Source organism: Akebia trifoliata, chromosome 12, assembly GCF_017979445.1.
Source record: "Akebia trifoliata isolate Shusen 1 chromosome 12, ASM1797944v1, whole genome shotgun sequence".
Classification (NCBI taxonomy): Eukaryota; Viridiplantae; Streptophyta; class Magnoliopsida; order Ranunculales; family Lardizabalaceae; genus Akebia; species Akebia trifoliata.
Genome location: NC_141386.1, coordinates 29,677,111 through 29,785,818, shown reverse-complemented (window position 1 = coordinate 29,785,818; position 108,708 = coordinate 29,677,111). Strand labels below are relative to the sequence as shown.

The following is a 108,708-nucleotide window of genomic DNA, read 5'->3' as shown; positions in this document are numbered from 1 at the left end:
ACAGTATCTTCTAATCCGCCTTAGTTTATAAAAAAAATATAGTTATTTGTATATAACTATAGGTTAATAAATAACTGTAAATCAAGTTAAATGGTTTATCTTGTGTGAGACGAGATGATTCGGGAGTGTTAATTCGGTATTGTTGGGAACAAGACAAGACAGAATACCAAGATTTAAAACCATGCTTACATGAGGCCCCATGATTAGATAGATTAGGAACGATGAAAGTATGCACCATTGTACTATGATAAGCACAGTGATTTGAAGAATTGAGACTACCAAACACTTGTTCAATCTCTTCTTAATTATAGACTTTATTCTGTAGGGAAGACTCATGGGGTTGACCCCATAGTATACTTCTGGTAATACATAACTCACAAACTTTGGGCAGTAATATTGTTCTTAGTCTAAGTTCTCCAAATTATGGGAATATTTAGAAGATTTTTGTTATCAAAATCCAGCCCCTTCGAAATGTCCCAACCATCCAATCAATCAAATTCTCTTTGGATAACGAGAAATGCATGGGAAAGATCATAGAGAAAAGGTAATTTCTGATTTACTTTTTGGTCAAGGAGATCCTCTCAAGTTATGTTGATTGATCAGGCGGTCCAGACTCTAGGTTAATAAGACTGGCTAGTACCATACATGTGGTAGTATCAAGACAATGTAATATTTCTCATTTTATATTATACTAGAGTTTGCCTGTGGCTATTAACACATACATCCTCTTTGGGGTTAAGGGGGGTAGAAGAGGAAAGACAATAAAGTTGGAGGGGATTTTTGTTGCCATATCGGAATGCTTCACTGGTTCTATTGGCAAATTCAGTGTCAAGTAAATGGGATCAGACTACAATGGATATAACATAAAATACAATACTATATTTTTTGGTAGGTAATACAATGTTAGAAGATAAAGTCTTTATTCAGCACTATATGTATAAGTCAAAAAGAGATTATGTGTGTTCCAATTAAACTAAAAAAGAAATTATGTAAATGACGGGCATGAAAATCCCAAGGAACAAGAAGAGGGGTAGTCAAATGAGAAACAACTTACAAAGGCTTCAGACCTAGAGCCAACTGGTAAAATGAGAACCTCTAAAAGTCACCCAAGATGAAAGTCTATTTGTACAATAATATTCTATTTTAGAGGAGCACCGGCTTTGAAGAGACATCCTTTTGAAAACACTTATCATTCTTCTATTTTCATAAAGAAATTAGGATGTAGCAAATTAGGCATGAGCTATGGTACCATAAGTGCTTCTTCGTAGGAACACCCACGAATCTGATCAATTACTCTTCTCGCTTTGTAGGAATTAAGAAAATCCCGAATTGGATCCCAAATTGATGGGTTAGCATGAGCACATACGGTTATGTGCTCTTCAGATAGGAATCCATTTTCTGAAAGATCCTGGCTTTTGTTCTTTGGTGGGTTGTCTGTGGTCCTTTCGATGACCTCTGTTGTGTTACCTTTGCATATAGTGGAGGGGTTTTGATATCTGGTCTGTGGTATTATCACATGCACAGGCTTAACCACCTCACCCAGGTGACACCTTCGGGGGCATATATTTCAAAAAGCAAAACCAATAAAATAGAAGTGATAGCACCGGATTCCAATGGCCGAGATGGAGCTAAGTGAAGGGAATCTTGTCATGATCATTCCAGTCAATTACTGATCTTAATTTGTTAGAGTGGATCCGAAAAATGATTTGATGCATCTATTAAGTCATGTGCTGGTGAAGATTTCCTTATCATATTGTTTGTAATATATTTATTACTATCACATTATAGAACTGTTTCCGTTTTCTGTTTGACAATAACATTTGTATTAAGAAGAGAAAGAATCAGAATTGTTAGGTTTGTAGTTAGGTGAAATTATTCTCACAAACGAATCCCTTGGGGTTCCAATAATTAAAAAGGAGAAAGTTTTTTTTATTGGTGTAAGTATGAAGGCAAGGATTTGAGCCCAGGTCTGTAGTATTACCACAGTTTACCACCTCACCAAGGCCACACAGCCCCTTCAAAAAGGAGAAAATGGTTAGAAGACTTTTATCTCTTGTGAGCCGGGCACAGTCTCGGCTTCTGTGTCTTCTCTGTAAAGATGTGGTCCTGAAGCCGCAATATGCATGTTAATAGATTCCACAGTTATTTTCAAGTCTAAATGTTTAAAGTCTGATGGCTTTGAGTTGTCCATTAGGAAACCGATTGATTTCTTTTGCTTATGTGAGCCACAACTTTGGTTTTGCGCTTGTCTCTTGAAACCAACTTCAGCTATTTGGTTCCTGCAGGCACATGAGTTTCCCAATGGTTGAAAGAAATAAACTGAGCATTTGACGGACCACTAATGGTTATTGGCATCATTCTCAAGTATGAACACTCCATCAAAAGGTTACCTTATACTTAGTTGTGTATTTTTTGTTGTAAAAGTCAATACACGGTGAAGTGATTGCTTGCAATTTTCAATTCATCAATTGAATATATACTTTCAGTTTTTGTTTCATTTACATAAGAAGTCCTTCAAATTTTCAAATGTGCAAGTTTCAGCCATTCTGTGGAAAGTAACAACATCACGTCTTGCAAACTACTTTTGTTTCTTCTAATCATATTAGCAATGTTTGGGAAAATTTATGCCTAGATGTGCTGGAGTATACTTTAACGACTATGTATGTCTTTTCTTCGTTATGATCACAACCATGGTTACTACTTAAACTTTCATTCACCATTACCTGGAGTTTTTGCTATAGAATTCTTTTTTATGTTTTATTTTTTATGTTTCTATGTAAAACATCACATACAAAACTATATAGCAAATAACAAATTCTAAACTTTCAAAATCTAATGAAAGATCTGGTATCTATGCAAGTACTTTTTTAGTAGAAAAAGAAAAATATCAAGTTGTGCGATTTATGGTCCCTCTTTAATAAATTAAATTTAATTAGTTTTAAAAAATTTAACAGCAAATCTAGTATCTAATAGATTTTTTGTGTGTCCACTTATATGCCTTAGTCATGGTTTCTACTTGATTTCATATTATTGCTTACTTCTTTTTTATTCATTAAAAAAAATGTAGAGACAAATATGAAGATTGTACTACAAATATAGATATTACTTTATTCCTTATAAGCTTGAAAATCATTAAAACATCTTACTTTATATCACTTTTCTTTCTTAACACAGCTTGATAACACATTTCTACTATATACTTCAAATCTTTATTAAGAGATGTCCTAGTGCAGACGCATCAAAAATTAAATCTTTGTTAAGGTGTATTTAATGCACCTTAACACGTGCCCTTAGGGCACATGTTAACAAAACCCATTTAAGAATATAGTGACAGAATTGCCATTTTCCCAGATGGAATTGACATTACATACTTTGTGTTTTGTGTCTGAAGTTGGACCCCATTTGTATGTTTCATTCTATATATGGACAATGAGCTATGTTCGAATTTCCTTATATAAACACACATTTCATCACATAAGCTCATGTAAACATATTTCTCTCTACTTGAAAGGAAATTGTGGGTGCATTTTTATGTTAAAAGTCCATCTTTCTTGTCTCACTTATTTTCAAATCATACCATAAAGAGACGAGGGTATGCACAGATACAATCATCTCTCTTTCTTCTAAATTTAGATAATTAAGTTTTGATTCGTTTTATATTGATTTCTGATACAAATCATTTTCTGTTTGTTGAATCAGAGCTCGGTCAATCAGTTACAAGGTGAAAGCATGAGTTCTGTTGAATTGGAGCTCAGTTTATCTCCACCATGGCAATATTTATCTTCTCACAAATTGATTTGTGCAAGACTAGTGTAATTTTGTTCCCTTATCTCAGTTTATTATAGCTCTTTACATGTTAAAAAAGCAGTAATACTTTATTTAATTCATTATGGTCAAACTTAGATGAAAAAAATATTCATTCTTGGATAAAGGTGGATGATGAAGTAAGAAAGAACAGTTAATTTTGGATCATAAACTCTAGATCGTTCTGAAGGTAACAAATGTGCTGTCCATTTTGTTAAGGATTTCTTACTTGTTTAATATGAAACTTTATAGGCCTAACCCATCAACAAACACAATAAAATTTCATAGGCCTACAACAAAAGGCTTAGATTCAAGTAAAGGTCCTTAGCCCGGCCCACAACAAAAAGGCCCAATCAAAGTGCCAAGTTAAGATTGAACAGACATGAGTTTGCCTAGACCAGTTAACTGGACAATGTTAATTGGTTCGTTAATTGTAATTGATATGAGATACCCTTATTGTAAATGAACTCTCAAAATATGATATTTAACTAAATTGGTCCCTCGTGTAATTAGTTAGATTCTTATCAAATAGAGGCTTTTGAGATGTATTTATATTTATTTTTTTTTTTTTCAAAAAAATAATAAAAAATTCTTGTTAAAGAATTATATTTTTTATATGATAAGTGTATTTAAACTCACTTGTAAAATGCAATATTTGTCGGTTTTTATCTTGTTAAACCAATTTAAATATTGAACTAGGAGGTTTGGAATTTGATACAACTTGAAATTGTCATACTTGACTCATGGTGTCAATTTGGGCTGGACTAGGGTTTAGCAAGGCACGTCTCAGCTTACTAGTATGTTTTATATGTACATAATATGATTTTTATAACAAAAAAAAAGCTAAAATACATTATAAAATTTAAGTTCACTCTCATCTATGGGTGTCGTGATCAAAACTTCCCTCTCCTTGCTTATTTAGTATGTGTGGTTTGTGGGGGTGAATTGCATGTACCTGGGGGATTTGTACAAGATATGGTGCTTTAAGAGGCTAGTTGCCTCGCCCCTGCTAAACGAGCTTACGGTTCGGAATCTTTGTCATCAAAAAGATGAAAAAGCAAATATCAAACAACTCCAAATAATTTTTAAAATGTATGAATTTAAGTTTTTATTTATTGATTAATTTTTTATAGAGCTCAAAAATAATTAAAATGTAATATGAATACTTGGATGAATGATTTATAACCAAAAAAAAAAAATGGCAATATACTAAGTTTACTCATCTGATTTTTCAAATAAGATGGAGACCGGACTCTTATTTTGATGAGAGTAATATCATACGACTCCAACTGATTTCGGAAATTGCATGAATTTAATTAATGTATTTATTTTATAAAACCCGAAAATCAATTCAAGCTCTGCTAGGCCTTTTAGGACTGGATTTGGGTTAAAAGACTTAGGCCCAATATTCTTGGTCTAAGGTACAACCAACCTCCTTATTGACAACCTATCCATAGCAGGTAACTTTTATGAGTCGTGCTGAAGTGACCTCAAGTTGGAACCTCATATTGTACTTTTGGATGTGAAAATGGATAGGAGCCGTACATGCTTTTTCACTCGCATCTCAATGAAAGGAATCTATGATTCCCATACTCTTTCACGCCAAGAAGTGGGATATGAGATTCCAGCCTGAGATCACTTCAGCATTATTAATTTTTTATTAAAACACTATGCCAACTTACGAATTCCCTCGTAATATGAAGCAAGTCTACTTAGCTAAATTTGTGGTATAGAAGTAAACTAATTTTGTTGACACATCAATTAATAATTTAACAGATTTCATGATAAATCATGCAGATTCAATGATCACCAACCGTCTGATTGTCCCAGATTGTTGACTTAAAAGTGGAACACTTACCCATACTCCCCATACTATTAACAAACATTAAATAACACTCTTAAGAAGTGGGTACCTAATTAAAGACTTGTTTATTAAAAGGTTTACTTACTTTCTTAAAAGTTCTCTTAAACTAAGCCAAACAAGATCTTAGAATAAAGGGTGTTCAACCAATGGAAGAATGCCACGCGGAGTAAACCAATTGAATGCACGAGCGTCGAAAATGACGTGAGTTGTCCTCCATGCCAGTTCCCTGAGGCAACCCATGTGCCAAAGAGCGTTTCGTCCGCGAGGGCCTTTTCTAGGTGAGAAGAATGGGCCCATACGTCATGCGAAAACATTTAAAGTGATGGACACGTGTTCATTTTCAATTGACTTAACATTAAATAAAGAAGGTGACTCACGTGCTGCATGCGCCCGTTCATCGCGATACGGAGGATTAAAAACGCAGGATCGACCCCACCGACCGTTACTTTTAACTTTTTCCTACCCTCACAGTTAAAACCACCATTTAACACTAACTGTAACTAATCGAATTTTACAATTATTAATAAAAATACATATTATCTGTCCATGATTTCATATCAAGATCATAAATCAGGAGAGTCTAATCTTACTTAATTAGTAAGGATTTCACCCCTAGAAAAGGTCGTTGGGACTACCTTATTACATTAAAAAAAACATGATCCTTGTTGAATTTTAATTTTAAAATTTTAGAATTTTGTGGAAATTCAGTAGTCGTTTATTCTTAAAACCTTGGATTGAACTCAAAAGAAATTATTTTTTAAATAATTTTTTTCCTGGGTTTTTTTAATGAAATCTAAAGGATTGTGTTGTTGAATTGTTAGAAAGGGACTCACATGATGCGCATTGTTCATCGTGATACAGAGGATCAAAAACGCGGGATCGACCCCATCGACCCTTATTTTTAATTTTTTCCAACCCATACAGTTAAAACCATCGTTTAAAACTAACTGTAACTAATCGAATTTTTCAGTTAATAATAAAAATACACGTTATCTGTCCACGATTTCATATCAAGACCGTAAATCAGAAGAGTCTAGCCTTACTAAGTAAGGATTTCACCCTTAGAAAAGGTTGTTGGGACCACCTTGTTACATTAACAAAACCATGATTCTCATTGAATTTTAATTTTAAAATTTTAGATTGTGGAAATTCAGTAGTCGTTCATTCTTAAAACCTTGGATTGAACCCAAAAGAAATTGTTTTTCAAATAATTTTTTTTTTGAGTTTTTTTAATGAAATCTAGAGGATTGGGTTGTTGAATTGTGTTATAAGATGACTCACGTGTTGCATGTCGTTCATCGCAATACAAAGGATAAAAAATGCGGGATCGACCCCACCGACCCTTACTTTTAACTTTTTCCAACCCTCATAGTTAAAACCACCGTTTAACACTAACTGTAATTAACCGAATTTTACAGTTAGTAATAAAAATATACGTTATCTGTCCATGATTTCATATCAAAATCGTAAATCAGAAGAGTCTAACCTTACTAAGTTAGTAAGGATTTCACCCTTAGAAAGGGTCGTTGGGACCACCTTGTTACATTGAAAAAAACATGATCTTCGTTGAATTTTAATTTTAAGTTTTTGGAATTTGGTGGAAATTCAGTAGTCATTTAGTCTTCAAACCTTGGATTGAACCCAAAGAAATTGTTTTTCAAATAATTTTTTTTTCTGAGTTTTTTAAAGAAATCTAGAGGATTGTGTTGTTGAATTGTTAGAAGGTGACTCACGTACTACGTGTCTTTCATCACGATACAGAGGATCAAAAATGCGGGATCAACACCACCGACCCTTACTTTTAACTTTTTTCAACCCTCACTGTTAAAACCACCGTTTAACACTAACTGTAACTAATCGAATTTTACAGTTAGTAATAAAAATACATGTTATCTGTCCATGATTTCTTATCAAGACCATAAATCAGAAGAGTCTAGCCTTACTAAGTTATTAAGGATTTCACCCTTAGAAAGGGTCGTTGGGACCACCTTGTTACATTCAAAAAAACATGATCTTCGTGGAATTTTAATTTTAAAATTTTGGAATTTGGTGGAAATTCAGTAATCGTTCATTCTTAAAACCTTGGATTGAACCCAAAAGAAATTGTTTTTCAAATAAATTTTTTCCTAAGTTTTTTTAATGAAATCTAGAGGATTGTGTTGTTGAATTGTTAGAAGGTGACTCACGTGCTACGTGTCGTTCATCACGATACAGAGGATCAAAAACACGGGATCGACCCACCAAGCCTTACTTTTAACTTTTTCCAACCCTCACAGTTAAAATCACCGTTTAACACTTATTGTAATTAACCGAATTTTACAGTTAGTAACAAAAATACATGTTATATGTCCATGATTTCATATCAAGACGGTAAACCAGAAGAGTCTAGCCTTACTAAGTTAGTAAGGATTTCACCTTTAGAAAGGGTCATTGGGACACCTTGTTACATTCAAAAAAACATAATCCTCATTGAATTTTAATTTTAAAATTTTGGAATTTGGTGAAAATTCAATAGTCGTTTATTCTTAAAACCTTGGATTGAACCCAAAAGAAATTATTTTTCAAATATTTTTTTTTCTGAGTTTTTTTTTAATGAAATCTAAAGGATTGTGTTGTTGAATTATTAAAAGATGACTCAAGTGGTACGTGTCGTTTATCGCGATACAGAGGATCAAAAACGCAGGATCGACCCCACCAACCCTTACTTTTAACTTTTTCCAACCCTCACAGTTAAAATCACCATTTAACACTAACTGTAACTAACCGAATTTTACAATTAGTAATAAAAATACACATTATCTGTCCATGATTTCATGTCAAGACCGTAAATCAGAAGAGTCTAGCCTTACTAAGTTAGTAAGGATTTCACCCTTAGAAAGGGTCGTTGGGACCACCTTGTTACATTAAAAAAAAATATGATCCTTGTTGAATTTTAATTTTAAAATTTTGGAATTTGGTGGAAATTCAGTAATCGTTCATTCCTAAAACCTTGGATTGAACCCAAAAGAAATTGTTTTTCAAATAAATTTTTTTCTTTTTTTTAATGAAATCTATAGGATTGTGTTGTTGAATTGTTAAAAGGTGACTCACGTATTGTTCGTCATTCATCATGATATAAAGGAACAAAAACGAGGAATCGACCCCACCGACCCTTACTTTTAACTTTTTCCGACCCTCATAGTTAAAACCACTGTTTAACACAAACTATAACTAACCGAATTTTACAGTTAGTAATAAAAATACACGTTATTTGTTCTTGATTTCATATCAAGACCGTAAATCAGAAGAGTCTAGCCTTACTAAGTTAGTAAGGATTTCACCCTTAGAAAGGGTCGTTGGGACGACCTTGTCACATTCAAAAAACATGATCCTCGTGGAATTTGGTGAAAATTCAGTAGTCATTCATTCTTAAAACCTAGGATTGAACCCAAAAAAAATTGTTTTTCAAATAATTTATTTTCAGTGTTTTTTTAATGAAATTTAGAGGATTGTTAGTGTGGCAATCCATTTTTAATCAAAACGACCCTAAATAAGACTTAAAATCTTTATTAAGTTAGTAAGGAAATTGTTTCCCTAATCAAAAATATCGATTCTGTTCAAATGGTTAGGATTGTCTCAAAGAGCAGTGATATCAAATTGCAATCAATAACTTTGAACGATCAAGTTTTATAAATTCATACGAGTTTTAAATCCCATTTGTTCTAACTTGAATTTGATAAAAATTAATCAATGATTTCAATTCGTAGCTATTCTAATTCCAGGGCTAATTCCATTACAGAAACTCGTAGTCTTGGAATAGATATAACTTATTCGAATTTTAGATGGAATTGAAGTGATATGATTTGACATTGGACATATTTATTAGGTAGGTCCAATGGCAATGTACTTGGTGGCGAGAACCATGGATAGATAATGATCTCATTCACCAAAAATCCAAGTCAGCAAAAAAATTAGAAAAAAAAAAAAAAAACCTCTCACTTGAAGAATATTTTTAGTTCACATTGAATTCAAATAATTTTTAATCACCTCCCTTGATTTCTGATTTATAAACCTTCTAAATATAAAGTCGACGTTCTTTTTGCTTATATAGTTTACACCAACACTAAAAATCAAAATTATTTTTGCTCTTATTAGTTTGATTATTTAAAATCCAACTACAATCAATCAAATATAGAAAAAATGGATTTAAAATCAATATTTTTAATTTTTTTTTTTTTTTTTACTTCATGTTCCATTTTATTTAAATGATTGTTATTGACACGAGTCATTTTTTGCTGATAGAATTTTTGCTCACAGACTCCTTAGTGATTATCTATCAAGCATACAAGGGTAGTTTTATAACTAACAAGGGTATTTTTTTAATCACCAGATGGGTGGCCAAGTGGTAGCACTTCGGGATCAAGGGGTGTGTTCTTCCTATGATCTCAAGTTCGATTCCCACCAACTACTAATATCAATGATCATGGACCGTAGGATTAAAATCCTATTTCGCAAGTCTTGTTCAGGGATGAGAGAATAGTTGGTGCGCACAAGCTAGTCCAGTACTTTTATAAATTAAGAATGCCATTCAATATACATGAGTGCATGTGATTGGTAGATCATAGATTTTTGTGAGTTGTGGAGTAAAATAAATTCTTATAAACACCTCAAAATTGGATATACAATTTGGGATTTGCGAGATCAAGAAAAAAGTCTAAAATATTTCACATCACCAAAAAGAGATTAGGGATTCTTAAGTAAAACTGATCTTATAAAATATTAAAAGCTGAATTTCTCAGGTGAGCACTGTTTATCACTATGGGATTTGAGCTAAGCACATTGATGATTGGAAGTAGATGATTAGAGATCCTCGAGATGCACTTTTGCTATGTCTAAGACCATTGACGATTTAGATGTAAGGACGACGGTGTGCCGTTATTTTAAAAAATAATGTAGGTTTTTTAGTCTGATTTTTTAAACACTTGTTTATGTTTTATCTGTTTAATGATCACATGTCCATGCACGTGCCATGTTGCTGCATAGGGATCACAACCAAGTCTGGCATGTCACGTGCTTCGATGCTTATTTCACATAAACCTTTTCTTAATGTCAAAAATTTCAACCTTGTAGACCAAAGTAGCCCTAACCACGTTTATATCTAATAATTAATTAGTTATTTTTTTTTTTGGGAAAAAAAACGGAATAATATTTCCTACCTATAAGCTGACGTGGACTAATATTTATCTAAATAAAAGAAAAAGCCCTTTTAAGTCAACATCGAGCGTACACGTTGGATCACTCAAAAGTATATACCGTACGGATAGTACTTATGTCCTCCTTAATAGGGCCCAACTGTCCTCCTCCCACGTGCCATCCTAGTCCGTAAACCGTCGTGCTTAAAAATAGGGTGCCAGCTGGATACAGTTGTCCGGTCCTATCGGTTAGTCTCAGAACGTAACGGAGCGGCTGTTACACCTCCGTTAAAGGACGGAAAAGTTCCTCCAATAGAAACACGTGTCATCTTTTTAAAATGAAATACCGAACAAGAACTGAGACTGAGACTACTACGTTTTCTTAAAAAAATAAATAAATTGAATTCGAGAGATTGAAATTGACATCGTTTCACACATTAGTGTGTAAATATCCATTGATGCTTCTCTCACGTATCGAAAAGCATTTATGATTATATACACATCCACATCAGTAATGTGTGAAACGATGTCAATTTTGAAAGTTATTCGGTATTTTCTTTTTAAGAAATATAAATACTAATATTTAGGTGAGATCAAATGATTAAATTACGCACATTGCCATGACTGGTGGGCCCAACTAATTTTTGTAGAATCAACTGCCATTTAAAACTTTTCTTTTTTACAATTTTATGCTAAGGGCATAATGGTCATTCCAAAGATACTTCTTCAAGGATTAAAAGTTAAAAAATATCAAAGAATTAGTTCTATAAATAAACGGTCGTGATCAAGAGGATTCAGTGGGACCCATGTGAAGCAAGGTAGATTTTAATACAAAATAATATAAAAGATGGACTTAATGAATCGGTGGTGGATGCCCATGTTCTCTGCTCTAGAGAGAGAAAAAAAAAAAAGTAAATTAGTTTATTTTTCATGAAGAGGTGAAGTTCACACCCATGACTTCATTTTTTTTAACCTATTAAATTACGGGTGATTTAGATTCACCCTTTCACTTGTTGGAAAATATATAGACACCCTTATATTCTCTAACTGCCCCCACATGATTTCATTCTACTTTGGTAGATTAATAAAAAGATGATAAAAATGCCCTTATTTGTCAACTTGTAGTTTAAGTCTTTGACCATCCTTTGTAAAATCAGTCTTTCTTTAATAATCCAACTAGCCTAATTCAACTTGTGGCATCTAAAACCATGATCTGATGCTTCTAAGTTATAGAGGAAAAATTCTATGGACTTTGAAAAAAAAAAATCAACAAAAAGTTATTTTACATCGTTGAATTTTAATTTTAAATCTGATAGTTAGGTGGAAACTTGGTAATCGTCCATTTTAAGAATCTTAGATCATGCCCCAAGAAAATTGTTTTTGATATAATTTTTCTATGAAATCTAAAGTAAAACGACTTTTAGTAAGATTTAAAATCTTTATTAAGTTAGTAAGAAAAATATTTTTCAATCTTTTAAGTGTTAGATAAACTTTTCTACCTTCAATTTTAAGATTTAAAATCTCAAAAAATAATAAAATAATAAAATAAATCAAAGATCTTTTACAAGGGGTCAAGGTGAGGTTGAAGACGAGATTAAATTGAAGGTACGATCTAACTTCGTTGATAAAGTTTAGGTGACAATATAATAGTATAGTTTCAATCACACAATGAATTATTTGAATTGGAAGATGATGGATTTTTGAGAGAAAGATAAAGGGTTTTGACTAGAGATTAGAGATGAGAGAGCATTTAGGTCATTTTAATTAGTCTACAAGAGAATACATAAGTCAAGGGGGCATGTCATCAATTTGAAAAACAAATGGGATATCTCACATATTCACCAAAATTTGAAGGGATGTTTTTCAAATATCCCTTAAATTATTTATTAAATAAAAGGTATTAAATTAGAGCTTTCTGTCTCTCTCTCACTGCATGGGCACCCCCTTGCACGTTCTCTTGCCCCTTGAAATTAATGTTCAAGCTACAATCTCTTTCTCTCCTTCTCTTTCTCTCTGTACTTCCCTCCAAGCTCATATCAGAACCTCTGAGAGTGAGAGAGAGAGAAGAGAGAGCCTTTGAGAGAGAGAGATAGATGGAGATGTACGGACTCCAATCTCCAGATTTCTTCCACGTGGACGATCTTCTCGATTTCTCCAACGACGATCTCTTCTCTTCCACCACCACCACCACTGATTCCGACCTTCCACCACTCAAAAACCCTAACGAAAACTTCCCATCTGCCGCTGCTACCACCACCACCGCCACCACAACTACCAACCCAAACCCCAATCCCAATCGTACCTCTAATTTCGCTGACGATCTATGTGTCCCTGTAAGTTAAAACTCACCCACAAAAAAAAAAAAAAAAAACTAATTCAGAGATTCCTTAATTTTCTTCTTTATTTTTGCTGATTTTGTTGATGATTCTGTAGAGCGACGATGTAGCAGAGTTGGAATGGCTGTCGAATTTCGTGGACGAATCGTTCTCCGATTTCCCGATGACCGATTTCACTGGAAACATGAATTTAAGATACGATGCATCAGTTACCGGGAAAGCCAGAAGCAAGAGATCTCGAATCGGAACGACACACAATAGCTGGATTTCCTCACCGGAATCTGACATTCCGGTCACTGGTAAGTCGAAACAAGGTTCTAGTAGAAGTAATAATAACTATAGAAAGAAGGAGAGTTCTTCTTCAGTTTCTTCGGTAATAGTCGCCGGAGATCAGTCGCCTCCGTCATCTGCATCTTCGTCAGGTGTGCGTAGATGCACACACTGCGCATCGGAGAAGACGCCGCAGTGGCGCACAGGACCGATGGGACCGAAGACGCTATGTAACGCATGTGGCGTACGATACAAATCGGGTCGACTCGTTCCTGAGTATCGTCCAGCTGCGAGTCCAACCTTCGTGTTAACTCAGCATTCCAACTCGCATCGTAAGGTTATGGAGCTTCGAAGACAGAAGGAGGTGATTCGGCAAGAAAGCAACCGACACGAGTTCTTCCACCATGACTTCAAGGTGTGCTAATGTCTACTTCTCTTTACACGTGTCGAAATCTTATCGGTCCATCACTTTCATCTGTTTCTTATCTAGGGCTTCTCTCTCTCTTCTCTTATCTTTCATGAGAATTTCGTGAAGTTTTCTTTGTTTTGGTACACTTTTTCAGTGTTAAATTTCAAGTTTAATTTACTGTAGAAATCTGACTTCTGAATTCTAAATGATATGGAGAGATTCTAATGCCACTGCCACACCAATTTTTATCAAGAACACCTCAATTCATATGATATTAAGAAAGAATTAGCACACATCTGGGGTGCTCTTAATAAAAGTTGGTGGTGTGGCAGAAGAAGCTCTCTATTTTTTTCATTTTTTTTTTAGAGAGAATATTCGCTGGACCTCATCTCTGCAGAGTATCACGTGGATCGTCACGCTCTCTCTCTCTCTCTCTCTCTCTTTCTCTCTCAACTTTGAAGAGGTGTCTGAAAAGGGAGACAGAGAGACAAAATAAAGAACATTTAAGAGAAGGAGATTGATTTTTTGAGGTCTAAGATCAATGTCACCAATAGCAAATAAATGTGAATAAATGACCATCCTCTCTTCTTCTTCTTCTTCTTCTTCCTCCCCCCAACCCAACCCAACCCACTGTGTAGCTGAATTCTGTACGTCCAACATCAGATCGGACGGCTATTGATTGTGTGGGGTCCACCTACCCTATATGGTTGGAATGTGGAGTGGGGGTATCAATTTTGATGATTTATTTGGAGTGATGGTATAAGAATCTCTATTGGTTTAAACAGTTCAATACTAATTTCAAATCATTCCCCTTAAAATAAATAAATAAAGGTCATTAAAATCAAGGGTTAATAATGAGTTGGTTCGCATGCATGTTGATCAGGATAACCCATTGATTGGTCTTAATTTATCAACCAGTCATAAAATGATAATGATAGTCAAAGGATCACAAAAATAGAAGCTGATCATCAATTATTTGTGCTTTGTGGAATAAAAAGAGATGTCATGTTGCATCAAGATCATTAGCCTTTGTATTTAGATGATGATGATTGACACAATGGAACAGAATGGACAACAGACAAAAGCATGACAATGGTGATGACGATGACAACTTGAACAGATAACCAATCTTTCAACTAACCTAGCCTCCACCGTCCCTCGAGACCAACAAGGGGTAGTACAGGAATATTCACATGTTGTCCATCAACTACGCCTTTCGGCCTGATTTTAAGCCCTGACTCACCCTCCGTGTACCAACCTTACAGAGGAATCCTTAGGTTTTCAGGTCATTGGATTCTCGTCAATGTTTGTGTTACTCAAGCCGACCACTACCCCATTGTGGTCAACTATACTATACCGAATCATTTATCCTATTACATTACTTCATCATAGGCGGATAGCGGGAATCGAACCCACGTCTTCTCCTTGACAGAAAGAAATTTTACCATTTGACCATATACGCATTTTTATGTTCTTGATACGCACATATATGTCCCCACATATATGATATATCATGTCTGGGTCATATTTGTGACGATGATATTGTTTAGTACCAAGAAGTGCTTAGTAAATACGAATTATATGCTTTCCTGTTTCCCTTGTTTTATATTGAATATGATTTGATCGGTGCACTTAGCCAATGATCTCGTGACAGTGCGTATGATGGACCACCATCACTCCCACAATCAGGATAGCTTCAAAATCTCATATTCGTAGCGAGTTTATCAATTACTATTTTTTTTTTTGTACAATCCAGAAGGATAGAGTTAACAAGATACCAAAATGAAAGTCCATACTCGGTTGGATGGTTAGGGTTACTTTGCTAGTCTATTTTGTGTATTAATTCTGAAAACAATGTGTGGACCAATAATTGTATAAATTGATTGATGAAATTATTATAGTATGACCTTAGGCTTGCATTGTCGATCTAAACTATGCTACATAACAAAGTCCATGAATTAGGGGCTAGGGTTAACTGATTAGTCTATTTATTGTACTTATACTTAGGGAACAAGGTATCATTCCCAACCGTGTCGAGCTTGAGTCACATGTGTAAAAATTGTGTAAAATCTCTTTAAATGAAATCTAAGCGTGTAAATTAAATATTTTTTTCTCTAGACAAGCGAGATTAGTGGTTAGTAATTAGTAGGTGAAGTGTTGATGATTGGAACAACATGGAATCAAATATTTCTCTCATTAACTCTACAAACAAGTTTTTCCGTAAACAATTGTGAAGAAGCAATAATTAGGATTCCTCAAGTGAAGAGGCTGAGACAACATTTTCCACCTCAATCCAACTAAAACCAGCTTCTTTCCTCAGCCCTCTTTGCATCATTAACCTCCTAACAACACTCACATCTCTCCATCTCCCATAAGATGCATACAGATTGGACAATAAAACGTACACAAACTCATCGTCACCATCCAACTTGATGACCTTTGCAGCTGCAACCTCTGCAACCCTTAGATCCCCACAATCACAACATGCACCAAGTAAAGCTCTCCATATAAACCCAAATGATCCAAACCCCATTTCATATATCATCCTTTCTGCCCTCCATACTTCTCCTCTTTGCCCAAGAAGACGAATCATGCAAGTACAATGCTCAATCGTTGGATTGATCCTATATTCCCTGACCATGGACTCAAAAAAATCTATCCCGAGCTGCAATGCAGCATCATCTCGTGCACAAGCAGATAAAACACTAAGAAATGTGATGCCGTCTGGTTCTAGGTTTCGTTCCGTCTTCAATTGCTTGAAGAGCTTAATGACTTTGCTTGCATCGCCGTTGTGAGCATAACCAGAGATCATAGCATTCCAACATACCAAATTCTTCCTGGGCAATAAATCGAATATCAATTCTGCGTTATTTACTCGTCCACACTTGGAATACATATCGATCAGAGCACTTCCAATGACTAATGATGCATCTGAACCTGACTTGATTGCACAACAATGTATTAATGACCCCCATGTTAGTGATGATAGACACGCGACTCCCCTCAAAATGCTAGAAAATGTGAACTCGTCCATTTCGATATCTTTTGAGTGCATATTAGTAAAGAAATCTAGTGCTTCGGGCATTCGTCCCCTATTCACATATCCAGCAATTATTGAATTCCATGTAGATGAATTAGGGTTTGGCATTTCTGATAAAAGCCTGATAGCATCTTTCATGTCTCCAAACTGAGCAATGCCATTGATTACTTCATTAAATGAGATTGAATCAGGGAAAGGCATCTGACCCAGAAAGCCAAAGGCCTCTTCCAGTCTTCGGTTTCCAGCACTAGCTCCTATAACTGAATTCCAGGACACCGAGTCCTTATCAACCATCTCATAAAACACCTTGATTGCCTCATCTACAGACCCACATTTTCCGTACATGTCAATCAAACAGTTCCCAATTTCGATACTTGATTTCAAACCAAATTTAACAATTTTAGAGTGGATTGACCAACCCACGTCCAAGAAACCTAAATGAGCACAAGCAGTTAACACAGCTGTAATCGTGAATGAATCCACCTGCAAATCAGACCTCTCTAACTCTGAAACCAAACTTAGTGCCTTTCGAAACTGCCCATTCTTCACATAACCACAAATCAAAGAATTCCAAGAAACCACATTTGGTTGAGGAATTTCGACAAACAGTTTGTGGGCTTCATTGAATAACTCGCATTTCACATAGAAACCAAGTAGAGCAGTGGATACAAACACATTGGAATTAAACCCAGATCTCAGAATTTGGCAATGAAGCTGCCGGCCATAATCCAAATCTGTGGAAGCTTTGATCAAGCATACCAAAGTATAACTATTCTTGCAGATAGAAGAGCTGATAGTGGGCTGTGAAACCACATTCTTTGATTGGGAATTTTTTTCATCAACAAGGCCTCTCTGAATAATACAGTATGTACTTGATATATGTTTCGAAACTACTAAATACAGTAGCTTTGGTTCTTGTATGGATCTCTTGACTCCCTCTAAAATATGAATCTTTGCATTGGAAAACATGGCTATTGAAGTCAACAGCCTATGTGCATCTTATGTAACAAGACAGTGAAGGGTATTTTTGTCATTCCACTTTCTTAAAATTCATGCAAAACACTTACCAATCATACAACCATGCAAATTCTTCGCTGTCAGGACAATATCACAAATTATCAACAAAAATCTCATCTCCAAAACCATAAATATAGTTAGTTCTTTACATATTGCTTTTCAGTATGAACCTTGATTGAATAAAATTCGAGAAAAATTATTCCAAATGCATTTTATTTGTTTCAGAATGCGGAAAAGATGCGATCTCTCTTTATATTGATAGATCAATAGTTGAAAAGAAAAACAACACACAAGTAACTATTAGAGAGTTGGCGAAAGAATTATCAGACTGAAATTCCATAATTACTGATTCTTGAGACCTCTTTTGTCAGAACATTTCTTTCTTTCTTTGCCTCAGAAGCAAGGTTGGATACCTGAAACCAGATAAACCTAATATAAACAATTTTATTGTTGGAAAAGAAGTTAAAAAAAAAAAAAAAAAAGTCGAACCACTTAGGAGTTGGATATGTCCACCAAATTTAAACTTTTCTTTTCGATGAGAAAAATACACACATCCAGATGAGCAAGTGAACCAAGGGATTGTTGGGCAAATATGATTATTACATGCAATATTCATCATGTATTAAATACAAAGATATCATCCAATTTTCCTATCCATTTGACTCTAACTGAGCCTTCCTACTGATTGATCTCTAAGCTTGAAATCTAGGTTTCTTTTGGACTTTAAGAGAGCCCATAAGAATAAGGGCAAACTCGGCTAATAGGAAGATCATATTGCCTATTTTTTCTTCTTTTCTAGTATTGAAAGAAATTTATTAGAAGAATATAATAAAAATACAAGCAAAACTATAGTGATGGAGGAAATCACTAGAAATAAGTCTTATAAAATTACAGATTTTTATTTATTTATTTATAAATAATTCAAAATTACAGCCTTCACTGACGGAAATAACAATATGAAAGGGGATCAACTTACAATGTCCAGTTTCTTCATTGTATGGTGGATCAACTTACAACCATCTTGTAGACGTAATTCTTAAATACAAAGGTAATGATTTTTTCCCATGTTATTAGCAATCAGTTTCCACTCCAATTCCTCCTGCCCTCGAGTCTTTAAGAGATCAAAATGCATATTTCCTTGAGAAACAAAACTCCTAATTTCAATGTGTGCTTCAATTCTAAAAAATTAATTGATGAAACCCAAGTCGTGTATGTCAAACTTTCTACCCAAGTCCAACATGACTCTCCCTCCCTTTGAGAGGCCCTCAGATATATAACTAACTCCTAGTGGTAAACAAAGATAGGCGGTTAGAAGAGAGGATTCCACACCTGCAAGGTTTGATATTCCTGGACACCAAATACCTTTCTCTTGGTCAGATCTAGACCTAGGCCAAAACAAGCCTCAAAACTACATGGGAGGTCCCTCAAAAATCTCATTTGTTGATAAGAAGCTCCAAAAATATCAGGATACCATCTGTAAATTGTAAATGAGAGATTTTTTAGACGGCCTATTAATTTTTTGATAAGTAGAATGAATTATATTAAAAAAGAGAACAGACTGGTTGAGATAACCAGCCATCATACAAAAGTAGTTACAAACTACATAAAGATAACACAAAGTTAATTTAAACATAAGGACTCCCATTTAAACATAAACTCATCAAAGAACACCCCTTTGAAGTCCACATCCAGTTTGCTACAAAAGAATAGGAACCCCAACACCTCCAAAATTAAATCTTGAAGATCCAAAGCATGCGCATTCAAGACTCTTCGATTCCTTTCTCTCCACGTTACCCAGCATATCGCAAAAGGGACGAGGGGCCATAGGTACTTCTTTCTACCCAAAAACACGTTATGGTTCCACTCTTAAAACAATGACAAAACTGAATTTGGAAACACCCACAAGCAATTAAAGAGACATAAAAAACGGGCCCATAAACTACGAACAGGAGGACATTGAATCATAAGTGAAAAACGGACTCCCCATTCTTATTAATCACTCAATTGCATTAGATATCATTTGCCCTAAGGCTTCTATTCCACAATATATGAGAGAGATCAGATTTTCCAGTCTCTAGCCACTAAAACTCCAAAAATAAACAACAAGAGATCCATGAACCGAAGAATGAGATCAAGGTATGCATTTTTTATAACATTTTCCCCCAAAATCCCTCCAATCAAATTAATAAGCAAGAAACCTCCAACTAACATGATTGTACATATTGACACCCAAAGATTGAAAGACATCTAAGTCTGGAATTCAAAGAGTCCAAGGAAGAGCGAAAAGATAAGAGAGAAAATAAGTATAAAATGGATAAATTTGAGGAGAAAAGTATATTTTAGAGAAACTGCTAGGTAAACGAAAGACACATAGTACGACATTGTTGTTGACGAACCATTTACCCCAAAAGACCGATCTGATGGGGAAGGCATAACTATGAATATAAGAGGGTCACAAGTCGAACTAGGGTACGATACGTAAGCACGTAATACCCAGGAGCGGAGGTGGATAACACAACACTCAACACTCCCCCTCCCCCATAAGAGTGGAAAATTCCCTCAAAGAGACTCGAACTCGTGACCTATATAAGAACTTAGCACTCTGATACCATGTTGACAACTATTAGGAGTAATAAGTTATTACTCCTAAATTACTCCTTCAGATAGGAGATCCACCACTGGGTATTGAACACTCTTGGGTGGTAATCTTATGACATGGAAAAACAAGAAACAAACAATTGTTACTAGATCTAGTGTGGAGGCTGAGTACAGAGCTATGTCACACGTATCTTATGAGCTAACCTGGTTGAGACACTTTCTTCAAGAGATAAGCTTTATAGTAAAACTACTTATGAGTCTCTTTCGTGATAAAAAAGCAACCATACACATAGCTTCTAATCTTGTGTTTCATGAGTAGACGAAACATATTGAAGTTGATTGTCACTTTGTTCGTGATAAATTCCTAAATGGTGAAATTACTACTTTTTATGTAAAGACCGAAAATCAACTTGCTGATTTGTTTACTAAGTCATTGGGTTGTAGTAAGCTTGATTATATGTGTAACAAGCATATGATATATATTCTCCAACTTGAGGGGGAGTGCTAGGAGTAATAAGATTATTAATAGGGGTAGTATTGTCTTTTATTTCTTTTGTTATTTTGCTTACAATACATAATACATTGTGCGGCTAAGGTTTGAGTCAATTCGACTCCTCCCACATTTCTCCAATATCTTCTATTTACCTTCTCAAACTCTTAATCTACAACAACCATTTACCCCAAAAGAACAATCTGATGGGGAAGACGCAACTATGAATATAAGAGGGTCATGGGTCAAACTGGGGCACGATACGTGAGCACGTGACATGCGGGAGCGAAGGCGAATAACACAACACTCAACACTCCCTCTCACCCATAAAGATAGAAAATTCCTTCAAGGAGACTCAAACCCGTGACCTATATGAACCCAGCACTCTAATACCATATTGATAATCATTTACCCTAAAAGACCGATATGTTGGAGCAGGGGAGAACTATGAATATAAGAGGGTCACGGGTCGAACTAGAGCACGACATGTGTGCACATGATACTTGGGAGCAGAGGCAAATAACACAACACTCAACAATTGTGACCCTAGAATTGAAAAACCAAGATCCCACACCCAAATCCCTCAAATTAGGTAAAATTACCAAAGTGACATCCTAAAAAAATGCACCAAACTAAACCCAATTCACCCCCTTTGAAAGGCAATCCATTTAAAATATTAAATGACCACATCCCAGAGATTTAGGATCAAAGTTGGGAACTAGGGCGACAACCCCTACTTCAGACCTTTAGGTACCCCTTAAAACCTCATAAAAATGACAAGCATTCTTTAACAAACTGTTTTTTCATAGTTAAAATTTTATTAGAGAAAAGGCAGGGTGCATTCTTTAACAAACTTAAAACAGGAAATTTAAAAAATGTGATATCTTGCCAACAGGGGGAAAAAACTGCAAGCTATAAATTTGTTTTAAAGAGATGAGATGCATATTTGCTTTTTTTCTATCAAGGAGAAAATGTTATGGTCTTTGAGATTAATAGTGCCTACCATAGGGATCATCTGCGAGGAAAAGTAAAAACCTGCAAGGTAGAGACAGAAGATAAACTCTTGCGATGGAATTTCCAGTCAAGAGTACACATTGCTATGCTTTTGGAAGCTGGACAGTAAATTATACAGCACGAGTACCGATGTCCAACATATGTCAATGGGGCACAAACCTCATTGTAACATATATTTGGACCATTACCCTCATCTCTACCTTAACGACTCAGGCATCAAAAGCCAGTATAGAACACTCGAAGCTAGCAGCACTGAATGCATATCCAGCAGCTTTTGAGCTAAAGACTGGAAGATCATGGAGAAAGCCCTAATGTTCTGTTACATACTAGGAACAATGTGAAGAAACAGCTCATAGCTCATATTACAAGTCCTTAGGAGCAGCGTCATACAGTCAATCTGTGTGTATTTTATATTTTTCTTAATGGTAAGCAATCAGCAATGTATTAAAAATCCAATGGAATATATATTTGTCAAATTGGTCGAACTATGTTTGGATCCTGGTTCAATTATGTTGGACCAATGTATGTCCATTAAAAAACTTAAAAACAAGCATATATTTTTCCTAATATACGTTTCTTTATAATCATAAAAGGATAGAACTCAAAATAGCCAATGGTTCATTACATTATGACCATTTTTAGAGGAGTATTTTCAGATATTTCTTAATGAACTTATTGGCAACTTCTCTATTATATCCATATTGAGAAGAAAACAGATTCTTGTTCCAAGCGTCCTTTTACAACAAAAGGTCTCATCTTTAAAAGTAAACGCTTTTGTGAGGGAAGAAATTGTAACAAAGCTGAAAAAGTAAGGCTTGTGGGGAGTAGTTTCAACTTTAAGGTAGTATCTATAAGACTATGAATAGTACTTGGGTTTTTGAGGTATGCCCGGTAAAAGACTCTTTATTTATTAATTGCACCGAGACTTCTTGTTTATAAGGAAGAAGAATCAAATAACAGTTATCATAATTTTTAATCTCAATTTTTTGTCGTCTCACTACAAATGATATTGAGATGACTGACTAGACAGGATCTTTTTTCCAAAATCATTGAACCAGAAAGTGGAGAAAAGAAAAGTTCTCTCAGTGTTGGCATCTCGTTTCACGAGATGTCTCGTTCTCGGATGATTTTTGGAACCATGACAACAATCATAGTATAGAAGTTATAAGAGCCCAGCTACACAGCATTGGCTCTTTGCAGATGTAAGTAACATTTTTTCCCCAACTTGGTTGAAACTGAAAGACTTAAACTCGATTATGGACAAGTTCTACAAAATCCAAGGACAAGTGGTACAAATCCATAAGAATTTGCATTAGGAAAAAAAAAACAATTCATTTTGGGGATAAGGCGCATGTGCAAAGAAAAATATTTGGATATATAAATAGCAATCGAAACATCCAAAACCAAAACTTTACAACGAGAACAAGTGGTGGAGAAGGTGGAGAAAGTGTATCCAAAAGGTGGTCATAGATAAATTTTATCTCGAGTAGAGTGAAAAGTATTGATTAGTTGCTGCTAAACATGTGTATCCAATGTCCCTTTTTTAATGCCAGAAACTTGATTAAGTTCTAGTGGAGGAAGAGGAACAAAAAAACGAAAGAATCACAGTTCACTCAATTAAATGGAAGAGCAAATTTGTAGAGGATCGGGTCTGTTAAGCTCCATGAGATGTATCTTGCTCTGTTGGATAATCGTCAAAGAGAATGATAAGCCTAACTGGTCAAAATACTCAAAGCACAATCCACCATCTTTATCACCACAACACAATTTCTACAATGGTATCTCATATTTTCTTTGATCATCAACTCGAAAACATAAGTTTAAGAATTCATGAATGATAACTGATAAAGTATTATAGACATGAAAATAAATCAATAATACATCAGACACAAATATCGAGCCCTTCCTAACCCATAAATGGATTCACCACATTACTATGACCAAATCTCATCTGATTTCCTGATTTTCTGGCAACATTGATAAATTCTCTTTCCAAACAATAGTATCAAAACCGAACAATCTTGCAAAGCAAGAGACCAATTGCTCATGAATCACTTCTTCAGCAGGAAGTAGCTTCTCTGTCTCTCTTCTTAAAGATGTGACTCCTTTATTAGCAATTCCACAAGGTACAATGTGCTTAAAGTAGTTCAAATCAGGATCGATATTAAATGCCAATCCATGAGAAGTAATTCCAGATGAAATTTGAACCCCAATTGCACCGATTTTTCTGTCTCCAACCCACACCCCTGTCTCACATTTGCTTCCAACGTGAGCCCTCACACCATATAGAGATGCCAATTCAATCATCGTCAATTCAAGATTTTCTACATATTTCCGAGCACCTAATCCAATATCCCTTAGAGAAATAATAGGGTATAGGATGGCTTGATGAGGTCCATGAAATGTTATGTCTCCCCCTCTTTGTGTGTAGTGAAGCTCGGCTCCCATTGTTTGAAGGTCAGCCTCAGGCACTAGTAAATTGTGATAGGTTCGTCGTTTCCCAAGTGTATATGTAGGTGGGTGTTGTAGGGACAAGATAGTATCTGAAATTTTACCAAATTTTCTATCTGAGACAAGCTTCTCTTGGAGCTTAAGTGCGTCAAAGTAGTTGATAGTACCCATCTTCCAGACAACAAGACTTCGTTGTAATCTTGTTTCCTGTAAATCGTCATATACCTAATGTTAGATTTTTATCACAGTTATTAAGAGAGGGAAACACTAGCTTATATGTACAAGATTATTAACAAAGATGAGTGCTAATATCCAAGACTTCATGGGGATATTAGCATCCACCAAAACCATGTTTCCTCCATAAATACCCCTCAAAAAGGGTTATTATTTGTCTTTTCGTACAAAAAAAATAAGTGTATTATAGTAATCGCTCAATATCATTTTTGTAAATATCACAAAGTCAAAATGAGTTTAAAAAATCTCATTTAGCAACAATCATAAAACCCTTCCATTTTGTACTAAAAGATAAAATAAGAGTTTTTTGACAGGTATTTAGGGAAGAAACGTGATTGGAAGGGACGCAAACGTCTCTATGAAGATTTTGACATTACACTATCCCACTAACAAAAGGAATGAGATATAAAAGACGATATAGTAAACATTTTGCTAAGAAAGGGTCAAGAAACATGCGTAAAAGAAACAAAATAGATAAAGCAAAACGTAGCCCTAGTACCCACCTAAACAAAAATCCTAAAAAATAGGTCCAAAAACACTACGATAAGATCAGCCAACAGAAAGTGAGGGCTTTAATACTCCAATTGACATTGGGCATTTGGGAATCCTTCCCTTAAAAAATCATCACGTTTTTTTTTTTTTTTCCTTCTAAGGGCCCAATAAACCATAATTAGGAGTTTCATATTGTCTCAGAATGTCTCTCCTGAGATATTCTAATTTCGATCAAGACCAGACGAAACATTGAAAATTGTCGAGGTTAAAAACACCTCCAATCCCCAAACTTTGAATGTTTCGCCTAGTCTCAGCTGAAATCAAAATATATCAGCAGAGACATTCTGAGACAATGCGAAACCCCTAACTATGTTTATAAACCCCCTTGAAAGGAAAAGAACATGAGGACTTTTAAGGAGAAGGAGCTTCAATTCTCAATGTTATTTGAATTATTCAAACCTTCAATCTTTGTTGGAATGATCTTATCATAGAGTTTATGGACCGATATTTTAAGGATTTGTGTTAGGTGGGAGTCAGTGACTCTTGCGAGATCTACTGCTACATTGTGTTTTATGTCTTTCGTTTCTTAGTTGATTTCTTTTACGCAAGTCTTCTTGGCCAATCTCTTTCTCTCTCTCAGCAAAATGGTTACCATACCTCCATTTGTATCTCATTCATTTCGTTAGTATGGGGATGTTAACATCCTCTACAACCATGTTTCTTCCATAAATACCCCCCAAAAGACTCCTATTTTATTGTTTAATACAAAATTGAAGGGTTTTATAACCGTTGCTAAATGAGATTTTTACTTTAAGGTATTTACAAAAATGGTATTGAGCAATAACTATAATACACTAACTATTTTCTGGAGCAAACATGGTTGTGGTGGATGTTAATGTCCCCATGAAGTCTTGGACATTAACACTCATCTTTATTAATAATTTTGTGCATATAATTTGGTGTCCTCTCTCTTAATAACAATGTGATAAAAATCTAACATTAGACGTATCATGATTTACAAAAAATAAGATTACAACGAAACCTCGTGGTTTGGAAGATGGGTACTATCAACTACTTTGACACACTTAAGCTCCAGGAGAAGCTCGTCTCAGATAGAAAATTGGATAGAATTTCAAACTCTCTTATCTATCCTTATAACGTCCACATATAAATACACTTGGGAAAAAATGAACTATTACAATTTACTAGTGACTGAGGTTGACCTTCAAACTATAAGAGTCAAGCTTCACTACTCATAGAGGAAGACGTAACATTTTATGGTTCACATAAAGCATCTTATACCCCGTTATTTCTCCAAGGGATATTGGATGAGGTGCTCGAAATACAAAGAAAATCTTGATTGGTGATGATCGAATTGGCATCTATATATGGTGTCTTGGACTTTAACCAACTTAGAAAGCTAGCACCTTCCAATCTCTAGGTGTAATAGATAAGCTTTGGCAAATTCCTTATTCCTTAAACCCTTTATTGGCCCTCCCTGTCTGAGTAATATTCTTCCCTCGAGAATGATACCCCTTTCGCTCCCGTTAACATAGCTTGGGTTATCAAGGTCATTCTCCTTAATATTTACATTGACCGTCTATTTTTCCCCTTCTAACATTTACATGTCCAATCAACTTATCTATAGTAAAAAAACCTCAATGACCCCCTAGACTATCAACCCGTAAAACAACTTTCCCCTCATAATTGAAACATGGAAGCTCCAACATGATTTTTTCAATGAACGACCATCGGGGATAACAAATTACACGTAATCCAAGACCATTGATGGATACACCAGTAATACCATCCAACGTCAAACAAAGCTAAACTCACGACTGGGAACAATTTTTATATATATATAAGAAAAAGTTTCATCAACAAGGAGAAACTTTAAGGATCAAATGACAAGATTCCACCAGTTAAGTAGCGTAAGCAACTGACCTGTGATCGAAAATGAGATGCTTCTCTACTAGGAAGTTCTCCGAGGAAATCTTTCAAACCTGATACAACACAAACTATTTCTTTGAGAAAACACCAAAAGAAAATTGTGTTCTTGCAAATTCAATACACTCAAGGTAAGTTTGTAAGGGAAAATATTTCTGTACCTCTTGCTCGTCTTTCAATCTTATAAGCAGAATGGATAACACCTTGAATCTGATTCCCTGCTTGTCTGCATTGGAATATCCAAAGTGTAAATAAAAGAAATTAGTAAACTTACTGGTACATAGAAGTCATCAATGCAGTGTTCTCAACCTATAGCAACGAACCTAAGTTTGGTTCTTCCCCGCCTCATCTCCTCTTCTGCTTGTAAAGCCCGCTTCTGGAACCAATAATTAGATATTTTAAGTAATGACTGTAAAAGTTTATGTAGTACAACTGAGAACAGACAAGTTGATGTAAGCATATGAATTAATCGGTATGGTATGTTGCAAGACAGCTCAAGGAGCTTGACAGAAGATAAAACTTAAAAGAAATTGTGGATATCACATGCATTTGCCTGCGATTCAGAAAATATAAGGGACTGTTATCATGTGAAGTTTGCCAAGTTTCATACACCTTCATGAACATATTATCTGTCAATCAACATAATATCGTTAAGGGTTCTCTTTGATTTGTACATCGGCCATGCCTTTGTTCCTTAGAACATCAGATGCAAATTTTTAAAGGGGTACACTATAGTGTGCTTGAGGTTAACCAAGACCGGACGAAATTGGGCAGTGAGAAACTAAGTAGTTCACTGAATATTCTTAAATGAATCACATCCAAGGATATCATATGACATACTCATTTGGGCCCAGTGACCCCATGAACTTTTTGGCCCACCCCCAGTGGCGATACACAAAAAAAATCAGCTTGATTGATCATCTCTATCCATTGGAATTGAGCATATTTCATAATAAAAGAGGACCATGGGTGAAAAAAAACACGTTTCAAGCCCTTGATAAAAAGTGCGAAAACTCAATGGCTAAAAATACCAAATAGGTGAGCAATACATTGATTCTGTCAATGGGCCTGAAAGAGTGTGCCACGTCACATTTTAGAATTAGTCTTAGTAACTAAAAGGGCTTTTTCTCCCACGGGGGGGGGGGGGGGGGGGGGGGGGGGGGGGGGGGGGGCGGGGTTGGGGAGGGAATTTAACATAGCAGAATCTATTTAATAGTGGATTAATCAAGCCTCAAGATGAAACCCAATTCCGTATTAATACTGAAGGGATTCACATTGATTAGTATGTCATGACATGTCTATATTCCTTCGCACATTAGAAGATGCATGCTGCAACCATATAAAAAATGTGGCCCTGGTTTAGCTCATCTTAGATGTGTGATGCGAATATATAAATAAAATGGTAAACAAAGAATTAGTTATAAAAGGACTAAATTGTTAGATAAACATGGAGCGTTTCACGTGTACAGATAAATGGTATGTATGAATTTGCATGTGGCACGAAAATAGCTAAAGGAGTACCATAGTGTAAATGTGGTGCACCAAGCAAAAATAAATAAAAAATCCTTGGCTTGCATTGATGAGTTAGTACGGCCAGGTTTATGGTCCCTAGCACTTCAGAGTTCAGATACAACCATCTGTTTTACGGTGGATATTCTTAGTGTGCCAATATTTGGAGCAGCTTGGTTTTTTTTGTAACTTCTCTTCCAAGAAATGTTGGCAAATTTACCGTCTTCCTTGACATAAAAGTTTGAGCCTCCCATCCCAATGCCATGTGGCACATAGTCCCATGAATGTTTTTTGGAAGTATGGATGAAATAAGATGAGAACAAACTAAGTAGCTGCAAGATTTGTTTTGGAACTTTAACATAGAAAGATTCTTTTACTAGTGCCTCAACAAAGGCTCGTGAGTATATTAAAGTTCTGGTTTTCAATTCCAACTTACTGTTAAGAGACAATGAAAACTGATTTAGATTAGCCAAATCCAAACTCTCTCAAACTGAGATGTAATCATGAAAATTGTTGAAACATGGAAAACCAGTTGAAGCTCTACAATGAAAATTCAAACATCTTAAATAGTGTTACATCATGTGAGTACAGCTAGGAAAATATCTTAAATAGTGTTACAGTATCAATCAAATGAAGAGGTTTACCTCCAATTTTTCACTTTCAGCCTTCACAAGGTCGACAGATTGTCGCAAATCCTTCAATTTGGCATCAGCTCTAGAAAGCAAGGACTGTACCCACAAAGAAAAAAAAATTCAAGTATTTTCACATCAAAGTTTACACTTTACACTCACTGAATTACAAAGTAACAAGTGTTGTTTAGGTAGATTTGTGACTAATGATGGGTAACAAACCAATCATCCCATACTCTATGATACTGGGCAACCATGGCATATCATATAGAAAATAAAGAGTATTCATATTAAATTAATATGAAGCAAGACAACATATGATCTTTCGTCAAAACATTCAAGGAATGGATGAATAAGGCCAGAATAATCTTCACCCAGCAATGCTCAATCGGTATGCCAAAATCAAGAACAATTTCATCTCCATATTTAGGTGATAGAATCTAAATTCTAATGTTTCATTGTCTAATTCTAATAATTTTTAATAGATAGAGAATGCCAATTATAAACTCATTTTGTTTATATGTTTTTTTATAAACATAAGTAAAAGCATAGTGAATTATACATATATTTTTTTAGGTTTCCAAAATTGTTAAAGATATAATATTAAGTCTTTTAAATAGGATATCGAAGTTGACAGAAATAAGTTATTAACATTCCCATCAAATTCAACTTTATTTATATTGCAATATCTCTATACTGAGGGTTGGATAGAAAGAAAGGGGCAAACATATTGTAGAATTAAACTAGTACCAGACTCAGAATCTGTCCCTTTTTGAGCTTTCTATTGTTTCTGTCTATTTATTTTAAGAGAGATTCCATTGCCGCACCAACTTTTGCTAATGCCACCCCAATTCATATGTAAATCACCAAAGAATTAGCACATATCTTGTGGTAGCATTAGCAAAAGTTGGTGTAGCAATAGAAGCTGTCTATTTTAATAGCCCTTAAAATCCAAGCCATCCAAAATTTCATAAAGAATCCAATACGATGAGCAACTATAAGCTAAATTAAATCTGTAAGTAACATCATTTATGCCTACCTCTTCACTCACGAAAAGGCGTAAGGTGTTGTTTGTTAAGAAACGCCTTGGCCCTACATGTAGGAAAGAACTAAGGTCAAGAAACAAAATTTTTGAACAAATCATTTAGGATGGGTAATATTTGGTGGCTGTAACAATGCAAATTATATGGCATGTAAAACTACATTTATAACCCAGCTTTTAATCGATAAGCATCATAAATTGCCGTCAGTTCTTGACTCTAAAGTCTAAACACATAATCATCAACCATCCATTTTAGATGATTAATACACCCTTTGCATAAAATGCACATGCAAAAAAACCAAGGTCCTTGAAAGGATTAGAAAATTCTTTTGTCTCATTGTATGGATACTTTAGTCATGGAGGGTAACTCATGCAGTAATTTCTCATTCATTGCCCTTTTTCTTGGACTTTGTGAGATGATACTTTTCTAGATTTCAAGCTAATTGAATTCTTCCCTTTTCACTCCATGTACTATTTGTCGGTTGACACTCCAAGGTATTCTACAAGAAAGACAATTTAATTTAGAAGCTAATTCCCTTTTTTGAATGCAAGTCCATTGGGAATGAGGGGAATAGAAAGCTCTTTTTTTACAAGGAACAAAAAGGTGTTCGACGATAAAAAAGACAACATAAAAAAAGGTATTCTTCAAGATAAGAGCATTTTGTATTCAAATTACTCATGATCATCGATCTTGCTAGAATTCAGGGGTTGTCAATTTGATCATTAAATGTTTAGATGGGATAGTTTGATTGGGGGCACAAACTTTGTGTATTTTTTTCTTCTCTCTTTTTGGAGGCCCCTTCCGGATCCCCCTTAGTAGCAACTAGGTTCTTTGTATTGTTATTTGTTTTTCTCCTCCTAATAAGTTATAACATCTCCTTTTTATGCACATAAAAACAAATATTTTTTTTTTAAAGCACTTAGTTACACCCATGAATCAGAAAATAAGAAACTTTTTCGAATGTATTGTGCCCATTCGATAGATGAATAGTAATGAAGAATAAGCATCTAGAAGGAAGGGGGGGGGAGGGGAACAAATCCGTTTGAAATGGGTTTTAGTTTCCATTACATGTACTTTCTATCTTTGTAGTTTATAATTTAAATTTACCTTGTTTTAAGGAATATAGTTGAAGTTGATTTCAGTTTTGAGACTACTTAGCGTGATTGAAATTTTTACTGGTTATGAGTTGATTAATTACTGAACTCACCAATAAATCATACCAATGAAATTTTAAAAAAAAAATCATAAAGACGTACTTTTTAATACCAAAACTCCCAACCCAACTGCAGTGGCACCTGTAATCGTCGGATTCGAAGCAGCCAGAACGATACCGTCTGCAACAAAATCCAAAATCAAAAACAAATACCAATTAGAATTGAGAAAATTCTCATGTTAATTACCATGTTATCTACACTTCAGCTATCTTATAATGCAAAAGAAACAAACCTTTTAATTTTCCAAAGAAAAGATCCTCATAGCCATCAAATTCGGACTTGAAATCTTGTAACAAATCCTAAAAAGATCCACATTGCAGGTGCTATCAACAGAATTAATTAAATCTTCGACACAAATAAATTAATTATTCAATTTGATTTTGGAGATCTTACTAGGGTTTGATGGAGGTGAGCAGAAGAAGTGGAGCGAATTTCAGAAAACCGAGATCTGGTGACTTCGACAGCGGAATCGAAAGTCTCTTCTAGGGTTTTTTGGAAAAACTGACCTTGTTGGACTACGTATTCGATCCATGGAGTCGCCATTTTCAGAACTTCACTTCGTAGTTTGGAGAAAGCTTAGTCGAATATATATGGTAAAATGATATGTGTTGTGTGCCCATCGTAGAGCTGTCTATGGATCGGATTCGTATCGGATTGGTGATAAATTGGTACCGATCCGATACGAAATTTATTATATCCCATCTGATTCACTGGCTCCTTTGATTTTCTTGACTTACACTAATCATAAAAGATTAAGGGCTATTAGACTCATAATTCATTGATTATGTTTTGGGTTTAGTGCAGGTTTCTATTTATAGGTTTTCTCATTGATTTATTTCATTTTGTTGGCGAATTTGATAACATTTTTGTAACTATCAATCTCTAAAAGCAATTTATCAAAGAGTCCAGAAGCATTTTCAACAAAGTGATTCATAATAATAACAACTTTATTGAAGTTTATAGACTCTCAAAAGTAAAAAAAAGGTAGTATTGTGGTTCTAGTGATTTTAATTGCTAATGAATTTTTTACTCAAAAATTTTCATTCGATTTGTACTCGGTTGACGTGGTAAGGGCACAGAACGATAGATCTTTTTTCCTTGTGTATCCCGAATTAAAAGATCTATAGTTTTTTGCCCTTACTACATCAGTCACGTACAAATCGAGTGAAAATTTTTAAGTCAAAAAATCATTTCCGATTAAAATTTTGAGTTCAGACTTCTCCAAAACAAGCAATTGGGTGTACCAACATTTTGGAAAAACAAATCATAAAATGCATTTAATGAGACAATTTGTCACGACTCTAAAAGAGTAATGATTTTTTAACTCCCCCCTCTAACATACTCCCTCATGACATGGCAGTGAATAGAATCATAGATTTTTTTTCCCTCAAGATACACAACTACACATATTTATGTTGATGTGTATCCCAACAAAAGAAATTATGACTATGCACATTTCACGTCGGGAGAATATGGGGGAGTAGGCTAGAGGGGGGAGTCAAATTATCACAACTCTGATAGAATAATGATTTTCTGACTCCCCAACTAACATACTCTCCTGTCATGACAATGCGTATAACCATAGATTTTTCTCGGGATACACAATTATACATATTTATGGGGATGTGCAATTGTGTATCCCGATAAAAGAATCTATGATTCCATGCACATTCCACTTCAAGAGAGTATGGCGGAGTAGTACGTGAGGGGTGATTCAAATTATCAAATCACGACTCTTTATGAAAATATAAGAAGATAACTTAGGCAAACATATAGCACTACTTTGGCAAATTTTATGTCTGCTCTTCCCTTGAGGAGTGTCATTCTTATTCGGATAAACAACACTACTTTTTTTTCACCTTGGCATGATGGAAATCGCATATCCGTAAATACTTTTTACTCGTATTTCGAAGAAAATGCACCTACAGGCATGCATGCACCACCACATCAAGATGTCCCTCGTGTCCGCTTCTAAGTTTGTGAAAATTTGAGATATCCTCGTGTTTTTTAGATTTTGTCTTGGTTACTCCGAGATCTCTTTCTACAATTCTAATTTTGTGTTAATTCCCTCTTTAATCTCTTAGATTAATGTTACCATCATCTCATCCATAAATAACATACACTAAAGTACATGCTTCTTTTAATTCATTTATAACTAGAACAAACAAATATGCATTCAAAACCAACCATTGATATAGAACAATTAAGAACTCATTGATCTCCAAAATTGCTCTAATATAAAAAATAAAAAAATAAAAATGAATTTCGTGTGCCAAAATAGACACTTAAGCATGAGTCACTGGATGATCTTTAACAAATTCAAGTAATTAATTGTTCCATAGTGCCGGCTAAAATCTTGTAGAGATGCATCATAACAAAACACATTGCCTACGTCGTCACTGCCACAATAGTAGTAATTCAACAGCAAAGATAACGTCGAACACATGATAATAAGGGCACAATAATATTACAATCATGCCACACAAAAATTATCCTTTCTGAACTTCTCCATAAATCATTAAGTTAGAAATGCAACCTTTAGGGTTCTAGCAAAATGAACATAAAATTAAAAAACAGGAAAAGATTTTCTGAAGTCCCTTAATCACAAACTAAATATATGTAACAGTGGATGGCAAGAAAAGAAAATTTCAAAAATTGGAAAAGGGAAACCCTTCCAAAGGCCCATAATCTTTGCCACCAACACCCCCAGCAAACACGCACACAAGACCAGAACAGTAACCTGGGTTTTCTCTAGGTTGAGCCCTACTCTTCATTCTGTTCATCTTTCATGAGCTTGATCATGTCATCGATTCGAAGAATTGTTATAGCTGCTTCAGTGGCAAACTAACATTCACAAAAAAAAAAAAAATGATTAGGCCGTTACCAAACAAATTAACTGCTTGGTTACTTCTTATGTGTTTCTGTTTCTACCTGTATTATCTTCACTTTGCTCATAGCAGGCTCGATAACACCAGCTTCCAAGTTGTTGCGAATACTTCCCTTCAAAAGGTCCAGCCCCATGCTGCAATATAGAAGAGTAGATATTAACAATAAAGTCGAGCTGATATGGCTACTCATAATTACATTGGGACAGGGACAACAGAAACAAAAATAAGAAATTTTATGCTTCCATACATGAAGTGAGGAGGCTTAAAGGAAACAATGACATTGGTTGAAGATGACTTGTTTTTGAAGGGAGAAACGATTGGGTATCAGTACATGTATCCACAAGCCAGGTTGAGGAAGGTGTCCAAAATCAACTTTATTTTGGTTTCAACAGGAATGAAGAAATGTGGACCCTTAAAATTTGATCTTCAATGGGCCTTCTCACAAAATAACGTTGTCCAAGAAAACAAAAACATCCCAATTTGTAAAACAGGGAAAAACACTAGAATCTGCAATGTTTTCATGGTAAAAGACACCCATAGAGTTGTAGAGGAATGGAAAATGATTGCCGTTATAAGCCCATTTATCATTCTAAATATGCATAGGTATTTAACTTGAATTTTGTTCTTAGTTGGAATATATATTAAAACGACAGTAAAACAGGATATAGAAAAAATATTAGATGATCATTAAGCTATTATTTCACCAATGTGTAGAATTATAGCAAAATGGGTATGTATGTAGAAAAGTCAAATAACAAGCAGAAAACCCTTTTTTTTTTTTCAAATAGTAAAAAATCTGCATACCAATTTGTGAATGTCTGTGCTAGTCGATACAGGTATCGAATCAATAGAGAAAACATCTTAAATCATGTTTCATGGTAGAAAATTTTGTGGAAAATCTCATAAAAATAAAATAATACTGGTCTGTGGCTCAATCAATGAGGTGATCCTTAAATGTAACTCAAACAAAGCAACTGCAAAGGTAATTTCTAAGAAGTAACATAGAATACCTTGAAAGATGCTGCTTATCTGCCTTGGTTTGTGCAGTATGATGGTAAGCCCTTAGTTTTGCAACCAACTCGGTTGCATCCTTTGCAGCGTTCACAGCAAGAACCTGCAGCCAATACACCCGCCAACCACTTCAGCATCAAAAAAGCTCAAAAACAAATTAAGCTCCACGAGAAGTAAAAGGAACAACATTTAGTAAAATCAATCAGCACAAACCTTTGGTATGATTAAAAGAGATTCAGCAAACTCTGCAATTGCTAACTGTTCTCGGGACCCCAAAGTTGTTGCGAGATTCTCCAAGTACACAGATAAAGCAGCCTCAACGGCACCTCCACCGGCAACCACCTGTCGATGAAAAACAACAGGTTAGTTAACTATGCATTGTGAGTATACCACAAAGATAATTACAGCTCCCTTATTTCTTTTTGGGCCACCAAAAGAAATTTAATATTGTTGGAGCCTTCTAGAAGATGTAAAACTTTGAATGGTTAAGATCAACTGATCTAGATTTGACCTATGAAATCTCTCAACAGGGACCCATCAAATTCTGAGGCCCAGCCCATGCCTGTGAGACATCCATCTATATGTTGTCATAAGTCATAAATGAATTATTGAACAATGAATTACACGATGAAACTTACGGTATCCAATCACCAAGTTTGGGAATAAGTCAACAAGGGTAAAATTCAAGGGGAAAAAACAACAAAAATCTGGGGGAAAAACATACATTATCCATTTATTCCAATTTTTATAATTTAAAAACTCCCATTAATTTTATAATCGAATCACAATGATTCATCGTAAAAAAATCTTTCATTATCAGGGGGTTTTAGAAAGAAAAAAGAATACAGTGATTCATGGTGAATCATTGTTGATTCCTGGTGAATTTAAGTGAAGCACTGTGGAAGACCTTCAATCTCTGGGGGGGGAGGGGAACCAGGAAATTCGATTTTAGGCTTCTACTTTCTTCTTCATCTCGTTCTTGCAAGTCGTGCTGCTGATGGACCGAGAGAGAGGAGACTGAGAACAACTTAATATCATTTGAAAAAACAACTTAACTAAGTGACAACTTTTTCAAAAAAGTCACACACTTCAAGTTCTAATCGTGAATTTTGCGACTTTTCAATAAGTTGTGATTATTCGGTGAAGGAAAAAAGTTGCAATTAAAACAAGACTTTTTCAATAAAACTTCATATTGGGTGACAATGATGGTATCAGGGGAGAATTGTTTTCGAATCATCTTCAAATCCAAATCAATAAACATGAAGATGCATAACTGATTGGTAGTTCTTGAATTTCAAAATGCAAATAATCACACTACCGAAACTAAAACAGAGCTTCTAGACAGGAAACAAACAGAAAATGGAATTTTTAACAACATAAACAATTTTTTCACTAGAGTTGAATTTATACCATATTGGACTCAAGGGTCCTCTTAACAATGCAGATGGCGTCATGCAACGCTCTATCCATCTCATCAAGCATGTAGTCATTTGCGCCTCTGAGGATTAATGATACCTGAATAAAGACAAACCAAGAAGAATAGAAATGTATATTAAATTATCGTTACTTTTGTGTAAGAACCACAATAAGCAGCTATGCTGCTCAGGTGGGTACTTGTGGTATGAGAATGGGTCCAGGTGTCAAAGACTTCCTCAATCCTCAAATTGTCAAGTAGGACACAACTTTCGAAGGGTTATTAAGAGAAACATTGGGTGGCTTAGCAGATGATTACTTCTACAAAATTAAGATCCTTGTATTTTAGTATTGCTAATATATTTTCTAATATAAAAGATTTCATTTGACTTTGTAAAATATGATGTCTTCGTATAGCATGATAATTGATGAGAAAAAAAATACGGTAACTCAAATAAATCACCCACCGCACTAGAATTTTTTGTCCCTTTTATCAGAATCACATCATCATCAGCTATGCGCTCTTCCACAACTTCATCCGCAGATCCAAGGAGTGACGAATCAAATGTTTCGTCTCCTTCCATATCAGCAAATGTTGAGACCTGCCAAGGAAGGATCATGGAGCAAGCACAAGATAGCCAGGATAAAGTAAGAAATGCGAAAATTATTGGAGATGAGATGTAAGAAAAAGGAGTAAAAAAAAAAATCTCAGGAACATCAATGCCTTGTCAATCTGTTTAAAGCCAGGTCTTTTCTTCGTTCATGTGTTCAAATCCATTCTCACTACTTTAAACCACATTATTCTCTCTTACTCTTAATGATTCGGCAAAAAAATACAAAACATTCATCAATAACAATATTTTAGTCACAATACATGTTTAGGCTAAAATGAACCTTACAATCACATCAACATTTTAGTAATAAATATAATAGAAAAAAAAAATGTTTAGGGTATAAATGTATAATTATAAAATGAATCTTATAACCATTCATGTAAATATCACACTTTATCACGCTGATATGCAAGGCACAGATATTCTGAAAATAGACTACGTCAGACTGCACTAAAGAATGCTTACTTGTTTTCTATCATATTTTAGGACTTACAGTGAAAATACCAAATGTTATTATATAATATAAATGACTAATGTCCAAAACCACGTCAATTTATAACACGAATAATATACTATTTCTAAAATGGTCCAAAGTTCTCAGAATCTGGATTTAGATAATAATATTTTAGTTGGGGATGACATCAAGCACATCTAATATTTATAAATAAATAAATAAATTGTAATAATCTTCAATGATATCGCCAAACCAGGTAGCATAGGCCATAGGTATGGATCAATGTTCCCAAAGGAGTTGGAGGCTTATACCGTCACCCCAACTGTCACGGCCCTATTCTTTCGAAGCGGGGTCGTGCGGCGCAAGGGGGTCAAATCCACTTGCAAGCCTGTAAAATGATCGTACACCACACACACGTAGCTAGCAAACAAGTAAACGAGGCAACACGAGATAAAGCCCGGAGGCAACTTTGTTGATATAATATTGATTACACGGTGCAACGCGTTACAAAAGCAATAGATGCGTTACAAGCAAATGATCTCTCATAACATGGTCTAAGGCTTCCAAAAGGATCTCCTCTAGAAGGTTTACTCGTTACTTGAAGAGGGGTCCAAAGAGTCTCAAGGTACAGACCTAACATGTAAGCACCTTAACAGGCAGAATCATTTAAGAATGAGGAATATGAAACATACCGCAGTCGCACCAGTCGCCTTGGCAACGTGGCGCAAATCCTCTTTGCGGACACGCCTCACAGCAATAGCCCCAGCCTCCACAAAGTACTGAAATAACATTTGAGAAAACAAAATCCATTAGTAAAAACATAACAGTATGCAGTTTAAAATATCACATGCACAGCTATGTACACATGTACTCCATGGATATGAGAGGCTTAGAATAGTTGGACATGAACAGAATGGGAAGGGACATTCAACAATGTCTCAGCCTTCTGCAGTCGTCACAATAATCATGCCTAACAAATATTCGGGTTGGCAACATCAAATCCTATTTCTCCATTCAACACAATCTAGAGCCAAATCTCCAGTATAGTAAAAACATCATACATATGATGTATCATATATCATAACCTCTCTGAGGTGAAACATCGTACCTATGATGTATCGTATAATGTAACCATGCAAGTGAGAAAAATGAAAAATGTCAGATATACCAAGAGAAAAACTTTAGTTGGCAGGGGAATAACCAACAAGTACAACTTGTTGGGGGATATGGAAAGAGAGAAACAGAACAGTGTTCCAGGAGGGAGGAAAAGAATTTGAAGGCGTGTTTTTTGAAGATTATGTCTTCAAGTGGGAGGCTCTTTGCGATGATTAGTCTGACGCATCTTTAGCTTTGTTGTTGTGGGCTGTTTTATTGTTTCTCTTTGTCGCCTTTTTCTTTGTTTTTTCTTCTTTTTGTCTTGGGTAGGGGCCACCTCAGCCTCTAGTCTTTTTAATCAATAAAATCTTATACTTATCAAAAAAAACCAAGTACAACTTCTTTCATCCAAGAAATTGCAAGGATATGCAACAGAAAATAAGTAAGGATATGCATAAGCGCCAGAGAATTGTGAACCCCTAGACAGGCATTGGAATACAATAACAGGGCAAGAGGCAGAATCACGCCCCACGAGCTGGAAAAGACATCCATGCAAGCTAGTGCAATGAGACCACACAAGTTCAGACATACTCAGAAAATTTGATTAGAAAAAGCTTGCCTTAAGCGCCATGTCATCAATTCCCTTCGTTGTTAGAACAACATTGGCTCCAGCTTTCAGAAGCTTTTCAATGCGCTCTTTTGTCATGTCGGCTTCTCTGCAAAGATATTAGTAAATCAGTACTTCATTACAGCAAACTAGCAAAATTTATCAGCATCATGCACAGAATAGGGATATTGGGAGAGACAGTTGCACAGAGAACATAAAACCAGGTCCGGGATGAGTTCCGTAACTTCCATTCATATATCGATAGGAACTGTGATCTTTTCCATAGCATGAGCAGAAAGAGGTCAATGGGACATGAATAGCCTCAGCAAACCTATAATCCAGAATTCCTTCACAAAAATCTGCGGTATTCATATGTTGATAGAATTGTGGTTTTATCACAAGAAACCCAAAGAGACCAATGGACTACAACAAGCCGTGACAATTATACAAGCCAGAAACATCTAATAAAGTACAGATTCAAGGTTAAAACAGATATAAAAAAGAAGGGGTTAACATAATTACAATCACTGGTGTAGACCCATGAAGGTGCCAATTTGGTAAGTTGGTCAAGTATGTGAGTGGTAATACCACAGAGATAAAGAAGAGATCATTTATCATTTGTTGAGAAAATAATATGCAAAAAGAAAACATGGGATAAATGTGCTTTAGTGTGGAGAATGGTTCAAACCACAATTCATTTGCTAACCACTAACCCTATATCTATAATAAAAAAAATAGTTCAAACCACAATTAGAAAAGACCTCATTTATAAAATAGAAGTATTTCCCTTTAACAGTAAAATATGAATGTGAGGTTTGCCTTACATGCACTCAGGCTACTAAAATTTCAGAGGTGAAGTTGCATCAGTTTGACAACTAAATTTTGAACTGGCTCTACCATTTTCACATAATGTTTCAAACTAGAGAAAAATTAAAATATCCATGATAAAGCATTCAGTAAAACCAAATTAGTATTACGTTGCAACACATCATTGCAAAAGATATGAAAGCCCATTGAAAGGTAATCACCTTTGACGAATTCTTTCAAGTTCCCTGGGATCACTAACTAAAACTTGGACACCCATCTGCATTTTTGTCTTCTGAAGATTAAAATCAAGGCAGGCAATCCTTGCAGGGGAAACTCTAGTGGGCATTCCTTGGGCAGCACGGCCAGAATTTATAGCATAACCATTCAGCAAATAGCTATCTTTTGCACTTTTCCCATGAGCTTTCAGAATATTAATGCCCTGAAACATGGAGAAAAATTAGAGTATTAGAATTTGCAAATCACAGAAACGAATGTTCTGTCAGACCATTAAGAAGGATAATTAATCAGAGTGAATGGATATGTGAACCTAATAAAGCAGTACAGTAGGCCAACTTGGAGGAAAAGAAACTCAAAATAACGTAAGATAAAATAACAAAGAGTCAATCTAAAAATATGGATTCAGAACTTATTGCGATGATGCTGATAATATAGGCATAAACAAATTCCATCTTTGAACAGAAAATTGAACTTCTAACAACAAACCTTGATTGGGTATTTAATCTCCCCCCGAGCATTAGCTGTCTTTACTGCTTGAACTGCATCTACGACCTGGAAAACAAATTAAATAAGTTAACAATTGTTCACCTAAACAAAAAAGAACAATATTTGAATGAGGAGAAGGATTGACTAATGCAACAAAAGACTAGAATAAACATGAGGGATGAAAAAGGGTTAGTATAATGAAATCTATTTTCTTTACTTGCAAAATTGGTAAAAGATAGAAAATTATTCCTCATCAAAATTGACCAAATTTAGAAGTTATAAAAAAAAAATTCTCTACTCTTTTCTATGCTTAATATTATATATGTATTATATACTAATTAAAGAATTTTTTTTTTTCTAGGCAAGCAAGAGTGGTTGGTAGTCCACGTGAAAGTGGGTTCCACGAGATTTGAATCTACGTTGGGGGATCAACACACCTTTACCAATTTAACTAAGTTGGGACCTTCATACTAGTTAAAGAATGTAAATGGATAAAATACTGTTTAATGTAAGTCATAAAAAAAAAATTGCTTTTTGAATTAGCAACCAAATTTTAAAGCAGATCATCCTAACAGTGCAACGCTGTGGGGGCAAACACTTGAAATGATACTTTCAGAAGTGTTACATTTGAAATCATGTAAGCAATTGCAAGTTGAACTTAAAATAACCGAAAAAACAGTCGTTAATTTTCAAAAACTAAAATAATGTCATCATTAAAATTTGAAAACTGTTTAAAAAACAAACATACACGATAAAATACAACCATTTTAAGATAGCAGCCACTATGAACAGTTATGTAACGAACCAGAGTTATTTTAAAAAAATTAACAGGTCCAGTTACTCCAGTTATAACAATCTTTATTTCCATTCCATTACGGTTATTGTAAACCATGTGAGAATCATGAATTCATTAATTTGTCTTATGGTATGTCCAGATGAAACAAGTTTTCCCTTGCAGCAACCAAGAAAAGCCAACTGCTGCTGTAATGCATTAATCAACACTAAAGTAAGTCAAGACCAAGTGCACTTTTCTTGGAATAAGTAACTTCTTCATGAAATGGTGTTAAATTCCAATGAGTTTCCTGCAACTATGGAGCAAGTGCACTGTTATACATGTGCGTCCAAATAATGCCAACATACTTCTCCAAAGAAATCTTTAATTTATTCAAATACTTTTTTGTAGCTATCTATTATATTGTTTGAATAATTTTCATAAATACCGGCTCTTCTAAATATATTACTTCTATAAATGTAGTTAATATGAACTAAAGTATTCTATAAGACATGTCACTTAACATATATGAAATGAACTGTACAGTCATATTGACACAACATATCAATGCAGGACACCTATGCACATGTCCGTGTCTTTGTTACACAGCTTGCAACCCCTGACCATGTTGTTCAAGGGGACAAATTTCCCGATCACAAATTTGACACTTTGCAGCGTGTCGGACACATTGGCATAAGATATCTCTCTGAGTATACATTAAAATGACTGAACAAGCTTAAAACCAGTAAATAGGTTTTCCCAGACTACAGAATATTAATCTGCAAACATACATGGAGAAGCTGCAGAAAGTATTAAAAGCAGCTATGAAACAATCAAAGGCTGGCCACAACACTTCATTGTGCTGAAGACCCAGCCTCACAAACTACAGAAAAAATTAGAACCTCAGAGAGTTTAAAATGCTGGTATCTAAACATGATTCATATAATGGATATGCACCGATAACTAGTTTCAAATGTACAACATTGTCACATGAATCTGCTCTGGATGCCATAAATTTCAAATGTTTTGTTTGAATGGCATACAATGAATTTCCATCTAAACAACAAAAGTAAAATTGAACAAGAAAAAATCCATGCAACCATATTGCATCAATAACTCACCAAATTTGCGAAGAAGTCACTATCGCTAGAGATCAGTTTTGAAGACATGCATGTCTTGGCACAGTTGACAAGGGAATCTTTCCCAAGCTTCTCAACCTGGGCATACACATTCCTATTTACTTAGCCACTAAATAGAAAAGGTTTCATAACTTTAAATCAAGGAAATAAGAGAACAATCTGATTTTTTTTTATAGGTGTAAGCTGGTGAAGCTGGCACCTTCAAGAGAACATTCTGAATAAGACCAGTATGTTCATACAAGTGCGACACATAGTCACATACAACATTTCAAAACCACCATCTACGGGATAAACATCATCCAAATTACAGGCTTCTTTCCATACCATCAGCATACTATTTCAGACCATATGGTTCTCACAATCTCATAAGACCTGTATACTGGTGACCCACAGCCGTAAGTGTGGACTCATCAAATGGTCTGTTCCGCCACATGTATGTGTAGGCATGTGGATACCTATTTTATTTAGACCATAAGCAAATTCCTTTTGACATAAGTTAGTTTCTGGGTATGCAGTACACACATTTCAAGGGAATATATCAATGTAATCCCTGATTGTGTTCCATGAGTACAATAAAAGCTAATTACATATCCTATTACAGGGATGATTCTTGAGCAGTCCTTGCCTGAGCCAAACGGGTGCAACCTGACATTGAGTCGGGCATGGATTAGAATCCTGGAAACTCAGCTTGGGTCATGCTGAGGTTTATGAACCCGGTGAGAGTTTTTCTCATTTCACTTTCTTCCTCCTCTCTCATTTACAACCCCCAACGCCTCCCACTTTCTCTTGACCCTCCCTCCTTCCAACCATCGACCACTGATCACTCCTTCCCTTGTTCCCTCCCTTTCAACCCAAACACTACCATATTCGGGTATATAAAACGCATACATTAGAAATATATCCCTTTTAAGAGACTCTAATTAACATTTCCAAAGAAAAAATGATCAGTGAAGCCATACCTTCACGGCTAGTTTCTCATCAACATATTTACACGCTTCCCTCATAGCAAGCTGTCCAAAATAAACACAAAATATTATGCATATATAGAAACAAGATCTAATCAACAAGATTTCAAGAAATTATCAATAAACACATTCTGACGATGCAAAATTTACATGACAATATCAAAACCCTGACTTCACACTTAAACCTATTAAAAAAATGCTGATAGGCAGAGAAGTCATTTCTTCTTGATAGAATTGAATGGTTGAACAAGATCCACATTGTGAACCAGTATAGTTGGGATTAGGCACAGTTAAGGGTGATAATGGAGAAGCAAGAAATCGTGATTTCAGTATCGAAAACTCACTCTGTATCCACTGATTATAGATGTTGGGTGAATCTTATTTCGCACAAGCTCATTTGCCCTCTGCAAAAATGAATGACGAAAGTGTAAATCACTAATTCTTCATTCACCAGAACATAAATCTACATCACGAAGACCATCTGAAGTAGAAAAAACTTCATTACAGAATCTATGACATCCCTGATTGGTCATGCACTATTTTACCTTAAGCAACTCAGCAGCTACAATGACCACAGAAGTTGTCCCATCACCGACTTCTCGATCCTGAAGCTCAGCCAACTCAACTAATACCTATACTCCTCAAGGGAGAATAACAAACATGGGGAAAGGGTAAGGAAGTTAATGCTGAACTGGGGCAGAAATAATCTAGAACAAGAAGCATAAATATGTCTGTCTACCTTGGCAGCTGGATGCTCAACTTCTAACATCTTGAGTATAGTAGCACCGTCGTTAGTGATTGTAACATCACCAATATCATCAACTAGCATCTGAAAGATTCAATCAGGGAAAAGAGTATTAGGGCTAGGTAACAATCCATCATATGTATATAGAAAGCAGAAAAAGAGAAACCTACAAGATGGAACTAATTGGGCAATGATATCATAAAAGAAGATGTAAATGACAATGATGATTTTTATTGGCCATTGATTCTAAGGATAATTTCCCTATAATGTCCATTTTTTATAGGTTCGGCTGTTTAAGTACGGAAGGTTTTTTTGATCCCAGGTATGTGATATTACTAAACCCAGAACCTTACCACTACACCAAGGTGTCACCTTCGTAATGTCCATTTCAATCAGCAATGCCATGTTTACAAGCAAATGGAAAAGGATCCTGTCACTTGAATAATTAATTGTACTAAGAGTAGATTTGACAATCAAACTCACTGAATCTATTTCTCCAGGTTTTTTACATAACAGAAAACCTGAAATTGGAATGAGACAAAGACTAGGGACAGAGTAACTCCAAACAACATAAGTGGTAACCAATCAGCCAAATGCTGGTAGACTTAAGGTGTGCTAGAGTATTCAGCACCTTCTCCTTCAATTTACTATAGACTTGAGCTCTAACTAGCCCTTTGGTTATTGGACTAGCTAAATTCTCTTTTGACTTCACAAAAGTAATAGTTACACTATCACCCCTAAACAATTGTCACACAGTTTTTTTGTCTTCAATAAATATGTCCAGAACTCCCAGTATACAATTATTGGAGCTATTCATTGTCGTTTGGCTATTGTAAATTCGTAATGCATAGATACTACAAGCACAGACTTGGGCCAACATTTATCTAAAGCAATAAATTTTAATTCGATAATAGATAGGACTATGTAGGTTGAATTGGTTGATTTCCATGACAATGAACCTCCTCGACCAGTAAATGCATGTCTGCTAGTGGGTTTAGAATCACTGGAATTTGAAATCATCACTATGTCATTCTTGTACAATGGTATATCCCCCAAAGAGAATATCATAATCTAAAGTGTATATTTTAAATATGTCATTTGATATTTATTGGTTGAGCCTAGTACATGATGTGAAGAACAATGATTCAGACTCATAATTTAAGTTAGGTGTAATGGTTTACTTTTTCTGAAAATCCTACATCAACCTGCATACTTTACTTGTTCATTAAGTTGTTTATATTTTATTTTTCGCGAGGACTTGGAGTCCCACCTCGAATAAGCTTGACTTGTACATGTCACTTGGTTGAAAGACTTATAAACCTTTTGAGGAGAGGTGCAGAGAACCAAACTTGCATGCCCGCATCTAGGACAGTCATGAACACGGGCTCGATTAGGTTGTGAGCTAAAATGGCCTATGTTTTAGTCAAAACTTATTTGTTCCCTTATTGTATTTACTATTTCATCCATTTCTATGTGTTGGAGGTGATTAACCATGTTCGTATAACAATTAAATAACATATAAGCACGTTTGTTCATTGTTGGGGTTTAATGCTAATGTCTTAAATGTCACTCAAGGAGAGAATAACCGTTTAGAACTTCTCCGTATAATACATCCATTCTGCATGCTTCAAAAAAAAGAATTCACATCATAGAAGTAACATATAGAGATCAGCTTACAAACTTCATTTTTCCCAATTTCTTAGTTTTCCCTTCTTCAATTTTCTTTCTATATTCTAGGAGTACAATCACCACCCTACTCTTCTCCATTACAGTACTTGTAAGAGAAATAAATATTGTTGAATCTTGGGAGAAGACCCGTGAAAAGTATTATGTGCCTTCTTCTTCTTAGCAACGATACAAGGTTTACTTCTCCTTAGATAACTTCTAAATTCTGGAAAATAGCCTCCTTTTCTTCTTCTATTTTTTATGAGTAAAAATACTTTATTAAAAAGGAGGGGGTCGAGAATACCAAATCCGAGAGACCTATGCTAAAAAGTTTTTTTTTTATTTTAGATAGGCACACTTAAACAGAATTTTATTAAATAGACCTCCTTTTCTATTCAAATCATAATTTTAATACAACACATCTCTTCTCCTACAACTTAGCAACCACCCCTATAAACTAAACAACAAAGCGTAACTGCACCTACTACCCAATCCCATGTTAGACAACTCCCTAACTAATTGAAACTTACAAATAAATAAAATAAAATAAAAAACCTCTTAATGCATCGAATCTTGATGGATACAAGATCATAAAGATAGGCACTGCAACATCATACTTACAAAGTAACAATGCATGATCACCTTTAGAACATCATGCAGAGCATAAGTGTGTAGGTTTACCAAACGATAAGTTTTCCCCACCTTACTTATTTTCTGTAAAATTGGCATTTCGTCAATCCAAGATGAATTATTTTATTAATTCTACATCCGGACTTTCTCTGTTGATCTCCTATGAGTAATTAAATTTGTACCTTTTTTCGTTTAATCTGAATTAACATCAATATTTCTCAACAACCGAATCATCACACCCCCAATTAAGACTGACCACAACATCTGACTTACTTCCTAAATTGAGGCACTTTTCGTTAGCAATATTTTAGTAACCCTGATCTCACTCTTGAATAATAATCAAAATAAAGTAAATATGCACAGCCCATTCAATGCTGGCATTTGTAGTTTCTAGTCTTGAATCTCTCAAAAACAAGCCGAAGCTCTAAAATATAAACATTAACAGAAAAATCAGGTTTTCTGAGAAGCAAACAAAAACAAAAATACAATTTTTTTACTAGAAATACAACTGAAATAGATACCTTATCGAGTCCTACAGGTCCGAGAGATGACTTCACAATGTTCGCAACCGCTTGACATGCCACGACTGTCCATATAGAGATCAAAACACAATAGACCCAAAAAAATTTACGATTTCTCTATCAGATTTGACACAAAAAATACGAAAAGTTTGCATCGAATCAAAACAAACAAAAAAAGGGAAGGATCGCCACTAATTATCACCATTTTTTGGATCAAAATAAGAGATCAAAATGTACCATTTTGGGTTCGGACGTCCTGACCGGATTGACGTTCTCCAAGAATATCAGGAGTTTGAGCTGAAAACGCCATTTTTTATCCGAGAGAGTGAGGTGAAGCTTTGAAGAAGGGTTTGGAAAACCCCTAGATCTGGTCTCTGAGTAGAGATCGGTTTTAAGCGAGGTTCAGAGGCGGAGATGTGCGAGAGTGTGTAAAAAGTGGAGGGAAAGTTCGGGTTAGGGGCTTAGGGCTTTTCCTTGGGTTTTGAGTAATTTATAGATGCCCCTCCATGTTTTGATGAATATTTGATATACCCTCATGCATTTTTTAACTGCTTACATAACCCTTGACCTGTGAGAGTCAAATTAAAATGACAGAATTGCCCTTGCTTTTAACCTCTTGTTAAAAACCTGCCATCCTCAGTCTTTAGGATGAAACTTTGACTTGCAAGGCCGTCCTTTTTTTTTTTTTTAGGAAGAGTAATCGGGGGTTAAGGCAAACCCAGACCAGAATATATAAACAAGAAAAAAGAGAGTTATAATCTCTCATAGGGGGTCCTAATGGCATCCTTCCTTACGATAGGCATCAACTCGGTAAGAAGATTAGAAGCGAAAACAATCATATTGTCTTAAGAACTTAACAAGGAAGCAAACTTGTCAGTGTGTCTATTGAATTCTCTAAAAGTGAAATTGAAGTAAAAGTTACCATATGTAAAGCATAGAATTCAGATTTTGTTTGCTAAAGACTTGACTCTCCATGGGCATTGAATTTCCTGGTTAAGGATCTGAATAGCTAACAGTGAGTTGGCTTCCACAATAAGCAATCGCAAGTCTAATGATTGAGCTTAACAAATACCCTCCAAGATTACTTTGAGTTTGTGCCAAAGGACTAATTTCCCTCTAGAACATTTCACAATAACACTTGACACCTTCCCCTGTTATTATAGATAACAAGCCCTTGCCCACCAAGATCACCTCTGAAGGAGTCATTAGAGTTCAACTTCCAATGGCGAGCCAAGGAAGCCATCCACTTACAAATTATGGGAGAAGGAGTATTAAACCTTAAAGAGATACTCCTATTGTCCAAGAAGTCTTTATTGTGTTGTAGATCCAAATCCAATAAACCTTGGCTGTCAAACCTGACTTTGATATCATCTTCAATAGGTTTTAGAAGGCGCTTTGGAAGATTCTTCTACATCTCTCTCTCTCTCTCTGAATATTGTATAGGTAAGCATAGAAGATGGATTCTTTAATGTTGACTGTAGACACGTGATTTATTCATTTTTGAATATATCAACCACTTTAGGGGGGGATTTTGGAGTCGCCACCATTCATTTTGGAAAAGGGTATGAATGATCACCCAGATTGCATTTTTTGAAAAATACGTCATTTTCGATATTTTAGTGACTCTCATATGAATATGACTCATTTGGTTCATCTTTTGATTTAAGGTAAGGGAATCCATTTTATGGAATAGGGAAGATATTAGACACCCTGCTCTATCCACCGTTGGTGGTAACCTCGGATTCGGTCCATTTTTGAAAATAAAAAGATATCGAAGATATCGGATGTGTGTCCTCAAATTTGATGAACTTTGATGTTGGTTCAATCAATTAAAGGAACCCTTATTAAAAAAGGGGCCTTCGATGACTCAAAACATTGTAGTGTGTATGCAAAAATGTAAAGAAGGGGGTATAAAAAGAAAAGGAAAAGTTGGAGGGGAGAGAGATGGGTGATTTTTGTCCAAAACCCACATTGTTCTTCTTGGCCTTCATTGGCTTTATTCAAAATATGAGTCTCCTTTGAATTTCCTTGACTTGCTTGAAAGAGTTGAGCGTTGAGAGAAAATTGAGAGTTGAGTATTGAGGGTTAAGAGTTGAGGTGAGTTGAGAGTTGAAATTAAAGGGATGAGTATAATAGTGAGAAAGAGTGATTTTTCTTATGAGACTTGGGATTTTTTTAAAGGAGATGAGGGGGTATTTATAGGGGTTTAAAGATACTTTAGAGATATAATAGGGTGAAATGTTGGGAGAGTAGAGAATGTCATGAGTTTTGAAGGTGGGTATGAAATTTAGAGTTAGGATGAGGGTAGTTGTGTAATGAAGGTAAATGGATGATTTTTTTACCCAAATGGTTTGGATCCTACCCAACCCATTTAAGTGGAATGTTTGGTGAGGTGGGATGATAGGTGTTTAAGATGGTGGTTGTGATGGAATGGTGTTTGGTTTAAGAGAATGGAGGGTGTAGAAGGGTGGTTGAGAGGGTGAAGGAGATGGTGACATGCGGCAAGATGTGTGGAGATTAAATGTTTAGATGAATTGATAGGAGAGAATGAGTATTTGATTTGAGAGGAGGGGTATAGGTTTAGTTTGTAGACAATGATAGTGATAGATTAGGAGAAGGTGATGGTTGGTTAGTAGGGAGTGATGATGATAGGTTAAGGGGATGTGTGGGTTGATGTGATTTTTTTAGAGAAAAAATAATGAGATAGTTAATTTTTTAGATAAAGGTAATGGAAATTGGTAGTTTGATGAGGGAGGTGAGATAGGGTGATGACATGTGTTATTTTCGATGAAAAAGTGATGATTGGTTTGATGTGGGTGATGGTTTGTAGGTTCAGGTTATGAGTTGAATATGAGTTTGGACTTATTAGTGTTGGGCTTAGATTTTAGAAATGATTTTAGGTTTTAAGAATTGTTTTGGATCATTTTGGATAGGATTTTTGATGGTGCGTAAGTTTTGGGGTTTAAGTAAAAGTGGGTAAAACTTAAATTAGGGGAGAGGTAATGAAAGATTGATTTAGGAGGGTTGAAGGTTTATGGGCCTTAGGTGAGCTTAGGGTATTTTTTATTCGGGAGCGGAGCGATGAAGGTTATTGGAAGTGGTGGGTATCCCAAGTATTGTTTTTTAATTTTATTTATTTTTTGAGGTTTTTTTAAATCATTTGATTGATTAGAATGCCACGTGTTGGCAAATCGAGTTTTTTAGGGCTGTTGGTAAATTTTATTAAAAATCGAGTGTTTTTAATTTCGAGAGCGGAACGGTGAAGGTGGGGGTAGGTCAAGTCCTTTTTTATGGGTCCACTAGTCCCTTAGGGGGATCTTAGGAGCCTTTGGTTATATTAAAGCGTCGCATTTTGATAAATTGGACCTTTTAAGCCCGTCGACTAAATTTATTGAAAATCTGATATTTTTGGGCCCTCTCGAATGGGGCCCGTTTAAATTGGGGTGTCTACATTGACAATAGACAATCTACTTCTGAATTTGTTGCATACCCATTGAAGTTCTCAGTTCCAATCTTCAACCAATTTTCTATAGTTCATTTATGGAGAATTCTACCCCCGAAGCTCCTTGGCAAACCCACATCTCATGAAAGGTGGTCATCGTTCTCTTCTGCCACTCTACAAAAGTGGCAAATTGATTGGTTTGTGATATCTCTTTGCATAAGCCTAGTATGAGTTTTAATGCCTATACTCATAACTTGCCAAGTTATGCAACAATGCCTTTGGTTACTCTGGTTGTTTCACATAATTTGAGCTCACTGTTTATCTATCCCCTGAGGTACAAGGCCTTGATATGTTGATTTGGTTGAAAATTCTCCTTTAAGAGATGGGATCCGAATTAACTTATCCAAGTCATCTCTATCGACTTTTCACAATTCTAACTTCCTCTCATATCTGATCCATAAACCTAGGAGCTGAATGGGGATCATCCATGGACCGTCATTTTCTTTCCTTAAAAAAAAAAAAAAAAAAAAAATCTCGATTTTCATATTCCATCTTGAGAAAGTCATCTAATTTGTTTTTTTTTAGAAAAAATATCAACTATCAAATGACTAATTGAATCAAGGGCAAATTTACAATGCCCCTACAAAAATCATAAAAATCTATATATTACTGAGCTATTGTGACAAATATTAATGGCTGATAAAAAATCTACCACCATTGCCCCCATAATTTTTTTTTTTTCTAATCTTAGTTCCTCCCACAATATATTTTTTTTACTCCAAGTTGCCCCGACAATTTTTTTTCTACTCTTAGCTGCCTCCACATAGGCAAAATCTTGGCTCTACCCCTAAATTGAATGGTGACCTTGTCACCTAAACCCAAAGATGAAAACCACGGATTTTTTAGGAAAATAAGAGCATTTGGTAGTTGTTCGAAGATGAGGGTATTCCAAATGTTTTTGTTTGTATTTTTATAATGCATCACATAAGACTATGGTGGAGGAATCATGCAATTAATTTGAAATGCAAGGGATGTCTCAAATATTTACCAAATGACTATGTATTAATAAGCCCCTCATCGATAGGGAAGAATGGTTAAATCTTCGTATTATTACAAAATTATGTTACATTTGGATGAATGTGAAAAAAAAAAAAAATTAATTAACTGGACTATCAATGAGAGCATCCTAAATTCAATAGTTTTTGTCAAATAACATCTTTGCATTGAAATAATCAATGTGTCTGTAGAATTTGTCTTTACTCGTGTATGCACCTTAGCAATGACTATTTATTAACGAGTCATCACAGCCGAACTCAAAAAAACCACTCAAAATTCGCTTGCTGATGTGGCATGTGCACAAAATCATAAATTTTTTTCCTCAGGATACACAAGTAAAATATCCATGGTTCTATGCACATGCCACATTAGCGAGTGAATTTTGAGTACACTTTTTGAGTCAAGTTATCATTATTCTTTATTAATTTGATAGTACTAATTTCTAAGCCCTATAAAATGGGTTAGGGACGGAGCTGCCCTAAATTTTTTGGCACCTCTATAGTTTTAGTAATTATTCAGAGAAACCCCTGTCTTTTGAAACAAGAGATATGCCTTCTATCTTTTTACAATCACCCCCCCCCCCCCTCCCCCTCCCCCCCCTCTTTCCTTTTTTATTTTGTCCTTGCTCGTGCCTTTCCCTCAATTTTTTGCTCCTCCTCATTTTTTTGGGTGATTTAAACACCACTTGGTGAATATTTTACATATCATTGTATTTTTCGATATGAGGACATACCTCTTTTCTCATTCCCAATCTTCAACCTCTCGTATATATATATTTTTTTTGATGACTTGGACTAGGGGTGCAATTTGATTTGATTCTAATCAAGAACTGAATCAAACCAATCCAGAGCAAAATGATAGCTTTGGGCTGGTTTGGTTCGATTTGGGACAAGTTGTTGTTCGATCCTAGGTTAATTAAATAGAGAACCAAACACTTGTATAATAAAGGCTTATACATTAATTTGTCAAATTATTTTAGGAGTTAGGATATAGATTAATGACTTTTTTTATTTTTATGAAGAAATTAATAATTTTTATTATGGATATATGAATGGCTTATTATGCCAAATTTCATGTTTATTGTTTATTTATTTTTCTCATTAAAATTAAAGAGATTCTATTGCTGCATCAAATTTTGCTAAAGCCACACCGATCATATGTAAATCACCAAAAAATTAGCATAAATCCTAGGGGTGACATTAGCAAAAGTTGGCATGGAAATAGAAGTTCTCTACAAATTAATGTATTGCGTCAAATCATTCTTTTTTGAGAATTGACAACCTATAGAACCGAATCAAACCAAATCGACCTTAGTTTGATTTGATTCAATTGCCATTTTCGTTCGGTTATGGTTTTTATTTAGTGGAACTTTCTTGTAGCAGTTCAGTTCCAATTTGGCCCCAAACCAAACCAAGTTGCACTTCTAATATAAACACATCTCTACATTTTGTGAATAGTTGAGACATCCTGTGTGTTCAAACCGAAGACATGCTCCTTTCAACCATGTTGCCGCCTTCAAATTTTTGGGTGATTTAGACCCGCTTCAATATTTAAAAAAATATTTGAAATACGCCTTAAGTGAGGACATGCCCCTTCGACTTTCTTCTTCTTTCGTAGACTATAAAAAATTAACCTAAATACCCTCATTTTCAATCACTATCAAAAAATCCTGAATTTTTCTTTCATAAAACACTTCATCTTCAAGCTCTTCAACCTCTATAAACTAATTTTAATTTATTTAATCCCATCTTCAATCCATCGTGTTGAACCTCATCTTAATTCCTTGCAAAAAATCCCAATTTTTTATAATAAAAAACTCTTATCATTTTCTACTTCAAAAATAATGTTTTGATCTTTAGGTTTAACACTATGGTAGAAAAATTTGTTCGAGAGGTGGAAGACTGGGAAGAGAAACCAAGGGGATTTTGATTTCATGTTGAAGATGTGAGTAATGAGGTAATTTGCATTAATCCATTAGAGAATGCTGAGGTTTAGGGGGTATGTAGACATTTTAAATCAATATGGACTATTGAATTAATGTTATTTATTATTATTTTTTTCTTTTTGAACAATGAATTAATTATTATCGTAGAATGATTATTCTACATAAATAATAATGTTCGAACAATATGACATTTATTTTTAATGATTATTAACGATTTAAAATACAACTCAATAATCCATATGACCTCACAAGTGGAGTGAAAAGAAAAATAACTAATCAAAATTTTCAATCCCAAACCTTGCCCTCACCTGGTTGGCCAGGGCGGAGACTTGGGTAGTTCATAGTTTTCAACCTCCAAGATAAACTATTTTTAACCCATTTAACCTCTTGTAGAAAACACATAATTTTTTCCACCCTAAAATCCATCACATTCTACTTCCCAAAAATCATCGTTTATTCTCAAGGTTCGAAGGTTGAAGAAGATCTAAAATCCAGAGGTTGAAGATGAGGGTATTTAAGTCATTTTAGTTAATCTTTCAAGTAGACAAAGGTCAAGGGGCAGGCAATCAGTTTGAAAATACAGGGGTATCTAAAAAACTCACCAAAATATAGGGAGGCATATCTCCATCACCAAGGTGAACATAAAGACTAAAGTACCCTCACTTCAAACGATGCAAGGTCAACTGGTCAAGACTAGAGTCAACTTGACACCATCCACATATTATCGCATACTCAAAAATCTGACAAACTCCACAGCCATGGATCGAAAGCTCACAACATGGCGACGACATCGATTCTGCAATTCTCTTCCTCGACACTCTCCACATCTTTCAAGCTCCAAAGCTCTAACGCTAGAAATCCAAATCGTTCGAGAACTCATCAATGTCAGCAGAAATCCATCATTTCCTGCTCAACGACCACAAATGAAGCTCTATTAGCCAAAAATGATCTTCTTGGACTCATTTCAGACGAAGAAAGAGGGATTAAAACGGAAGGAAACCCTTCAAAACGATCGAAGATCATCAAAGCGATCGAAGCCATGGAAGTTCTAGGCAAGGATTCGATCACAACTGGTTCTTCGCTATCGGCTACATGGAGGATGCTTTGGACTACAGAAAAGGAACAACTTTTCATCATAAAGAATGCTAACCTCTTCGGAACCCAGACTGGAGACGTGTTACAGGTCATAGATGTTGAGAGAAGTGTTCTCAACAATGTCATTACGTTTCCTCCATCAGGTGTTTTCTTTGTTCGATCGAATATTGAAGTTGTTTCCCCTCAGAGAGTGAATTTCAGGTAATTTTGGGTTTTTTTAGATAGAATTGTTTCTTCAATTTTTTCTTGTACGAGTTTTCCCTGAATTTTATTAGTTCTCTTTTGTAGATTTACTAGTGCAGTTCTACGCGGGAAGAATTGGGAGTTTCCATTGCCGCCTTTTGGACAGGGGTGGTAAGTAAAGTTCTCATTTCCTGGTTTTAAATTGCATTAATGAAGGTACATGGTTAATCCAAAGATGAAATTTCTAGCACATTTTAAGTAAATTTGAGAAATTTTGATAAGGTCTTTGGATCTATTTGATATAAGTCTAAGATGAATTGGGGATAGCATTACGCATCAATGTTTTCCGATGTTAAGGTGTGAGGCAAAGGCGCTTGGCCAGGTAGGGTCTCGACGCCTAAGCCTCTCCCATCCATTGTATTTTTAAATAAATAATATTAAAAAACCAAAAAAAAAAAAACTATATGACAGCCAACCACCTATTTCCAAATTCAAATCCACACAATTGAATTCCAAGTTTTAACAATAAGTAATTTTTTTTTTAATTGTAAATAACTATTATATAGTTATTGCAAATATACAGCTAAGTATTATTTTTCAATAACTTCTTATGTATAATAATAAATACTACAAAAAAATTATTGATAATCAACTCAACTCAATGATTTTCTTTGCATATATTACTGCTAGAGCTTGCCCGTGCCTACTGACACGATCATCCTCTTTGGGGTTAAGAGGGTAGAAGAGGAAAGAAAATAAATTGGAAGGACATTATAGAAAAGGGGGAGAGGAGAAGAGGAAAGACAATAAAGTTGAAGGTTATTATTGGAAAAATGGTGAAAAGAGGAAAGACAATGTATAAAGTTGAAAGGATATTTTTGGAAAGGGGTAAAAGAGGCAAAGCAATACAATTTGAGGGGTATTCTTGGAAAAGAAGAGAAAAGACAATAGTTGAAAGCTGCCCTCAAGATGGTTCGAAATTTAATCCGTACCCCTCTTTGTGTGGAGATACACATTTCGGGGGCGGGGGGGGGGGGGGGGGGGGTGTCAATTTTCCTGTTTTATTATAGGGGGGAATTAAAAAAAAAAAAAACCAAAAAGTACTATTTTTTGTAAAATTACAAAAAAGAACCAAAATCGGCACTTCAAGTGATGCTACTTTTTTTTTTAATGTTTAAATTTGGCACTTGAAGTGCCTCAATCTTGAAGCTCTTCAACACACAAACCTTACTTTATGAATCTGACTTCTATGATTTACTTGATAAGATTGCAAATCTTATTAAGGGTCGTTGGGCCCATAGGTATTATTAAATTAGCAATCCAACAGCATAGATTTCTAGATTTCATGGACAAATTCAGATTTGAAAAAAAAAAAAATTCAAAAAATAAATCTTTTTGAGTTTGATCGTAGATATTGAAAATGGATGGCTATTGAACTCTCAAATTAAAAACTAAAATTCAACGGTGGAAATTAACCTTTTTTTTTTTTTTAAATTCTTGTTAAAGCTCTTAGAATTTTTCCCTTTATAATCTTGTGCATTAGATCATGTTTTGGGATGCCACAAATTGATGTGCAGCAGATCATATTTTTGGATGCCACCAATTGATGTGCTTAGAATCCACTCCAAAAACACTTGGCATCCAAAAACATGATCTGATGCACATGATTATAAAACACCAAATTCTAAGAGCTTTAAAGCAAGTTTTTTATAAAAAAATTAGTTAATTTCCACCATATAATTTTAGTTTTGAATTTTTTCTTTCGAATCTAAGTTTGTCCATGAAATCTAGAAGTTTATGTTGTGGATTGCTAATTTAATAATACATGTGGGCCCACGACCCTTAGTTAGATTTGCAATCTTATCAAGTTAGTCATAGTAGTCTGATTCATAAAGTAAGGTTTATGCGTTGAAGAGCTTCAAGATTGCGGCACTTCAAGTGCTGATTTAAAAAAAAAAAAAAGTAGCACCACTTGAAGTGCCGATTTTGGGGTTTTTTTTTTGTTTTTTGTAATTTTACAAAAAAATAGTACTTTTTTTATAAATAATTATTTAATTTGTTTTTTTTAATACTTTCCCCATTATTATAGTGTATATTTGATTTCATTTTGAAGTGTTTCTATTATTTTGTATGCGAGCAACAACAAAGAAATAAAAGTAAATATGAAATTTATAAAATCTTGCGTAGTTAGCCAAAAAAAGAGAGTAAAGAAGTAAAAAAGTGATAAGAAGAAGAAGAGAGGAAGAAATGTATTATTTAAAAAGAATAAAATAGAAAAGTTTATGTGAGGTGTATATCTTGGCCGAAAGTCGTATGCCTTTTGGGTGCTTCTTGGTCTGAAGCGAAAGCCTTAGCTACTTTTATATTTCAACCTTATGCCTTAGGGCGTTTTTAACAGGCCTCATCTTGAGGCATGCCTGGAAGCGTAGGCCTCACACACTTCTAAAAATACTGTTTCGCATTTCAACGTTTTTCCTCTGTCATATCAGATTTCTTGTGTCTAGATGTTTGATGTTAGTAGTTGCAGCCGAGACGAGTTATGTCATATATGTAATTATTTTTCTAAGAAATTGTTGCCGTTATTGAGACTTCAGATTCTACTTCTCGCTTATGTCATGCCTATCTGGGGAACTAGTTTCATGTAAAAAAGTATTACTATACGCCTTAGGCCCTTACTATAAATATTTGTTTCTTTTACCAAACGGGGACTATTGAACTGGATCTGTCGGAACTGAAATAGGACCATAGATATCTTCATTTAAACTTCTCAATCGATCCTTGAACTTGCCCCGTTTTTCCAACATCTTCTTTCCTCCTGTAATGAGGTTGCTTGCTTTATGATTTCCTTCAAAATATATGATATTTTTGAAAGTTCCTCATTTGACTTTGATCACTTAATATTTTTTGGATAATCTGAATTATGTTGAGCCCAACACATTTTCCTCTATGAACTTTTCTTTTTTTCTATATCTTGTTGGTGCCTTTTGTGTCCTGCTCTAGTTTATTTTTTGAAATTTCTACCAATGGCACTCAATTCATTATGTTCAGGGGCGGATTTACATTGGGGGCTAGTGCCCCCACAAGAATTTTCAAAGTCTATGGTTTAGTGAGCTATTGTGACAGATTTTAGTAGAGGATAAAAAAATCTGCCACTATTGCCCCCACAAAAATAAATTCACTCCCAGTTGCCCCCACAATTATTTTTTTTCACTCTTAGTCGCCCCCACAAAAAAAATTCTACTCTTGGTTACCCCCACATGGACAAAATCCTGGCTCAGCCCCTGATTATGTTCATGGGAGTGGGAAAAATAAATAACGTGGTGATCAACAATTAACCTTTTGAAGTAATCAAACCGCTATTCATTTTATTTAGATTGGGTGTTTATGGGAATTTTTCTTCCTCTTTGGAACAAGACACTGCAAGGCAGAGGCTACTTCATTTGATGGCATTTAAATAAAATGTGAAAAATATATTCAGAAATTCTGAGAGAACAAAACAAAAGCAAGAAAGGTTATATTATGGCTTTGCGCAAGTAGTCACATCCCTGGTTGTTACAGTATGTCGTTGCAACGTAGATGTCAGGCCAGGGTCTTATCCTTTGTAACTCTATTAACCTCTTGTCTCTTAATAATAATTTCTCATTTCTCCTGCAACAAAATATATCAAGGTCAGTGAAATGTATCTCATTTCTGTAGGTTTGAATCCGTTTACCTTGATGATGAGATTCGAGTTGTAAAGGATATTCGCAACGACTATTTGGTTGTTGATCGTGCACCTTATAGTTGGAAGGAGTGAAAAGCAGGGAATTGGTAATCTACCCTTCATTGATTTCATGTTTTGGATGATTTCACAAGTTCACACCTATTTCAACTCCAATAAAACGTTTGAGATGGTTGAACATCTGCTGCTAGTTTCTTATAAGACTTCACATCCTACTCTATCCACACTTTTGTTGAGCTGCTCAATTCTCGTTGGATTAAAAAACAGTATAGTCAAGGCTAGCACCTTGGTGCGCTTCAAGGTGGGGTGGGCCAAAGGTGCCTTAATAAATGTGAGGCGGGGCAGTGTAAGTGAAGAGTACCAAGGCACATGCCTTGACTGCATCTCAGTCAAGGTGCAAGGCGCACGCCTCACTTAAAATGGAATAAAATAAATAGATTTTATTTGTATAGTCTTTACATACCAAAAAACAAAAAAAGTTGAAAGGTACATTTTTTACCAATAAAAAAGGTTTAATTTTCATTTTTTTTCCATTTTTATTTGTCCCGAGCCCATTAGGTTGGGTTAGGGCATAGTCGACTTAGGCCCACTAGGGATATAGGGCTGGTCTAAGGTACAACCCGCTTCTTTAGGGCTCAACCAAGCCTGGACCGGACCCACCCACCAACAGCCCTAATTGTTGTTGTGGTGCAACAATAACGACACATGTTGTTGGCCTACTTATACTTCTCTTTATCTCGTTCTTCCTCTCTAATTTCTCTGTTATTGCCAACCCTTCTTCTTTTTGAAGTATACTGAATGAATATTTTACCTTATTTATAAAGTTCATATTTATACGTGTTATAATTGAGAAATATCTAAAATCTATCCTTAACTATTTTTTTTTATTTTAATTATATTATAATTTTATTGTGCCTTGCTTCACTCAGGTGTGCACCTCATCTTGCGCCTTTTGCCTTAACTGCACTGGTCGAAAAAATGGTAGTCCTTTAGCAGCTTCATCATAAATAAACTATCAAACTATCTCAATTTTTTCTATGCCAATAAGCCATGTGCCACAGTAACAGGATTATTGTCTCAACAAATCCTCCATTTTTTGATAGTTAAGCAGAATTATAGTCTTCGATTTTCCTTTGTGTGTGGGCTTCTACATGTGTACACATTTACCCTCAATGCGGTTTAACATCTGCTTGAAGTACCAGTTTTTAAACCTTTGTTTTCTAATATTAGTTTCTTAAGCTTCTTTGCTTCTTAACTGAAATCATTGAAACTTGTCCTGCATCTGCAGGTTTGAATGCATATACCTAGACAGTGAGATTCGAGTTGCTAAGGACATCCGAGGAGATTATTTAGTTGTAGATCGTGCCCCTTATAGTTGGAAAGAATGAAGATGCAATAACATGGTATTGTGCCCTCATTCTTTTTGTTGTAGATATTATCACACCAGTGACATCATCTGTTCTTTACTAAGCCAATAAAAATGAGTTTCTTGCTCGACTGTGCACACTACATTCTTCCTACACCCCCTCCATCATCCAAGTTTTCTAGCAATGCTCCATAGTTCCAGCTTTACAATTAAAGAATATGATTACTTCGTCTCAATAATTTTAGCCTTACGAGGATTACTTCATCACTTGTTCGCACAGGATTTTTCATGAAATAAGATGGGGAAAATGTTAATTCTTTGTTTTTAAATTTTGGTCACATTCGTTTGATTGACCGCACAGCATTTTCATGAAAGAAGAGTGCTATTTTCTTCAAAAACAGATGGAGTTAAGTCGCCATAAATTACTTTCTCTATCCAGAAAAAATAATTTAGAACACCAATTTTGGAACAATGAGAAAACAGATATTGTAAATCGAACAATTTACAGCCCCGAGGGGTTGACTAAATGGCAATTTCGGACCGATAAGCAGTTAATGCCTGTGGGTCATGACTGATAAGCAATTAATGCCCGTGAGTCATGAGTACGATACCTAATATGAGCATTAATTCCTCAGGGGCCACCCATGAGGGTGTACCTTCACTTACCTGTTTCGTGTGATGTGTGGGTGTTGCACGTGCCTTGGGACTAGTCCTTACTCCACTTGAGAATGAAGGTGTATATATCACCTATTTCATAAAAAGTTATTCGCACTCCAAGTACGATTATGTATAACAAGGATAGATTATTGAACGGTTCAGGGGATAGAGTACAACTCTTTGCAGGTTTGAACCAATTGCTTTACAGTAATTGTGTTTCTAGTTCCAGCTGCTCTCCAGTCGAGTGTCAAGAGATGGGGTTTACAAAAGATCGCGGCCCAGGGCCGAGTACGAAAGGGACTCGTTTGTAGCTGGTAATCCGTCGTCCATTGAGATTGATAAAGGGAATCCTGTTCCTATCCCTGATTTATGATCAGCAAGTCGTGTGAAACCATGTCTTTTATTAAAACAATGCGTGGAACTCAACAAATTGGGCACATGGATGACCTGATTTGATAATGATACCATGACAAGGAAATAAATATATTTGTAACAATATCATCTATTTTTTCTAACCCTACCCTTCCTTGAGGCTCTCAATCAAACGTACACCTGACATCATAAGAAGCATCTAGAGATCACTATTGGTTTTTAAGAAATCAACTCAGGTTTTCTAAAGATCCGTCTACTCGAGGATCCCTAGGTGCATCCTTTTCATCTTAACTGTTCATTTGATAGAGTGTCGAACGTCATTTCATTACTTTCATGTTATTTTAATATCACATTTTAATGAACTAATCTTACAATCATGTGATAATTGTATCAAATAGGAGCAAAACTCAAATATAAATTACGTTTTTTATGTCATTGATCAAACTTTTGTCATCTATTTTTTATTTACGACGAGTAAGCGATGAGGTTGGTGGGCCATTCACCCTATATTTTATCTCAATTGCCTTTCCAATAATCCAAAAGCGATGTATTGTTTTAAAATAATGCTGAAGTGACCTCAAGATTGAACCTCACATCGTACGCCCTGATGCGAAAGTATATGGGACCCATAGATGCTTTTCTTGAGATTTCATGTCTAGAAGTGCGATTTGAGTTTCAATCTTGAGTTCACTCCAACACGACTCAATAAGAAATAACCTTTATTTATAAGATAATGCTGAAGTAACATTAAAATATACATGGTGGGATGTATCTCAATGAAAACATCTATGGTTTTAACACACATCCACTTCAGAAATGTAGATTTTAATGTTACTCCAGCATGACTTATTTGTAAGATGGGGTGTAAGCTAAGAGTTTTGAAGTCACCACTTTTTATTGTTTGAGTTCACTCCTTTTTATTTGAGTTCAACACTAGTAAAATCCACCCATTTTCAATTTTTGAGTTTTTTCAACTAAAATACATGGAAAGATCAACTAAAGACAGATAACAACTTGTTTAGATGATTTCAAACAAAAAGAATCATTCTTGATCGATTTTCATCCAAAAACTAAGAAAAAAAAGTAAAAAACCCATAGTTTTTTTTACATAAATCTTCCGAACGTTTTGAAAAAACACTTGAAGATGATTTATTCTTCCTTCTTAAATCCTTTTTGACAAAATGGAGTCTCCAAAACTCAATTGAAATGTCAAAAATCTCATTTTTTTTTGGATAAAAACGATGAGTTCAAATGGTTAGGACATTCAATTGTGAGAAATGTGGGAGATGATGTCTAAGGATCATAGTCACCAAAGTCGTAGACTTTTTCAAAATTAGTGTATAATCATGGTTTTATAGGTTGTTGATTAAATTGTGAAGTTTTGAAAAAATTACGTTTTAAACGAATTTTGCGATTTAAAAGTTCGATTAAAATGCGATTTAATCATCCAATTCTTAGAGGATTTTTTCATAGTTAATTTAACATTACATGATTATTTAAAAAAAAAAAATTAATCCAAAAGGATGTTTCAATAATTTAATACAAAATTAAAGGGTAATGTTTTAATAAATATAACATTTTTTTAAACTAAAATTTGAACACCAAACTCAGATATCAGAATAGAGTCCTAAATTTTTTTTCCTTCATGATTTATTCTTATAGTTTAGAATAGGATATTATCATATACATGATACCACCCCTTAGTGAAAAAAATTATATTGTTCAAACACAATTTCAAAATTTTCCTGATTTTTCTTGATTTTTTATTTTTATTTTACATTTTCTCTTGCTGAATTATTTTTGAAACCTGCTTGGTGACCATGCTAGGGACTATTAAGAAAATAATAGTTTACTGAATGGATTATCAAGAGACCACTCAAATCTTAGGAATTATTTAGAAAAAAAGTCCTTCTGTCAACGTCCTTTAAGTAATTTTCCCTTATTTTTATTATAAGTGCAAGGACATATTAGGTTGCCTACTTGCATTGAAGCTTTTGATTGGACAAATCCACCCCGAGTCATTAGTTTAGGAATCCTTGTTTCTAACTAGGGTCGCAATCTCAACACAACCTGCGAACAAGACTCGAAAACAACATGAAGTTAGTGGGCTTGGGTCTTAATAGTGTTAACCCGTGCAACATGATTATTAAATGGGTCAAGTCTGGGTTTTGGGCGTCAACCTGCTTAATCCGTTTTGACACGTTTAGTTATTATGTTATTAATGTATAATTTTAAATATATCAATAATTATTTAATAATTTTTTAAATTATTCATTTTTTTCTAGAATTTTCTAGAAATTTTTTATAATATCAATTTTTTTTTCAAATTCTATAAAATATAAAAGGTGTTTTAAAATATTTTAAAGTAATAAATGGTTAGAAAATTTTTATAATACCATTTTTTTTTCAAATTCTATAAAATATAAAATGTGTTTTAAGATATTTTTAAAATAATAAATGGTTAAACTCTAATTTTTTTCATTAAAATCTAGATGTATGTAGTGTTTGATTCCTAACATGGGCAAAATGACCCTCAAGAAGATTGAAGATCTTACTTAGTAAGGCTAGTATGTCTCATGTGATAATGAAATATACTTTATTTAACCAATAACAATAATAATAATAATAATAATATTAAAAAACATTTTCCTTGCTAAGTAAGGAAAGTTTTCTAACCACGTCAGCTTATTACATTCAAAAACATGATCTGATGCCACAATTGTAAAGGACAAAATTCTATGAACTTTGAAATTTTTTTTTCAAAAGAAAGTTATTTTTCACCATTGAACTTAATATATGATTGTGTGACATTATTTTTAGTAATGGTATTTTTTTGTTTTTGTTTTTTGGTGATGGAAATGAAACTTATTTTTTTCAATAAAGATTGTAATTTTATTATATAGGTTATATATGAATTGAGTCAGGTATACTTATTTATAAATGGGTTGGGTTTGAGTTTGAATTTAAGTTTTTGACACGATTACTAAATGGATTGGGTTTGGATTTGATAAATTTTCTTAATACCCTTACCTCAATAGGACCCACCCCAACCCATTGCCACCCCTATTTCTAATCTTGAGTCAAGGTCAAGAAGATTCATCAAGAGTTTTGAATGAATGGTCAAACTTTGAAGTCTTCTCAAAGGAGCAAAAGCCATCAAAGGAAAGATGGCCTAAGTCATTTGCAATCTATGAGCTTTAATATTGAAGAAATTATTAAAATAATCATGTATTTTGTCAAAATCATTGAAATAGTCATTTTTTATTATTATAATATTTACAAGAACAGTTATACATCCAATTTCGTAATTATTTTATTTTGCAAAAGCGATTTAATGAAGTAAGATTGATGTACTGACAATTTAATGAATTTAAGTTTATCCCCTTGAGTTGAACGTGGGTTCATAGGAGTAGATTCATTAAGTTGTCAGTACATCAATCTTATTAAATTGTTAACTCAAGGGATAAACTTAGAAAATCCTTGGTATCCAACAAAAAATATCTTCCACAGAAATTATTTAAGAAGATATTTTTTTGACACATATTTCAATTTTTGTTTCTTTAATTTGATCATCAGGACTAGAATCAGAACTAATAAAATTTAATGGTTCCAATTAAGTTGCACAATCATTTTAATAAATATTAAAATATATAAAAAAAAACAGTTGATTCAATAAATTTTGTAAAGTACTCAACTGTTTTAGAATCCACCCAATAATATTTGTATTATTGTAAAAGTCTATGTACTTGACATATTATTTTGGGGCTCACATATTGCCATATATGTTAAATACAAGATAGGGTGTCATTAATACACATTTTGACCTAAAGGTTCTCATGACCCGTGTCATTGAATGTCCATGTACCACAAAAAAAATCAAGTGTCACGTTCCTTTCAATTAACCTTTTGGCCCATCTTTGGAATGATGGTGTAACCCAAGAAAGGTGTGAATGCTTCTTGATTGGTTAAATGGAATAAATAAGAAGTTGGGCTGTCTTGATTGTTATGAAAATTTATGTTAAAAAAAAAAAAAAAATTCAAAATTTAGTTTTTCTTTTAGTGGAGAAGTTAGAGAATTTGTCTCGTTAGATATATCTCTTGTTTCAAGTTTAGAGGAAAAATAAGTGAGTGGTCACCTAATTCATATAGTATTTTGGATTAAACTGCAGAGGATATGATTCTGATTAAGGTCGAAATTATGTTGGATATGTGATCCTAATTTGAGGAAAGTTTAGTCTTGTGGGTATTGTTGATTTAATTTGGTAACATTAAAAGAGTAATATTTTTAGAAGAATTAAGCCAAATTTCATTGCACCAGAGAAACAACAATCTAAAGAACATAACATCAAAAAATTTTAATTTGTTTGATGGGAACATTTAAAAATAAAATTCGAATTGCTTAGAAAATTCACTATATGATGTTGATACTCAAGTGTTGGATTGCATCAAATCCATGGTACATGTTAGAAAATAATGAAAAAATTAAACATGTTGACTACAAGAAATTTGTTGTGGGCCGATTTTTATAGTTCAAGATAATGAAGAAGAAAACTCTTTAAACTCTAGGATTTTGAAATAATAATCAATGATGTCTTAGGTGAAAGATTTCAAACTTTGTAAGAGTTTTTAAGTGATTATATATCTCTCAACGTGTGTTTGATTGCATGAAAAATCAAAACCCATGAAAAAATGATTAGGACGGAAAATTTGAATTTATTGTTTGATGTTACCTTTGAAAAAAAAAAAATAATAAAAAAAAAAGGAGAAGAAGAAGACAAAGAGGAAGAATAAGGAGGAAAAGAGGTGGACGTGGTGGCTGCGATGACGGATGTAAGGAAGGAAGAAGAGGAAAGGACGTGGTGACGGAGGTGAGAGACAAAGAGAGATGATTGGTGACGGTGACTACAATGATAGTGAGGTTGAGTGTGATCGTGGTGGAAAAAAATAAGATAAGTTAGAGATTAATTTAGGGATGAAAAATAAAGATGGATTTCACTTTTTGATCCATATAGGTGGGAAATTGAAATTTAGTTTTTGTTAGACCTTTGGATGTGGGTGAAAAATGATTTTTCATGAAAAAATGCAATTAAACACATGAAAAATATCATTTTTTATGAAAATTAATTTTCACCCTATTTTCCATGTGCAATCAAAACACACCATCATTTCTTTCGTAGGGGAGAGTCAACAACAAAGATTATACTCAATGGACATGTCAACTGATCTTGTTTTTGGACTGAGGGCAATACAAGTGTAGAAAAACCTAGGCACATTTTCTAGAATATTAAAAATAACAAAATTGAGGACTCGCTCAAGCCAATGTGATAAAAAAATAAAACTCCTCTACAATGATTTTTGAGAATAACTTCGTGATCAATGGAGAAAATGTAATTACCTCTTACGATAAAGATGGAAAAGGTGAACATGAAACTGTTAACAAGAATGTCATTGTCTTCTTTGACCATGGGTAAAACAACAATTACTATAAAGTTCACATAAAAAAGTCCTTAGGTTGAAAATCATCTTTTGGATATTTGGTAGCTAGTACTCAGTCTTGGGATCCTCGATGAGAAAGAAAGGTTTTAATTTTTGCTCAAAATTAGTAAGTTGGTTTTGTTTAGAAAAATAATTTCTGTGAACATTGAATATCTTAATGAGGGATCTTTCAAATTACACGGTGATGTATGCAACACTAAGGGTATGTTTGATTGCACATGGAAAATAGTATGAAAAATCAATTTCCATGGAAAATGACATTTTTCAAGTGTTTGATTGCACATGGAAATGAAAATTCATTTTTCACCCTAATCAAAAAGTCCACTAAAACAGGATTTCACTTTCCCACCCATATGGGTGGGAAAGTAAAATCCACCCATATTTTTCATCCCCAATTCTTCCCCACTCATATCTTCTTCTTTCCTACCAACACCACCACCATTACACTAACCTCGTCGTCATCGTCATCACTGTCGTCGTCGCAGTTTTCGTCTCTATCATCACCGTCTCTGGCCACCTTCTCTCTCTCTCTCTCTCTTTCTTCTTCTCCTTATTCTCCATCCCTCACTTCCTCCGCCATCGCCACTACCACCACCACCACCATTACACTAACCTTGTCATCACCGTCGTTGTCGCCATTTTCGTCTCTATCATCACCGTCTCTGGCCACCTTCTCTCTCTCTCTCTCTCTTTCTTCTTCTCCTTATTCTCCATCCCTCACCTCCTCCGCCATCGCCACTACCACCACCACGTTTTCCCCCCATTTTCCTCATCATCTTCTTCCTTACTTACCTCCACTGCTGCCACCATCACCATCACGTTCTCCCTTCTTTTTCCTCACTTACCTCCACCGTCACCATCATCGTCGTCGTCACTGCCGCATCCTCCCTGCTCCCTCTTCCTCGTCATCCTCTCTTCTTATTTTTTCTCATATTTTTTTCTTGATTTTATCCAAGTAAAATCAAATAATGGAATTTGATTTTCCAACCCTACCTATTTTTCACAATTATTTTTTCATGGATTTCAAATTCTAAAAAAAGTCACTTTTCATGCAATCAAACATACCTTAAAAGTATTTTAAGAGAAAATGAATAATTGGTCATATTTATACTTATATAAGAAAAATTAAATCTTGAGGCTAAATAGATAGAGTGCAAATCCAGGCCTCTCTTTTAAGTTGGAAGTTCTAGTCTAGTTTACTCATAAAATAAATAAATTAATTAATTTAAAAAAAAAAAAAAAAAGACTTTGTGAATGTGAAATAGAGTAAAAATGATTCTATTAATGTGCGAAGAAAGAAAAAGCGAATGTAGGGCTCGTAGAGCTAATTTACATAACTCTCCAAAAGTGCTTGACACCCTAAGATATTTTCGAACATGATGTTCATGCATTCTTATTCATGTTCTTGCATGATTGCATCCATAACTGCTCGATCATCATTCCATCATTCTGGTTACTTAGGCCATGAGCCAAGACACTTAAGGTATGAAGCTCTTAATAAAGAATGCTAACCAAACAATTAGAAGTCATATCAATCAAGTTGATTTTGGATGTATAGGACTATGGACAGGTGGGGGCAAACATGGATTGGTCAGTGTCCTTCAAAGATTATGGCATCACCCTTAAACTTAGTACATAATTTTTGGCATTTTAATTTTTCTATAAACTCCTATCTACATTATAAACATGGTTTAAAAGCTCATCCGAGACCAAGATGACTTGGGAAATCATTCCGGTCTCAGAGGCTACCAAGCGAGATATTGGCCAATGTGAATTGTCCATCACATCGATTCATTCCATATTTTGAGAATATATCGACTGAGTTTACCAAAACTTGGCCGAGTCAATTGAATATCTTTTTTTTTTTAATCCAAAATATTTTTATTTTTATTTTTTATATTTATTTATGAAAAGAAAGATTTTGTGACTGAATATCTAGGACTAATAGCCACCTTCTAATATTTTTTAAAGATTTATATCGATTTAAACAATTTGGCTTGCGACATGAGATGACTCGGTCCACTCGGACAAGTGAACCGAGTTTTAAAAACCTGATTATATATTATTGTAGTCTATAATCTATATGTATTTGTAGTAGGAGTACAACTTGGTTTGATTTTCTGGTTTGGATGTCATTCCATTAAATAAGAACCAGAACCTAACCAAACTAAGGTTGGTTGGATTCAATTCTATCGATTGTCAATATTCAGTAAGTTTGATTGAAAACAACATATTTTAAGGAAGATAAACAAATAAATTACATATAATAAGTCATTAATCTATTCATAAAAGAAATTATTAATTTATATTCTAACTTCTAAAATATTTCGCGATATCTGTTCTTAGTTTGGTCTAGTTCTATACAAGCTTAGAATCAAGAATCGAATCGAATTGATTAATTGTTCATTTCCTTATTCTAGAATCGAATCACAATTTATTTCAAATCAAATCAGCCAAAAGCTAACCAATTTGATCGATTCTTGATTTGAACCAGACCAAAGTTGCACCCCTACTTTATAATTTATTGGCTCTAATGGGGTCCTATGGTGTGGATCTGAAAATCCAAGAATTGTAGTTAGTTGTATGATCCGCTGTGATATTGGTGTATCGCACATTGATAGGAAGGTACAAATCAATGGGCACCAGATGGATTCGTGGATTAGATAGAGAGGAGGGATGGGAAGCACGAGGATATATTCTAAAGGTACAGTCATTAATTTAAATTTCGAAAAAGTACTCTAGAGTGCCACACCACCAGGCTTTGGTTCTTGAGATTGTGGTGTAACATGTGGACAATGGACAATCTGGACCGCCCATCTAATAAAGTTTGATCTCGATCTGCAGAATGGACGGTGCTTTATTGGACTTACCGCCATACCTTGTGCGTTTGTCTCCATTTCTCCAACAAATGGCCAACTTTCCAAAACAACACTTTTTTTTGTATGTGTATTTGGAATTAAACCCTTAAGGAGTTATCATAATTATTATAAATCTGATTATGCTCTTGTCGGTCATGGATTATGTATTATAAGAGGGTCTTGTTAAGGTGTGCCCTAAGGACACACGTTAAAGTGCAATAAATACACTTTGAGAATAAGCATTTGGAGATGTTTTTGTTAAAAAAAATTCTTTTGAGGGTATTTTCAATACGAAATCCAATTTTTCATATGTATTTTTTAGGATCAACGTTCAAATCTCGATGCATGTGACAGAGCAATGAGCCCTAACCTTAAACTAGACCTAGATATAGAATGTTGATTAAGAGCATCACGATGACACAAAAAATGACAATGAGAGCCTCAAAGATGATGATCACGATCACCTTAACAAGGAAGGCATTATGAATGCAATTGTTTAAGAAAGAAATAGATTGAAAAACTTCCTAAAAATAAAGGGAATGCTACTCTTGAAAGTGGATATTTTATCGCAATGTTTGGATGGTTGAAAGAGTACCACATCAATGATATGGTAAAATCCCACCCTTGAAAATTGAGAGTTCAATGACCGTTCATTTTTAAAAACGTGAATCTGACAAAAAAAAAAAAAATCTTCTTTTTTGATATATATATATGTGTATATATATCATACTATGATTGTGACGTTTGTTTTTCATACCATGAGTTTCTCTCTCAATAGTGGAGAGAGTGTTACGAGATAGTTGTGTTATAAGATAGAGGGATGGGTAGAATCTTCAAGATACTTGTTATAAGATTTTAATATAATATTGCATGTAAATTTAATTTGAGTATCGTAGTATCTTTACTAATATCAAAATAATATTCAAAGATCTGATTAATTATATTGTAAATTTGAATACATTAAACAGAAAAATCTCTCATGATTCCCATTTAACGTTGAAATAGGTTGTTGGAGTTCGTAGGATCCCTTAACATCTTTCTTTGACCAAGTCAATGAGTAAATTAATGAATAATTTACCAAAACGGTAGAGTTTTTGAAATTATTTACCAAAACGGTACACTATTCAAAATATTTCCGAAAACGGTAATTTTACCGTTTTCGGAATTAATTTTTTTTACCAAAACGGTAAAAACAGTAAAATGTTTTTTTTTTACCAAAAATACCCTTTTTTTGTTTTACATATGTATTTATAATTTTAATCTTAAAAAAATGAAAATCCAACTTAAAAGATTCACTCTCTTTGATAATCCAACAATCATATGTATTTACAATTTTTTTTTACCAAAATCAATTTTATTTTTGTAATTTAAGTCAAAAAATAAAAAAGGGTATTTTCGGTAAACAAAAAATACATTTTACTGTTTTTACTGTTTTGGTAAAAAAAATTAATTCCGAAAACGGTAAAATTACCGTTTTCGGAAATATTTTGAATAGTGTACCGTTTTGGTAAATAAACGAAAAGTTGTGCATGTTTTGGTAAATCTGCCTTAATTAATTATAAAAGGTATCTTACTAATTTTCAAAGAACAAAGGGCCTTATTAAATATCCTTTTTTTAAGGGGGTTGATTCTAAAATTTCTAAGAATAGAAATGGCAAAGGAAGAAAACGAATAGGTTCTGGTTCGGTTTTACCCAAGTGACTGAGGAGATTCCCACGTGGAGAAGGGTATAAAGGTCAATCAGCCACGTGTGAGAAAAAATCCGTATGTGCAGGAAATGATTTTATGGTGCCAATCGCCTGTGATCCAATTTAATTTCCCTTTCATATAACGACAAAAAGGGTCTGGACTCTGGACCTTAGTGAGGGTAACCTACTGTGGCGGTAAGGATAAAAATGGAAAAAAGAACGGGTCAGCGTAGGGCAGGGACACAGCTGTCTTCTTTCTCGCCTAGAATGTTTTAGTTTATTAGATCTACCTCCCTTGATAATTAGGTATATTTTAAATGATGTATACGCTTTAAACAAATGACACCTTTGCTCTTTGACCCTTACTCAGTGAATGAAAATCTCCCATATTACTAACTTGAGTCGTGCTACACTGACTTTGTTGCACACTGCATTCAACACTGCGCTGACGTGGTAAAATACATAAAAATCATAGATGTAAAGAAAATCAATGATTCTCTGAGCAATACCACAGCAGCATAGTCCCAATCTCCAACAATGTCAATTTAGCATTTTCCTACTAACTTTGAGAGTGTTTTTGCAACTTTTCCCTCTATCCTTTTATATGCCACTTGGCACATTAAGTCACAAACCCTAGGTGTTATCTTGTGGTTAATAAAAGAAAAGAGTTGTTCTAAACTAATTAAAAAAGATAGTAAAAAACGCTCATTGATGTGGTAGTATGCACATAATCATATAATTTTTTTCTCGAGATACAAGAAAAAAAAAAATCAATGGTTGTATGCACATTACCACCTCAATGAGTGTTTTTTTTAGTCAATTCAAAATTTTTTTCAAAGAGTGATTCTAGATTGACTTCATTGGGACACTGTGCACAGCATTGCATTGATGTGACAAAGAACAGGAACCGTAGATTATTTCCTTGTGATACAAGACAAAAATTTATGATTATTTATACACTGCCACATCGTCATAGTGTTGAGTGCAGTCTCGATCGATGTCAATTCAAAATTTTTCTTTTTCAAAAGAAAAATAAAATATATATAATAATAGTTTGATTCTTTGTTACAAAAAAATATTGAAAAGGAAAATGCTGAATTGACTTCCTTGGATGTTGCGTTCAACATTATGATGATGTGACAGTGTTGAGAAATCATAGATTTTTCTCTTTGTATCTCTAAATAAAATATATTTCTTCACCTTTACAAAATAAAAAATACTAACATGTTCACTAAAAGAAATAATTTTATAGTCAATCATTTATTAGAAAATTTGAGAAATTCAATATGAAGGTGATAAAAGAAATAATTGTATAACTTAATCATAGAGATATTATTATACCCATAATGATTGACAATAGAATTGTTATTCATAATGTAAAAGAGAATTTGCTTATTTTTATGACATATCTTATGGCAGATCGCAAAGTGAAAGAGTTTACATCTATGCTAAATTTTCAGATATATAAGAGAAACTATAATATATGAGTTGTGATAATTTGACGTTCTCTTTTTCAGATGCCCCCATTACAGAATCATAGATCCATTGCTTACTTCAGATATACAAGAAAATAATTTATGATTATGTAATTTTCAGGTCAAGAAACATACGAGGGGTGTATGAAAAAAGAACATCAAATTATCATTAATCATAATATATTTCAGCATTAATGTATAATGTTTGACCTCTAGAGGTGGATGCATACTAGAAAAAAAAATGGTTTTTATTTTTTTATTTTTTTTATGTTGCATGTACGGTCAAACATTCAAGGGTCATGAGCTCATAAACGACTGCCACGTGTCTCTTAATAAGTAGTCGTGGCATAGCTACCCAATTTCCAGGTGTGCAAGCTACTCCTTCATCGACTAAGACCAGGTCACTGGTTCAAGAAGGCAATTCAATTTATTAAAAAACAAAGAAGGAAAGAATGATGACTAAATATATGTTATTGTTTAAGGAGGTCAAATTAAAAAGCCCAATAGATTTAAGGTCTTATATAGGTTCTCTCTCTCTCTCTCTCCTAACTGAAAACGACTGCAAGCAACCTGTAGTCTACTTCTATATAATTATATATAAATATCTACCGACTCAACCTTCGCCTTACATTCACTCTTCTTCTTCTTCTCTTTGGGTTCTCTTCTCTTCCATAATTCAAGCTTCATCAATGGTGGACCTACACACAGTTTGCTGTATGTGTGGTGACATCGGTTTCCCTGACAAGCTCTTTCGTTGCACCAAATGTTGCAACCGCTTTCAACATTCGTATGCCTTCATCATCACCATCATCATCATCTTCATAGAAAACCATCATCATCATAGATATCAAAATGATTGATAGAGATCCATCATAGAATTTCATCAAATATATCATTGTCATCATTGATAGACATCCATCATGATAAGATATCATAATACCATCATGATCATATAGATCAAGCTAGACTACTTATCACTCCAACAACACTCATCTTTATGATCATGATCATGACTGTTATCCTTAATGGGTATATTATAATTCCCATGTGATCTCTTATTAGTGGTTTAAATAATAATTATTTCTTTTCGTATACACAGGTATTGCAGTAATTTCTATGTAGAATCAGAATCATCAACAATGGCTGGATCTTGTGATTGGTGCCTAGTGAAGAGAGAAGTTCAAAACATGGAGATTCTTCGAAGAAGTCGATCCGAAAAGATACAGGAGAGAAGATCAAACAAAATGATAGAGATGACAGCATCGAAAAGGGGAAGAACGCGAGCGGTACGCCTTCGCCAAGGCATGCCAATCGAAGGTACAAATTCCTCAAGGATGTAATGTGTTGATCAGTTAGAGAAGTAAGAAGAGAGTGTCTTGAACTTGTGTGTGTGTGTGTGTGTGTGTGTGTGTGTGTGTGTGTGTGATGTGTGTGATGTGTGTGCAATCAAGAACCTTTTCAATATAGTTTTAAGTTATCAAGAGTTGTATTTGGGTCATGGCTTTTAGTATAGGTGCAAAGATCAAAGAAATAATTTTTCCTTATCGAACTTAGGGACTTGGGTTTATTTCTTTTCTTCATTAGATGATATAATCTCAATCAACATTATTTAATCTACCCTCAACAGATTAACTGATAAAGCTACTAGTGATAATTTTTCTTTGGTTTTTATGACCATTCTTTGCAATAGTAGTTAAAAAAATAATATTCTTGGTTCTTTGATCGGCTTAGCGTATTTCGCCAATCATATCTGTATTCATACCCCTAATTACTATATATAGTATAATTTTGTTTAAGAAAAAACCATTAGTAAATGTATGCAAACTATTAGAAGATCTATGGGTTCTTCATTAAACTAATTTGTTTGGTAGATTAGGGTTTTTAATATCACATTAGGGTTCTTGAGGTACTTGCACCCTCATTGCTATATTAAGACTATGAAAAGAAATGAATGCCCTTTTAGGTGTCACTTGCTCAAGGGCTTCAAAGTACCTAAAGCTGCTATGCTTTCTTTCAGATTCATTGACTGTATTTATGAACCATACTATTAACTCTGTCTCTTACTAATATATATATAGATTTTTTTATTTTTGTTTGAAAAATGAATATAAATAACTAGCTTCTTGGGAACTTAAATTTTCTAATAAATGGGTTTGAGAGAGATGAGTAGAACTAGTAAGGGGAAGAACAAATGCATTGAACAAATGAATAGAAGAAAAATAGAAAAGTAGTTGATTCATATTGACCATTCATTAATTATTTCATGAGCTCTTGATATTTTCATGTTTTTTTTACTTGTGACCTCTTTTTCATGAAATATCTCAAAAGTACAGAAATTGATAAGGTCTCCACTGTATGTGTTTTGGCAATTTATGAGAAACCAACAAAAGCCCTTTTCCTTGGTCTTGAAGTGACAATGAGGCCAAGACTTTTGCGATCCAATCTTGTTTATTTCATATTGGATACATCTAAGGCTGTAAAACGTTCAATAATGCATAAAGGACCTCTTTAAGAGTACCCATATTAAGCTCATATTTAATCCTTTTTAGTCTAATAGGCATGTTTTTGTCCTACCATGTACCCACCCACCCACCCACTCATCTCATCTCTCTCTCTCTTAAAACTAACCTGATCTTCATGTGACCCTAACTTGAAGACGAAGGAAACTCATTATAAATAAATCATGATGACCTAACCAGAAATTTGTATGTCTCAACTTTCCTTTATCTTGAAACCATCATCAAGAGAGGGACATAGTTTCCTTCTCTTTGCTTATCTCAATTAAAAGCAATACAAATAAATGGGGTTCAAACATGCATAGATTCACATACAATTATACTACTTCCATTAATTCGAAGTTAAAACTCAAAATAATAAGACCTACAAAAGCAGTAAAAGAGTGGTTTTTGATCAGGTAAACAGTTAGTTTCGACCTATCATGTCCTTTTATTTCAAGCTTCACAGAGGATTGTAGATCATAGATCGAGGAAATTTTACTATTGTAGATGACATGGCTGCCATGTTTTGGTGGATTCATAACTTTTCCAATTAACCTAAGAGATAATTGGAAGAGATATGTAAATTTTTCATTATTAAGTGACAAATGGGCATGATAATGTTGGATACGTGAAATCTAAACCACAAACCCCAACCTAATTTTCCTAGTGTTTATGTTGGCGTAGACGACAAAGATCCTCACAATTGTACAACGAATATAGGTTTTTCCTTGATAGTTAAAGTGAGTGAAGGTGGGGTTTGATCCTAGGTCTGTGGTCTTACCATTCAAAAACTTTACAATCTCAAAGAAATAATATCTTCCAACTGATATATACTGTTAGTAAAGTTTTAATGACTATTCTATATAGTATGTTATTTATGTACAATCATGGTCATAAAGATAACGATGATCACGATGTTACTTGAATTGAATCATGTTAGTCTAGCATATAGAAAAAAGAAGAAGAAGAAGCAAAAATTATGTCAATGCAGACCAAAGTATTAGATATTCTTAATCATGTCTAAGAATAAAAAACCTATAGTCAACAACATGGACAATGAATACAAACTTAAATGCATGTTCTTGAATTCCGTCGGACCTAGATTTCTTTAACTTCTAACTAACACAAATTTTCATTTTGATATCTGATTGGAAAATTGTTAGATGCATCAGATCACAATTTTCTGAGAGATTATCATGCTTTGGACAGTTTTGAAAGTTTTAATATCATAGGAGTGACAAAAACCAAGGGTGTTTAGTAAAAAATATATATGTTAATTAATTTAGATGAATGGTTGTGATTTGTCTCTTAGATATTGAGTTTGGCTCGTGTTTCGTTTCCAATATATAGATTCTATAAGATCATGTAAGGGAAGACTACTCTTGATTATTGAACACAATTTGCTTTTGTGGTTTCTTTAGTTCTTTAATTTGTGAACATTGCTTGGATTATCATCCTGTAGGGGTTTTTCTTTGGCTTCCAAAAAAAATCAAAATTTTATCCCTTATTTTCCTTTACCATTCTCCCTACCATGCAATTTCTTAGTGAGGATTCAAGAACAATTCGATTTATGGTTCAAGATTCTTGCATCGATGTCCATCGCATTTTTTTTACTTGGCAAACAAGGGATTAGTGGTTAATGGAGGTGAAGGAGGGTTCAACAGGATTGAACCAAGGCCATTCACATCAGTGTATAAAAAATTCAAATTTTTTTGAGAAACTAATAGTTTGACTTATTTCAAAATTGAATTGGGTATCATATAATTTGTATTGGACTTTTATACATTATTAATATTTCAAATAAGAACAAATCTATAATCTAACTAGGATTTTAGATTTGTTACCTAATTATTATTCTAATTGATCAATCTAGTTCATCCTTTATCGAAGAAGAATGGATCTACAAAAGGCAATGTGTTTGTTGCTATGAGAATCAATTACCTCTCATCTTCAGGATTTCTACTATTGTGTACCTCTCACAATTAATATATAGATAAGAATGCAATTACTCTTCAATTACAACTTTAATTAGGTTAGTTTTTTTTTCCTTAATTGCAAATGTCCCAACATCATATAGATTTTGAAAAATCTATCAAAAGCACATGAAAAATAAATATTTTATTGTGTTCTAAAAATTGACAAGAAAACAAGCACAAAATGCAAAATAAAGAATAAAACACAAACACGTAACTAGAGATTTTTACGAGGTTCACCCTTATCTAGGTTATGTTCTTGGAGGAGATGAATCTTCTTCACAATACCAAGTAAATTAAAAGTCACAAAGGAAAACCCCTTCTCCACCTCCTCTCTTTCGAATCTGTTTTCTTTTCCAACAAGCAAAATCTTAGGTCGAAGTTATAAATTTATATTTCGGCCTGATTACATAAATATCGTACTGGGATCTCAGTCAAAAACTGAATACAAGACACATATCCACAACATATTGAAATATAAAAATGTTCATTTAAAAATGATACACAGATCTTGAAAAGTTGCATTTATATGATTTTATGAGAAAGTTGCATTGTAATATGTCAAGCAATTAACTAAGCTATCGGCCCAATTCTACAGAAAATCTACTCAATCATAGCCACATCAAGTTGACTTGACAAACTTTAGTTAAACTTAATGATTTGAGAACGGATCCAATGATACCAAAAGTTGAAAAATTGGTTGAGCTGTGGTCGGATCTTGCTGGTCCAATTTGGTTGGACCAATTTTTAACTAAAATTTAAAAAATAAGTATATTTACGTATACCATTTCTTAAAGGAAAATGATTGAATTATTGACATCGTTTCACACATTGTTGAGGTGGATGTGTGTATAGAACCATAGACGCTTTTCATCAAGATACGAGTGAGATGCATCTATGGTTTTGTGCACACCAATCTGCGGAAGGATGTCAATTTCAATGTCACTCTAGCACGACTCTTTCTTAAATTGCCTTCATTTATTTTTGTATAAAAAACATTCAGAAAAACCAATGACTTATTGACATAACCATTTTATTTCAGAATTCGGTCGAACTAATTGGTCGGATCACTGGTTTGGTCTATGTTCTAAAACACTGTTTAAAAACCACCCTATAGATATTTACAGCCATGTTTCGATAAATTAAATTAGAATATTCCAAATTTCCTAATTATTAGTTTCTCTCTTAGAGAGCCGATCCTCTGTAGTATTTTTTTCCATGTAGTGCTTTTTGATGATTGAGAGAGCGGCAAATGTAAAAGATAAAAAATTCATTCATTAAAAAATTGAAGTTGAGGGACTGTTCATTTTCAAAACTTTTGATGAGGCTTAAATTTATTTTTATTTTTATTTTGAAAAAAAAAAATCTAATCTACACCTTCATCCTTACATAATTGAGGCGTTAGTTTCTCTTTTCAACATGTCAATCCCTACCATTTAAAATCCACTATAAGAATGAGTGTTCACTATGTCAGTACTGACGTAGAACGACTACGTATCCATAGATCTGTTTTCTTGGGATACACAATTGTAAATCTTTTATGAGGATTTGCAGTTGTGTACCACGAGAAAACATATCTATGGTTCTGTGCCCTTCACGTATTGATGGAGTGAAGACTTTCTAATTAGAAAATCATTTTTCATTGGGAATTAGAAGGAAAAATAATACAAAGAAAGAGAGAGAGAGAGAGAGTTACGTGTCTCTTATTCAACGGTGGATCTTCTCTCTCTCTCTTATTATTGGGAGAGAGTGGGGTCCACTATTAAATAAGAAACACGTGGCAGGATTTTTAATAGATAAAAGGAAAGATCCTACGGAGGACCATCTGCATCTGGCTTGAGTTTTGATGCGAGCCCCTCACCGAAGAACTTATGAGAAACACGTGGAGATAGAAATGTTATTAAAAGCACAAATTGACTCATTTCTTTAACCTAGTATTTGGTTTCACCATAACTTACTCTTTTGTAATAATTTTTGGACCCACTAACTTTGTCTTCTAGTTTTTTTTTTATTTTCTTTAGGTAAGTCAATCTTTAAGTTGACCAGTAAAAAGCCATTCAAGTTCATTCATGACTTGTAATTGTTAGATTAGATGATTTTTAGCTATTTATTTTTTTGATAATTTGGTACTCACTTCTAAGTTTTATTACGAATCGTTAATCAAAATAGTTTGTCATTCAAAAAAAGATGATTTAGAAATTGTGATTTTAATTAGTGGGTCCAATTACTATTTCACATGGCATTTTAGGGGAGGAAACAAATTTTTTAGAGTTACTATTGCCACACCAACTCTTACTAACTCCACACAAACTTTGTGCAATTCTTTGGTGATTTACATAGAAATTGGTGTGGCAATAGCAACTCTCTATTTTTTTTTTTAACATTAATAAAAAAATAATAGATTCCCACTTATGTATAGGCTTCTTTTTCTTCATTTTTTTGTATAATTTATTTTTTAATTTCAGCGAGATCTCATGAAACTTTTCATCATAGTAACAGGGGGGGGGGGGGGGTAGGTTTTTAATTTAATAGTTATAATAAATTTAATTATTATCCTTGATGTTTATTATAGATTGAGTTGTATTGAATTATATTTCTTGGATATTTGATTGAGTTTATGATTTGATTGGTTTTTTTTTTTTTTTGACTTAAAGTCTGCCCTAACTTTATCCTTCATGTATTGAGTTTAAAAGTTAGGCCCATCAGACAGCTCGGCCCAACCTGATATATCTTACACAATATTGATTATTTTATACATTAGGGTTTTTAACTTTTTGATTCATTTCCTTTCTCTTCAACTCCAATACTAAAATCTAAAGAAAAACACAAATAAAACCTCTCTCTCTCTCTCTCTCTCTCTCTTTATACCACTACCACTACCACAGTTGGGTTTGAACATTATTAATATTTTATTTGACCCAACCCAAAAATTAGATGGGTCACACTTGGGAGAGATTTTGAAGCCCAATTAACATGGACCCATATTTGACCCGACCTAAATCAGACCCGATTCATCCCATTGACAACCAGAGTCTGACTTTCCTATTTTATCTGTAAGAAATAGGTTAAAAATATAAATAAATTGAAGAAGCTTATGAGGTTTTGCTCCCTCAAAGGGAAAATATGTATGGAGTTAGTCCATGGAATGGTGATATCAATCAAATACATTACTTTTCAACAAAACGTGTCAACAAATCCATCAAAATAGGTCAGTTCAAGAATCATTTAGTATAATTGGGAGTCCAGGCCCAGACTTAAGACTAAAGCTGGGCCCAGCAAAAGGGCATCAATTAGAGAAAATGCCATCAGGAGTCTTCCACCTCAACTATCCCCCACAAATAACATTTGAATCTTTAATGACTTATTTCCCACACAAAACCCATAAAGTAGACTCATTTTTTCCAAATTGGTTACTCAAAGCGTTTCTCATGTTTTGTTTATTCCTATATGTTATATATACCATTTGATACATTATACTGAAGCCCATGCATGACATGCTATCTTATTAGTTGTCATTTTTTTATTTTTTGAATTAGAAACAATCATGTTGCGATTATAACTAATTAAAATTAATTTTTGATATGAAACCCCTAAAAAAAAGGGACTCATCACAAACTACTGAGAGACCATTAGAAATCAAAATGGCCACATGAGTTGGTTCTCTAACTCTTAATCTATTTAATAATTTGGGTTGGATTATTCTCCATAGGTTTTCAAATTAAATTTTTAATCAAATATGCCATGTGGAAAGGGCTGTGCAAATTCCAATCTCAGAATGCATGTCCTATGGACTCAAAATTCTTATTAATAATCATTGGGATTTGTGTCAATATAATTGGGATGCATATACTCATTAATATAAATTTTTTTTTTTTTTTGCTATGTAGGCCGCATGCACCATCCCACCTTGTCACGTGTTATAGCAGGTGTGTAGCCATTTTATGTAGAGGGGTATATAAAGACTTGAAGGTATGCTCGGAGAAGCAAATCCAGTTGCTATTACCATGTCAACTAACATCTGGTGGGCTCATTAAGATAATCATGACTGTTGGATTTAACAATTCAACAGCCAAGATTGTGTGTTTGTTCATGAATTTCTTTTTGTGACTTATTTATTTACACTTTTAATACTAAAAGAGAGAAAATCTAAAGGGCCGAGATTCATATCCTCGAGAAAAAAGAATTCATAAACAAACATACAATCCTGATGATTAAAATACAAATCCAATGGTTGTATCTTAAAGATAAATTACGTACCCCCTAAGATGAATTTAAAATAATCGATATAATTATCAACACATGAAGTAACAAAAAGAAATTTATTAAGTCTTTATAAGTCACCTAACAATCTAACACACACATTCACCTTTGAATTTGACAGTCTCTTTCTTCGATCACGTGCCTTCACGTGCATCCAGCAACTGCACATCAGTCAAGGGCCCACATCAACCCTTACCTACCTCAAAGATGATCCACGTGTCCTTTTAAAAAGTCTGATCATCATGTACATTCGAGTTGCATTAACCATGGACCACCAATTACCTACACTAGTGTGACATGGAGGGCCCTAGTCTTGTAGTAATTCTAAGGGTCAACATAGTCTGCACTTGTCTGACAAACAAAGGTGCTAGTAAAATATTTTACTAGAGAAGGTAATCAGCTAAGTTAAATTCCTATTCTTGTGGGGGTAGGGTAAGAGGGGAAAATGGTTTAGAGATAGAGACTCTTCTCCTACCATTTGGTATTAAAAGTGAGCTTCTTTGTTGGGTCACAATTTTTGCTCATGGCTAAGGGGCATTGAATGAACTTTGTACCTTTCAAATGTGGGTAAGAGGAGGGAGGAGGGAGGAGGGAGGAGGGAGGGGGGGGGGGGGGGGGGGTGTTACCTAAAGATTTGTATAATAATTATTATGATTTGGATTATTTTCTCTCATGTCTGAAACTTCTCATTAACGTGGTACATGTCAAAGATACTCCAATGCTCAAATCATCAGTAGAGTTGTAGGACTTCTTTAATATGTAATTGTTAATTTTTTTTTTTCTAGAGAGTCTGAGAATGTAATCACCAATAAAAATAGATAAATCTTGTCAATAAACCTTGTGTCTCTTATTTTTGTTTACGTTATTCTTTACTTTTCTTGTAAATTAATCCATGTTTCATGAATTCTTGTACGTACATTAGCATGTTAATTATGTACAACTAAGAAATATGCTTGTAGAGGTTAAATCATGATGAATTGACTACAAATTAAGCCAATAATTTTTCCCATTCTTTAAATGTCGTGCTATTGTCTTGTATTTCATTTCCATTTTTTAGATTTACTAAAAATGAAATTATATAGTATTTTCTTTTGGATTTTTTCTATTTTTGGGGAAAGATACACGATTTAGTAACTCCCGCTTTTATAAATATAGATCTCTAAGATTTGTGAGAGAAAGAGAGAGCGGGTGTACAAGAGTTTCAACGCTTGGGATTTGGGTTAAAACCTTGAGTGATTATTTATTGTATTGTTCTCCTTTGATTTCTTAGTGAATAAGATTGGATTTATCCGTGGACATATGTATCGTTATCAAATCACATAAATCTTGGTTTTTTTTAATATTTATTTTTTTGATTTTCTTTGCTATTTTCTTAATAATCGTATTAAACAGAGATCTCCAAATTTACAATAATTGGTATTAGAGACAATAAATTCGTACGAATGGTAGTGATAGTTTCAATTTGTAACAAAGAAGGGTAAAAGATATCTTGGTTTAACATGGCCTAGCTAAGGTGTTGAAAGGGAAATTATTTTAAACTAGAGAATATGACATATGATTGTGAGGTGGTTCCTACAATTCGAGAGGATAGGTCGAGGTTGCTTTTTGATATTGACTAGACAATCGGTTCGAGATAGCTACACATGTGCATTGATTATATGAACAAGTTAAAGTGGACCATGATGATTTGATAGTGTGTAGCTAATGGTTCTTAAAGGCCAATGGTTATTTGTGGCATTAACAAATATGTGATTGAATCGGGTTGATTCAGGTTTGAGTTGGAGCTACCTCCCAGACTCACATGATGCAAAGTTCGTTGTGGAAGACATGTGCAATTTCTCTCTAAGATGATTCTAGTATTTAGGCCAAGGTGGAGCGATGGACACATATGACAAGTTATTGCCCCAGGTCTTCACTATGACAAAATCTAAGCCAATGTGGAGATTGTTCTGTAATTGTCTTATATTATGTTTCTTTTTTTCTTTTAGTTTACTAAGAAGGGAATTATGTAATATTTTCTATTGGGGTTTCTATTTTTGGGGAGATGGATACGTTTTAATAACTCTCGCTTTTATAAATAAAAATATCTAGGATTGTAAAAACTAAAAAGGTTTTCTTTGTTTAGGATATGAGAGAAAAAGTGAGAGGGGTGTACAAGGGTTTTAGGGTTTGGGTAATTGGTTAAAATCTTGATTGATTATTTTTTGTATTATTCTTCTTTTATCTTTTAGTAAAGAAGATTGGATCTATTCATGAACATAGATATCATTATCAAATCACATAAATCTTGACATTCTTTGATTTATTTTTTAACGTTCTTTGTTATTTTCTTTATTATTACATTGAACATGAATCTCCAAATTCAAAATATGAAAATTTTCTTTCATATACGTTGGTCTCCTTTATCTTTGAACTTTATGTTTAAGTGGGTCACCTTCCTACACGTACGCTTATTTCAATATAGGATGGAGGGTGAATGCCTCCTCAACCTTGTCATTCACTTTGGGCTAATATTGTGAATGCCTCCTCAACCTTGTCATTCACTTTGGGCTAATATTAGGTAGGAGAGATTTGATCTTCTCACACTTTCTGTCATTATCAATCCCACTACTCCCAAGGTGACCCATGTTCAATTAGTGGGTAAACCTGATTTTTACCTCTACAATAATCATTATTGGTAGGACAGAACTATTTTTCTTACTAGATTCTCACCTTCCAAAAATGCCACATATATCATATAGTACTCTTTCACCCCACTAATTGTCCCTAAGAAGACCAAACAAAACAAAAAACATACAAGGAAAACATTAGTCTCAAGTCTCAACCCATCAAACAGACAGTAAAAATAAGAGGAAAAATAAAATTTTCTTAGAGATTAATCCTTGTTTTTTAAGGATAAAAAAAAAAAAAAAAATTAGAGATACATTTGCTTGGAAATCTCATGCATCTCAACCATCTGTTTGATGGATAGCCTCAACCATGGGTTGAGTGGTTGAAGCTAAAAGGTCCAAAATAAAAGCATGATTCAAAATTTCAAGGCAATCACTTTGATTGATTTTGGTGGAGAGAGAGAGAGAGAGCACATGGGAGAGAATCCCAGCAGATTTAGTTGTTGTCTCCCCTTTAGATGTATCGTCCCCATTAGAAAAGACAAGGAAGAAGAAGCAATTAAATGACAATAAGAAAAAGATAAGAGTGAATGTGGCGTGGTGGGTTACCACATTTTACTGAAACCTATGTCATTTAGGAGCTAGTTGCTTTCAACCTTCATCACTCCTCCACCTTCCTTCTACCCAAACCATTCTCTCTCTCACACACATAAAACTTCAAAATAGAACCCCAAAAAATGGAAAAAAAAAGGACCCACTGTCAAAGTATTCTTCTCTTGCATGTGTCATTTGGGATAACAAGAGAGCTTCCAAATTATTCAAAGCAAACCTACTAATAACATGCATTCTAAGATACCTTTACGTGTGATGAAGGCATGATATTATTTTATTAAATAAATTATAAAACAAACAAAAAAATATCTTAGACCAGAACTTTTAAATATCAACTACCTCGTGGGTTTGATTGGTTGAAAAATGTTGCTTCTTCTTCTTCTTTTTTGTAGGGTCTCTATAATTTTCGGAATTCGATTTCAAGGGAACATAAAGTATTCAGAAAAATCATGTAGGATATGTTGCTGAGGAATTTATAAAACATTTGAATCATCAAAAGTTCAAAAGTAAGGCTTATGCCTACGTGGGCCCATGGATCTGGAAGGGCGAGAGATTCAGAGTCATCCGAGAAGACCCATATATATATATGTTTGGAGATTTTGGATGCTAATTATCTTAGTTAATAAAGGTTATGAATGATGATAAATAGAAAATTTATCTTAGAGAATTTTGTCACAAAAAAAATAAAAAATAAAAATCAAGGACTAAAAAGTGATGAATTTTTTAGGAAAAAAAATGTAAGTGTAGGTATCAAAATGATAGAATGGTCCATAGATCGTTCACAAATCATTAGAAAAATCTTAAAAGTTATAAAGGGTCCCATACATCTACATTGACCCAACGACAAGGAATGATGTTTTGTGGTAGAGGTTTAGATTTCCCTAGCCAAAATTATGTTTATAACATATATGTTCAAGTGATACATACCAGATATTGGGTCCACACACTCAATAATTTGAGTTTGTCATGATCAAGCCAAAACCTATGCTACTATGAGGATCCTAGATCATTTTTACAGTTAAGACCTAGGCTCCCTCATCAAAGAACAAGTTCATAAGGCCCTCTCAAGTAAAAGAAGCAAAGCTTCTTTCTTAATTGATCAAGCTTAAGCTTGAAGAGCAGAAAAAGTCTCTAGAGAAAATCAAGGCTACAAAGCCTTCTTGGGTAGCGAAACCTCATTCTCAACTAATCAAACTCAAGTTTGAAGAAAAGAAAAACACACTCTTTTGACAATAAACGGTTTTGTCAATTGGATTTCATCCCTTTCTCTTAAATTTGTTTGTTAATCAAAGGAGAACATTAATCGAATGTGCCAAGATTTGTGTCATCTTTCTCATCCAATCAGTACAAAATCATCTTAATCGGCAGAGGACTGTTAGATAAAGATAAGTATTATCCAATTTTTCTTATTTTATTTTATTTTTATGTTTTTTTTTTTTTTTTTTGGGCGGGGGGGGGGGGGGTGTTAAAAAGATTGTAGATAAGGGTAATTCAATCACTTTATGTTATTCTTAAGTGAGAGACCCTAGTCAAAGGACAAGAAATCAGTCTCAAAACCCCATTGAGTTATGTCAAACATCTTAACTATCATAATGAGAGAACGCATAGTAGAAGTGGTTCGATAGGCCATACCAAATTTTGAGTGGCCATAACATAGTAACAAAGCTCGGATTTAGTCCACATTAATGAAAGTTCAATTTGGATAAATTTAAGAAAATTTCACATATAAAAATTGGCAAAATTTTGGAGAATATACAAAATATTTTGTTGGATTTCTTATCAAAACTTATTATCTTCAACCTCTCTCTCTCTCTCTCTCTAATCATATCTTCTTTTTAATGTTTGAATGTTGAAAAAATAAAAAATTTGGGGATGAGGGGTAAAAATATTACCATATTTCATTATTATTTGAGGGATTGTCTATTAATTCGTCAACTCGTCGAATTAATTGGCTAACCCCTACTTACGAGAATTTTACCACTAATTTTAAAATTTCGGAGAACTTTTTTATTGTGGTCATAAATGCCCCCACATTTATATCGAAATTTAATATAATCAGTCATTTTGGTTATAAAAAAAGAAAAAAGAAAATTGCAACACACGATCGTATAATAATTTTCAAAATTACATAACTATCCTTTTTCACAATGTAATATTCACACACACTCCAATCAATGTTTAAATTAAAGATAAGCCCTTTTGAATCATGTGTGTTTGCACATGCCACCTTCTACCACACAAAATCCTGAAAAATTACCAAAAGAGGGTCAAATCTTAGTTAATTATTAAAAAATAATTTTTTTTAAATTACCAAAAACAACTTAATTCGTTGGATTGTCTAATGTTTCATGTTATTTTATTATTTTGAATGACAAAAATACCCATTAAAAGAGTTAATAGTAGATAAACTATTCAGTATTTTGGTGCAAAATACGATATAAAATGCTGGACTGTCCAACGAGTTGCAAAAATGCTGGAGACACCAGTGAGTTACTAAAATGTTGGATGGTCCAACGATTTAAGTTGTTTTTGGTAATTTTTTTTTTTTTTCTTTTCTAAGAATTAACTAAGAATTTGACCATTTTCTTGATAATTTTCCCACATGAGATTGACTGATTGAAACTTCTTCTTCCTCAACAAGCTCTCTTCACTGTCATCATCTCCTTCTTACTTCATCATTTTCCTTCGTTTACAGAAATAAAGAAATGTCATTTTGATTTTCATTTCCTTCATTCTTCAACTTTATCTTACTTTATGACAATTTGAAGAAGGGATTAAAAGTGACAAGAAATTTTATTTTGATTTTCATCTGTCAGCTTCATTTCATCTATCCATTAAAATATTTTATTTTAAAAAAACTTTCTTCTATGCAATTTATAATTTTCATTCAAATTTAAGTGTTACATTTTCAATACTAACTTCATTTAAAACGTTAACAGTTCTATAACATTCATTTCATTTAAGATGATCACAATCAAATTGTTTTAACATTACAAATATGCAAAAAGGTTGACAACATGTTTAGAAATGTTGACAAAAATTCCTTTGAGGTTGACAAAGATTAATAAAGACGTTAACAGATTTGCAATATTAATCTTTAACAAGTTTTTCTCAATACGAATTTTTGATGAACATGCATAATACCATTCATGATGTCAACAAATCATACATAATATCAATAATTTTTTCAATATTAATTTTTGACAAACATGCATATGACTATGCATTAATTCGACAAACCATACACAATACTAATAATTTGATTAATATCAATTGTTAATACACTGCAATGTTGATATTTTGCTAAAAAACCGTACTTTAATTTTTGAAATAATATTTTTATCTTAAGTTAAGATGGTTATAATAAAATTGTCATGAGATTACAAATATGTAAAATAAGATTGTCAAATATGTGTAGAAACGTTGACAAAAATACTTCAGATATTAACAAAGATTAATAAATATGTTGGCAAACTAGTAACATTTACTTTTAACAAGTTTTCTTGAATATAAATTTTTGACAAATATGCATAGAACTATGCATTACGTTGATAACTCATACATAATATCAATATTAACAACTATTTGAAATGTCATTCACCACAAATACATGTTTACAGATCAATATGTTTTTTTTCACATTCTAACGAATTCATCGCAATGCGATATGGAATATCATTTTTGTTTGGATAGTATGTTATGTTGACCACCTAGAATTATTTATATCATACATGATTTGTCGAACTAATGCATATTTATATGCATGTTTGTCAAAAATTTATATTGAGAAAATTATTGATATTGTGTATGGTTTGTCGACATCATGCATAGTACTATGCATATTTGTACACAAAAAAAAAAAACATATTGAGGAAAACTCGCTAGAGGGAAATTTTACAAATCAATCAACTTTTTTACTAACTTTTGTCAAAATTTCTACACATTTTTATCAATCTTATTATGCATATTTGTAATTTCACGGTAATTTAAACTATAATGATATTCGATGACTTTTAAGAAAAAAAGATTGAGAGATTGGGATCAAAGTAGTGAAGAATAAGATGTAATCAATTAATTTTTTACTTCTTTATGTTGACATAAATTTGTTTTTGAGATATTGAAGTTCCATCGTTAGATATATCTTTTTTTGAATGTAAAATAGTAATGTGTATCTCTAAGAAATTGAACGGTTTTAAATATAAATAAACATGTCAAATCCATAATAATGATTTCAGTAAATTTGCGATTGATTTACAACAATTTCAATTACTTTATAATGATAATCCTGTAATTGTTAGTCATAATTTGGACAATTTGACCTAAATTAACAAAATGGGAATTGTGTAAATACCTATAAATACAATTGGAATTACATTACACCCTTGTAATTATTTGGGAATTTACCTTTTTTTTTTTAAATGCAATATTGGAAGGCTCTCGGAATCTAAGTTGATTTAATTTGTATAGTAAAATTTGAGTCTTGCTAGAGTGAGCTCAAGATTGTACTTCATATCGCACATCCTAACCTCAAGATTGTACGAGCCAAAAAGCATCTATGGTTCCTATACACTTTCACGTCAAGGTGTGTGCGACATGAGGTATAATATAAGTAGTCTAAAGTGTGGGCTGTTTCAAAACTTTGACTCCCGGCATCCACAATTGACCATAAAAAAAGAATATAATTGATTGAATTTGGCTAAGTTCATCTAATGACATTAAATTTTATTATTCAAATTGAGGGCCAGACAATTTTAGATTAAGAACATTGTTACTCCCTTGAATGGGAAAAGAATGTATTTGCATTTTATTTCCTTATAAGGATATCATTATTGCCAAAATAATCACTCAAGTAGTCATTGTTGGATTAAATTTCTAAAAATTATCAATTCCTTTCTCGCAAGAATGAAAAATTTGCGAGTACTAGAGCAAATTTCTGAGAAACCCATGAACTTTGATTAACGAGTTCACCCAAGTAAATCTCTACACTTGACCCAGGGTATTAATTGGGTAAATCCGACAATTTGTGGCTCAAGATTCAAAATCCAAAACAGCGAGAAAAAAAAAGTCGTGATAATTTGACACCCCCACGTGGCATACTCAAAATACTTTTCTGAGGTGGCATATGCTAGAACCATAGATTTTATGTCTTGGGATACACATGCACATCCACACAAATATATGCAGTTGTGTATCCCATGGGAAAAAGATCTATGATTCTAGCACATGCTACATCAAGAGAGTATTTTGAGTATGCCACGTGGGGTAGTCGGAAAATTATTACTTAAAAAAAAAAAATAATAATAATAATCATTGTAATCTAACACCCCCATCACAGAATCGTAGATCATTTGCCTCATGATACACTAAGAAAGAAATTTATGATTCCACGTATCCCAAGATAAATGATCTACGATTCTATGTGAGGGCATAGGTTAGAGGGGGGTGTCAGAAAATCATTATTAAAAACAGATCTCTCAATAAAGTGCACCACATATTGAGTGGACAGACCTTGACAACAACTCAACATTGAAACATGTTTGTCATGTAAAACAAGTTTTAAAGCAAAGCTTCAAAACAAACATGTGTTAGTACTTTCAAACCTACGTAATACATGCAAGACGAGATATGCGATACGGTCAAAATTGTAGAAGAATTATATACAGACACCAAATCAAGACAAAGATATGCAATTTCTTTATTACAAGTCTCGTTACTTTATCAAAATTCCTTACCAACTTAATTATTGGAGTGCAATCGCGATTCCTACTAGACCTAAGAACAAGTAAAGATCATCATCAAGAAAAAATCAAGGAGAATTGAAGTTGGGTCAAGATTTGAACCCACAATTCTTGGTGCATCTCAATGTTATGACCTTGGACAAATATTATCCCAACTTCCAACCCTTAGACAAAACTATATCACCCAAAGATTTTGAGGATTGGGAATTCCAAATTCCTCCTGTGATTTAGATATACCCCTTCACATTTTTGTGAATAATTGATTTGCACCTAATGTTCATGAAATGCTGCACTTCTTGACCTAGGTGTTCTCTTATAGACTAAAGAAAAATGATATATTCCTCATCTTCAACTTCTAATGAAAAACTCTTGATTTTCTCTAAAAAAATGTTATCTTCAAGCTGTTCAATCTAAATAAATTATTCTTTATCTATTCAACCTCAACTTCATTATAGAAAACCCTTCATTTTTTTTAAAATTCATAATTCAATTATTTTCTACTATCATGTCTTGTGTTTGCACCATGATTGGATCTAGTTCAATTCAGTTGCAACCATTTAGATTTATTAAAAGAACAAAATATATTTAAATTATCATTATTTATTATTTAAAAAAAAAAAAAAAAACTCACCAAAACTAAAGTGGATTCCAAATCGATTTGATCCAATTTTTAAAACATGGGTTTGAAGTTTGAAATAGATATAGAATCTTAGGGGTTACAAAAAATAGGGGAAAAAAAGAGAATAAATTCCCAAATAATTACAAAAGTTTTTGGTATTTCTAAAATACTGCAAATGTTGACAAAGTTATCAAGTTATATTTGACAATTTGAAAATATTTTACCAACACAACAAGTTGACAATTTGATAACATTTTATCAACATGACGTGGTAGTTCTATCAACATTAGCAAAATTTTGAAAATACCAAATTTTTTTGTAATTATTTGGGAGCTTACCCAAAACAAAAAATACTTTAAATGTTGCATAGGAATTTAAACGTCAATTTTTATAAATCGTTTTACAATACAAAAGTTTTAAATACTTCACTTTCAAGATTAGGCTTTTTTGGAAAGAATAATTTCTAATTGACTCGTGATAAAAATGGCTCGTCAGATGGCATACTCAATCGACTCACTGATGTGGACAAATTTCGGAACCGTAGATCTGTATGCCTCTGTATACACAATTGCAGTTCTCCATAAAAAAAAGTGTCTCTCGACAGAGCCATGTATCCCGAGGTAGATAGATCGAAGGTTTCCAAACTTATCCACATCAGTGAGTCGATTGAGTATGCCCTCTGGCGAGTCATTTTATCAGGACTCTAATTTCTATTATCAAAATGCTTTTTTAATAATCAATCCATAATATTTGTTTGAGTCGTGCTACACTGAGTTGATTTGGTAGATCATAGATTTATTTTCTCGAGATACAAGTTAGAAAATCAACGGTTCTCTCTACACTGCCAGGTCAACCTAGTGTTGACCCAATCACCAATGCAGGCAGTGAAATTTTTAAATTTTTTTATTTTTTATGATTATAGTAATAAATTTTTTAACAAATAAACTTCTATCGAACCAAATTGAACCACTTGGACCAATCATCGGTTCGGCTCTTCAACATAAAATGCCAACCTATTATATTCTGGAGGGGCAGTTCAGAAGTCAAGCTCAAAGAATTACAGAACGAAAGCCTCTCTAGTCTCAACGTTCAAGTTTCCCTCCAAAAATAGAAATGATAACCGAGTTCCTCCTTTTTATAGTTTTCCGAATCGGTTCTCTTACATTTAATCGCTGAACATACATAAATAAAATTAAGGAAAAAAACAGACACTCAATCGATCGATGTTTTGTCTGCAACAACACCAACTGAAATATAAATAAAAAAAAAGGAAAAATAGATGCAAATTAGAGGGTTACCTCTTCTTTGTTACTCGCTTCTTCTGTTCGTCTCTTCTTCCACATTCGATATCTAGAAAAGAGAGCTTGAAGACGAAGACGAGGCCGAAGCTTGGTAGTGAGTGGGCCTGAAACATCCCAACGACATTCGAGGAGGCGACACCGCAAGCGTCACAGACGAAGACGAATGTGTTCCAGATTCTGGAGGAGACCCTTCAAACATCCCAACAAGCAAACCCCAGATTCCAAAATTTAATTTTTCTTCCAAACAAGTAAAACCCAGATTTTAAAATTTAAATTTTCTTACGGGGTAATTTAAAATTTGAACAATAGTAAAAGAAAGAAAGAAGAAAAAAAAAGGCTTACTTGCAGGAATTTCAGAGGGAGATTGTTGTTGTTGTTGTGGTTGAGTTTGAGATTTCCTCCTTCGACGGTTATGATCAGCTAATCTTTTCCTGCAACTTCGTTTGCCTTGATCGAACTCAGATAGAAGATGAAACCTGTTTGAAGTTCAAAATGATTTTTTTTTTTAATAAAAAAAGTTGGGATTTTTAAAGAACATAATGGATTTTTAATGGTATCCGGACAGAACTACCCTCGGGATTTCCCCGCGTACGGTATTGACAATCATTTGAACGAAGGGTATTATCGTCTTTCAAAAAAAAAAAACCAATCAGATGTAGAAATTGGAAACAAACGTAGAAGATGAAGAGACACTGATACTGTGAGACAGACGCGTTAAATGGAAATATGAAGGAAAAAGAGGGCAATTTCGGAATTTAAAGTACAAACCTGCTGCATTGTTGACAGAAACGCTGAGTTAACCCACCGATCATAACGGTTGCTGTCTTTGAGTGAAACTCGCAGACCTTATGACGCCGATGATAGTGCTTCGCGTGAGTCAGATCGGCATTACATCCCTCAGCCTGACATCTCGACATGTTTGATGAACCGGGTTCGAGCGGTCTAGACCGGCGGTACAACCGGTTAATGAAGTCATCTCTTCAGAAGAAAAATAGGTACGACCGCCTAGGTTCAACCCGATTCTTGCAGAAAAATCTAACCCTGCTTGACCCAAAACCTCTTCGTTCTTTGGCGTCACCATGAAACCAGTCGGACCAGCGATGGATTCAGGCGTGAAAGTCGTCGAAGGAGGAGGTGGGTAAGAAAATGTGTAACGGGAGTCGTAGAGGTCGAGGTGGGTCAGATTCTGTTGTTGCTGGTGTTGAAAGAGGTCCTGTGGAGTGGAAGTATTCGCCTGAGGAAGGAAATTTCCAGCGAAAGCTTGGTTATATTGGTCGAAAATCGGACGCGTTTGGTCGGAATCTTGTGTGATTTCTTCGCCGGGGAGTAACATTGAAGATGAGCTTCCCCATTCGTAGTCCAGCATTTCTAGTGTTCTTCACTTCGGCCGTCAAAAACCCTTTTAAAAATCCTAAAAGAGAAAAGATCCAACTCAACGAAATCAAACTCAACTGATCGATCTGTACAGGAAACAAGAGAATTCAGAAGTTTAGAAAAAAAAAAAAAAAAGAAAGAAAAAAGTGTAATTTGTGGAGAACAGAAAATGTATCAACTTTCCATGATAAATTATTGAGCGAAAAAGTTTTTTTTTTTTTACCTTGTTGGGTATCACTATTTCTTTGTTTATTTTAATGGGTTCTTACTTTTCTGTGTTGGAATCGCTTCTACGAAAGATATTTTAGTTTAACAAACTTGAATGAGAAAAGCTTGATTCTTTACGAGTTGGGTATCTCCATTTCTTTGTTTTTCTTAATGGGTTCTCACTTTTCTGGGTTTGAATCTCTTTTTCAAAGAAATTATAGTATAAACTCACCTTTTAATGAGTCAGAACGAGAGAGAGAGAGAGAGAGAATCGAAGATGTAATTAAAACCCTAATCGACCAAACAAAACCACCCTGTCTCTCATTTTAATGGCATGTACATGAGGAGACGAAAAAGACAGATAAAGTGCTCTCGAATTCTCTCTCTCTTTCTCTCATAGGTTGAGAAGATCAAAAACGATCCATTGAAGCAGAAAGAGGCGTGTCTGTGTAATAGAGAAGATGAAGAATGAGGGCGGCTTGCACAGAGAGCTGTGTTTTTGTTTTCCTTACGGTTTATATTATATAAAAAGTAAAATTACCATGATGACTACTTGACAGTGATAAATTTACAGAGAGAACCACAAGTTATTTGTGGGGACATTATTGGTATTTTACAGGCTTTTTAATGGTAACAAGTTTCTGATTATATACTGGAAGACTGACCGACTGACCCGCTATCTTTATTAATGACTGAACTGCCCTTACTGTTAAAACTTCCTCTCATCTTTGAGGCTGTAATTGGACAGACAAAAAAAATTGAGGACAGTACGGGTATTTGTTATTTTCATTTGGTGTCTAAAGTAAATGGTTTTGGTTACTTTATGTAGTAGAAGAGAATCATGGAAGTACTTTGGATGTCTTTGAAGTCTTCAATTAGACTTGTTGATATTATATAATTTTCTCCCCAATGAATTTACGAAAATACCCTTAATTAAGATGTTTACTATCATTATTATTGATATTTTTTAGATGAATTTTTTTTTTATAATTTCAATTATTTTGCACCAGAAAAATATCATCTTGAAGTGAAAAGTAGAAAAAAAGCAATGAGATCATTTCAATGAGAGTTAATATTGTCTCACCAATTTTTACTAACGCCACACCATTTGTGTGCAATTCTTGATGATTTACATAGGAATTGGTGTGGCAATAGCAGTTCTCTATTTGAATGGTGTAGATCAATTAGGTGAGTCAAAAAATTTGACTAAACATACTTTCATGAAGGATTCAAAGATGGTGGCACATGTAAACTCAATTAATTGGCATACGCTTATAATAGAAATAAGTAAAAATAGTATTGAAAGGCCGGGAGACATGAAATAGGATTAGTAGGGACCATGGCTTGTTAAGTCCTCATTTGAACTAGAAGGTAATAACCCAATTTAGGGTTAGTTATATAGCAAGAAAAATCTAATATACCAACTACATAGGCCTCATTTGGGATTGCTTTGCTTTTGAAAGAAGTGTTTCCATGAAAGCACTTTTTGAATCACTTCTATAAGAATGCGCATCGTGAAATTTTTTTTATACATATTTTAAGTTTTTAATAAACATGTATCAGTCCAATCGAATTGAATTGAGGTCTGGCTAATTTGATAAATATTCAATCAATCATTGATTTAGTAAAAAAAACACTAATGTGGTAGAAGTTTTTAGGAAGTGCTCTTTAATTACTGAGGGACTTGGTAATAGAAAGTTATTGTTTCTGGTAGAAATGTATATAGAGTCGTGTTGGAGTAACATTGAAATGTACTTCGATTGTGACATTCTGATATGGTGGTGCACACAACCATAGATGTTTCACTCGTATCCCAATGAAAAACATCTATTGCTATGTGTGCACCACCATATCAAAATGTACACTCGATGTACATTTTAATCTTACTTCAGCATTATCCATATATATATACAAACATTATTGTTGCGTATTTAGTTACCTTTTTGGGTAACTATTTACAATATATGAATCTTAAAATCATGGAATTTATATATTGTTGGTTAGTTTTTTTGTTAGGTTCTACATTAGGTTTCCAAAATCATGAGATCAACTCAATATATAATTCCCACAAGAGTAATGATAATCTGACAACCCCACGAGGCATGTGTTAGAACCATAGATTTTTTTTCATCGAGATACATAATTGGGGATGTGCAATTGTGTATCCCAAGGCATAAAGTATATGGTTCTAGCACATGCCACGTCAGCAGAGTATTTTGAGTATGCCAAGTGGGGGAATCAGATTATCATGACTCCTCCCATAATCAACAATTATTATAAATTCTCAAGCAACTAAATATAAAATAATCAAGAGTCATGATAATCTGACTGCCCCACGTGGCATACTCAATTGACTACCTGACGTGACAAGTTCGAGAATTGTAGATCTGTACTCCTCGGGATACACGATTCCCTCAAAATACACATTATTATAGGTGTAAACATGAGATGTTCATCATGGAATCTCAATGCTACGTTGTTTGGAGTCACCACCATTTTTTGTTGAAATTGATGTGAATGGACACCCAAAATGATTTTGAAATTGGTTTTATCATTATAGTGACTTTCATATATAGAAAATGCATAGTCTACTTAAGATCTAAGTAAAGAAATCCAGTTAGAGGATGAGGAAGGTGTTAGGTACATCATTATCTCCATCAAAGATGGTTTACATTAAAACTTGGTCAATTTTTTTTGAAAAAATTAAGAAAATAAAAATTGTATGTTTAGAGGTGGTGTATGTAATAAATGAAAATACTCCCTTAAAAATGAGTTTTGATGTCAATGTGAGATACTGGGGATATCCTATGGAAAATGATGACCCATATATCCTACATTATTTTTATGAATAAGAATATTGGTTTGGGTATTTTATAGAGATTTCATGATGAAGTTCCCTTAATGTCATAACTTTAATGCATGTATACAATGCTAGAAATTTAGTATTTCAATTCTAACAAGAGGTTGACACATTTTTTCATCATTGCCAAGCATATGTAAGTAGATGCATAGTATACAATATGATGCATGAGATATACTATAGGAAAAAGAAGACTTCAACTCCCATCTTTTCAATCGAACCAAAGTCCAACCTATCGGAGGAAGGAAAGGATTTGTATTATAGCATAAAAAAAATTTAGAACATAAAATAAATAGATGGTTAGGATTAGATGTAAGTGCTTGAAAATAAAAACATAATCTATACCCACCTTATCCCTTGATGTTCTTGAATGATGTTGAATCTTAAAGAAGTAAGTTGAAGGTTGAGAGTTTTAGTTGGTGGTAAAAGATTAAAGAAGATGAAGGTTGTTGGTTGATAGTGGAAAGATGGATAGGAGTTCTTGAGTTGAGAAATGATTAGAAAGGTAGAGTTCTAGGTTAAGAGATAGGAACTTGAAATCATGAATTGCTTATAAGAAATGAGATTATTTATAGAGTTTTTTTTTTTTAGAACATTTGAGGATAAAGTGATCCAGTCATAAAAAAATAAGAGAATAGACATAAGGTTTTTCTGTTTTTTTTTTTTTTGGATTTTTCATTTTTATGAGGGTAAAGGTGCAATTTGTAAGAATAATCCTAAGAGTATTTTTATTCTTTGATTTTTTAGTAAAGATTGAGTGGTAGGTAAACTGTAGACCTTGATTCATTTGTAGATAATTTATAAAACAAAGGTAGGTATATATTTTTGAAATTAACTAATGGGAGAGCCCCATGTATGTACTTGAAAATTCTTATCTTTTGTGAGTTGGATTGGAAGTTCTTCTAATGTTGAAGATTTTTAGTAAAAATCAAAGTATTTTTTTTTTGTTTGACCACACTTTTTGATAATGACATTCATAAGATTTCACAAGACAGATGACTCTTCAATTAGGTTGGAATATTGAGCATTGGGGCTTATGAGAAACCACCATGTGTCATATTTTGGGAAAAAATGTAAGGCCATGGGCTTGGTATGGACTTGGGTTATGGGCTTAAGATGGTTTAGATTTGAGAATTTGGGTTATGGACTTAGGATGGCGTAGGTCTGGGTATTTGGGCTATGGACCTTAGATGTGGGCTTAATATTGGGTTAGGGTATGGATACTGGATTGATTACTAGAAAATGGGTTGATTTGTGGATTTGGAACGATAGATTAAAAAAGTAAGCATGGAATTTGATATGGATTGGGACAAGGTTTGGGTATGCAAAATGATATGATATGATGTATGTATACATGTATGCATGAAGAAAAGTGTCGAGTGACAATTATTATTCAATGTGGGCCTATTGAAAGGTTTTAACTCTTAATTGAAATCAACTTGAGATTTGAAAATTTGAGTTTTTTCAAATGGCTTTGTGCAAATTAGGGTGTCTACAATGAAAAAATGCAGATATGTATACTGAGGAGCACAGTTCTATGATTCCCGAGCTTGTCACGTCAAGATACTCGATTGCGTTTGCCATGTGGGGCAGTATCACAATTCAATAATCAATTCTTTTGATCAATTCTATTTTTGACAAAGTATCGAAGAGATAAGAAAAAAGGGAAATTACTTAATAGACCCTTTGGGAGGGATTTCTTTATCAATAATCCCTAACTTTTGGGCAATGACTTGATAGTCAACTTAGTAAACTTCTTAAATTTAAATGCTCTCTCAACCTCATCTTTTTCTATAATATTTTTGGAGTATCCAAACTACTATTTTCTCATCTTCTTCATATACCTCGGTTTTTCGACGTAAATTGCAATAATTTCAGAAGATTGTTTTTTAAGCACGAATGAAGAATGACATACTCCTAATTTTGTATATTTAAATGTATTTTCCAATTTATTTTAACGATTTATAACAAAAATTAACGAATGAAGCTATGATTATAAAATGTTGAAGATTTCGTCATAACATTTGATTTTAGTGTTCGTTCACAAGTATAATTTATACAATTTGGGTATTTTGAGAAGATTTATCAAATATCAAAGTCGGGAAAAAAAATCTAGATTACATTTAAAGTGTCAATTTTACCACCTTTTTATTATCAAGTTCAATAATTTTTATTGTTTAGTTTGACATTTTTCATAGTTGAATTCAACAATTTTTAAAAAATTGTTGAGTTCAAAAATATTAAATTTTCGAGCTTGACAATTTTTAGAAATTGTCGAACTCAACATTTTTTGAAAACGGTGGAACTCGACATCGTAAATTTTTTTCCATTTTTTCGACTTTGATATTGGATGGGTCTTCTCAAAATACCCGTCAAAAAATATATTATAATTACAAGACAAACGGTTGAATCAAAAGTTACTAGGAAATCTTCAAAAGTTTTAGAATTCCTACTTCGTTGTTTTTTTTGTTATAAATCGTTGAAACAAATCAAAAAATACATCTAAATGAAAAAAAAAAAAGGAATAGGAGTACATCATTCTTCATTTGTGATTAAAAAGATCGTCTGAAGTGATTGTAATCTTCATTGACAAATCTAATCACAGGAAGAAGATGAGAAAATGGTAACTTGGATACTTAAAAAATATTATAAAGAGAGATGAGGTTGAGGGACCATTAAGATATAAGAAGTTTACTAAATAGAGTATTAAGCCATCGCCTAAAAGTTAATGATTATTTAGAAAGAAACCACTCCCATAGGGTCTATTAAGTAATTTTTCCTAAGAAAAATCTTTCACATGTCTCATGTCTAGCTTCAACCTCACTTTATTCCATTCTAACATTTAACAATGATTTGTGTATTCCTTTTATTTTTTATTTTTAATTGTATGCATGTCAATAAGTCTACTCATTCTTTAAACAATGAAATAACTTTTTTTTCCCAATTCATGAATGTGTCTTTGAAGAGTTGTCATTGATAAAAATGATTGAAAAACTAAGAAGCAAACCATTGTTTCTCAAATCTCTACTGAAGTTCTTTACGGGACTAATGAGAATGTCACATGTAGAATTACTAACCTTATTTTTATTTTTATTTTTTTTGTGACTTGAGCGGTTCTCATCCTCAGTCAACTTTACTATTTTGTCATAATCAAGTTGCCTTTAATTTATATTTCAACCAATGCCACCTTCCACAAACATGCCAAACACCTAAATCTTGATTATCATCTTATTCATAAAAAAGGATTCAATCCGGCTTGCTACATATTGCTTAAATTTCTACTAAATTAAGCCAATTTGGGAAAGTTCCATTTCAATTAATTATTCATAAGTAAGGCATTTTTGACATTTACACACCAAATTGATGAAGGTACTAGGTAGTTACTATTTTTTGTTATTACATATATAAACTAGAGTTTTCAAGTTTAACCATGTCTGTGGCAAGGTCATCATCTTTGAGGTTAAGGGTTTTAAAGAGGAAAGACAATAAAATTGTAGGATTATTATTGGAAAATGGGTAAAAGAGAAAAGGTAATTAAGTTGGAGGGGTATTAGTGATAAGGGTGGAAAAACGAAAGATACAATAAAGTTAAAGGGGTATTCTTCAAACAATGAGGGTAGAAAAGGAAACAAATTAAATTCAGAGAGTATTCTTGAAAAAGAGGCAAAGAGTAAAGACAATAATGTAAAAACAAATTATTTGAGATTTGTATGAGGTTAACATTCTTTGTGTATGCAATAAAGAGAGTGTGGCCAATTGTCGTCTTTTATTATATAGACTAGAGTTCACTTGTTCTTCCACCATGTGTATCCTCTCTTAGGTTAAGGGATATTGTTATTAAAAAAATTAGATTAAATAGGTAAAATATGAAAAACAATAAAATAGATTAAAGGAATAAGAGAGAAAATATAATAAAGTTAAGGGAGGTGAAGAATAAATTAAATAAAGTAGGTCTCAAGAAACTATAGCTTGATGGAAGATGTATTATTAAAAAAATTAAAATTTAAAGGAGTAAAAGATGAATATAAAAATAATAAAATGAATTAAAGAGGTAAAAAAATACAGTAAAGTTAGAGGAGATAACATCCTCTTTCAGGTTAACGGGGTAAAAGTGAAAAAATAGAGTTGGAAATTTATTATTAAAAAAATAAAATTTTAAATAGTAAAATATGAAAAATAATAGAGTAGATTAAAAGGGTATAAGAGAAAATACAATAAAATTCGAAGAGATGGAGAATAAAGAAATAAAAAGTGGGTCCCATGACATTATAGCTTGAGGGGATGTTTGTTTCCAACAATAATGTAGTTAATCAGACGTTTGTGTCACGCAAAACTGTTCCAATTCAAATGTATTTAATTTTATAGATATTACTGTTAAATTATTTATCACTTTTTCAGGTAAGAGTCTACACTATTTATTTCTCATAATCATGAGATTCATATATTTATTAGCTATCTTTATAATTAAGATTCTACGTTGTATTTTCCATATATATTTTCTCACTCATCTGAATGAAAAATAACCATTTTTTCTGGATCACTTCAACTTTTGACATTTGATCCACAAGTAACTTATTTCAGTAGTTTATATATATATATATTTTTATTGTGAATATTTTCCTAAATTAATTGAATACCCTGGAAATACTCTAAATGCACTTTATAATCAACTAAATAAATATTTTCATTCAAAGAGAAATATACTTTTAAGTTCCATCTAATTCATCCAAAAGATGAAATTTGGAACTTGATCACACAACTTCTATTTTTATCTTATATTTTTGTAGGAAGCAAAAAAGTTGAGCCATTATTAAACATAAAATTCAAATTCTTAAAAACTTTTAAAGACCAAAATGCAATAAGCAAACCCCTCAAACCATTCCAAATGCCACTATTAAAGGGAATATGATCTAGTACCCTTTCAAATCTAAGTAAAAGACTAAAGTTATCCCAAGTTGGATTGTCCAAGTAAATCAACTTAATTTCATTTTGATTTATTCCATAATTCAATCATAGTTGGACTTGGACAACCTTGAGTCAAATCTGAATCAAGAAAAATTTAATTGAACTAATAAAGAATTAAATCATATAAAATTTTTATGGAATGTCGTGTCATTGTTTAGACTCTCCAAATTTTAAATTCAAATAAGAGCATTAGGTAGTCGTTTGATTTTATCCCCACAATTTTAAGTAATTTGGATAAAGAATGATTGTTCGCTTCTCGCTGAACATGTTTTGAAAGAATAATCTAAGATCACTCCATCCCTTCAATTCTCGAATAAAGTTGATCGATCATCGATCATCGCAACTAAACTTTAAATTTATACATTTTTAACCTATTTAATTTCTTTCAATAATTAAAAAAACAAAAAATAAAAAAGGTGGCTTTTAATATTTATTTTTAGATAATAAAAAAAAAGAAAAAGAAAAAGAAATGGGGGAGTGTGTAAATGAAACATACAAAAAGAGAAGAAGAAACTGGTGGGGAGGCGTAAGGAAATATGGTATTTACGTACGATGTATTATTATTGATGGTCTGCATTTAAAGGATTTGTATACATATTTTGAAGCAGAGGGAGTCGGCTTCTCTGCTGCGTTTAGTGGAAAGTCTGACAAAGACGTTGACCCATTTTGTACGGAATGTTGTTAAAGAATAATTCAGAGGGAGAAAAAATATATTTAAAAATAAATAAAATTACTTAATTTATTCTATTGGAGAAATATTTACAAACCAAAAACGATCACAGAAAGAAAGAAAAAGTGGAAGAAAGAAAGAGAGAGGTCTGTCCTTTCACACCAAATGAATGGTGCAGGTTTTGTCAGACTGTTAGAGAGAGAAAAAAAAGATGGTTATGGAAGGGAAGGTGACACATCACTCAATACCTCTCACTTAATCTTGATCGTACACGTCTTATCAATCATGCCATACGTGCACACTGGTTCTCTCTCTCTCTCTAATAAGTTGGCACGTGAGAGGAGGACATTTTAATTCTAATTTTGTCATTGCGAGTCCGAGTTGATCATGGGATACTAATGGAAAGAGGAAATTTTTCCTTACTTTGGGGTCGTTTTTCTCCTATTACCCAATCAGCAATCCTTCTAAGAACTTGAATTCAAAATAGAAACAAAAGTTTAAAAATAATTTTCTTTAAATTTGATCTAAGATTTTAACTCCCAAACTTAAAACTGAAATTCAATGGTAAAAAATAATTTTCTTTTATAAAAATTTATTTTTTAAAATTCATAAAATATTATCCTTTAGAATCATAAAGCATCAGATCATGGGATTTGATGCCACAACATGAGCTCAAAGATGGAGGACCCTTAGTGAGGGTGAAATCCTTACTCTAATGGAGTTATAGAATCCTAAGTGACATTTCTTCTCTTCTAAAAAAATATTGAAAGCAAGATTGATTTTAAGGAAATTATTATTATTAGTGTAATTAGAAAGTAATAGTATCAATATTGGTTGGAGTGTTTGGATCTTATGATTTTGGTGAAGGACAAAAACATTGGTACTATAATAATAGGAAAATATACATATTTTTAAAACAAAAATAAGTAACTATATTTAATGAGTCGTGATTTTCTGATGTCTCCTCTGACACACGCCCTCTGACGTGGCATGAGTTAGAACCATAGATTCCTCCCTCGGGATACACAACTATGCCCATAAATATGTACAGTCGTATATCCTAAGGAAAAGAATCTATGATTCTAGCACATGCCACATCAGGGGCGTGTGTTAGAAGGGGGAGTTAGAAAATCATTATTCATATTCAATGCCAACCAATGGCTTAGATTTATATCTATGTTGATAATGTACATATGATAAATTCTGATTATTGGAATTTGTGCTTATAAGGTGGGGTCATGTGTTTTTACACGGGTTAAGAGAACCTGATCCATAATCAAAGCAAATCATTTTACAATTATTTTTATAAATTTTAGATGAATTTGTCAATAGCTAAGGAGATGTCAATGGGGGTGTTTCTTTGAGTTTGCCTCATCTTCTCACAAGGAAGTCTTAGATTGTTTCATATTCTCTTTCACACACACACACACACACATATGTATATATATAGGGAAATGTTCAGCACCAAACATTTTTCAAAAGATGGGTTAGAAGTTTTGGAATGGGCTGATTTTTGGTGAAGGTGATCTCTACGGTGAGGAGATCGTCATCACCAAAAATCAGCCCATTTCAAAACTTCTAACCCCATCAAAAATGGTTTACAAAAAATGGACGGTCTACGATTTTTCAACTTGTAAACATGGGGCTAGAAGTTTTGGAATGGTCTGATTTTTAGTGAGGATGATCTCTACGGTGGAGATCATCCTCACTAAAAATCAGCCCATTCCAAAACTTCTAACCCATGTACGACAAAAATGGTTGGCTAAAATGTTGGCCAAAATGTTTGGTGTTGAACGGGACCACATATATATATATGAGAGTCGTTCGGTGTCAATCTAAAAATAAGATGTTTTAGCAAACATCTTGGAGTTGTTGGATAAAACACGTTCAAACGGATGAGATGAACTCAAAAAAATAAAAATGTGTTTCACTCATCTTCTTTACAAATTGAGAAAGTACCCCTGTGAAAAAAAACTTTTGATCTCTCTCTCTCTCTCTCCTGCTGCAACTCTCTCTTGGTGTGAAATGAGAAACCCCTTTGAATCAACCATGTTCCATGCAAAATCAAACCAACCCCACGACCCAAACTTGGGAATTTAGATTGGGGGCAACCCAATTTGAGAATCGTCTAAAAAATGCAAATTGTAATAGGAACGAGTAAGAGATCGAAATATCGATTCTCAAGTCTAGTTAGGTCTCTGAAGATAAAAGATGATAAATTCTTACCCAAAAGCAAAAAGGTCAATTAAATTAAGGATCAAAGAAGGTAATGGAATCGAATTGGAGAAATTAATCAAGAAACCCACGACAGGGTAGAGAAGAAAGAGATAAACAATTGAGATTATATCTAATTGGAAAGCAAATCCAACTCGATCTTTGGTGTGAAGGGCGTCAATTAAGGAGATTAGAGAGTCGAGAATTAAAAAGAAGGATAGAAGAGCAATAAACATTAAGGGGTTTTTTTTTCCTGTTTTGGAGATTGTTAATGGGGTTGGGTTGGGAATAAAGGGAAGGGGTGAAGAAGGGTTTAAGTGGGTGTAGGAAGAAATTAGGGCATTTTTTCTCGATTTGCAGTGAGAGAGTTGGAGTGTGAGAGAGAGAGAATTGTCAATGTCTGTAGAGTGTAGAGAGAGAGAGAGAGAAAGAGGGAAAAGATAACAAAACTCTTTCTTCTTTTGAGATTTAAGTTGTGAGGGAGGTAGTACTAAATATATCAAAATTAAATGATGGCGTTGTAAAAAGTTGATAATTTTTAACTTAACGTAAAATAGATCTCGACCGTTGAATTGCGTCCGATCGAACGGCCCCAAGACATTTGCTAAAACATATGTTATTTCAGTTGATGTTGAATGACTCCCTATATATATGTGGGGGGGGGGGGGGGGGGAGACAATGTTAGGGAAACAACAAGGAGTCAATGCCTTTGTCCTATATGACTTAAAAGTTTTGGATTTGACTGATTTTTAGTAAGGATGGTCTTTATGGTGAGGAGATCACCCTCACAAAAAATTAGCCAAATATGAAGTTTCTGATCCCATCAAAAGTGGTTTAGAATTGTGGATCATCGTTTTTTTCCGTTAATTTGTAAACCACTTTTGGTGGGATTAAAATTTCATATTGAACTGATTTTTTGTGTGGATGATATCTATGATTGTAAGGATAATCTCCTTACCAAAAAGATCATTCTTACAAAAAGTCAGACCAATCCAAAACTTTTAAGTCATATAAGATAAATTTTATATCCCAACATTGTCTCTTGAACCTCTATCTCAGCCAAAATGTTTTGTCTTATATGGGTTAAAAGTTTCATAATGGACTGATTTCTGACGAGGATGATCTCCTCATAATTTAACAATCTTTAAAGTGACTATCTTGCTGATTTCATTACTATTAGTGAGATATACCTTTTAAACCTGTGAAATAGTCACTTTAAAACCTTTGAAATCGTAATTCGTTAAATTCAGCTCATGAAATGGTAATTCACCCATATATTTAAAGATATTAATTTGTTTGGTTCATAGAGTTGTACCCTTGAGAGTTGGGTGAATAGAAAATAGGTGTCACTCATAACCAGCATTGCTTTGAGAAAAAGTGATGGTTCATTAGACAATAACAATGTCTCACAGGAATCATGATCATTTGAATCTCAAAAACAAAATAATGATTTTCTTAGATCTCTAAAATTCTGTTGTTAATTAAATTATAATAGGATGTCCAGAAAAATAAAAAAAAATTCTTGTTTATGAGAATCTTGAAGGGACAATTGCCCAATATATCCTGTAAATATAAGATGAATCGAGGATAGGAAGAACAAAACATGCACATAGACTTGCGACAAGTAGTTTGGTGACGAAGCATGTGGAATTATTTTATAGCTAAGAAAGCAAGGTACATTAAACCAACATAAATGTGGTTACAAATCAAAGCATGATGTTTTGTTTAGTGTAACAAGCTAAATCAATCAAACAAATAACCATATTAATTTGCTCCTATTTTTCTTTCTCTACCGTATTTCTAATTCAAATGATTTGAAGAGTGGAATAGAATCGACATATATGCCAATGAAGTCAAAAGAATATTTTATTTAGAGTCCTAATAATATGACTCGCCAGGTAGTACACTCAATCGACTCCTTGACATGGATAATTCGGGAACTGTAAATTTGTACACCTTGGGATACACTTTTTTTAATGGGAAAGTGCAATCGTGTATCCCGAGACGTACAAGACCTAAGGTTCCCGAACTTGTCATGTCAAGTAGTCGGTTGAGTATGCCACCTGACAAGTCATTATCACGATGATTTTATTAATAAAAGACTCTTACCACTTGTTAAAAAGAGAGACAGTTGTGGAGAAAAATATGTTAGAGAGCTTATAAGCTGTAAAATGGCATCCTCCATATTGCAACACCATTATATAAATGCTGATAATTATATATGGTAATGTCTTGCCTCATAAAGGTTCTCTATCATGGAGAAGGTCCTTTGTTTTGTAACTTGCCATGTGAAGAGGCATCGAGGTAGCAAAACAAGGGATCCTTATAATGCTAATGGCTACGAATTGTAAAAATCTTCTCCTAGTCTTTCTACTCATTTATTTTGAATCTTACATCAATTACAACTTCTAGGTGTATGCAACAATCACATAACATGAAGATGAAGATGGTGAAAACGAAGAATTACCTATAGATACTTGTGAGTTCAGATTCACCATATTCAATCAAATGTTTCAATAAGGAAATTGAAGGCTCTTGAAAATTTGCTGATCATATAAAGGAGATTTTGGTGTTTAGAGAAGATTTTTTAACTTGTGCTTTTGAATTATGGTGGAGAGAGACTAATAGAGCAGTTGATCTTTCGGTGCGATTGGGATCGTATGGGAATGATTTTTACTTGGTCGATGATGTTTCTTCTAGTCCCCTTGCACTTCAAAGTATTCTTCTTGGGGGCGGTACATGGGACATATGTAAAAATAATGGTTTTTCAAAATATGGGTTAGAGGTTTTGGATTGAACTGATTTTTTGCGAGGATGGTTACTATGATGAGAAGATCATCCTCACAAAAAATCAGCTCAATCTGAAACTTCTAAGTCCATCAAAAGTGATTTACAAATTATTGGCAAAAATTGATGGTCCACATTCTAAATCACTTTTAATGGGGTTAGAAGTTTCAGATTGGACTGATTTTTTTTTTCGGATGATCGTCCCATCATAGAGATCATCCTCACAAAAAATCAGCTCAATCCGAAACTTCTAACCTATATTTTGAAAATTTATTAATGTTACATTATTTTTACATATGTTTTTTCATATGTCCCTTGATCCGTTCCCATTCTTCTTAATGACTTAACTTGTAATTATTTCAAAAAGAAGGGATTTAATAAAAAGGGAGGGGCCCTTTAACGATAAAAAGGAAAATCAATGTAGTGTCAAATAATTCTTAAACATTCGTGTTTTTTTTTTCTAATATATATCTTTTTAATTTAATAATTGATGGTAACAATAAGATGAAATTGGAAATAAATACATTTGAGAAAAATAAAAGAGTAGATCCAACCCTTGCTAGCAATTTGGAATATGGCAAAAATTCGATTTGTGAAAATTCGAGTTTTATTCGATTTTGAATGGCAAAAATCCGGTCTAAAATTCGATAAATGGAAAATATGCAGCATTTGTTTCATACATGTATTATTTGTCTCATTTCAAAAATTCGGTAATATGATAGTGATGTTAATGGTGATGGTGAAGGTGAATATGTATTGATGATGGTAATAATGAGGGCATTGAGGTTATTGTTCCATTGATTTATAAAAGAAGATCAAATTCAAGGGATAAATCATCAATTTGAGGTATAATCTCAAATAAATGTAGAAGATCATGTCATATTATTATTTTTAAAGATAAAAAGATCATTTATCAAGTAAAAAGGTGGATTCTTTCAAATTTTGAAGTATGGCCACTTCAAAGTCGACTTGTGTTACATGTCAGAATTTACAAGTTTACACTTTGCAACAGATAATAAGTTATAGTAGTATATTTTTTCCATCAAGTTTTATAAAAATTTGTAAAAGTCATAAAAAAACATGTTT

The 108,708-nt window shown here is 33.7% G+C and overlaps 6 protein-coding genes, 1 long non-coding RNA gene and 1 pseudogene across 12 annotated transcripts; 4 read left to right on the top strand and 4 right to left on the bottom strand.

Moving 5' to 3' along the window:
• Positions 1–2,289: 2,289 nt before the first annotated feature.
• On the top strand, positions 2,290–3,887 carry LOC147389380 (uncharacterized). The gene is made up of 2 exons (XR_015170852.1): positions 2,290–2,364; positions 3,700–3,887. It is a non-coding gene; the product is annotated as an uncharacterized LOC147389380 (long non-coding RNA).
• An 8,873-nt stretch (positions 3,888–12,760) lies between these two features.
• LOC147389379 (GATA transcription factor 4-like) lies at positions 12,761–14,040 on the top strand. The gene is made up of 2 exons (XM_086417608.1): positions 12,761–13,172; positions 13,273–14,040. The coding sequence occupies exons 1-2, from the start codon at positions 12,933–12,935 to the stop codon at positions 13,867–13,869; spliced, it is 837 nt and encodes a 278-aa protein (XP_086273734.1). The 5' UTR covers positions 12,761–12,932; the 3' UTR covers positions 13,870–14,040.
• A 1,411-nt stretch (positions 14,041–15,451) lies between these two features.
• LOC147389378 (Pentatricopeptide repeat (PPR) superfamily protein) lies at positions 15,452–17,883 on the bottom strand. The gene has a single exon (XM_086417605.1). It carries the CDS (start codon positions 17,861–17,863, stop codon positions 16,100–16,102), a length of 1,764 nt encoding a protein of 587 aa, XP_086273731.1. The 5' UTR covers positions 17,864–17,883; the 3' UTR covers positions 15,452–16,099.
• Positions 17,884–18,009: 126 nt separating this feature from the next.
• LOC147389377 (octanoyltransferase LIP2, mitochondrial-like) lies at positions 18,010–32,277 on the bottom strand. 2 transcript variants are annotated; one of them, XM_086417607.1, is made up of 9 exons: positions 31,926–32,262; positions 31,765–31,831; positions 31,575–31,652; positions 30,315–30,367; positions 29,291–29,374; positions 27,461–27,513; positions 27,299–27,363; positions 27,135–27,193; positions 18,010–18,324 (listed from the first exon to the last, which is right to left on the bottom strand). In XM_086417607.1, the coding sequence occupies exons 1-9, from the start codon at positions 32,073–32,075 to the stop codon at positions 18,235–18,237; spliced, it is 699 nt and encodes a 232-aa protein (XP_086273733.1). In that variant the 5' UTR covers positions 32,076–32,262; the 3' UTR covers positions 18,010–18,234. The 2 variants fall into 2 exon arrangements, with proteins under 2 accessions (XP_086273733.1, XP_086273732.1); XM_086417606.1 differs by lacking the exon at positions 18,010–18,324 and adding an exon at positions 23,781–24,671 and having other exon boundaries at positions 31,926–32,277.
• A 1,700-nt stretch (positions 32,278–33,977) lies between these two features.
• Positions 33,978–48,036, bottom strand: TCP-1 (T-complex protein 1 alpha subunit). The gene is made up of 17 exons (XM_086418091.1): positions 47,819–48,036; positions 47,582–47,646; positions 44,760–44,849; positions 44,566–44,652; positions 44,365–44,424; positions 44,015–44,065; positions 43,038–43,133; positions 41,145–41,210; positions 40,643–40,860; positions 39,627–39,723; positions 38,605–38,691; positions 37,312–37,446; positions 36,842–36,946; positions 35,645–35,773; positions 35,431–35,534; positions 34,464–34,554; positions 33,978–34,376 (listed from the first exon to the last, which is right to left on the bottom strand). Exons 1-17 carry the CDS (start codon positions 47,889–47,891, stop codon positions 34,296–34,298), a joined length of 1,635 nt encoding a protein of 544 aa, XP_086274217.1. The 5' UTR covers positions 47,892–48,036; the 3' UTR covers positions 33,978–34,295.
• Positions 48,037–54,764: 6,728 nt separating this feature from the next.
• On the top strand, positions 54,765–60,527 carry LOC147389375 (Plastid-lipid associated protein PAP / fibrillin family protein). 4 transcript variants are annotated; one of them, XR_015170838.1, is made up of 5 exons: positions 54,766–55,320; positions 55,408–55,473; positions 58,999–59,112; positions 59,953–60,004; positions 60,312–60,527. XR_015170838.1 is itself a non-coding variant. In XM_086419243.1 (4 exons), exons 1-4 carry the CDS (start codon positions 54,803–54,805, stop codon positions 60,315–60,317), a joined length of 642 nt encoding a protein of 213 aa, XP_086275369.1. In that variant the 5' UTR covers positions 54,765–54,802; the 3' UTR covers positions 60,318–60,527. The 4 variants fall into 4 exon arrangements, 3 of the variants coding, with proteins under 3 accessions (XP_086275369.1, XP_086275367.1, XP_086275368.1); XM_086419243.1 differs by lacking the exon at positions 58,999–59,112 and having other exon boundaries at positions 54,765–55,320; XM_086419241.1 differs by lacking the exon at positions 59,953–60,004.
• A 12,970-nt stretch (positions 60,528–73,497) lies between these two features.
• Positions 73,498–74,534, top strand: LOC147389374 (uncharacterized; annotated as a pseudogene). The gene is made up of 2 exons (XR_015171029.1): positions 73,498–73,722; positions 74,035–74,534. The product of XR_015171029.1 is annotated as an uncharacterized LOC147389374 (transcript).
• A 17,818-nt stretch (positions 74,535–92,352) lies between these two features.
• LOC147389373 (squamosa promoter-binding-like protein 8) lies at positions 92,353–94,627 on the bottom strand. Its single transcript, XM_086419165.1, is given in 5 exon segments — positions 92,353–92,734; positions 92,888–93,021; positions 93,314–93,521; positions 93,524–94,005; positions 94,359–94,627. Coding segments are annotated over 4 exon segments (870 nt in total). The 5' UTR covers positions 93,912–94,005; positions 94,359–94,627; the 3' UTR covers positions 92,353–92,594.
• Between the last annotated feature and the right edge of the window lie 14,081 nt (positions 94,628–108,708).

What these genes read in the sequence shown, in the direction of transcription:
- TCP-1 (XM_086418091.1), bottom strand. Translation starts at nt 47,891, where the DNA reads ATGGCGTTTTCAGCTCAAACTCCTGATATTCTTGGAGAACGTCAATCC. An exon ending in GTGACTTCTTCGCAAATTTG is followed by an intron (nt 41,211 to 43,037) that starts GTGAGTTATTGA and finishes TTTGTTTTCCAG; the next exon opens with GTCGTAGATGCAGTTCAAGC. An exon ending in TTGATGACATGGCGCTTAAG is followed by an intron (nt 38,692 to 39,626) that starts GCAAGCTTTTTC and finishes ATGTTATTTCAG; the next exon opens with TACTTTGTGGAGGCTGGGGC.
- LOC147389378 (XM_086417605.1), bottom strand. Translation starts at nt 17,863, where the DNA reads ATGTTTTCCAATGCAAAGATTCATATTTTAGAGGGAGTCAAGAGATCC.
- LOC147389377 (XM_086417606.1), bottom strand. Translation starts at nt 32,075, where the DNA reads ATGGCGACTCCATGGATCGAATACGTAGTCCAACAAGGTCAGTTTTTC. An exon ending in TTTCTTTGGAAAATTAAAAG is followed by an intron (nt 31,653 to 31,764) that starts GTTTGTTTCTTT and finishes ATTTTGTTGCAG; the next exon opens with ACGGTATCGTTCTGGCTGCT. An exon ending in CATCTCATTTTCGATCACAG is followed by an intron (nt 24,672 to 27,134) that starts GTCAGTTGCTTA and finishes GACGATTTACAG; the next exon opens with GAAACAAGATTACAACGAAG.
- LOC147389379 (XM_086417608.1), top strand. Translation starts at nt 12,933, where the DNA reads ATGGAGATGTACGGACTCCAATCTCCAGATTTCTTCCACGTGGACGAT. An exon ending in CTGACGATCTATGTGTCCCT is followed by an intron (nt 13,173 to 13,272) that starts GTAAGTTAAAAC and finishes ATGATTCTGTAG; the next exon opens with AGCGACGATGTAGCAGAGTT.
- LOC147389375 (XM_086419242.1), top strand. Translation starts at nt 54,803, where the DNA reads ATGGCGACGACATCGATTCTGCAATTCTCTTCCTCGACACTCTCCACA. An exon ending in CCTCAGAGAGTGAATTTCAG is followed by an intron (nt 55,321 to 55,407) that starts GTAATTTTGGGT and finishes TCTCTTTTGTAG; the next exon opens with ATTTACTAGTGCAGTTCTAC. An exon ending in CCGCCTTTTGGACAGGGGTG is followed by an intron (nt 55,474 to 60,311) that starts GTAAGTAAAGTT and finishes CTGCATCTGCAG; the next exon opens with GTTTGAATGCATATACCTAG.